Source organism: Rhipicephalus sanguineus, chromosome 2 (genome assembly GCF_013339695.2).
Source record: "Rhipicephalus sanguineus isolate Rsan-2018 chromosome 2, BIME_Rsan_1.4, whole genome shotgun sequence".
Lineage (NCBI taxonomy): Eukaryota > Metazoa > Arthropoda > Arachnida > Ixodida > Ixodidae > Rhipicephalus > Rhipicephalus sanguineus.
In genome coordinates this window covers 100,200,454-100,344,632 of record NC_051177.1, presented here as the reverse complement: position 1 = coordinate 100,344,632, position 144,179 = coordinate 100,200,454, and the positions used below count along the sequence as shown (strand labels likewise).

The 144,179-nt window shown below is 46.7% G+C and overlaps 1 protein-coding gene across 1 annotated transcript; it reads left to right on the top strand.

Annotated features, from left to right (window-relative positions):
- The first annotated feature begins 48,570 nt into the window (after positions 1–48,570).
- On the top strand, positions 48,571–109,246 carry LOC125757360 (uncharacterized). The gene is made up of 2 exons (XM_049412892.1): positions 48,571–49,533; positions 109,175–109,246. The coding sequence occupies exons 1-2, from the start codon at positions 48,571–48,573 to the stop codon at positions 109,244–109,246; spliced, it is 1,035 nt and encodes a 344-aa protein (XP_049268849.1).
- The last annotated feature ends 34,933 nt before the right edge of the window (positions 109,247–144,179 follow it).

Genomic DNA, 144,179 nt, shown 5'->3' with positions numbered 1-144,179 from the left:
GGTACAATCAGGAATGGATGTAAATCAAAGGACGGTGAGCCGCCTCGCGTTGGGCGCTCACGGGAAGACGACAAATGAGGCTGTAAAGGGTGATATGGGATGGACAGGCTTTGAAGTGCGGGAAGCTCAGAGCAAAATGAGATTCGAAGAGAGGCTGAGGAAAATGAAGAAGAGTAGATGGGCAGAGAAGGTTTTCAGGTATTTGTATAGAAAAAGCGTTGACACGCAGTGGAGAAAAAGAACTAGGAGGCTCACCAGTAAATATACGGCTAACATTGCGGGCGATATGGCAACAAGGAGCATTAAGCGGAAGGTCAGAGAGGCGGAGAGGACTTATTGGATGGCAGCGATGGAAAAGAATCCGGCTCTGAGTAACTACCGAAAGGGAAAAAACGAAATAAGGAGGGAAAGATTTTATGATAATTCAAGGGGAAGCGCTTTACTGTTTGAAGCAAGGTCGGGCTGCCTTAGAACGCGTAATTATAAAGCGAGATTCAGTAACGAAGAAGAACAATGTACATGCTGCGGGGGAACTAAGGAAACGATGGAACATGTACTGATTGAATGTGGCGATATTCACCCAGGTGTACGTGTGGGCACGAGTCTACATGAAGCCTTGGGTTTTAGGGACAACAATGGAAAGCTGAACACGTCCGCGATAGAAATAAGTAAGAGACGGTTAGAGTATTGGTGGCAGAAAAGTAGAGATAAAGTACAAAAATAAATAATGGGGAAAAAATAAGGTCATTCTGCCTTAAGAGGCAGAGAGACAGACCGTGAATTTATATATTTTTTTGGTATAATAACATAGATTTAATCAATGTAGATAAGGTATCTGGCCACCATGAAACAAGGAAGTTTTTTTCCTTTTTCTTAGAGCATGGTGGCAGACATGTCACCGCCCCGTTATAAAGGGAACGCTCATAGCATCCATCCATCCATCCATCCATATCTAAGGGCCCGTTAGAGCGTTCCACACTCAAAGTTTCCCTTCGACCAACGCACGTATTCTCCTCCCAAGCCTCTCCCTTCAACCCACTTTCTCGTGCCCGTGCGCGAGAGGCATGCCTTGCGCAGTAACACGAAGCGCGAGCAGGTACGGGGCATTGCAGACGCCTCCTTGGTGCTCTCATAGCCCGCCCTTGTATAAAGAGAATGCACATACCATACGACCTCAGTTAAGGAGAGCAAGAGCGGAAGGATCAAGCAGTTTTCTCCGGTAATGATCGCCTTCGGGCGGCGTTATTACGCCTCGTTTAGGATTGCGAGGCCAAATAGGAGACATTTTCTGTCACCAAATCGGCACGGCTACGGAGCAAAATATTCGGTCTCGCAGAAAAAAAGGACCTGTTTACTACCTACACGACTGCAGTGCGCACAGGGTTATTACCTTAAGCCCGTTGGTGGACCGACAGCTGCTGGTGTTTTGATCTAGTCATTGCCGGTGGCCCACTGGTGAAAGTTGGGGACTGGCGGGACATTACGGAGAATGGACTGACGGGAGCAAACAGGTGCTTCAACTAATGGTCACTTGAAGGAACCGAAGGCGTGGGAGCCAGCAGTGGGACACTGTCGAAGTGCCGCTGGTGCGGAGCCCTTTCTCTCGGGTTTATGGCACCAGTAGAGCTACAGCGACTTAGCACGCACCGATGGTCGTGATGATGCCTGCACGAAGCACAGATATGTACTGCTGGTAGAGGATGTCTTAAGGCACACTGTACTTCCACCCTGGCAGCCGACAACAAAAATTTATATGCACTACGCCCACACATTAGAGAACTCTAGCAGGCGCTGCAACCGACGCCTTCGAAAAGTGCATGCACGGATATGCAGTGTTGATTTTAATGTCACATTGCAGAAACTGACGTATATCGCGTTTAACAGGAGCACCCCTAACGCTTTTCTCCATCATCATCTGATATAGTCCGCTATACGGAAAGCTTTGCACTCGAATAAGGGAATACACAAATTCTGTCCTTCCGCGCCTTCAATGTTTATTAGTTTATTACTCAGGTGCTGCTTACGTTGAAGCGACAGTATGGCTTTCCATTATCTTAAATTTACATACAAAATGCTCGCAATCAGGTTACGAGCTCTTTTCCACCGTCACATGAAGTGCTGCGCTGCAATTTCAGTCTCGACAACTGTACCCTGGGAGGCAGCATCACCACCCGGCCTTCTTACTCTTACAAAAGTGGCACTCTATGCACTACTGCATTATTAGCGGTGTTTTCCTAGACACTAATGTGTCGGGGTATACTCGTCGCCCTTTTATCATAGGATCGTTTTGCAGATGTACGAATTTTCGCTCGGGTCCAATGCCAGTGAAGAATCCATATATTATATCTGTGGTTGTGTCTAACATCACACAGCCAGTATTTGAATGCCGGTCCCACCGAGAAGTCTTCGTTGCATTTTTTAAACAAAACCCCTCTCTTATGAAGCTCATTTTATGAAAGTACAGTATAAAGATGTTCAAAGGCCGTCATCCGTATTTGACCTTACCTGAAATAGCCTGGGAACTTCTTCCTTGATTCGATTTATCGCTGCTGCTAAATCTTGTAAACGAAAATATTGCAATATAACAGAACAGCAGATACGTTTATGTTGAAATATAACAGTAGCAAATATTCACATTGATGTTAACACAAAGGAGCGGATACTCACCTTGATGTTGAAATATAAGAATGCAGCAGATATTCACTTTGAAGCTGAAACAAAGGAGCGGATACTCATGTTGATGTTGAAATATAACAAAGCAGCAGATATCCCCGTTGATGTTGAAATATAATATCAGCAGATATTCACGGTGATGTTGAAATATAACAAAACAGCAGATCTTCACGTTGATGTTGAAACAAATAAGCAGATACTCACCTTGATGTTGAACTATAACAAAGCAGCAGATACTCTCGCTTTCGGACCTCAGGGATGCGGGTTCAAACACCATCACCGAAAAAACTTACTTTCTTTTATTTATTGTTTCTTTGGTGCGCGCGCGCCAGCTGTTGGTGAGGAAGGTTTTTTGGACATCACAAGCTACAAAGGTCAGTCAATACACGCTTCGCTTGAAAATCACTCTCATAAACTTTCAGCAACACCTCGCATTGTATTTATAGGACAATTTATGGTACTGTGCGTCCTGTGTTTAGAACGAAAGGTGAACGATATAGAGTACCATTGTACCCTGCTATGGAAGAGCAGTATGCCGAACTGGTACCTTCGGTTTCCAGCAGTGACAAAGAAAATTTTATTGTACCAATGCACGCAAGCGCTAAAGGTTCTTATACACTAAATACTTATAAATTGCATCAGTATAACTTATACATACAAATTTTACACGCAATCTTACGCAGAGTGCAGTAATACGTTATAGGCTACAAAGCAACTATAGAGGAAGCATGTTAACAAACGCATACCTCTCAAGGGGGTGGGGAAGTGGGAAGCGTACCATGGGGAGTTGGGCAACTTGTTCATTTTTCGCAGGTCAGTATGGCACTGACGGAAATTCCATTTCCCCCCAACGTAAAAAAAAAAATCACAGCATATCCACGGAGTGAATGATGATGAGTGGGCGAAGCTGCGGAGGTTCATCGGTAAACCGTGAACCTTCCGTGAATTCTGCCCAGTACATCATCACCGACGTGAGATCGTGCGCGTTTATACTAAAGGTTCGATGAGTTATGACGACTTGTAGCTCACTTTAATTTTACATTTACGCTGTGAATTTTCATTGTTTAGAAAACCATTGCTTTAGAAAACATCTGGCGTCTTTCGTTAAGCAGCTGGCGTCTTTTCGTTTTGCTTCAGAAACATCTGGCGTTTTTTCGTTTTGCTTTTAGAAAACATCTGCCGTCTTTCGTTGGTTTATTTCATCAATCAACGGCGTTTTGAACAAAATTTTTATTGCTTATTCACGCACAGGAGAAAGCTCACCAGGCACTACCTTGGAGGTAAACAATGGCTGCTAATGGGAATGAGAGACAGCAGAAGTCGGCTTTTAGCTAACACTTACACTTCTACTTCTACTAACGTTTCCTACTGGAACATGCCAATGGCTGCAATGGGGAACGAGAGACAGAAGAATTCGGCTTTTAGTTAACGCGCACGCTGCGAATTTTTTATTGTTCAACAACGCACAGGAAAAATCTCCCACCGGCAACACCTTGGAGGTCAAGATCTGGTACTAGCGTTACGACTGGTTACGCACTACTACCACTACGAGGGACGAACGGGTGCCGCCTTAAGGAGCTTCGCCCCTAAAAAAAATCACAGCATATCCACGGAGTGAATGATGATGAGTGGGCGAAGCTGCGGAGGTTCATCAGTAAACCGTGAATCTTCCGGGAATTCTGCCCAGTACATCATCACCGACGTGAGATCGGGCGCGTTTATACTAAAGGTTCGATGAGTTATGGAGGTAAACAATGGCTGCTAATGGGAATGAGAGACAGAAGAAGTCGGCTTTTAGCTAACACTTACACTTCTACTTCTACTAACGTTTCCTACTGGAACATGCCAATGGCTGCTAATGGGGAACGAGAGACAGAAGAATTCGGCTTTTAGTTAACCCGCACGCTGCGAATTTTTTATTGTTCAACAACGCACAGGAAAAATCTCCCACCGGCACCACCTTGGAGGTCAAGATCTGGTACTAGCGTTACGACTGGTTACGCACTACTACGACTTCGAGGGACGAACGGGTGCCGCCTTAAGGAGCTTCGCCCCTTAAAAAGTCACAGCATATCCACGGAGTGAATGATGATGAGTGGGCGAAGCTGCGGAGGTTCATCAGTAAACCGTGAATCTTCCGGGAATTCTGCCCAGTACATCATCACCGACGTGAGATCGGGCGCGTTTATACTAAAGATTCGATGAGTTATGACGACTTGTAGCTCACTTTAATTTTACATGTACGCTGTGAATTTTCATTGTTTATAAAACCATAGCTCTAGAAAACATCTGGCGTCTTTCGTTAAGCAGCTGGCGCCTTTTCGTTTTGCTTTGGAAACATCTGGCGTTCTTTCGTTTTGCTTTTAGAAAACATCTGGCGTCTTTCGTTGGTTTATTTCATCAATCAACGGCGTTTTGAACAAAATTTTTATTGTTTAATCACGCACAGGAGAAATCTCACCAGGCAGTACCTTGGAGGTAAACAATGGCTGCTAATGGGAATGAGAGACAGAAGAAGTCGGCTTTTAGCTAACACTTACACTTCTACTTCTACTAACGTTTCCTACTAGAACATGCCAATGGCTGCTAATGGAGAATGAGAGACAGAAGAATTCAGCTTTTAGTTAACGCGCACGCTGTGAATTTTTTATTGTTCAACAACGCGCAGGAAAAATCTCGCACCGGCACCACCTTGGAGGTCAAGATCTGGTACTAGCGTTACGACTGGTTACGCACTACTACGAGGGATGAGTGGGTGCCGCTTTAAGGAGCTTCGCCCCCAAAATCAGAGTGTGGCAACGCCTTGAAAAGGAATCTACACCACTCACTCGTCAGCTATAGGTGTCCGAAAACATTTTGATAAATTCTATATTAACGATACTATCGATAAATTCGATGATTCGATATTATCGATATAATTCGATACCAGCTTGCGGTCCACTATATCTCTTTGTCGTAAACGCAGTCTTTAGAACACTTGTCCAGTACATTAGAAGACATTTTCCTGGGCATTCCGGATCCGCGAATAACCTAGCAATTGTTTTTGCTGCCAACTGCTCTTGTGAAGACCTTAATATCCGGAAGACCAAGACCACCGAGCTCTGAGGGCAGTTTGAGGCAACTAGTCTTCACCTGCTTATGCCTCCATACAAATGCTCCAATGACTGTCCAGAGGCGCTGTACGAAACTGAGTGGCAACAACGCAACGTGTGCCATGTAGTAAGCATACGCGCTCGCCTGCACATTTACCACACCTGCCCTCGCAGCGAGTGACTACTTGCATTCCGAAGCCCTATTTATAACGTCCCTTCTTTTGGCTATCACGTTTTCCCATGTTCGATTTGCAATGCTCCCTTCTTCACAGATCGTTCTGAGAACTCTCACAGCGTCCACGAATTGAACTTCAGCTGGGAGATCGTCGGCGAAGCTGAGCCCAGCGCCTTGCTTTGTCAGTATTCAAGTACGCGCCTGAGGGAGCGCAGTACTGCTGAAGGAGCTCGAAAAATATGCGAAAAACGATGTTGTTTCATAAAGATATCGAAATATCATCGGCGTAGGCTGCAAACTCCTCAGTTCTTGGCATAGGAAATCCTCTAATAACGGTCCAAAAGGGGAAGTTTTACTGTAGATGTAACTTGTACATAAACAAACAAAACAAAGAAGACAAGTAAAAAATTACACCATCTCCCGCTAAAGGGGATAATGAGGCGATGCGAAGCCGGAGCACTTGCACGATCGCGTTCCGCTGGCGTTCGCTGGGCATGTTACCGACCTCGCGTCGTGGAACGCGAAGACGAACACTACGCGCGTCGTGTCTTCCCTCTTGCCTGGCCGTTAATTCTCACATTACGTGCGGGGAACGTCGACAGACGCGCAAGAGAGAGGCAGCGTAGGAGAAGAGAGAGAGGGGGAGGGGAAGTGCATGCGCTGGACCTCATTGCGGCGCTGAGCAGGAGAGAATTTTGACATGTCGAGCCCGCATTTCAGAGGAGCCAACCGAGGCAAGCGCTGGACTGAACGTGCGCAGCGCTCTACTATTTGAAGGAGAGGAGACTAGAGAAGGAGAGTAGCGTATGCGCGGTGAGAGCAGAAGCGAGAACGCAGGAGAAGCGCAAGCAGGTGCTGATAGAGAAGTGGAGAGAGTAACGCGCAGCTGTTGAAGAAAGGGAAAGAGGAGAGTCGCGTATGCGTAGTGTCAGTGCGGACAACGCTGCGTGCGGATTACCACGCCGCCTACATACCCCCGAGCAAGAGATACTTCGCATCTAAAACAGTATATATATTTCACAGATGAATACTAAAACATTGACTTCTTTCTGGATATCCGACAGCACACAAATTAAATAAACAATAAACTGGATCAAATTGTTCACGTATTGAACACTGTCATGTATACATGCATACTAGAGTGGGAGCTCTGTTAGTACGGGACTACTGGGGCAAAAGGGGAAGTTTTATTAAAGGCGATAGTCTTTCTTGGGATACTTGAACGCTGAAATTCTGGTCTGTCTGTCTGTCTGTCTGTCACACCATTCAACCACCCGGCCAAAGTTTAAGCAATTGCTGAACGCCCAGTCATCTTGGACTGGTAGCTGCGTTCATACTTGTGAACGTTGTCGATGAAAAAGAAAATATTACGCATATCTGAGGCGCAACATCAATACGTAAGTATTAAGTGGTGTGTTCCTTTACTAGAAAACACATAGATACGCCATTCTAAAGACCCTAGTTTTTCTTAGGTTGCGCTGAAAATGCGACGCTATGCACGAAAAAGCCCTCTGCCCAGAGTATCGGAACGGAACGAAAACCGAAAACGAAAAACGAAAAAAAAAACGATATTTTTGACCGGAACGAAAACGTAACCGAAACGTTATTTATTATTTCGTTCCGGAGTGAAACCGAAATTTTTTCAATCGTTTTTCGGTTCACGAGAAAATTTCACAATCCGGAACAACTGAGCTCATGCAACGTCAACATATCTCAGGGTATAGTATTAGCGCGTACCTCAGACAGGAAGTCCAAAGCAATGTTGAAATTGTGCGAAAAACGAGAACAGTGGCAACCAGAGATGTTCATATTAACGCAAGTGGACTTTTGCGCGCCTGTCAAGCAGGCCAAAGTGGAGAGGTAATTGTCGGCGCTGAAGTTTGTTACAGCAAAAGCTGTTATGAGATCACAACAGCCGATTTTGGCTCCAAAGTTGTCCGTGACCGCTATCGCGTGGTTTAAGAAAAAATTAAATGAGAAACAAATTTCTAGGATCCGCGCCCTCTGCGTGGCAGTCGGATCTTCGACCACATGTAGTGTCACGCCGGTGCTTATAACTCCATCGCAAAAATACTCTACACAGGCGTCATGTCGGGCAAGGAATCTCGTTAACATATGTAATATAGCGAGGAAGAAGAGTAAAATAACAACCAGTCATCACACAATGCTAATATCGCAAAGAGTGTGTTTTAATGCTTCCCACCAATGTTGCGGAGTTACCACTCCGGAATTGGAATGACTCCGGAATCTTCAACATTTTCGCGACCCCGCAATGGAATGGGGACAACGCTCGGAAGAATGGAATGGGAATGGAATTACGTCTTTTTCCGAAAATAGAGGACGTTTTCGTTTACGTGCTGTTTTTCAAGCTCAAAGCCTCGCAAGTCAGAGCCTCGCAAGTTAACACTAAAGCAGTATTTTTAAAATGACTTAGCTGATTACAAGCACGGTACATTTATAAGCAACGCGCCTACTACAAACGGAGGCATAAGTTAGTGTACAAACAAATGCATTATCCCAGCAGATACCGAAGGGAGAAACAAATTACACCTGCGCGTTGGTTCCCATTGATACCCCCCCCCCTCCCGAAAGTGGCGAATACTCTATGCACAGCCTGATCTTTATCTCACGAGCAGTTTAGTACCTGACACACGTAAATAACCTTTGCGACAAGGAAGACATTTCATACCTGCGCACAGGCGAACACAGAAAGTTCTCCTCACCCCATCCATGCTTGCGAGGTGCGCTTGACAAGCGTGAATGCTGGCGGACAGTGCGGCCCAGTGTTTCGTATTCGATGCAAAGGCGCTTTTGTCAGCATAAAAATACGCTATGTCGTCATTTTAGCATTAACAGATTTAGGCTTAAACAATATTGAAACACCAACATTCGTTCAAACATGTTGACCGCGCAAATACTATCGGTAGCGGGAGAACTGCCCCTATGGGAATTAATAGGGTGGTTGTACTGCACGATATATGTCACCAAGCTACTATTCCTCGACCTTGGCAACGTGTTTTGCGTACTTTTGCAGTTCTTAATGCATTTGATGACATCAGCTTTATGGGGCGTTCATTCTTAACTCGATAAAACTATCAAGATGCCTTTCCTACGTTGAGGAATTACAGGAATGGAATCGGACTGCCAGGCCATTCCCTGAGTGCCAATGGGCTAAGTTTTTTTCATTCCGAGGAATTGAAAGGAATGGAATTGCGGCAAGTTCTAATTCCCCGGAATGGAATTGGAATCGAATGGAGGCGCCCATTCCGCAACACTCCTTCCCACCCACTGCAAAGTGCTCAGCCATAATTCTTCATTATCAGCCACAGCACAAATGCAGATAATGCCTTACAGATGTGTAACGGGTACCGCGATTCTCCGAAGAATGAAGAAAAATGGCATAGTGGGAACTTCGCTACTTCAGAAAAATTGCGACGATTTATGACGTAATGGGTACGTTGCATGTTTACTTGTATTAGTTGCCCCAAGAGATAACAACGGGCTCTACAAAGTCCGCTCTTCTAGCTTTTGCTGTGACTTGCTGCGTGTTTCACGCAGGCCTGGCGATCTTATCAGAACAGTGGTCTCGCACATCAGAGAGTACACTCAATGACGTGCTGCTTCTGAGATCATGCTCACTCCCTTGACACAAAGAATTAAGCCAGCTAAAAAAATTCGTATTTTTCTTGTGAGAAAATAAGTGGTATGACTTTGAAATGAATACTGGTTTGTGCTAGTTGGTAGGAATACGTGGTACAGTTACTTCCGCTCCTCTGAAGAACGTGTTTTACCCTTGTCCCACCCAATGTTTTTTTAATGATTGCTTTACCTTTTTCATACTTTCTTTTTTATACAAAGGGAAAAAAACCGTTACGAACCGTTACGGAACGTTTTTTTTTTTCGTTCTGGAACAGAAACGAAACGGAACTTTTTGCGGTGAAACGAAACTAAAACCGAAACGAAAAACATTTCGTTCCGACACCCTGCCTCTGCCAGTGTTTCTTAGGCTGCGCTCAAAATGCGACGTTATGAACGAAAAAGCCGTCTGCCGACAATACGTACTGCCACCTGGTAGTGGCCCTGGGTCCTGCACAAGCTGCTGTTTCCTGACGTCACTACCAGATGGCATCTACATCTCACGCAGCGCCTTCTCTATTTTATCAATGCCAGCCAAATGAGGCCGATTCAACATAGAGTAGGCGCTGTCTGAGGCAAGGGAAAACGTATATGGCAGAAGACTATCGTCATTCGGCGACATTTGCAACAAGCACGCAGATACGCGGCCGATGTTTGGTTTAGAAAAATCACAGCATATCCACGGAGCGAATGATGATGAGTGGGCGAAGCTGCGGAGGTTCATCGGTAAACCGTGAATCTTCCGTGAATTCTGCCCAGTATATCATCACGGACGTGAGATCGGGCGCGTTTATACTAAAGGTTCGATTAGTTATGACGACTTGCAGCTCACTTTAATTTTACATGTACGCTGTGAATTTTCATTGTTTAGAAAACCTTTGCTTTAGAAAACATGTGGCGTCTTTTGTTAAGCAGCTGGTGTCTTTTCGTTTTGCTTTAGAAACATCTGGCGTTCTTTCGTTTTGCTTTTAGAAAACATCTGGCGTCTTTCGTTGGTTTATTTCACCAATCAACGGCGTTTTGAACAAAATTTTTTATTGTTTAATCACGCACAGGAGAAATCTCACCAGGCACTACCTTGGAGGTAAACAATGGCTGCTAATGGGAATGAGAGACAGAAGAAGTCGGCTTTTAGCTAACACTTACACTTCTACTTCTACTAACGTTTCCTACTGGAACATGCCAATGGCTGCTAATGGGGAATGAGAGACAGAAGAATTCGGCTTTTAGTTAACGCGCACGCTGCGAATTTTTTATTGTTCAACAACGCACAGGAAAAAAAATCACAGCATATCCACGGAGTGTATGATGATGAGTGGGCGAAGCTGCGGAGGTTCATCAGTAAACCGTGAATCTTCCGTGAATTCTGCGCAGTACATCATCACCGACGTGAGATCGGGCGCGTTTATACTAAAGGTTCGATGAGTCATGACGACTTGCAGCGCACTTTAATTTTACATGTACGCTGTGAATTTTCATTGTTTAGAAAACCATTGCTTTAGAAACATCTGGCGTTCTTTCGTTTTGCTTTTAGAAAACATTTGGCGACTTTCGTTGTTTTATTTCATCAATCAACGGCGTTTTGAACAAAATTTTTATTGTTTATTCACGCACAGGAGAAATCTCACCAGGCACTACCTTGGAGGTAAACAATGGCTGCTAATGGGAATGAGAGACAGAAGAAGTCGGCTTTTAGCTAACACTTACACTTCTACTTCTACTAATGTTTCCTACTGGAACATGCCAATGGCTGCTAATGGGGAACGAGAGACAGAAGAATTCGGCTTTTAGTTAACGCGCACGCTGGGAATTTTTTATTGTTGAACAACGCACAGGAAAAATCTCCCACCGGCACCACCTTGGAGGTCAAGATCTGGTACTAGCGTTACGACTGGTTACGCACTACTACGACTACGAGGGACGAACGGGTGCCGCCTTAAGGAGCTTCGCCCCTTAAAAAATTCATTCTGTCAAAAGACGCTAGGAACACTTGAAAATAGTATCTATACAGCCGAAAGGATCTTTTATTACGTCAAATGAATCCAAAGCCTACATCACCGCCTTTCGCACATGCCACTATTCATTCCCTTCACAAGTGCTACAGGAGCATTGGTTGCATTTGTAAACGCTTTGAGCTTAAATGGCATTCCACTTATGATAATCAATAAGTATTAAAACCATTTTGTTCCCTGCGCATTCGTTTTATCTCGGAATTTAATAATGCAACAGGCATACTGAAAAACATATCTAATTAGCTACGGAATACGACAACTTATACGCCCACAGGGCTGCAGAGTAAGCCGAACCGCGCTGGAAGAAATAAGGGCTCTTTGGAACTTTCCGATTGTGACGGCGAATGCATACCAAGGAGGTTAAAAAATCTTCTTGATGCCTGCTCTAGCGAAGCTTGTACTGACTGACCTGTCAAGTTGGTGATAGCGTTCCAAAATACCCACGGAACGGAAAAAACACCTGACGCGCTCACCCAAAGAACCCTCCTCATCCGCAGCTGGCCACACCAAAGAAATTATAAACGAAATAAATGTATTTCGCAGGGCTGGGGTATGAACCCGGGTCCTTCTGCCCGAACTTTCGTTTTAAGTTCAATGTTATAAGAGAGAATAGTGAAGCGGTCTGCGCTGAGCGCATGAAAGAAGAGGGAGACATGAAATGCGGAAAGAAGGGAAAAAGAAGTAAGTTAGAATGGAATGGCTGACGATGCCCGTCTGATTGGAGTTATGTATTTGATGTGTTCCTAGCAGGAACGCTGCATTTTGGCGCAGCCGACAGGATTTGAAGACCAGGCATGTGGGTTACCTTGCTCATCGACAAGCCAATTGTATTCGCGTGGTACCAAGTGCACGGTACCGCGTGAAAGAATTTCCAAGCTGGCAAAACCTTATGATGTGCACGCTCTGCCTGTTTTTCTTGGCCTAGCAGGACACTTCAGGACATTTATTGAAGACTATGCGATGAAAACAAGATGGCTTACATGCATTTCCCCTCCACCCCCCCAAAAAAAACAAAAAACAAAAAGACGAATTTTCCCATGGAACCAGGAGTGCGAAGCTGCCTACTGTGAACTAGCAAAACTAACATCGTCAGGTCGCATCTTGCAAATACCGGACTTTTCGCTCCCTTCTGTACTGAACACAAACACATCACACTATGCAACCGGTGCAATTCTATACCAGAAGCCCACCAAGCAGGCTGATCAGGCGAAGCATTGCATCGTGGGGTACTACGGCTATACGCTGAAACCAGCTGAAATGAATTACTCTACAACAGAAAAGGAAGCGTGAAAAACGACATCAGCAATTACATCCGCACATGCCACCTTTGCCATATGAACAAAATAAAGTACGTGCAATCGACGGACGTTATGACAAACCCCGAATATTCAAAAGTGCCGTTCGAAGCTACGCATTTAGATTTTGCAGAGCTCAAAACGAAGGGGGAAGGAGTCGGACGAACGCAAGCATTTTTGCTTTCTATTGACGAATATACATGGATCATTACGGTTAAAGCAGCAAAAGAAGATGCAAATAGCGTCATAAATCTCAAAAGTGAGTGTTTCAAGCACACCAAGACGCTAGTCTCTGACAATGGTCCTGCTTTCCGAAGCACCAAGCTCGCAAGATGAGATAATGACCGCGGAATAGTTATCAAATATTCTTCTCCATATCACCCTGCAGCCATTGGATTAGAAGAACGGTCCATACGGGTTATCAAGTAGTTTATAAAGACGTATCCGCACTCTGTAGGTGGTTGGAAGTATTGTCTTGAGGCGGCCGTGGAACACCATACACTTTATGAAAACAAGGTGTCATTTGACCCTCTTTTTATACATGTAAGAGCCACACGTGTAGCTCTCCCTTTTTAGAGGCAAGTCGACGCTTTTTAGGAGAGTCGTGCATTGACTCTCTTTTGGAAAGTCGCGCGTTCCACGACTCTCCTAATGAGAGTCAACGTGCCTCTGTAAAAGTAGTGCTACAAATATGACTCTCACATGTATCAAAAGAGAGTCACAGTTCTTAGAGTGTAACCAATCACGCACCACGACTTTAGCTTGAGGTTCTCATTTCGTTACCTCCGGGACAGCGCCCACACTTCCTGTAGATTTCGGACTAGGCCTCCTAGAAAATCTCAAGCTTACTGAAGTCAAGAAAAGTGTAGAACAAAAAAGTCTGCAGGAGCTGGATGAAGCAAAACTTTGATAAACGGTACAATAGCGAGATTCCACACATAAAGCCCGGAGGATACGTCATTTATAAGACAAGGAGTAGCCCCTTCAAATACTAAATATTCTGGGCCATTTGCACTTTTTATGATGGCATCTCAGCACGGGTGACTGAAGAACGTGTGGTACACTAGAGCCTCTGGTGAAAGCGGGTGTGCCTCCATTGCGAAAGTGTTCAAGTATTACACCAGGAGGTGTAATCAAAGGAGTTCGCAAGAGTGCAGCGGTCTGCTCTGAGCGCATGAAAGAAGAGGTAGACATGAAACAGGGGGAAAAGAGAAAAAGATGGTTAGAACAAAATGGCGGGTGACACCCACCTGATTGAAGTTTTGTCTTTTATGTATTAGTTGCTTGTAGGAACGCCACATTAGATTAGTAAGTCGCGCGTACGCGCGCGCCATTTTAAGCGCGCGTTGACTCACATGACAGCTGATAATTTCGGATAATCAAGTGTGTTTGTCGTCCTTGCTCGTCGCCGTCTTCTACCGAGCTGTACTCCTTCCAGTAACTGCTCTCATTAAAACACCCATTTGAACTGGCTGTCGCAGGCAGCTGAGGCTTTCTTCTCTACACGTACTCGTGACTTACTATTCTGTTTTATAACATTTGACTTAAAACGGTATGGCGTCAAGTGTAGGCCGACTTACACAATTTCCGACGTGGTAACTTGAAGCTTTCTATTTCGTATACACCGAAAGTTTAGTGACTCATGAAAGTATTTCTACAGAATCATGGCTGTTCTATCGTGCGTAGTACGCCATCAGCTAAGAAATACATGTCACCTTTTTTTTGCAACAAGCACTATGGTTGAGCACTTGTATCAGTTTCCAGACGACATCCTTTGCAGACCTCTCTTAGAACACCACAAAACAGCGCGCGATGCCTAATGAAAACTAAACTAAGTGTTCCAGGATGTTCACCGTCAGGCTTAAAGAAAACGAAGATGCCCATCACAAAAAGAGCCGTTATGCTGAGCTGACTTCTGCAGCTCTAATGGAAACGCACCACCAGGGGCTAATTGGTACCCGGAAGCAGGCGGGTGTTAACGACTGTGTCAAGGCATGGGAGAATCTTGGAACTATTTTTTTTTTCTTAACGTGATAGCGGAGGTAATCAGCACCTAGCACACAATAAAAACGAATCATCGACTGAGAAATATCGCATCGCCTCGTGTGCTTCGAATTACGAAGACAAATGATTCTTTTTTTGTCACTCCAAACTGCTACCTCTCTCGAAGTTTAAAGGGAAAAAAAGTATCGGAAGAGAAACAACAAATAGTAAAATTCTCGCCTGTAACGACACAGGCACATCAGGGAGGCACTTTCAAGGGGTTTCCAAACTCTTGATAGTTAGCGCTGATCGATGAAGGGGCGACAGCGCCTGTTCCCGCGGATATGAAAGACACAGAAGCCGACGGTTGAGAGACACCCAAGAAATTCAGGAATGTAAAAGTTAAACAAAGTTGTGAATCTACGTGTGGCCACAAATCAAAAAGATGATAAAGCGTACACTAGCGCATAAATTGATACGGGGGAAAAGAACAAAAAATAATATGTATGAGCAAATAGCTACTCGCCTTTTTGACTTGGCCAACATGGAATTGTTCCTCCGAAGGTGTTGGTGCCGAAGCACTACCGGCGACAGCAGAAGCAAACATTCCACTCTGGCGGTTACTTAGCGGATCAAATTAGCGCCCCGCTCCATGGCCTAATGACGTTTTTCTTTTTCATTTTTTGCTCGTTTCCGTGCCGTGCGTCTTCTTGCTGCTAGTTAGGCACCATGGACATTACGAGAAAAATGAAGGTACCTATGGTGTCAGTGCAAAAAAACATAAAACAAGAAAATGCCCTTTTCTGCGCGTCCTTTGTCGGTGTGAGGCTCGTTAGCAATTAGACAAGAACATAACCAAACGGTCCTGCTGAGTTTTTCCCGCGTTTATGACCGGCACGGTATAGGGGTCATGATTGTTACCAGATGCATCTGTCGCTTCTGTTAATGCTTGCGTATTTTTTTTATCTATATAATGCGTGTATATGTATACGTGACTCGATGTATATCCAGATGGTTGCAAATGAACATAACTGAAAAAGTGTTGTTTTATTTGTTTTGTTCCTTTTCGAAAAGCAGCCGGTATGGAAGATATTAACTTATAGTAATGTTACTTGGAAATGCAATTAATAATAAGAGCAGTACATGCATACTGCAAAAAAAAGCAACAACGAGCAAATACACCTTTGAAACCAGCCATGAGTTCATTCACAGACGAAAAATTCACCGACGGTTACGATACTGCCTAATGCGAATTCTGAGTGCAGCTTCGTGTTGGGGCAAGGCCAACTGTGTCTGAAGTTTGGCTTTCCGCAAGTTGTCGACTACGCCATAAATCATAATTTTTGTGAAGTAGGACAGCACACACTACGCCATTATTCGTCTTTCTGCGGATAAGCGAGGTACCCGCTACACATCTGTAAGGTATAAGTGCACGTTGTTGATTCGGCGGCAGATGAAGAATTATAGCTGAGCACGTTGGAGTTTGTGGCAAGCATTGAAACACACTGGTTGCGCACTCAGCGTTGTGTGATGACTGGTTGTTATTTTACTCTTCTGTTGCTCTATATTACATAGGTTAACGCGATTCCTTGCCCGACATGACGCCTTTATAGGGTCGTTTTGCAAATGAGTTTCAAGCACTAGCGTGGCGCTGTGGTAGAATACTAGACCGCCACGCAGAGGGCCCGGATTCAAATCCCATTCGATCCTGGGTATTCTTAGGGGCGAAGCTCCTTAAAGCGGCACCCGTTCGTCCCTCGTAGTTGTCGTAGTCGTAGTGCGTAACCAGTCGTAACGCTAGTACCAGATCTTGACCTCCAAAGTGGTGCCGGTGGGAGATTTTTCCTGTGCGTTGTTGAACAATAAAAAATTCGCAGCGTGCGCGTTAACTAAAAGCCGAATTCTTCTGTCTCTCATTCCCCATTAGCAGCCATTGGAATGTTCCAGTAGGAAACGTTAGTAGAAGAAGAAGAAGTGTAAGTGTTAGCTAAAAGCCGACTTCTTCTGTCTCTCATTCCCATTAGCAGCCATTGTTTACCTCCAAGGTCTGATTTGGCCCTTGCGCCACAAAACACCAATACATCATCATCCAAGGTAGTGCCTGGTGAGATTTCTCCTGTGCGTGATTAAACAATAAAAATTTTGTTCAAAACGCCGTTGATTGATGAAATAAACCAACGAAAGACGCCAGATGTTTTCTAAAAGCAAAAACGAAAGAACGCCAGATGTTCTAAAGCAAACGAAAAGACGCCAGCTGCTTAACGAAAGACTCCAGATGTTTTCTAAAGCAATGGTTTTCTAAACAATGAAAATTCACAGCGTACATGTAAAATTAAAGTGAGCTGCAAGTCGTCATAACTCATCGAACCTTTAGTATAAACGCGCCCGGTCTCACGTCGGTGATGATGTACTGGGCAGAATTCACGGAAGATTCACGGTTTACCGATGAACCTCCGCAGCTTCGCCCACTCATCATCATTCACTCCGTGTATATGCTGCGATTTTTCTTTTCTCGTTTAATTTTTTCATGTCTGTCCGTTACGCCACCGACGGCAACGGCGACGCCGCTCAACGCAGGCGCGGGCGCCTAAGAGCTGCGTTCTAGAAAGATTCCGGAGACGAAGCCTACACGGAATGGCATGAGAGCACGCGCACGCTGGCGGAGCCCATACTTCTTATCAGCATGGAGGAACAGGAAGGCAACATACGACATGTTTTCAGGTGACTAGAAAACGGAAGCAGTGCAGCCCACCAGATCGTGCAGTAGACGGCGACTTTAACGTTTGGAGGATTCCTAAGCTTCAGAACGAGCTTTGAAATGCGCAACACTCTGGTATACTTACTTAGATAGCGCGTTGGCAATTAGTACGGGCGCATTTTAGAAACACTGTACTCGTGCATGGCGTTCCAGGTTGCAATGTAGCGGGCTGTACTCTTTTTAAAGGACGCCATTGTTATATATTTATAATCTACTGCACTTATATGACCCGGCATTGTAAGGTGTAAGTTTACGGACAAGCGAATACAGCGCATTAACAGCGTTGTAATGACATTATTGACGGGATGAGCGAACTTGAAGCGACTAGAAATATATTAGCGGTAGGCCGTCTTCCCGCGTCTCCGTTTTTCTGTAATTTTTGTTTGTCTCTGGAATTAGACATGACACGAAATGCTGATGAAGAGCAAACACGTACGCCGAGGCAAACCTTTTCCTCGCGACGTAATTTGCAAGGCTATGGGCAACGCGAGCATTTATAGCTTCTTTTACGCTCCCATCGTTCGCGGTCGATACTGAATATGGATCACTCAAGCGCGCACATTCTGCGCTCACATTTCCTTCCTCTCAACCGCTATTTAACCTCTCTTTTCGTTTTGCAGGTGCGTTTATTTTCTCAGTATCCGACCCACGTTGAGAGAAATCAGGTTGCAGCTTCATGGAGAACGAGTGCACCAGTATGGCTGGCGAGTGCAGTTGGCACGGAGGTGAGTCCACCGGTATGTAGCCTGCCGATGTGGCTGGAAGCAACCGTGCAAAGGCTAGGCACGCAGTCGAACATCACAGAAAGAGGAAATCTGTTGCGATCGGAATGTTCTTTTAACATCGGTGCTGTTTAAGCTTGAGCTCGGTCCGTAGCCGTTCGCACAAAACTCGACGGGTACGCGCTACGGAAAGCTAGGATGTGCCAAGCAGCTCCTAGCATATCGTATCCATGCATAGTATAGTACAGCAAGGGTGTGGGAAAGAAAAGCCTGGGTGAAGCGGAAAGATGTGACGGTGAGGAGGAAGGAGTGGAGGAGAGAGTGCAATATACAAAGAGATAAACAAAGAAACATGAATTAAAGAAGAAAGAAGAAGATGTAGATAAGATAAAGAAAGAAACATAAAATGAAGAAGATGATGAAGAAAGAACTCAATCTGCGTTTGCCAGGTGGCGGCGCTTGTTTGCCAGCTGCGCTGACTACACAGACTGTACATACGTGGAACTTGCTTTAATCTTTTTTTTTTTTTCCAGAACGCTCCATCGCAAATCGAATTAGCGATCACCAAATGTACGACGCTGTCGTCTTCTGCGAAGGTACTGGCTGCTAGATGTCATAAATACTTCACGTGACTAAGGAATACCGCCCCCGTTAAACCTCATGATGCGCCTCGTCGAACAAGTGCGTCCCGCGAAACCTCGACAGGCAGGCATGCTTGAGTGTGCACCTTGCACAAAAGCGTTCACCTGCATTCAAAATCTGGTGGGTCTAGGTCGCAATATGCGCCTTTACTGGCGCGAGAGTTCCTAATTAAAAGATGTGACAATTAACTGTTGTTGCAAGGACAAATGATGTCTGTACTTTCTTTAACGCAAATATAAGTATAAAATGAGTGGACTTGAGAGAATTAACTAATTTTAACGAAGAAGGGATGAGGAAGCTGTGAGGGAACAGCAGCCGGGCTAACGAGGCTGGGACAGCATGTGTACTCCGTACTGGATGATGTTCCAAGGAGACCAAAGAATGAGAAGGGAAGCTTACCTTCTACACTCACACACACGGAAATAAGTGTCCATTTCATCTCGAGTGGTCGTATGGGCTGATTCAACTCTAGAACCACGGCAACGCTTATGTGGCACTGCGCATCGAGGCGACAGTCTCATAATCTCTTTTGTAAAGGGCGTGTCGTCTCAGTGCAGTAAAGATGTCCAAAGGGCAAACATTCATCTTCATATGATGAGAAGGTATACCATCAAAAATTCTTTCAAGTCGCAAGTGTTACGATTAACGGCCATCCCTATCAGAAGCAAAAAATATTACAGCATATCCACGGGTGAATGATGAAGAGCTTGGGCGAAGCTCCTGAAGCAATCATGGTTACACCGTGAATGTTCAGTGTTTTCGCCGAGCAGTAATCAAAGCGATACGCCGCTTTGATTACTGCATGTCATCTAGCGTGCATGGTGCCGCTGCTTTTTTTCTTTTGTTTTCTCTTTTTTTTGCACACATATTGTACACATTTCTATGGGACAGCGCCATCTAGTATATCGTCACCCAACTGCAGTTTCCATGCACCTCTATGGGACAGCGCCATCTATTGAATGATACGGGAGATGCGACGGCGGGGACACGCCGCATGGAGCGACGACCGACATGGTGATGCTATAAGGAGCTTCGCCCCTAAAATCCACGGATATCCACGAAGTGAATGATGATGAGTGGGCAAAGCTCTTGGGATCGTTCGGTAAACGTAAATCTCTCGTGACATTGTCCACTCGCGCATGTAAATGAGTGACAACGCGTGCGTACAGTTATATACAATGTTGTTTTATTGATTTCATAAGGCGTATATGGTGTAGAGGTGCGGACTTTGTTTCCCCTTCATTAGGGCCGCCTTGTGATCGGTGAAATGAAGAGCCAGGGGTTCTTGAATGGGATGCAATCTGAAAGCGATGACGAGGTCTATACACGTCCACCTGGTTGTGGTTGGATGTTTATGCTCATATGAAATGTATCTGAGAGGATAACGCACCCCTAGCTGTCTCTATTCAAACCATTCAAACCAGAATTCGCGGTGGGTGCGAGCGCTGCTACCCCAGCGCCCCTAGCGGTCTCCATTCAAACCAGAGCACGCGCTGGGAGAGCGCTGCTACCGCAACGCCCCTAGCGGAGTCCGTGTAAACCAGAGCTGCGCTTAGACGCGGGGGTACAAGACTCGGCCCTAAAGGTGCTTAGGCCACAAAAACTGACACCGTCTCTTACAGATTTGCTTAAGACGACTCTAAGGCGAATGCCATCTTCTTTTGCTTCTCAGTCGATTCTATTGACAAGCCCTGCCCACACCCCTGAAAGCTTCTGCACCCAACGTGGTTTTACAGCGAAAGCTGTTATGAGATCACAACAAGGGCCATTTTTGGCGCCGTAGTTGTCCGCCGCCGCCGCCTCCGCCGGTGTTCGTAACCACTATCGCGCGAAATAAAACAAAAACATGACTGATCCCTCTGTGATAGGAATCGGTATAACACGAAAGTAAAACGTGTCTTCACAGACGTAGTTGGGCGTTTGTTGTGCATTGTTTCGCCCCGAGGGCGAAAGAATGAACGCTATAGCAACAAGTTGCAATGTCAGGCGAAGAACGGCAAGTAGCTCGAAACATGCAACGCGCTGCTCAATCAGAATGGACGCACGGAACGAACATACACGGGATAAGCGCGAACAACTGTCACAGCTCGACAGTTAAAGCGCGCTGGTCAAATACAAAGGAGGATGCACGAAACAAAGGCACAAGTATACACAGGATGAGCACGAACTGTCACAGTTGTAACTTATTTATTTGTGAGCAGCGCGCTCCTTTCGCAAAAGCGGCCCCTGCAGTGAGAGAAATGACCTTCGTGCTCTCTGTAACTTCAACGTAAACCTGTGTAAACATTCAACGTAAAACTTTTTCTTCTAGTTCTTTCTTTGCCATATGTTAGACTTTATATTTTACAACGTACTATCCGTGACGGAAATGCGTCAGTGGAGCCGTGGTGGACCCCGGCATAAAACACTTTCTTGTTAAAAACGAAATAAGAAAAAAATTTCCAGGATGGAACGAGGTTCGAACCTGGCCCTCTGCGTGGAGTCCAGTGTTCTACCTCAAAGCCACGCCGGTGCTTGAAAGTGCTTTGCAAAAAGACCCTATAAAGGCTTCATGTCGGGAAGGAACCACATTAACATATGTAATATAGCGTGGTCGAAGATTAAAATAACAACCAGGCATCACGCAACGCGAATTCTGTAACCAGGCATCACACAATGCGAACTGCACAGAGAGTGGGTTGTTGAATGCTTCCAACCCATTACAAAGGGCTCTGTCATAATTCTTCATCGTCATCAGCCACAGCATCAAAAAAATGCGCATAATGCCTTACATGTGTTTAGCGGGTACCACGGTTCTCCGCAGAATGACAAAAAATTGAATATTGGCTGCTTCCCTATCTCACGAAAATTATGATGATTTATAGCGTAGTGGTATCCTCGCAAGTGCACATCTATTGGTTACCAAGGAGGCCCATAAGGATCCCATGATCCATTTCCTCAGAGTCTCAATAAAGTTATTTCGCCCTCCTCTCTCTTCTTTTCTCACGTTAACGTATGTTATAAAAGGTGGTGGGAGAGTTAAACAAAGACCGGGCGTCACACAATGCGAATTACGTAACTAGTGGGTCGTTTAAATATTCCAACCCATTACAAAGGCCTGAGCCATAATTCTTCATTGTGATCAGCCGTCAAATAAAAAAGTGCACATAATGCCTCACAGATGGTACCTCGCTTCTCCGCAGAATGACGAATAATGCCGGAGTGGGTGCTTCCCAACTTCACAAAAATTATGATTCGTGCCGTGGTGGATACGTTGCTAGTGTACTTTTATTATTGGTCACAAGAGAGCTTATAAGGGGCTCTAGAAATGCCGCTCTTCCAGCTTTCTCTGTGACTGTGCTGCGCTTTCCCCGCAGTCCTGGCGTTTTTTCACTGCCTCCGTTACCTGCCTACCTTTGACCAAGCGACTATGGCATGAGACCATATCATCGTGTGACGTCATGATGATGTCACACAAACTGGGGACATGCGACGTCATAATGACGTCATATGGTGACGTCATCACGTGATGATTTTTGCATCACTCGTGCTGACGCCGACGCCGCTGACGGTCACTTTTCGTGTTTGATGAGGCTTCAAAGGCTTTTGCCTTAATAAACGTTCGTAGAAGCTGAAAAAAAACAGCACTGTTCGCAGCCAGAGGCAGCTGTAGCAACGCCGGGGAAACGTTAAAATAGCAAAGCAGTACATATCAGGCTGAACGTATGGAGGCAAGCAGTAACTCTTAAAATAAACAATCAACACTGACCTAGGCGAGCAGTCGTTTCGGGACCAAGTTCCTGTAGGTGTTTTGTGCTTATACTAGTTATTGCAGGAAGATAGTGAAAGACACTTCATGCGGTGGCCTCTGCCTAATCAGCTCGCACATCGCCTCCATAAAAAGCTGCTCTGTTGGCTTTGCTGGGCCAGGGGGTAATGAAGGCACCCAACAGCCGGACGTCAGACAAACATGGCACGGGCGCTGAGGCGTGATAACGCGTGGGCCAAACATCCAGAGGTACAGCGAGGGTAAAGTCGATAGAGAAAGGAAAACAGAGACACGAGGAAAGAAGCGTGGACATAAACAAGTATACCCGCAATGGCCAGCACTGTTCACAGGATTACGAGAAAGGTGGCAGGGAGGCAGTACCCCCTCCCTCCCTTATTCACTTGTGTAATACAAACTAATGTAGACGGGACTGAAGAAATAAGACTGAAAGCGGACAGAATGAGGAATAACGAAGGTGTTGGTTATGCCTTTCCTTCATGTCCAGCGGTGATTATGCTGCTCTTCTGAAATACGAGAAGAAGACTGCGTCTCCCGTAGGTAAGGTGCCACACATCACGCGTTCCCCTGTTATTTTTTTTACGACCACAGGTACAGGCTGATGGTGAGTTTAAAAGCATAGAGCTAACTGTCCTCCGTACATGGCAACCGGCAAAGTGACAGAACAGCTGAAACACAAATGCATACCCAGAAGGCAACAGATGATTGGATAGTTTCGATTTAGTTCGAAAGTGCCCTGCAACACCAAGTACAACATCTTCGCGCAAGGTCTCTACAACTTTCACGATCAACATGCACCTAAATTTTTACGTTTGAGAGCTAACTGCCCCAACGAAAATATTCTCTGCTCTTCGAATGCTACTCAGCAAAATGCATAATGCAAACGCAGAACCAAAGAACAGCGCGACTCAGAAATATATTGACGCTTTGTTAATACTATAAGCAAAATGTACGCTGGTATCTGAAGCTCCTGTTATGGCTTCTTGTGTCGTCGTCTTCCTTGCGCTTCGAGTACCACGATGGAACCTTTCAAACTCGCCCATGTTGCCGTTCTTTTGAACACTTTGTATTCAAGTCTTCATTTTTGTTCCGTTACGCATATCTGTGATCACCCTTTTCATCTTCTTTTTTTGTGTCAATCACAGCGATCGCGATTGGAATGCTTGTCTGCAATAAAGTTCTCGCCTACCAGTTTTTTGCTTTGTAGAGTGGAGAGACGAAGGCTAATCAAACTGACTAGCTCAGTTTGCTGTTGCCTGGCGGCATCACTCTGGTCGGACCTGAGCAACAGGAATTCATTTAAGGAAGCCCTTCAACAAACACTACTGCAATGGGATTCCATTACATAGTTTCCTATTTTTACTTTCCTGTTGTCTTTTTTCGGTATAGTACGCCATTTGTCGGTATTGTAGTGCAAGGCCGGGACATCTCGCCACCCGTTATTTACATCATTCAAGTTGTTTTTTTTTTCTGTGACGTATTTCACATGTGTTCTCAGTATCGACGCTGCTTTGTGCTCCCACCTATTGCTTCGATTTGTTGTACATCGGTTGTTGTGGTGATCGGAATTTCAATCTCAGCGCAGTTGAAAAGGCAGCTTGCCAAAAATACCTTTCCAAAGAAAAGAAAAATATGTTGGATACAAATACCCAATAGTTTTAGAGAGCAAGGGTTCAGAACGGAGCCTCACGAAGATTAGAACTTAGCCGCCAGAATCACGAAGAAGGCTTTCTTCGTGTCCTTCATGTCGTGTCTGTCCAGCCTCTATCTAGTCGATATCGTTGAAGGCTTTGAATTTGCAATAAAAAAAATACGAAAGGCACATGCATGAATTTAGGCTACAAAATACGAATGTATTTGCTTTGACGATAACGTAGAAATACCTCTCCTCTTCGAGTCGCATTTAGACGCGGCGTTTACGCCATTTGTCGGTGAAATAACTCGATGTGTTGTCGAGTGATCTAGTGTGAAGGTTGTGCCACAAGAAGGTCTGTACGAAAGACCTCCCCGCGTATAAAAAGAAATCCAGTTTTCCGCTGCTCACATATAATTCTTTAACATGATGTTCAACTTCATTCAGAAAAATGAACAAAATTTTCATGGCAGCATATTAAGTTAGGAGGTGAAGTAATTATATGTTGCGAACTTTTTGTTGCACCTTCATATTTTGTTCCGTAAATTTCCTTTTGTCACTGTTGGTAGAAACTAGATTGCTGTTTCTTGAGTGGTGTATCTTAATAATGAAAACAAATATTATTTGAACGGCGTAAAAGTTTTCGAAACACTTGGCAGCTATCTAATCCTCGTCGTCAAAGTCGTAGAAGTGTAGAGCGCCAACAGAAATGAAAATGAAAGGAGTTTTAAATTAGCAGATATATATTATTATAACGACAGTTCACGTAGTTTTACGCGTTAGGTTCACTCGTTTGGATGTCATGCACGTCATAATCATGACGGGGGTGGGACTAAAAGGGGTTGATATTGATTTTCACCGCTTAAGCAATTATACTGCGCAAGAAATACTTGGCACTTAAGCGTTTTAACATTGCCAGCCCTTCGGCATGTAGTTGCCGTGTCATAGAAAGAGAAGTACGCGAATTAAGGAAAGCTAAGTGGACGCCCATTTATATTCGAAGAGCAATAACTCTCCCGTTGCAGACCAATCTTTTTTTTTTCTTGGCACAACTGCGGCCATGCTGTGACATGGCGCCATATCTAGTGCCCAGACATATTCGGCTGAAGTACGAATTGTGTGCTTGCTACAGCCATGTTATGCCAGCAAACTGCTTGTAGCACATATTAAGACAGGCTAAAAACAATTCGGCAGCGTTAAAATAAGCATGGGGAAGCTTTTCTTTTTGTATTGGCATGAATAATGGCGATAAGAAAGGGCTGACAACTTTTCCCTATTAACACGGAATGAACCTCGAAAGAACTATGTCAATACGAAAAAGCGGCATTTGTGCTAAATTTACATATATATATATATATATATATATATATATATAATATATATATATATATATATATATATATATATATATATATTATAGTATTATATATATTATATATATATATATATATATATATATATAATATATATATCTATATATATATATATATATAGTTCAAGAAAATCAAGCACGTAGGAAAAATTGTTCAGTAAAGGACTGACGTTTCGGCCGCGGGACAGGCCCTCCGACGAAGGCCGGTCCCGCGGCCGAAACGTCAGTCCTTTACTGAACATATTGCTTTTTTAGCGCAAAAAACGACACCACAAGAAAGAAGACGGAACACAGCGCTACTCTCAACTGACATGGTTTATTGCGTCACTCCACTCTTTATAGCAGCCAGATACCGGCAGGACATGCGCCGTGCACCCTAAGCGCACAACCACTACACCTTGGACACCTGAGCGCAATCATGAAAGCGCACCCAAAAAGCAAAATTCAGCAGAAAACAAGGTAATGGAAGGCACACTAATGCACTGCGACCCCAATGATTGAATGAAAAAAGCTTCCGATAATTCTCTGGCTGTGGTGTCACCACTCTTCTTTAAGATAGTGCTGGCAGCTGCTGGCTGAAACAATGCGTGGCGTTCTGGAGCCTCGGTCGTTTGCATCTCGGAGCTTGCTGGAAACCGCGTAATTGCGTCGTTTCTTATTCACATTGGCTCAAATTTTCTTTCCAGAAGCGCCAAAGATTCTGGAACTTATTTTTTCTTCTGCTCTTGTTGATGCCAAAGGCACAGCAGTGAATGTCATCGTCATGCAAGTTTTGTGATGTATGGTGGTGTACGAAGTTGTATATTTCGAGCAGAATTATAACATCCGATTCGCTATAGTACAACAGGGAGAGAGGGTAAGGGAAATAAAGATGGAAAGAAGAACAGACAGAAGAGCAGGCTCAAGAAAACAAACCAACAAAAAGAAATGAAAGTGCGAAGCGAGAGCACTATAGCCACAAATTCTGGCGATCTATCACGTCATCACGTGACAATGATTCTTCGCATCACTTGCGCTGACACCGATGCCGCCGCCGGACGCCGACGGTCAAGTTTCGCGTTTCATATATATATATATATATATATATATATATATATATATATATATATATATATATATATATATATATATATATATATATATGTATGTATGTATAGTTTATTCGCTGCTGTGGTAATTGAAAGAACAGTATTCCAATGCACCAGCTATTGTATATGTCAGTGAACGAAATCTTTATTGGCTAAGCGGACATTCAAATACTGTTATCGCACAGCAGAAAAAACTCTAATATAATTAGCGCGTTTTAATGGGAAAGGCCAACTTGCGCTGCCACTACCTTCTACGGTAAAAGCATTGGCTTCTGCAAGGCTTGAAAGTTCGCAAGTGACTGCGCCAGAGATGCGTTGGGTAATAGTCTTTCCTGTGCTGCCCATCGATCTTTCTTTGTTTTCCATTTTGGTTTCGGCTGGTTGCTCCTCATGCAAACAGCCGTGCTCTATCTCATAGTATATCTTCTACCCCTCGTCTGTAATTTCCCTTGCGGCCACTGCAAAGCCGTGTAAGTTTAGGCAGTCTAAAAAAAACAGAAAGAGATATGAAAAAAAAAACGTATATGCGCTCAGCGGGGCTACGGATTCCATTTCTGTGAGACTTCCTTATCATAGTCGCATCTGAGGAATCTATATCCATGGTTTGATTACCGCTTGCCTGACGTTGGTTACCTTATACTTCCTAACTTCCTGTCACTATCGGGAAGAGTCTGAGCTTCATTTCGAGAGATTGCGTACATCGCTTTCGTTTCGACTGAGTCTGTAAGGGATACCTATCCCAATTTTGAATTCACTTGCAATAACCCACCTTCGATACCCACACAAAGCCTAACCCATTTTAGTACTTTTCGCTTACAGCAAAAGTTGCGTCGCATCGGCATTCCCATTTAACTGCGAGAAAATTCCCCTATCTCTTAAACGACTACTGACAACGGAGCGCCTGCAATTACCCTTACTATCGTTTGCAACGTCCACCACCATGTATGTAAATGACCTTTAGTTTCTCGAAATTCCTTCAACCCAAGCCATATGAGGAACAGCTTGCGATCCTCGTCCCTCCTTCATCTTTTTACCGGCGGCCTCTCACTGGTCCATATAAAGCTGATTTATTATCGAAGATCAAGGTTTGAGGACGACGAAAGAATAACCCCCTAAGGCATCGTTTACGAAGATCGGTACGTTTCTTTTAATCCTTCACGCTTCTAAACAGACTGCGCATTTGTCAGGCAACTTCAGGAGTTGTTCGCTGTCAGGCTGACTGCCATGCCACGGAACTTACTCCCGCAACAGGTCCCCTATTTCACTATCTCCAGCCAGTAAGCGGGAAAGCTCACAGAGTTCCATCCTGAAAGATCAACAACGTATCTATTCAACGGTTCGAAACAACTAAGCCATACCCTCTGTATACGCCCCTGACGTCACCTCTTGAGACTGGTTCCTAAGATACCGTTGTTACCGAATTCTGGAAGCAGCGACCTGTTTTCCTACATCAGAGATGAGGCAGCAATATACTGTTTTCATTGAAACGTTGACTACGTTTCTGACCACGAGTGTGTAAGTGCAACGTCACCACCACTGAGCTATTCTGACGGTAAACGACTAATATGCGTAGTTTCTAGGACGTAGAAAAAGAAGGATAAGTGGTTTCTGCAGCTAGCTCGCAGAAGTGTTAATGCTGCAGACGCTCGCAGTTCTGCGGTAACTCATTTCTCGCTTCTGCTGAGCATGCAATGTCTATGCATGTAAGCAGGTTATCCAGCCTCGCGCGCAGTGCAGTGCTAGACTGGATCACGCTCATCTTGGAAGTGAACGGCATGGTTCGTGCCTGCATGCCGTTAGTCTATTTTATTCAGCCGTTCTCGTCAGCGGAATTTCTCAGGAATCGTCGGTCTGCGGTGTGTGCAGAAAAGATAGGCGCCGCATTGGTCACTTCTTGCCCTTCTAGACGTGGGTTACAAAGTCACTAACTCGGCCTTCTTAAGCAGTGCTTGCCGAGGCCTTCAAGAGCCCGATCGTGCCTACATATCTCAGGATTCTGAATGAGTCTTTCATGAATTACGAAGCAAAAAGCATTTATTTTTAAGGAGTGTTGATTAGCGCGTCGTATGCAACCGAGTAGTCATCGGTCGAAGAAACGGAAGGTTGCAGTGCTGTACTAGATGTGGAATTTCCTTGCAACTGCCTCTTTTTTTGCAGCACAGTCGAAATCTAAGATGTCTTTATCAACGAAAATAAATCATTGGCAAGAGGAGCAAGTGGAGGTTGTGACCTGGGGCCCCAGTGGCTCTTCGTCAACAATATCGGCACTTTGTTCAAACGAACCCGCCAATCAATTCGCGTTTATTGAGCACATTCGTCAAACATGGCCACGTTATTGCTTACAAAAAGAAAGACGCTTAGATAGACCTAATCACAAACGATTACTGGAGTTTTCTCACGAACTGCGATGTCACTGTTATTCCTATTCTGGTCTCCCACGAGTCTGGTCCTGGGTGTTCCAGTCCCCATCGGTGTTCACCATCTGCAGCTGGTTCATATCATGTCGCGTGAAGCATTACGAGTAATTCACTACAAAATAAACGGTCTTTCTTATCACGTATTGAGTCTCGCACAAGTCACAGAATCAACAAAACCCTACTCATAATAGAGCTGATGTAACTAAGTTTCTTAATTGCAGTAATACCAAGCCATTGTCAAGGTTTTTATTTGCGACATTTGAAGACTATTACCATCTGCGAAATGATCGTGGAATAACGAAGATGGCTTGTTCACAAAAAGACTTGTGTGCTGAAACCAACTCTGAAGTTGTCTGTTGAGGCTGTATTCAATTAGAACAACAGCTGTGCACTAATGGAAAAAGAAGGAAAGCAAGGTTTTTATAGTTTCATTGCAACTTCAGTGCGTGCTAGTTCACTTTAAATTCACATACCAGTCAGCCTAACAGCAAGCTCGCCTTTTTTGGATACGCTTGCGCAACGTGTTGTTTCTTCAGAACTGTCAAGCGCCTGCGAAAACCAAAAACTCTGTAAACCCAACCTGTAGTGAGCTTCTTCACCAAATAAACATTTTGAAACAGCGTAGTTAGCCACTGCAGAGAGGTTGTAAAGAGACAACATGAATAACGCAATAGCAAAATGGTCCCCGAGGAATGATGATAAGGATGAGCGGTAAATGTTTGCTCTTCCTCTTGGCTCTTCCAAGTATATCGGCAAAACCTTGAAAACACATACGGCTCCACACTCTAGCGTTCGAGAAGCGCCACAAACTCTGTGACCGCAGCGAAAACATAACCTAGCTAGAGAAATAAGCACTGGCAAGCACTTATTTATTTACTACCTCATCCAGCGACCACGGCTGGATCTTACAAAAGCGCCGCCAAAAACAAGCCTCGGAAGGAACAAAGCAACGAACATTTCTCTGCCATACTTCGTGAAACACAGAAACGAGAAAAACAAAATGCAGTGAGCTATGAAAGGAACAATCCCGGCTGACCGCATGGTGTGTCTTTTCACAGGCATTGAAGTAACCGACGCACTAAAACATTCAGCGGTAAACTCGTCCCCGGGAAAGCAAATGCAGAACCGAAACGCTCACCATCTGGCAACGTCAGTTCTTTTGAGTGCGGTCGTGCGGAGGAGCCCTAGAAACTGTCGAGGTGCCCGCGGCAGGCGAGGTTCGAGCTCGAGCTTAAACAACAAGCTGCGCACAAAGGGAAACCGCGGTGGAGACTGCGAGGGTGGTTGCTCGGTCTTCCAACAGCCACAACTCGCGTAACGAGCAACCAAACTGAGTCGAGTTCGTCCTTTCGACGGGGCACGTAGGAACGGAAACGTAGCCGAAGCTTCGTAATGGTGAGAACTCCGTGTTTCGGCGTTGAATAGCCCCGATATAAGAAAAAAAGGGAATGCCGTCTTGCGTCAAACAGAACGAAATACGTAACACCGTCCACACGTCCAGGGAACGCCGAGTCGAAACTTTTCTCAAAAAACCCAAATAGGGGTGAAGGAAGTGTTCAACCACGCAATCCCCCCCCCCCCTACCCCCCGTAGTTTTTACATTTTCTATGTGCATATATGCGAGTAATCCAGACAAGGCGGAAATTCCGGAGAATATGGAAGTTTGAGGACATGAACATTCTTTAACGGGAGGTGTCGCTAAAGCCGACGTTTCGACAATACCTATTGTCGAAACTTTGGCTTCAGTGACATCCCCTGTTCACATATATATATACAAGTAGTATTACACGTACAAACACGGGCACGAACACACATAAAGGGGGATAGGATTCCCTCTCCCCCCGTTTCCTCCCGAGCCATAATGTTCTATCTAGGCTCCTGAAACCTCCGTCGGTTATTTGCAGAAGAAATATTGTACTCCAAGTTGAAGGTGACATTAAAAAACTGTTGTCCGGTCGAGTTGGTATATGCTGGAGTACATACTTTGGTAGTTCGTATTTGATGTTTTTTTATGAAATAACAAATAAATGAAGGAGTTGCCAGCATTGCTTGGTGACGGCTACCCATTTCCACTTGGTTTTAAGATGATATAAAAACTAAGAAACAATAGCATATATATATATGCTATTGTTTCTCCTAGGTTTAAATCAACATATATACCCCAGAAAGTGGACGGGAGGATGACCGCCGCCGTAGCTCAGTGGTAGAGCATCGGACACGTTATTCGAAGGTCGCAGGTTCGGTTCCTGCCGGCGGCAAGTCATCTTTTCGTCCACTTTACTTTCTTCACATTTATATTCTATATACTACAGATAACACCCCCTGTACTTTCCTTGGCGTTATTGTCTGTTAGTTCTCATTAATATATATATATATATATATATATATATATATATATATATACAATTGTTTCTTAATTATTATATCATCCTAACAACCAAGTGCAAAGGGGTAGCCGTCACCAAGCTATGGTGACAACTCCTTCATTTATTTGTTATTTCAATAAAAAAAATCAAATACGAACTACCAAAGTATGTACCGCAGCATATACCAACTCGACCGCACAACAGCTTTTTTTACTCTCACTGCGCTAAAATATATTTTGTTTGTTCGTTCGCCTGGAAACCAGAGAGTCATGTTTCCGGGCTCCGGCTAGACTGCCCAAGATAAGAAAGTCAGATGATCAACCTCAAAGGAGGCAGCTGCATATAGCAGCAGACTGCCATGGGTGGCGAACGAGCCTATATGGTGTGCGCTTTCGTGCGCTTTCTTTCTTATTATTGTTCTACGCATATGTACGCGTGAGTGCTACGGTTCTACCGGTAGCAGGGACCGGAAGTGACGGCAGCTTTGTGTTGGCAGAAAACTTGCACGCTGACTTTTGTCTGGCCGTTTCTACACTCTGTGTACCTCTAAAAATGAAAAAAAAAGTTTAACACACATTCTATTAGTTTCTCACATTAGTAGCACACTTGTATGTTTGAATTCTAATATCAACCATGTGTTTCAATCGTATTCACAAGCTTGGTTTCGCTGCGCCACATGTTTGTTGGCCTATCGTGTTTCGTATTTTCTCACACACAGGATATACAGGGCCATTGGGTTGGTAGATACTGCGTAAGTTTCTCATCCCGTATTCACGTTAAGCTCGCCGGCTGTTAGATTTCGACAGGTCTCGCAGTATAGATGAAACCGTGCTGATAAAGCAATGAAACCCACGGGGAAGTTCACAGCTGCTATTCATGAATCACGGCAGCAGCGAGAAAGCAACCAAGGATTCCTAGCGTTTTTTCGCCAAGACCTTCCTGAGGCCTCTACACTAAAAAAATAAAAAATAAATAAAAAATAAAATATAAAAACAGAACGGTGTCATTTGACTCTTCTTTTATACATGTGAGATTCACATGTGCAACACTCTCTTTGGTGAGTCACATTGACTCTCTCTTGGAAAGTCGTGCGCTCCACGACTCTCCTAAAGAGCGTCAATGTGACTCTCTAAAGAGAGTTTTACATCCCAAGACCCTCCCAAAGAGAGTCAACGTGCCTCTCTGAAGAGAGTGCTACACGTGTGACTATCACATTTATTAAAGAAGAGTCAAAGGACATTTTTTTTTCTTAGAGTGTAGAACGTGTCTGTCGAAAGGCACCGACATTACGAATTGCGTGAGGCATGCCGTACAGGAAGATTCTGAGACGTAGCGACGACGTGTAATGATGCCGTGTCACGGTGAAAAATGTGTTAAGGCAACATTGGGAACATAGTGAAAGCTTCTGAACCCAGAGTGTCAGCATGTACTGTCCTGCTTTTTAGGACTAAGACGCATCTCGAAGCTGTTTTCCGTAGCACACTTCTGTATGACGTGTCTTCGCTACTTTCTATATTTCCTAATAATTCTTCTGTTAAGAGATTTAAAAGCTATTGATACCCCACGTTTCGGCAGACAGGAAGAGATATATATGTGGAAATGAGGGAGAGGCAGGGACGTTAAACAGATTTGAGGATGAGGAGGATGAAATAGACGGAAGGACAGGGAGGTTAGCCAGTTCTCACACCGGCTGGCTACCCTGCGCTGGGGAAAGGGGTAAGGGGAATAAAAGACGATAGAAAAGAGATGTTACAAAAAAGAAGAGAAAATAAGTACAATAATGCGATAAACGACGCTGCTTAAAGTCTGTCTCTACGACTCGCGTTGTTGCGTTTCTTGAGGACAAACGGATTTGAAACATCTGGTTTGTATCCTACACTGGGGGAAGGGGAAAGAGAAAGGAAAGGCGGAAAGGAGAGCACGGTCAGAAAGCAGGCTTGCGAGAAAAAAATAGCCGTGAGGAACAATATCTTGAACAAGGCAGTGCCACGTAAAAAAAAAAAAAAGGCCAACTTACGGTGCTCTGTTTAGCTCGGCATTCTGTCCTTTCGTTATCTCGTCTCCACTTCATTTTGGCGCTATGGTCTCCGCAACACGATGAACTACCAGCACGAACAAACTTCTTCCCTTATGAAGCGGCATTCAAAGATTGCCTGCTCCGAATGTGGCGTGTCGTCAAGGCGGGTTAACATGTCTTTCAGCGACAGCCTGCGCGTGCTGTAGCGAGGACAGCGGCAAATAACAAGAACGGTTCGCCAAGCATTTCATACGTTTCTGGACGTACCCTGTTTCTATTTTTACAGGAGCCAGAATAAATGACAAAGCAAAACAGCTTTTGCCATGCCTGACGTTGTAGTAGCGACAGACATGAGCTGCACAGTATATGTAAGATGGAGCACGCTTACCGCGCATTGCACTGAGTACGCTAGGGACAACGTAGATGGCAGTAGGCTGCAAGAGCCTTCTTGATCCGATTATAATCTCCAACATCAATCAAATCATGGCGAAACGCAAGGTTATGTTTCACTCGACATCCCTTCCGGGACGGAAGTGCCACATCTTCGGTTTTCGCAATGTACTCTACTAGGTCTACCGTCCATCTATCCATCATTGTCGCGCAGACAGCACATCAATAACACGATAGACTGCTCGAACTCGTTTTCGAAAATGGCGAGGTCAAAAAGTAGGCCTTCCTTATAATATGCCTTATCAAACGATGCCTCATCAAACGCGAAAAGTGACCGTCGGCGGTGGCGGTGTCCACGTCCACACGGGTGATGCAAAAAAATAATCGTCAGGCGATGATGTCACAGGTCACAAAAATTTGTGACGTCAAATAAAGAAGTCGTCACATGACTTCGTCTCTTGGTCAAAGATGGACCGATCCCGGAGGCACTGCGAAACCCCGTTAGGTGCAGGAAGCTTCCGGTGCCTCCAATCCTGGAGGCAGTATTGGGTGCAGAAGTTTTTGGGGCGGGGTTCAATACAATCGACTGAGTAGAAAAAAAAAAAAAAAGAAGGTGATGGCTTCCGCTTTCGAGTCGTCTTAGGCAAACGCACATGACTTCTTGGCTGGACAAATTCGTACATATTTGACATCAACTTTGACATGGTGGGACAGAAGCAGAACGTTGTTGAGGCTCGTGACGTCTACATACAGAATTAATGGATTGTTGATGGCGAGGGTATTGCGTGGCAATTCTATCTTCCTTTAATTTGGCATCGTTTCATTGAATTGTCTTAAAACTTTTTTTTTGTGTGTGAGAAAGGTCATGTTTATGAACCACGCTGTGCATATTCGCCGCGAGATCGACCTATAGGAGGCAGCACCGTCGCCGCGTTAGTGTGGAGAGGCGGTCGGCGGCGCGTATACAAATGCACACAGCGGCGCTTCGTTGTGAGCTGTTTGAGCCGATTGTCGGCGAATAAAATGCGTTGATTGCAGCTTACTGAAAATATATACGCTCTTCATTGTTGAATCGATGCACGAAGATTATCCAACGTTAATATTACTAGTGAGAGAAGCGCAATCTGCCGATGAAAGGTATGCTCGCCCTGGGTGACAGTCTGCGCTTACGCACTATACGACGTTTTTCGTTGTTTTCTGTGTACGTGTTTTACCTTGTGGTCTGTGTATAACGCACTGCTGTAGCACGCCTGAACTAAAGTGTTTACTTCTTCTTCATTTTTATATCAGCCCATATTCCTGTGCAATGAGTTCAATAGCACTGTTCGCGCGAATACGCATACGCATGTAAGAGTGTTTAGCACAGAGTTTTCATCGATTGATTACGTGAACGACAGTGATGCAACAAAGGTCCGGTTATTTTATGGAATAAGGGTTTTTTTTCTCGAACTAATCATGTCCGCTGCCTTCCATCAATTTATAACAACTCCACACAAACGCTCAAGATAATGTAAAAAAAAAGGATGAGGTTTTGCGTAACATTATACGACAAAAATGTAAGGCACGCCGTCGGGATTAATTTTAAACATCTGGGTTCTTCAAAGCTTACCTAAGTCTAAGCACACGGGTGTTTCTGCATAAATTTCGCCCAATGTTAAAATTGCGCGCGGGAACTGCGTTTTATCACTGCCGTATCATTCCATTGTCTTTTTTTTAGGGGACAGTTTGAGTACCGAAGTGTCAGACTTCACTCGATAGAAATATTTCGCTGTAGTGGGACCACGACCGTACAATAAAAGGGCATCTTAAGCACAACTAAAGCTCATCATGAACTACAGTGCCGCGGTTATACACCTAACAACAACGCGAAAGTGCATGAGCCTCGCTTTTGTTTACCACCGAGTCGCTACAACGCGGCATTCACACACTATTTAATGCTCCTCATGTTTGGGACTATGCCAAGCGCACTTTACGACGTGCTTGAACCAGAAAGCGGCACCAACACTGAAATGATTCTGGCGAACGAAGTGTACGACACCAATACACAGCCCTCTCGAAAGTCGCACTCGCTGATCTTATTACAATGCGCATGCAGCCGAGCAAGCCCATTTGCTTCTGTACAGTATGTTAGGTATACGTATGAGCAGTTAAACTCGCGCTAACATAACAGAACAAGCCGCCCTTGGAGAACGTGCAGGACGTACGCGCACATGCAAACACAACGTGGCTAGCAGACGACGCAGGGAGCAATCCACACTAGACGCGCTTCAGCCAGTAGCCGCCAGGCGGCGACTCTGCTCGATCTCGCGGCCAATACCGCAATCCTCTAACAAGTGGAACTATTTCAGGGATATACTTCGAAATTAAGGTAATAAGAATAGGATCACATAACGCGATAGTGCCCTTTCCAGGGTACTGTAGCTACAGAAAATGGCATACCTAATGAACGGCGGCGGTCTTTTGGAGGAGTGTCTGACAGGCAGATGCTATTTTCTGATTGTAGAAATCTCATATAGTTGTGCAGTGGGTCTATTGGTACCGTTCGGTGGGCTTTGTGGGTAATATCGGAGCTGACGTTTCCTGGTGTCTGCGCTATCTCATGGGACTACGTTCTAAATAGAGACGTTTCGTTCAGTGTAATTCTCCAGGACTGTAATATGTCAAAAATCACTGCAACCTGTAAGAATCAGGGTTCATTTGGAGAGCAATGGCCTGGAAAACCCACAGTACAAGCGCATCACTTTAAAGGGACCCTGCAACACTTTCTTTAACATGGTAAAAAAACGTTGCCGATCGGTAGTCGAGGTTCCTGAGAACATGTCAGCCAAACGTTATAGCGCAGGACGCGGCCTGGAATTTACATTAATTCTCAAAGTCAGCTAGAAATCGTTTCCTTCTGTCTCGACAAATGATGCCATAAACCCAAATGACAGTATAATGGTGTAATAGTTGCAGGGTGATTCCACGAGAGATCGAACATGCCTGTCCGGTCGGTTTTTTATATGTTGTGTGGGCACATTCAAAGTGCACGGAACTGAAAATTTTATTTCCAAGAAACGCTCCCAGCGCGCCAAAAAAATATTTGAAGGTGGCGGCGCATGCCTCCTGTTTTTGCTCACTGCATTGTTTTCGGATTTCACGGCCGAATTTAGCGCGAACTCTAAATGATGTGTCGAAAATTTTTTTTTGCTGGTTTTAATACGCATTCCTGTGAATTACATCCATGCTTTTTTTATGCCGTCCTCAAAAAGAAGAAAATGTGAAAAAATGGCAAACACGGCCGAAATAAAAAAAGGGTCCTAAGTTTGAGGCGCCTTGGCGCCTTTACTATTTCAAACAGAAAATTGAAAAAAGTGTCAACTATAGCAAAGAGCCTTTGCAACATTTGTACGGAAGATTATTTTCCTACGGGCAGCGCAAAAAAAGAAAAAAATAGTTAAAGAAGCGAGTTTTTTCAAAAAAGTACATTTTCAAAAATAAAATAAAAAAAACTCCGGTCTCAATTTTGACGGTAATTTTTTATCGAAGAGCGCTTATGTCAATGAACACACGGTTTTAATATCATATGTCCTCATTTGCTTTGTTTACGAGATATAACTGGCCAAAGTGACTCTTGCAATGAGTGCTCACTTCAGTGCGACTGATGGCTGTTAATAGCTTGCATTGTGCGTAAATCGCAGTTTTATTTATTCTGCTGCAGCAAAACATTGCTCTGGTGGCTTTTCGTCAAGAAAAATGTGTTCTCAGATTTTATTTGTGTCTAGCGCGACCAAAAGTGGGCTGCTGCCGCCCTCTAAATGGCTCACGTGTAAACAGTTTGCAGCCTACAACCTCGCCTACAATCATCAGAGGAAAGATGGGCGCGCCTGTTCAAGATATCAACCGCTTCTTCTTCCTGAAGGAATGCCTGGTCTACCTCATCGCGGTTAGATGTAGACAGGTTTTCCTTGAGGAGTGTAAAGCAATGCAAGCAGACTTCGCAGGTGTCGCGAAGATCCTCAGCCTATGACAGTAGCTTCTGGAGGTAGGCAACAAAAAGAGCAAAGAAAAAAAATCTGCGCATCGAAAACGTTTTCCTCAGCAATCTTCTTTTTGTGAACGCGTAAATAATCGGCACAGAACAATCGGACGTAGCCATGGGCCGCGCGCATCGCGTGTAGCGAACAGCTAGACCTAGAGCAAGCCGAAACGTTTATACAGAACGGCGCCGCACAAATTATCTCACATCTGCGCAGCTGTCATGAATGCCTTTCCAGAACTGCTTACGGTTGAACATTTTATGACTAAGGGTGTCTAAGCGCTTTGGGCTGTAATATTTAATTTGTAGGCCGCACTCATTGTCAAAACTAAGGGTAATGTCCGTCTGATGCCACCAATGACCTTTGCTGTCCTCGACGTGGTAAAGCACTTGAGTAAAGTGGCAACAAAACATCATAAATTGGGCAGCTTCGGCCACTCATGGCTTAATCATGCCGCACCGCACGTTTTCTGGCAGCTGAAACGCTGAGGTAAAGGTCGAGATGATACAGGAAGACGTTATCTGCGACGCCGAAAACATGTGATAGCGGGAAGTGAAATAAACGGCTCGGAAATGATTGAGCTAACTTTTTACAAAGGTTGTTTAGGCACAATGTGCGTCGAATGGGGAAGATGGTTAGAGCGTACAATGCATGTAATGGAAGGGAAGCAAGCAGGCAGTGAGAAAACAACTGCATAACAGCGCGCCTGCTGATTCTGGCATTTAGTTACAGATTTAGTTGGCCTTTGCTGCATACAGATGCTTTATTCTGTGTGCAAGGAGAGTTTTGACAAAGTGACCTAAACCATGTGTTCGCGGTGTCTCGCGTGCTTCTGATTAACGAATACTGGCGGGTAAGTTGAGGTTGTAAGCTGCAAACTGCGTACGCGTTCGGCCTTTAGAGAGCGGCAGAAGCCCATCCCCACACACGCTAGACATAATTAAAGTTTGAGAATGCATTTTTCTTGACGACAAGACACCAGAGCAAGCTTTTACTGCAGGAAAATAATTAAAACCAGATTTAAGTGCAATGCAAGCTGATGACAACTATCGACCGCACTGAAGTGAGCACACACAGCAAGGGTAATTATGGCCCGTTAAATCTCGTGAACAAAGCAAATGAGGACATACATATTAACTCGGTGTTTTCACTGACATAAGCGCTCTTCGACAAAAAAATGTCGTCAAAATTGAGGCCTGAGTTGTTTTATTTTACGAAAATGTACTTTTTTGAAAAAAACTCGCTTCTTTAGCTATTTTCTTCTTATTTCGCGCTGCCTATAGGAAAACGATCTTCCGCATAAATGTTGCAAAGGCTCCTTGAAATACTTGGAAAAAAGCATGGATGTAATTCACAGTAATGCGTATTAAAACCAACAAGAAAATTTTCGAGACATCGTTTATAGTTCGCGTTAAATGCGGCCGTGAAATCCCAAAACATTGCAGTGAACAAAAACAGGAGGTCTGCGCCGCCACCTTCAAATACTTTTTTGGCACGCTGGGAGCATTTCTTGGAAATAAAATTTTGGGTTCCGTGCACTTTGAATGTGCCCACATAACATATAAAAAACTCAGGCAAACCAAAAATATCGACCGGACGGGCATGTTCGATCTCTCGTGAAATCACCCTTTAGAGGGCGGCAGCAGCCCACTTTCGCACACGGTAGAACCAAATAAAATCTGAGAACACATTTTTCTTGACGAAAAGCCACCAGAGCAAGGTTTTGCTGCAGCAGAATAATTAAAACTGCGATTTACGCACAGTGCAAGCTATTAACAACCATCAGTCGCCCTGAAGTGAGCACTCACAGCAAGGGTCACTATGGCCAGTTATATCTCGTAAACAAAGCAAATGAGGACATATGATATTAAAACCATGTGTTTATTGACATAAGCGCTCTTCGATAAAAAATTGCCGTCAAAATTGAGACCGGAGTTTTTTTTATTTTATTTTTTGAAAATGTACTTTTTTGAAAAAACTTGCTTCTTTAACTATTTTTTTCTTTTTTTGCGCTGCCCGTAGGAAACTTATCTTCCGTATAAATGTTGCAAAGGCTCTTTTCTATAGTTGACACTGTTTTCAAGTTTCTGTTTGAAATAGTAAAGGCGCCAAGGCGCCTCAAACTTAGGACCCTTTTTTGATTTCGGCCGTGTTTGCCATTTTTTCACATTTTCTTCTTAATGAGGACGGCATAAAAAAAGCATGGATGTAATTCACAGTAGTGCGTATTAAAACCAGCAAAAGAAATTTTCGACACATCATTTATAGTTCGCGCTAAATTCGGCCGTGAAATTCGAAAACAATGCAGTGAGCAAAAACAGGAGGCATGCGCCGCCACCTTCAATTATTTTTTTGGCGCGCTGGGAGCGTTTCTTGGAAATAAAATTTTCAGTTCCGTGCACTTTGAATGTGCCCACACAACATATAAAAAACCCAGGCAAAACAAAAAATGCGACCGGACAGGCATGTTCGATCTCTCGTGGAATCACCCTGCACAAAAAAGAAGAGGGCAAGAAAGTGACCACCACAAGCGCTTACTCACAACTGAAAGCTTTATTGCTTGAACAGAAAATATACCTAATCTTGACACTCGACTAATTCCCGCGCGTACGCATCGTGGGCAAAGCAAAAGGCCAAAAACCAGAGCAGAAACACACCTCCTTCAACACCCCCCCCCCCTCTCCGCAACAGGCTACCCCCTTTCCTTGAGTAGTATCGCTTTCTTCTCTGATATGGCTAAAAAAGGATGACTAACGCACATAGATGCCCTCGTGTTAAAATCAGTACCAACCCTTTCCGTTTTGCTCCAAATGACAGCGCCATAAACCCAAAGTTCGCGGCCATTGGCTGACTTGAGCATCGTGAGCTTCATAGTTACCTCGGTCGCCGAAGGACGGCGCGACGTGCCTGCGCATTCGCTCGCGATCACACTGAAAGTATAAGGCGGGCGTTCGAAAAAAAAAAGCAAAGTGCTGTAGATCATGACGCGCTCCTGCCGTAATTTCTTCCCGCGGACACACACACACACACACACACACACACACACACACACACACACACACACACACACACGCACGCGCGGACACACGAAGCTGATAAAACAACAATAAAGACAAAAGGCTACACGCCTTGAACTTTTTTCTTCCGTCACGCCAATTTACACAGCCCTAAGCAATATAGATACGCTGCGAGGCGCGTTCTTTGATCGCAGTCACTTCGGATGTGACGCCATGCTCTGCGTGCAGCAACCACTTTGCTCCTTCCTTCCTTGCCGCTACCCAGAAGAACCTACGCGGTGCACTCTCGTGCCGTTTTGCGTAAAAAGCCTTTTCACCTTCCGTGAAGTGCTTTTCTTTTTTTGCTCAAACGGTCTTCTTAAACTTCATGTTCGTCCAAGCTTCCAACTCCTACGTGTCTTTGCCATCCTACCTTGTCCTGATCGGGTTCTTAAGACGGTCCTGGCGTGTTGCGACTCCACGGGCGAACGCAGCCAGAAGACTCATGCCTTGTGCTCCTTCGTTAGGAAGACACCTTGCTGCTTAACACGCCGTGACGGCCAAGTCCTGGAAATGGTCTGGCTTGATAGCGTGCGCGCTACCAAGAACATTAGCGCAAGGTTAAATTCGCGCCGGTCTAGTTTCATTGTCGTCATCAAGTGCGCGTCATAAAGGGCACTTTATGGCTTGGGAAAATAGCACCTTTTTTTCGGGGCGAAGCTCCTTATGCCGTGGTTCTGTCCATCCTCCGTTTGTTTGTAGCGTTGTAGTAGCCATCTCTAGCTCGTGAGAAGCGCGCGTTCTGGTATGCAGTAGAAGAAGAAGACGACGTTGACGAGTGAGACTCTCGTGCGTGTTCGCCTGTGTGGCATTCTTTCTTCTTTACTGCGCGCGTTCTGGTATGCAGTAGAAGAAGAAGAAGACGTTGACGAGTGACACTCTCGTTTTGCGTGTTCGCCTGTGTGGCGTTCTTTCTTCTTTACTACGTCTCTTGTTTTCAACGACACCCGAAGACAACATTTCAGAAGTAACGCGCCATGACGCTCCCTCTTGGCACACTTTCTCTTTAGCTCGGAGTCGCCAGATGGAAGACAAGGCTGCGGAACGGAGGGCACGGAAGGCGGCGGCAGCGCGCGCTCGCAGACAGAATCCTGAGGTGAGAGCCCGCGAGGCCGAAGCTGCACGTCGACGCCGCGAAGCAGATTCCGCCGTTCGAGCCCGCGAGGCCGAAGCTGCTCGACAAGCTGCACGTCGACGCCGCGAAGCAGATCCCGCCGTTCGAGCCCGCGAGGCCGAAGCTGCACGGCTGAGGCGCGAATCGGATCTTCAAAATGTGAAGAACCGTGAAGCGGCGAGAAAGCGCGCGTACCGGCAGGCAGAGCCCGAGGCTGCAAAAGTGAAGTGACCGTGAAGTGGCTGCAAAACGCATCAGGCGGGCTCTGCCCGAAGGCGCCGACGCGCGCTTCCAGCGGGACTTCCTTGATAACAGTTTCGGCCATAGTTGCGGTGTGTGCAACAGATTGTAGTTCTCAAATAATCTAGTCACAATATCTTCCATCAAGAAGGACCACGCTCGCCCCAGTGCCATCGCCGTGCTGCAGCGTGAGTTCGCTTCGCCCCACTCATCATCATTCACCACGTGGATATGCTGTGATTTTTTCTGTCACCTATGTGGCAGGTGCTCAGACGCTGTTGCGCAGATGAGCTTTACAATAAGACGTCAGATATTCTTGTACTAAGCTTTGCTGCTACAGAAAATGTCTGTTTTTGTGGAATAATAATATATGAACTATGAATGACTGCTTTTGAAAGCGCGGAATTATATAACCTGCTTCGGGAGCCCGATGCAATTCTTTTATTACGCCAAAGGCTTAAGATCACTAATTTAAGCTTTCTAAAGTTACTCGCCGGCCCTGCATCGTACATGAAGTAGAAAAAAAGTACAGAAGGCAGGCATTTATCCCGAAAAGCATCTGGCTAGTTACCTTATATGTTTGGTATCTAAAAAAAATGAAAACAGGAAAGAGAGAGAGAGAGACAAGGAGGTGAACAGGTACACGCACGTGAGGGAGACGCTGGCACCACGAGCAGCACCGGCTGCTGCGTCCCCTTTAGTATCAATCAATCAATCAATCAATCAATCAAAAATCGTTATTCATAGCAAATATATTAACACCCGGGGGTAGAATACACAGAAGGTGGTCCCATAGCCGAAGGCTGAAAGGGGGCCTCCTGTTAGAAAATTAAATGCTGATAAATACAAAAAATGGCAACAAAACATCATTAAGTAATTGTTCACAGCTATTCGCGGCGAGATCGACCTATAGGTGGCAGCACCGTCACCCCGCTAGTGTGGATACTGGTTTCGTGTGGTGTGTGTAGACGTGCACGGAGCTTCTGTTTTCACATCATGATTTTGTGCTCCGTACCCGCAGAAAACTTCGTTATCGATGGTGAGGTTTTGTTCGGTGCCACAATGCCGCACATAACCGACTGTGGCTCGTTAGGCTTCATAACGGCAGGACGCCTTCCAAGTACGCCATGGTGTGCAGCAAGCACTTCGACGACGGTGCATTCGCATTCGCAGACGAGAAAGAATGGTGGGTAGTCAGCGATAACTTCGCTAATGCGTGCATTTATATGCTTGTTGCTGCTGTGCACTACGAGCGTGAAGACGGTCGCAGTAAGCGAACGCTCGGGGAAGCTTCCCTGTGCTTTGATTTGCCTACACTTCCACAGGAAAATTAAGCGAGAATCAATCGAGAGAGAAGAAAATTATTTCATGGAATTTATTCTTTCTCAATCATGTACCGTCTGCGCTGTGAATGCAAAGTTTGTTCGCTTGGCTATGAGTCTGTTTAAACGAGAGTCCCCAAGCTTTTTTGTAGTTCGCGCATGTTCCATTGTCTTTACACGGCCGCCTGAACAGTTCTCAGTGCACCGAAATGCGGCAAGTGGGTATGCATGATCTGGTTCATAGTAAAGGGTATCGTTTTATGAGCCCTCATTCGCCACGTAAGCGATGAAAATGCGCGAGCGAGTTTATCGCCACTGCTGATCTTGATGAATATATTTTTCTCGCTCGCTCTCTTTTTTTAAAGGTTTTCGCGGAAGAAATTGAGGCCTGACGCACTTCCGACACTGAACTTGCCACAGCGCAAATTTGACAGGCATAAGCTACCTTGCAAATACACGGGTGTCTTTGTATACATTTCGCCACAAGTTATAATTGCGCAAGGTAACTCAGTTTTGCGATTTCCGTGTCATTCCATTTTCCGTTCTGTTTAGGGGACAATTTTACTACCGAAGTGTCAGACGTGACTTGACAGAAATATTTCTCTGCAGTGGGATCAGGACCGTACACAACTAAAGCTCTTCGCGTAACCTATAAACGACAATCCCGAAGCTATACACCTAACCACAACGCGCAAGTGCATGAGAGCCTTTTTTTTAAGCACCGATCCGGTAAAAGGCTATATTCACATGAGATTTTTAACGCGATAGCGTTAAAGAGCTCGTATCGCAGAAATTCCGTCGTCGGTGTCGGCACCGTTGGTTGTGAGCGAAAAATCATCATCTTGTCCATGACCGAAAAATCGAAAAAGCTGCAAATAAAATAAATAATAAAAATGTTGGGTTCGAGTGAGAATCGAACCCAGGTCGTCTGCGTGGCAAGCAGGTGTTCTACCACACAGCCATGCCTCTGCTTGGAGCTGCACTGAAAGTAACTTTGATGCTTCCCAAAAATACGCGTCCTGTATACAGGTGTCACAGTACGAGATGTAATATCGCAGTAATATTGCGTGGTACAAGCGTACATTGCCATCGGGCGTCACACCACGTCAATATCATAACGACTTGGCGGTTTAAAGACAGCCACCCATTACAAAAGGCACACACATTACTGTGCGTATTCCCTTAAGACCACGTAGTGGGTGCATCGCTGCTTTGAAAAAGGTTCTCGCGCATAATTGCTCCTGGTTTAAGGCATGCTACCCATTACATAAGGCACACACCTTATTGCGCGCATTCTGTTAAACACTCGTAGTGTTCGAAATGCGCACTAGAGGCAGGATATTGCTATCGCGTTGACCTCTTAAAGGCGAAGCTTAAGCATCCCCCAATTTTTTACTTCTCATCTTTAGGACAACGCCAAGTGCAATTTGCAATGCGCTTGAACCACAGAGCGGCACCTACACTGATATGACTCTCGTGAACGGACGGTACGACGACCACACACAGCACTCTCGACAAGTGCACTCACTGATCTTATTACACTACATATACAGCCGATCAAGGCAAAATGCTTCTTTACATGTTGTTAGGCATACGTACGAGCGGTTAAAGTTGCACCAACGCAACGGAACAAACCGCCTTTTGAGGCCCTGCATGACGTACGCCCACATGCAAACACAACGCGGCTAGCAGACGACGCATGGAGCATTCCACACTAGGCGTGCTTCAGCCAGTAGCCGCCAGGCGGCGACTCCGCTCGATCTCGCGGCCAATAGAAACAAAGCAAACGTATATGAGTAATAAATGTAATACCCCGGTCACACTGGCAAATTTAGTGTCACTTTGAGCTAGTGCACTTGCGCTCCCAGAATGTCACTTAGGTGGCGTGCTGCTACACGAGAAAGTGAAGTCTACTTTGGAAATGATGGTAATGGCGATGGGTAACCGAGCAGCACAGCAGATATTTGTTATTTCAGGCAACGTTTTTTATGTACAAATGTGTTATAACTATAAGTAGCGCCTAAAATAAAATTTTGGTGCAAACGTAGCGGATGCCGCCATTGCACGGCGTGTGCTGGGCATGCCACTGGTGTCTGTGGCTGTAAACACCCCGGGAGCGAGAATACCAAAGTAGTTTTCTTTAACTATAGTATGTTTCAATGCATAGCAATATTCCTATTAATGACAACGACAACTTATAAAATACTACGTACTCAGCTTTTGATAATAAATTATTTATTCTCAAGCCCCTGCTACCGAGGCTAGACACTCCGCCGCAGCGAAGTGAGTTTTACTAGGGTAGTTTGGCGAACGCACTCGCCGGCAAGTGCACTACGCAGCGAGTGTCATTAACCGTTCTCGCTTGACAGCCTGCGAATGACACTAGTGGCGAAGTACACTCCCTCAAAGTGCACTTACGGTGGCCTATGTGACCAGGGTATATCAACAGCGCGCTGAGTAACGTAGAGAAATGCAGATATATAAATGCAGATTGCTTACGATGCAAAGTAAAATGAACAAGTTCTTTTTTAAACGCTGCAAGTGGTAATTGTTTAGCGCTGGGCGATATTGTGTTCCAGAATTGTATAGCTGCAAATGTGGCTGTATGTTTGTCGCAGTTAGTACGTACACGGTGTCACGTGGTTGTGACGGTGAAGAAAGCGAAACGCAGGCGGTAAAGATGAAACGCTTTGTTGGGCGAGCTTGTGCCTTGTAAAAGCAGTCGCACTCCGACTGCAACGAAAGCGGCAACCACGGACGTCGGTCGTCGGTTATCTGATCTAGCGGTAAGGCGGGTCGGCAGTTATAAATGTGACATCGCAGTTTTCGGCGTTATCGCTGCTGGCCGCGTTAGTTCCATGGCAAGATAAACTCTATTGTTGGCGTTGTGCGCAAAGTCTTATCGGAAGATTCTAAAATAATCGGGGACGTTCCGAGACATTCCTGCGCAAGGCAGTGGTTACGTGTATAACGGGCTGTAAACATAAAGCAAGAAGAAACACGTGGGAGAATAGCTTGAAAGCAATGCGCGTGCTGTTTTATTTGGCCTGCATGTCTACTAGTAGACTTTGACAGAAATCCCGGTGGTCGTTTCCGTACAATCTAGCACGATTTGAAGGCTATCACGCGAGCGTCGACCAAGGACTACAACAGCGCCACGGCCCAGAATCCTCTTTCAAGGATAGGAACGTATCAAGCAAGCTTCACTCAATCTTTCTGCTGTCCCTTAAACTGCGTTCACTCCCGCATAAAGAAGGCGCATTTTCATTTCTTTTTAATAGCGGAGTTGTTTAAGCCGACCGTTAGTCTCTGCAGAGCGAACGGAAAACGGTCATCATCATGCACCGGCACCCGCGCCCTTCGTTCTCCTCTCCATCTTCTGCTCCGCTCCCAGAACACGTGCTCTGATTCGTCCGGTGTGGGATGCAATAACTTCTAATGGTGTAGGTAAGACAAACAAGAGTTCCAGTGCCAAAAAGGCCTGGTGGTTATAGCGAAGCTATAGTTGGTCGTAGGAAAAACAAAAGAAACTTAATGAAGTTTTTCGCTGGTCGATCCGGAGCGCGTTCGCGCCTTCCACTGGTCGTTTCCGAGCAACTCGCTCCGCGCCGGATCACTCCCATTTGCTCTGTCGCCGAGTCCCGGATTCGGTCGGAAATAGAACGAGCACCATAGGTCACTTCCGTCAGTTTGCGAGCCACTGTAGTCGCGCTTTGCAGCGACCAAGGGGAGAAATAAAAGCGAAGGAAAGGCAGGGAGGTTAACCACGTTGTACCCGGTTTGCTACCCTGCACGGGGGGAGGGGGAAGGGGAGAAGAAAGAATAGAGAGAGCAAGGAGGAAAGAGGGGACAAGTAATACGTGCACACACAAGCAGTGTTCACCGCACACACTTAGACTGTCCCAACCGAGAAATGTTTGATACTGGTTCCTCTGCGAGATGTTAAAAAAGGCTTGCAAGGACTGGCTCCAAGGAATCTAGAACTTGCAGAGTGCATTGAGCTGACGGAGTTGTCATTCCGTTGAGGAGGTGCGCATCGTGGTCATGAGAGACCTCAACACAGCGAGGACTTGTAGGTTCTTGTCGTGGCAACCTGTGGGCGATGAAGCACACTGCGGGGCATTCTGCATCGGCTCTTTATGAGTGCGCAGTGGTGGTAGTGAGGGCCACGCGACATTCGCCGCCGCTTTCAAAGCTTCTGCGTCTTTCCGGCTCTCCAATTGTGATGCATTGGGCGTTGATGGTGGCGGCAGTGGTGGTAGCTGTCGTTTAAGGGAAGTCTGACGGTCTGTCGGAGTAGGGGATCGCGTTGTCCGTCCAGATTGGGTAGCAGTAGTCTTAGACCTTCGTCGCCAACGCGAGCGTCGTTGTCTATTTCTCACCACATCAGCAGCCTTTTTGTGCGTCGAGCCGTCCCGTATCATCTGTTTCATGACGCTCCATTCTTTTTAGGAGCTTGCTCGCCAAGCTTCTTATGCTCGCGCCTTGTCCACATCGCAGTGACCGTCGGCTCCCTACTTCTCATGGGTCCCGCCAGGAGCGCAGCTGCGCTCTTTCCGGTGATTTCAAGAATGCTCGCTAGATTGCGCCACCGCTCAAGGCGGCACACACTACGCTCGGCGCAGCTGCGCTCTCTCCGGTGACTTCAAGAATGCTCACTAGATGGCGCGCCACCGCCAGCCACTGCTCAAGGCGGCGCACACCACGCTCGGCGCAAGTGGCGCAAGCGCTGGTTAGGTGACTCTTCTAGGATACATCTTCGCTTGGATACATCTCCGCATCATGAACACCCCAGCCAAGGCAGCAGCGCGACGGGCTCGACGCCAAGACCCTGCGGTTAGAGCCCGGGAGGCCGAAGCGAAGAGGGCGCGCCGTCAAGCGGACCCGGAGGTGCGGGCCAGCGAAGCGCGCCGTCAAGCGGACCCTGCGGTGAGATGTCGCCGAGTAGAAGCAGCTCGGGCTCGACGCCAAGACCCTGCGGTGAGAGCCCGGGAGGCCGAAGCGCACAGGGCTCGCCGTCAAGCAAACCCGGAGGTGCGGGCCAGAGATGCGCGCCGTCGAGCGGACCCCGCGGTGAGAGGTCGCAAAGCAGAAGCAGATCGGAAGCGGCGGCAAGAGAACCCCCAAGTGCGGGCGCGGGATGCCGCGGCTAAGCGTCAAAAGCGGTTGCTACCTGAGGTTGGCGGCGCCGACGCGCGCTTCAAGCGGGATTTCCTCGACCACACCTTCGGCCACAGCTGCAAGGTATGCGACCGCTTGTGGTTCGACAATAACATGACCATAATCGCGAGCATCCGTAACGAGCAGTCCCGCGCCAACGCCGTCGCAGTCTTTGAAAGAGAGTTCCCTGTCGCTGCCACGCCATCGGCCCCGCCGACAGACTTCAGTACGTACAGAGTTTGCTCTACGTGTAAAAGCGCTCTGGTGGCGGGAAAAGTTCCTACGATGAGTGTTACGCACGGGTACCGATATCCTCCCCGGCCCTCTCACCTGCCTGCTCTCAACCCCGTTGAAGAACGCCTGATAGCTCCACGTCTGCCATTTATGAGCGCCAGGCGTTTGACTCACGGCAGCGGCCAGTACGGCATAAAGGGGCAGGTGGTTAATGTGCCGATCGACGTGGCCAAGACTGTGCAGTGCCTGCCGCGGAACGTGCCCGACGACGCCGCCTTTGACGTACACATCAAGCGCCGGCTCGTTAACAAGCCTTGCTACAGAAAAGGTCTACCACCATCAAGGGCACCTGTATCGATGTTGCCTTCTCAAACTTTCCATTGCGTCCCATCATCGATGATCCCTTGGCAACATACTCCACTGATCACATAGCCCTCATCTTTAAAGGGGAACGAGTCCCCAAGCTCATCGACGGACGCCCTTGTACTCTGTAAAAGAACATCTCTTGTGTATATACAATGTTTATAGTTCATTCAAATAATTATATACTTCATCAAAATGTATGTAGTGCATCGAACCGTAAATTGATAAACATTGTGTATGTAATGCGTATATAACAACGTTGTCACGTCTATATATGATGGTAGAGGAATGTGTTTCAACTTGGTAAACAACATGTCTTGTGTACATATAATGTTTATAGTTCATCCAAATGTATATATACTTCATCCAAATGTATATATACTTCATCCAAATGTATATACTGCATCCAACCGTACATTAATAAACATTGTGTATGTAATGCATATATAACAACGTTGTCACGTCTATATATGATGGTACAGAAATGTGTGCGAGCATTCGCGGGTTACCCGATCACCTCCGAGCAAGCTCCTCTAACATCATTCACCTCGTGGATATGGCGGTGAATTTTTTCACTAATGGACAGTCCCTTAATGAGGCTTCGTGTGATCCATGGCAGTTGGTACATTTGAGGGCCGTTGCTCGGCAGGATTCCGCATTGTGTAGCTCTGCACAGCGGGGGCAAATCGCCACGTTCCGGCAAACTCCGCTCACATGACCCATTATTTTTACATTTACGGCACTGGAGTGGTCTTGGTGTAAACGGACGGACCACGTGACGAAAGTGTCCCACCTTCACGTGGGATGGCAATGTGTCACCTTTGAAGACAATCTTTACGCAACGCGAGTTGCCAAGACGTGAGACTTGGACGATGATGCTATGCTCACTGACTTCCTTGACGAGGATTGCAAGGTCGCCACAAGGAATGGAGATGTCAACATCGTATATTACACCTACCACCATGTCCTTGTTAAGTGGAACGTTAGCTCGAACCTTGATACCGTCGAAGTCTGTGACCCTGGTCAGAGCAAGCAGAGATGCCTGGTGTATAACGTCGATAGCCAAGACATTCTTGCGGGTGTTGACTCGAACATCCTTGATTTCGTTTGGAGCCAGAGACTCGAGGTTCCTCGAGATGGTCTGCCGATTCAGCTGTCTCAGATTGTCCGATGGCGTAACAGGCACAAATAAGACGGTGTAGTTCATTGAAGCCGCCTTCGGCTTCACAGTAGATGCGGTTGAAGCTGGTGAAGCACCCCTAGATCTTCGTTTTGGTTTACGACTGTAAACAGGCGTGAATTCATCGTCGGGATCGTCACTGCTTGCCGAATACAGTTCGGTGGACTTACTGTGGTGTCGCTGAGTTCACTGTTCCGTTTCCTCGAGGGGCCCGCCGACGGCGGAGGCATGCCTGGAGGGTGTGAAGGCCAGTCTACTTCCAGTGTAGCCAAATAAAATACCGATGGCTACGCGAGGAACATGAAAAATGACCAAAAACTGTCACCCGGTAAACAAAGCGATGTGCAAGACCAAGGAGGTTTAAAAAGAAATAACCTCCTCGGCAGCCACCAAGGCTACCATGAAAACGTACGGAAGCAGGAACAGTTTCCGGAACCGGTTTATGTAACCTTTGCAAAAAGAACGTCCGGCAAGATATCATGGGGAGCGTTCTCATGTTTGATGGACGAATTCTGTTTGGTGCAATCCGAGTGGTCGCTCTAGGATTTTGGCAGCCGCTCTAGATCTCCCAGTGAAAACCGCCATTACACACACAAACATCAGTTGGCAACTGCTACTCTCTGTGTACTCGAGCATGTGTTCGTCACACGCTCGAGAACACAATGCGCACATACGTGGATTCGAATTATAATTCTTAATAATACGGGCCTGCAAACCGTGCCTTTAAATAGGCAGCATAACCACACTACGGACGAAATTGCAGATGGAGCCGAATGTAAAAGCATACACCTAGTCTAACTCATCCTGAAGGGCCTCCGTGCTAGGTCTGGTTACATTTCAAAGTTCGGCTGCCTATTCAAAATATGTTTACCTCTAGCCTACAGAATGAAACGTACTGCAAAACCTTAATTCGATTTCCATTTTATCCTTTAAGCAAGCGACTACAACGTAAAGAAAATGCTTGGAATGGTGCCTTTTAAATGTCCGCTAAAAATTCTTCCCCAAACAAGGCGCAGGATCCACCAAAAGAAGCACTGTAGCCATAGCACAGCCGCTCGCCATAGCAATGAATGAATGAATGAATGAATGAATGAATGAATGAATGAATGAATGAATGAATGAAAATGCCATGCAGGAACTCCTTTGGGGGTTATTCAAGGATGTTTATTTAACCTGCCTTGTTGTTTTCTCAGTGATGCGTAAGCGTAGAGCTTTGTTGTAAGTTGCAGCTTTCCCAAGGACGTTCTTTTGGGGCTGCATCGGCATGGCGTCATTGACCTTCTCCCTAGCTTTCGCCAGCCTCTGGAACCGCATGACTGCCGCGACTTTGGCATCACATTTTAGCAAAGTCTAAATCTCCCTGATGTGTAAAATCCTCCATGTCGGCGTTACATCTTGTCGTCGAGAGGGCTATCATCACTTGATGACGTCACCATATGACATCATCATGACGTCACAGATCACAAAAATGCGTGACGTCATTACATAGCATCATTGCTAGGTCAAAGGTGGGCCGATCCCGGGGGCAGTGCAAAACAAGGTGAAGTGCAGATAGCTTACAATGCCTCATATCCCGGAGGCATTGCGAATCCTCGGTAATTGCAGAAAGCTTTCGGAGGGGGGCGCGGACGGTTCAATACACCGTGAATACTCCGAGTAATTTCGCCCAGTATATGATCAAGTAAACACGTGAGAAACACCGTGTATATATTAAACATCAAAATTTCATTGTACTGTTGGTTTACGTGGTTACTTCATTACAACGGTCCCCCTAGCGTACGTCGCCGCACTAAATCGAACGATTGCCTTACACCAATGACACGCGTCATGTGTGAATCTTCCGTGAATTCTGCCCAATACATTATCAACGACGTGAGATCGGGCGCGTTTATACTAAAGGGTCGATGAGAGTCATGGCGACTTGCAGCTCACTTTAATTTTACATTTTGATTAACTTTTGATGTTTATGGAGCATAGCTTGTGAAATGATCGCTTTTTGAAACAGCCGAGGTTATTGAAAAAGTTTAACTGTCGGAATCTCGGCTGTCACGGCCGTCGAAAGCTGCAGCGACGATAGGTCACATGGGTGTTGTAGCAGACGACGTGTGAGGCATGATGCAAGATGGAACTGCAGCGCCGCTAGTTCTTGCGTCGGCCGTCGCGTCCACTTCGGAGAGCAAGCGTCTATGGGGAGCTGTGAAACTGAACTGGTTCTAGAAACGTTGGCTACAGCCCGGGCCCCTAAGGTACTCTGCACGTATCATCATCAAGGCGGTCGAAGAACAAGAGGAAGAAGACTTCTCCTTGGTGCGAGTGCACGTTCAGATGGCTATGCTAGGTGGGACGGTCGCCAATGGAACTACGGATACAGCCCAGCTGCAAAAGCTGCTTCGCAACTAAAAGAGGAAGACGATGGCTTTCGCCTTCGAGTCGACTGAGGCGGATGCACAGGGGACGTTGTCAGTTTTTAAGAGCGAAGCTCCTTAGGCCCGCACCCCGCCGTCGCCGTAGAAGCTCCCTTCTCTTAAAGGGCCACTAAACCACCAACAACGCTCGCCTGCTCCTCTCCGTGCCTTTGTTCTGTTGACAACAGCCACCGTGACGTCACCTGTACGATTAGGTGACGTCGCGAGGAAGTGACGCTGTCAGTGGGCGAACAAGTGCCTGTTTTCTGCTAGCAGATGCGCGCGCTTCTTGCGTTTCCACCTCGGACGCTGAGGAAGGGCGCTCGGAGAGGTGAATGGACGAGTCGACGAACGCAGACTAGCGAAGGAAAGAGCGAATTGAGAAAGCGCGTGGAACTCCGCCAGCGTTCGCTGTAGACTCGTGCACAACTGCAACGCCACAACTAAATTTCGACCTCTTCGTGGTTTAGGGGCCCTTTAAGCATCGCTTAAGGTTGCAGTGGCCGGTGATTTAGGGAGAAATGTTTAGGTTTTGAGCGGTTTGGTTCTAGCGCACCAGAAATTCGAGGTTAAAAGATATAAGCTCTGTGCAAAACTGGTTATAATGGTCTTCCACTTTCATCACCTTTATCGTAGATTGTGAAATGACAACCATCATTATTGCGCACTACGGGCGCTTTGTCGAGGGTTGTAGCAGATGTTCTCCCCACCCGGCGCTGCAAAATGAAAATGAAACGCTGCGCGCGCCGAACGCTACCGTGGCGTTCCGTCGCCGCCGTCGAAGCTCCCCGCCACGGAACACTTATACGACCACTTAGAGAAGGGAGAGAGAGAATAAAACGTTTATTTGATGTTCTGTGAGAAGATCGGTGAGTGGGATCCTTAGTCGGGATCCCATTGGCGCGTGTCGCTGTCTTGGCACGTTTCACGAGGGCATCCCGGGTCTTCGGATTCAAGCTGGACAGGGCTGCCTCCCACCCTTTTATGCTTAGTTGTGCGCTAGGTTGCATGAGTGAATTGTGTGGACATTCCCATACCATGTGGTATTGGCCTGGTGTGCGACCGATGGCGGCGCTGCGAACGGCGCATGTATGACGTCAGAGCGGGGATTCGCGCGCTTTCTTCTGCTACGTAGGCCCAGCGCCGTGTTGAAACCACCGTTGTGGTAAATCTCAACAAAAAAAGCAGTTCAATTGGTTATCTTGCGTATGGTGGCTACTGACGCTGTTCGAACAACCGTGGGTCTGCTTGTAACGTTGATTTAGAACTACAACTCTTTGTTTTTTAGAACTGCGGCTGCTTGTCGCCGCGGCGAGTGCTGCGCAATGGTGAAGTACTGCTCTGTGCCTCAGTGTACTTCGTCCGCTCGTGAAAAGGCGTTAGCTTAGACAACTACCCTAAGGACCCAAAGCTGAAGAAGTGCATCGCAAGCTCAGACTGGGAAAGCGCCCCACGCCTTCATCGACCGTGTGCAGCAAGCACTTCGCGGACAGTGACTTCTGCTACCCACCGTACGCGCGACTCTTAGGTAAGCTTGTGACCGTGTTTAAGCGCCTCGCCAATACTTAAGGCGTTTATTGCACGCAGGCTATAAGCATAGGCGACTTACACCAGGTGCGGTGCCGTCCCACAACCTGCCGCGAAGGCCCCTAGACAAGGAGCCGACGACGCGGCCTCCGAATCGCCTCGAAGGAAAGCGCGCCTCGTGAGTTCAGCTGAGCGGCGCAGGATATCTGAGACTATGACTGCATTTGGATGGCGTACATACGTATTTTACTTATGAAGGCGAGCGCGCGCCTAACGGACTGATTATCATAAAGTCATAAGCGAAACCCGTTGCCGCTGTTTAGTGCACATCCTCTAAAAGTTTTCACCTGAGGCAGTGCAGACGCGTTTTTAAAAGCGGAGCTCTTTAAGCTTTTCGTTAGGCTGCGTGGCGTGAAAATGCACCCAGCTTGCCTTTGCCACGTTAATCTCTGTGGCCCTGTGCGTGGTATAATCAGCGATTAACTATTTGTTATATTCTAATAACCATGCGACGGCCCTGTGCGGTATTAATAGGAACTACGACGTAATATCGTTCTCACTGAACCAACATTACGGAACAAACTGCGATCATGGGCATCGGCAGTGGGCTGTGCAACAAGGCGGCACTTGCGCACTTGTTTGCAGGACGAAAGCAGCGGCGGTGATGCGATCTTTGTTGACGGCCTCGACCGCGCATTCAGCAACGTGTCCTGCGTCGTACACCGCCTCGCCCTCAATGAGGCACCGCTACCTTTCACAAGCTTTATCTACATACTTGTAGATGCTGGAGAAAGGCACGCTTACTGAAATATCGAAAGCACCACTCAAACTAATAAGCATCGTACGGCGGAAACAAGATAACGAGCGAGAACACTCAGACATAGTTTCACTTTCTTACCAGCAATGCGGTCGGTGGCGTCGGCGCACTCGTCGACCATCCGGGGGATTTCCTGGCCCTGTCGATTGGGCCGCAACTAAAAAAAGTTCAAGATTACACTCGAAAACATTCGTTGCAGGCGTTAGTTGACCGTCGCGAGGCTGTAGTTCGTGCGACAAAGTTCCCGCCTGAAGCATACGATCCGCATAAAGGAGCAGCGGCTGCTGCAGCGCGGTTGAGAGCGGAGTCCCCGCTCTGACGTTACACGCGAGAGGGCGCCACTCCAAGACCTCGAGGCCAATAGGGTTGCTGTTGGAAACTGTACCTTTGACAGTGCAACGGAAATAAGGGTAGCGGTGGCGTTGTGAACTAAAGTATCCGACCAAGAGATGGTGCTGCGGAGACTATCATCATCATTGCGCTAAGGCAATATTGCTGCCGCATTGCTGGCGGCGGGTGCGGGTGGTCCCGCTGGTTCTGGGCGTTTATTCACTGCTGTCCCAGGGTTGTATTTGCGCGCGCGGCAGCCTAACGTTACTACAAATATTTCCGTTATGTCACCAGGTTACCAAGAGGCCTCACTGGCAAATAACACGCCAAGCAAGTAAGCTTTCATTGTTAAGGCCTAATGTTTTGAAGCGAACACGCAGCGCCACCAGACGCCCGCGGCGGAAAAGTTGGGATTGTCGTTTGTTGCTCCCGGGTGCGCAGTCACGGTAGAAACGCATGGGTCCTCGCCGATAGGACGTAAAAACGTCGCAGAAGTCCGGTACTTTTTCGCACTTGTGCGTGCATGGCTGGCACAAAAGCTTCAGGAACACCGTTCGGAAGCAACTAGCTTTAAAGTTCTGCCGGTTACCACGGAAGTCGGACGAAAATGAAAGACCGCAGCTGTGCGGCGCGTATGCAACGCCTCGAATTCCGTCCATAAGGGTCCTCACTCTCTTGCGTTTCTTTTTTTCACCTGTCATCATTTATTTTTTTTTGTATACACAGACTTATAAGGTCACAAAGAAATAGGAAGGTAGCAGGCTGACAGCGGCCACCTAGAGGCACAATGTGCCTGTCTGCATCCTCTGCTCTCACGCGTGATATCTTGCCAGCCAGAACGGCGAGCAGGGTGCGAAATCAGACATGCATTTGCAGCGTCCTCTTCGTTGGGAACGAAAGGAGTTCCATATGACCCAGCACACGTAGAGCATTGAAAATCAAAAGCTCAACTCCACTCGCCCGCGGTTTTCAATTGCACTGAGCACTTCCCAATAATGTCGGAAAATTCCATCGCGCACATCAATTCTTCTTTCAGACCACACACTGGCCACTCGCGTGCAACTTCGTGCTAAGCGACGAGCAGCTCCGTGTGAAGCACATGTTATTGCAATTTCAGTCCTACGGAAACCGCAGAACAACACACGATCGTCGCTTCTTGTCCTCACGTTCACGCGCGGGCTGGCTTCTTGGATCACCATCCGCTTTCCTAGCAGACGACCAGTGACGAATTGATGGGCGCTTTTAGTCACACTATCTGTACAGTGTGTGTGCGTGCGCGCTCCGGTGCGAATGTGTGTGTGTGTGTGTGTGTGTGTGTGTGTGTGTGTGTGTGTGTGTGTGTGTGTGTGTGTGTGTGTGTGTGTGTAGGGGGGGCGGGGCTACCGTTCCCCGCGTGGTGTCCAAAGGGCGGTACGCAACTTGTTTCCGGCGCAAGCAGCTGTGTTTTCTCTGCTTTTTTTTCTTTTTTTAACGCGAAAGTGTTTTATGCCAGGGTCCACCACGGCTCCACTGACATATTTATGTCACTGATATGACGTTGTAAAATATAAAGACTAAAAGTGGGCAAAGGAAAAAAACCAGGAGAAAAAGTTCCGTCACCCGGAATCGAACTTACGACCCCTCGCTCCGCAGCGCGAAACGATTCGGCCACGAACGGCACGTTCTTCGCAGTGCTAACGGGGAGCTATTTATATACAGCATTTGCCGGTGGCTGTACTCAGAGATCTGTGTTACAGCGTGTTTTCGTTATCACTAGCGAGATGGCGCGAAAGGCTCGAAGAGCGTGAAGAGCGCAGGAAGAGTGCGTTTGAAAGGTCGTCGCCTTTGCTACGAGCGCCCGCGTCTACAGGGCGTGGTCGCTTGTGCGTACGCTTATCTCGTGATCGCGGTGCTTTGTACGTCTCGCGTTGAGAGCACGAAGGTCACTTGGCTCACTGCAGCGGCCGCTTTTGCGAAAGGAGCGCAGTGCTCGCGCATAAGTAAGTTACAAATTTCACAGTTAGTTCGCTCTCATCCTGTGTATGTTCGTTCCGTGCGTCCTTTCTGCTTGAGCAGCGCGTTGCAAGTTTCGAACTGCTTGCCGTTCTTCGCGTGACATTACAATTTGTTGCTGTAGCATTCATTCTTTCGCCCTTCGGGCGAAAGAATGCGCAACAAACGGTCAACTACGTCCGTGAAGACACGTTTCATGTTCGTGTTATACCGATTCCTATGACAGAGGGATCAGCCATGTTTTTTGATAGGGCTCGCAATTCGGCTTTCAGCGAAAAGAAGGACTGAGGAGTGTCTGTCTTTGTGAATGGCTTGAGGCGAAAAGGGGACCAAGTTTTGTTAAATGCTTATGTTAACAAGTGTCGCTGCAGGCTGCTTTTTCGGAACATAAGCTAGCACAGCGTACTTATATACGCAGACAAAAAAAAACTACAGTTGCCGTTCTTGGAGAACAGCGACCGCCGCAACCGTCGCCGCCGCCTTGAAACAAGCAGACGGGCCCGTAGGCGACAATCCTAACAGTGCGCCGCTGGCCCGACAGAGGGCGAGACCAGCAGCGCCACCATACCAGCTCGAACCGTGAATGTAGCTGTATACACGTAAACAAGCAGCACTGTCAGTCACAGAGTTGAACAATACCAAGGAACAGAATTAGCCACCTGCTTAATAAAATTACCAGCTGAAATTGAGCAACTCTATGTCTCTTCACTCGTTCTGCGTTCTTATAGTATGCAGAACGAAGCGTCAGCCAACGGTACTATTTACGATGGGTGACCCTTGCCCAGTACTTGCGTACAGTGCTCCCCGTCGTCTTTCTCACTACACATGCGCGTTTGACGAGTTGAGCGGCAATAAACAAACATCATCAAAATTGGGGGACGCTTAAGCTTCGCCTTTAAGAGCTGAACGCGATAGCGATATTCTGTTCCTAGTGCGCAGTTCGAACACTACGAGGGTTTAACAGAATGCGCCCACTAAGGCGTGTGTCTTATGTAATGGGTAGCATGCTTTAAACAAGGAGCAATTATGCGCGAGAAACTTCTTCGAAGTTGCGATGCACCCACTACGTGGTCTTAAGGGAATACGCGCACTAATGTGTGCGCCTTTTGTAATGGGTGGCTGTCTTTCAACCACGAAGTCGTAATGATATTGACATGGTGTGACGCCCGATGGCAATGTACGCTTGTACCACGCAAGATTACTGCGATATTACATCTAGTACTGTGACACCTGTATACAGGACGCGCATTTTTGGGAAGCATGAAAGTTACTTTCAGTGCAGCTCCAAGCAGAGGAGTGGCTGTGTGGTAGAACACCTGCTTGCCACGCAGACTGCCTGGGTTCGATTCTCACTCGGACCCAACATTTTTATTATTTATTTTATTTGCAGCTTTTTCGATTTTTCGGTCATGGACATGATGATGATTTTTCGCTCACAACCAACGGCCCCGACGCCGACGGCGCAATTTCTGCGATACGAGCTCTTTAACGCTATCGCGTTAATATCGCGTTAAACCTGCTCGCAAAAGATGCAGTGCCTAAGATTAGCCTGAGCCCTAATGCACTATTGAAGACGATAGTCTTTCTTGGGATACTTAAACGGAGAAATTTTGGTCTGTCTGTCTGTCTGTCTGTCTTTCTGTTTGTCGGCACGTCCCTCGATTCAGCCACTCGGCCAAAGTTGAACCACTTGCCCAAGAGCCAGCCTTCTTGAACTGGTACGGCTGTTCATACTTGTGAACGTTGTCGATCAAAAAGTAAATATCATGCATATCTGAGGTGCAACTTCATTAGGTCAGTATCAGATGGCGTGTTCCTTTAATAGAAAATGCATACATACGTAATTTTAAGGACCCAAGTTTCTTAAGCTGCGCTGAAATTTGCCTTCCTCCGTGCCCTCCACACGAGCTCATTGTTGTGTTTCGGTTTCGGTTCTGTATTACACTGTACGAATGCCATGGGTTGGTGTTGAAAAACTTTAGATTTGAGAAGGCCAAGAAGGTGAAAAAAATATTTAAAAAATGAAAAAGCAGCGTTGGGGGCGGCCTTCAGGCTGCCGGTTGTGGGCGCCGCTCTGGCATTCCTGTTTTACCCAGGCGACGTGTAAATAAAAGAGTGTGTGGAGAGTACTCGTTGAGTGCGGACGTTTCTTCTGCTTCAGTGCTTCGCACCAAACCGCGTGTTCGGGCTGGCTGGCGTCCCCACTGGTCGCGTTGGTCACCGCCGGTCTTCGCCTGCTGCTGCGCCGGGACTACCAGCACGCAACACAGCACTCATGTTTCCCGACGTATTGCCAGATGGCGTCCATATCTCACACAGCGCCTCTTCTATCGTCTTTACACGACATTTGCAGCGAAGCACGCAGATACGCGGCCAAATTTTTTGACAGCACATTGGCGAGAGGCACATGGCGTTAAAAAAAAGTGAAACCACGTTGTTATGCTAGATGGTCTGTAAGTACATGACGTGGTCTCGTTATAGTGCTCAATATCCCTGTGTTCGCGTCTACGCGCCGATCTTTTTACGATGAATTCCGACCATTTAGCTCAACTTTCAGTTCAGCTAAGCTCGTGTATTCTGGGAAAACATCATTTACGGTATCACGTTGAAATGGGAACTTGGTTTATGTTTCAGAGGTTGCAGTGACAAACACTTCAATTGAGTAACTGTTGGCGAATAAGGAAAGCCTTAGCCTGAACCCAACATTTCGGCAAGTGAACATTCTTGAAAAGGTTGTCACGGAAGACAGGTTTCAAGAATAGAGCTACCCTTGCTCGCCCACTGTTTATCAGCTGACGCATGTGATAACGGATGCCTGCGCGTGTTCCTGAAAGCACTCATTTGTAAAAAAAAAGAATGATCTACCAGTGGACAGCACCGACAATACACTGCACATGATGTGTGCGCACACAATAGAGACATTTGCAACAGTAGTATACTAGACAGCTAGGGAAGTGCTGGAAGTCATAGTAGCAATGTTGGAATAATAGGCAGTGAGTAATAATATCTGCCAATTCTGCATAACTACCTTCTTGTATAATTGTTAAGCTTCGCACTGAAAAATAAATAAATGAGCCCATTTTTTTTTGGTGCCAGTGGTACATAGTCGTGAAAGACACTGCTCAAACGATGGACGATTGCAGCAGCTGAACTTAAAATTTCATTCTTCGCTACCACCTAACTGTCTGCCTCACTCTTAACATTGGTGTCACACAAAACTAGCCATTTTTGGATGCATAGCTCACAGCAATATCAAGGAAATAGCAGCTATTACACATTCCAATCTTTAACATGCACAAAGACTGGCCAACTCTAATGAACTCTGATAATATCTATTGAGTGCACTCATTTATTTTCTCTTAAAAATAAACATACTTTTAAAAACTCCGCGTCATGTGTTTGGTCTGTTATCTAGAACAAATATTATTCGTTACTTGTCTGTGATTCAACTTCACATACAAAACAAATTGCTTGTACAAATGCAACAGTGCTGTACCCTCTTTATTCTGGATGTGTCTATTTACATATCATTCCATTATTATATTAGCAAAGTTCATTGAATGAAGCTAAACACACATTTTTGAAATGCTTTACAAATTCAACAGCCTGTTTCATAGAAGACTGCCCAAAATGTCCTTAAGCACATACTTTCATTCTCCTACTCCTATCATCAAACGTTCTTTATTCCAGAGTAGTGACCCGGAAACTATTCTACAGGTGATCACTGCACGAAATGTCTCGTTTAATGAAAAGACGCGTGTTTGCACACAGTTTCCTATTTTAAATCCTTCACAATGTCGCTCCCTACAACCAAGCTATACACATAACTTTTTGTTTCAACACTACTGTAGCTTTCCCTGCCATTGCTTTGCAAGTCTTCAAAATTACAGCAATTTTTATTCAGTGTGAAAAAGATTTGCTGCTAAATATGCACTACTACTGGCCCATTTGCTACCAAGTTATATGTGATACTCTGTGGAAAGTTTGACACGTAGATTAACGCGCAGTATGTGTACCCCTTCACATGCACTATCCACGAAATTTGAAACCAGCGCATTTCCTCTAAACTGAGTAAGTCATGAAGCAAGAAACAATAATTTGTGAACCCAATCTTATACTGCTTCAACATACCGTACACTATCACTGCTTTTCAGTATAAGGCTTGCATTTGTCCGCCTGGTAAACTCTGGTGGCGCATAGAGTTGTCACTGTGGCGACTCTTGAGCTTCTTACAACTTGGTGTGGGTAGCTTGTAAACCAATGATCTCTGTTTTGTCCAGTTTTCTGAGAAGAAAAAAAAATTAGTAATGAAAAAATGCAAGAAAGAGATGTTGAAAGAAAAATTGGTTCAATAATTAAAGTGTCCACACCTTACCTTGTGAGGATTTTGGACCATGAGTTTACTTTCAGTAATGGTAAATCCTCTGCTAACTTGAGGTAGATTCAGAGATAAAGCATCCAAGTGTGTGCTGATGTGCGCAGTTTCTTGGAGGCTGTGGTTGGTTTGGAAGAGGAAAAAACAGTCATGATTACACTGGTAGAAGCGTGAGTGGACTTGTAATTCATGTCTAAGAAGAATGTATGTGAGAACATAATATTAATATCTGGGGTTTAACGTCCCGAAACCACGATATGATTATGAGAGACTCCGTAGTCGAGGGCTCCGGAAATTTTGACCACCTGGGGTTCTTTAACGTCTACCTAAATCTAAGTACACGAGCATCAAACAGTAGTCGATGCATATGAGAACACTGTATGAGAAAAATAGCATGCAGTGTCTGACCAAGACTCAATCAGGGGATACTAAGTTAGTTAATTGCCCAACTCTACAAACTATACGGTATGTGCAAATGTAATATTATGATTGTAAACTTACGAAAATGTACAAATGCGTATACATACTGTAGGTTCACTTGGCTCTACCATGCACTGAATTTATGAGCATTTATCGCAGCAGACTCCTCTGTGCAGAAATAGGTAAAACTTATGCTATAATATGTGTTAAAAAAGTTTAGCAGTAAAGATATTTTCCACAAAAGTGAGGACGAAGTAAATAATCTCAAAAATGTCTTTGGAATCCACAAGCTGTGCATCTGATCAGCTGCACAAGTCGTAAAACGTTATGGAATGACAAAAACGGTAGCGCATGCAAAAAAACATGGCTGATCCCTTTGTCATAGGAATCGGTATAACACGAAAGTAAAACGTGTCTTCACATAAGGTAGTTGAGCGTTTGTTGTGCATTGTTTCGCCCCGAGGGCGAAGCAATGAATGCTATAGCAACAAGTTGTAATGCCACGCGAAGAACAGCAAGCAGCTCAAAACTCGCAATGAGCTGCTCAAGCAGAAAGGACGCACGGAACGAGCATACACAGGATGAGCGCGAACTAACAGCTGTCACAGCTCGGCAGTGAAAGCGCGCTGGTCAAATACCAAGGAGGACGCACGAAACGAACGCACAGGTATACACGGGATGAGCCGCGAACTGTCACAGTTGTAACTTACTTGTTTGTGAGCAGCGGGCTCCTTTCGCAAAAGCAGCCGCTGCAGTGAGCGAAGTGACCTTCGTGCTCTCTGTAACTTCAACGCAAACTTGCGGTGAGAGAGCAAGACGTATAAGATAAGCGCGCGCACGAGCCACCACACCGTGTAGAGGCGCACGCTCACCTAAACGTGTGGGACGACGACCTTTAGTGCGCCCTTCGAGCCCATCGCGCCATCTCGCTAGTGATAACGAAAGCGCGCTGATGTGCCCAACTCTGACTACCGCCACCGGCAAATGGTGTATATAAATAGCACGCCGTTAGTATGACGAAGAACGTGCCGTCTGTGGCGGAGTCGTTTCGCGCTGCGTGCTAGGGATCGAGGGGTCGTAAGTTCTACTCCCGGTGACGGAACTTTTTCTTCTTTCTTTGCCATATATTTGTCTTTGTATTTTACAACGTCGTATCCGTGACGGAAATGCGTCAGTGGAGCCGTGGTGGACCCCGGCATAAAACACTTTCGTGCTAAAAAAAAGGAAAGAAAGAAAAGAAAGCTATGCTCAAATGCACAGCAGTGCATTTTCACTCACAGGTGCGCACGCCCACATGGTGCACGGTTATTCCGTTTTCGTAGGTAATCTCCGAGCTCTTTGCGGCATTGAATTTTCACGCGGGAAGCTGTACAGCCCAACGTTTATGAAGTATCTATAAACGTTGGTACAGCCGGTGAAGCGCCGCAGCTGACATGATTCACAGGCTTTAGACATGTTCGCTTTGTGGCAATGGCATGTGAAGTTTAGCGCACAAACTCGCATTACTATATCAAAACTGATTTAGAACGGAGCTGCGCAACGCCGGTAAAAGAAAACGACCGCGGTACAATTTGAATGAAATAAGCGACGGAAACTCAATCGATGCCAATGGGCTGCTGCTTTGTAATCTTAATACTGGGCCTCAAAATATCACGCTCTTGTATTAATTATAGAAGTAACACAGAAACCGATCCCTACTAGCTTTATGAAAAATGACACAGTAACTAAGCATCTAACAATCTTCTGATATATTCTGAAATGAAATTTTTGGCCGCGTTGAGCGCCCCTAACACGGAAAGTGCGCCCCGCCCCGGCGGTCTAGCGGTTATGGCGCTCGACTGCTGACCCGAAGGTCGCGGTATCGAATCCCGGCCGCGGCGGCTGCATTTTCGACGGAGGCGAAAATGTTTGAGGCCTGTGTACTTAGATTTAAGTGCACGTTAAAGAACCCCAGATGGTCGAAGTTTCCGGAGCCCTCCACTACGGGGTTCCCTCCTAATCATGTCGTGCTTTTAGGACGCAGAATCCCAGATATTATTATTAACACGGAAAGTGCGAACTAGCTTATCCGACCGCTAAAAGAGGAGACAGTAGTTCCACTATACGTGAATATCGACGGAACTCGCCGTGGTTGATTCTTTCGCCCTCTGCGGCGATCACTAGAACTTGAGACTTTCCAGGGCCTATCCCCGCCGCATCACCACTCACATGGAGTTTCCTACAACATATACTAGGGAGAACTCTGGCGCTAGTGTCTATGTGAGCTGCAACGCAGGGCGCTTAAAAGTACAAGGATTCGTCTAAACTTCGTTCTTTCGGCTCCGTTTGTCTTCGCGTCGCCTATATGTATACATTCGTTTTATCGCAAAACAAAGTTCAGCAAAAGTCAGCAGTCCCACTTCACCACTTTAACCTTTTTAGACTCATCAATTCAAATCTGGTCACGAAGTTCACAACGCTTTATTCTTTTATCCGAAACGAACGCCAAAACACAGCACTAAACAAAGCCACAGTGCGTTCGAAGCCGCAAGCACGAAGATTAGGCAAATCCGTGTACTACCCATCATTCCCATGGTGGCTGAATGTCACAGACGAGCACGTCAATAAAGCGCGTACGCGGCCGCTTTTAAACGGCAGCGGGATAGCACGGCGCCAGCCACTCGCCCAAGAAGCGCGAACAACGAAAAAACAACTATTAAAGGACGCCGGCGCAGCGTTCCCCCCTCACCCACTTTAAAGCCCCACTCGAGCCAGACGCAGACAACCAGATCAAACGCCCGGGAGTTGCTCGCAGGATTTCAAGAAGAACGGTTGCATCGTTCGCGACGCCCTGGATCTCTCCTCGTGCCTCTCGCTGATCGACGCCCCATGACGGCTGCCTCGACCGCCATGCCATGCGCCTCTCATCGACGGGGCCTTCGCCGCATCGTCACCGACGTGCATCGTGCCCCTGGCTGAATCGTGGTCCCGTCCCTGAACTCTTGTGACCGGCTCCCCTTCTTTCCTGCCTTCTTCTCTCTTCGTCGGTCTTGCCGACCACCTATCACTTCTTTCTCTTTTCTTTCTACTTTTCTTTTTATCCCCATCCCCCTACCCCTATAGGTCGGTTAGCCGTGTCGCCTATAGGCTGTCAGAAATTAGCGCCCTTTTCCTTTTCCTCAAGAACCACTACCATCACCACCACCACCAAACGCCCGGCAAAGCCTGGAATCATCTAGAGGGAAAGCATGATGCGACGCCGAGGACGCCGCCGCGATTAGAACTGTCGAGAAAATTCTCGCTGTCTCCCTAGGAGATAAAAGCGTGAACCGACGATTAGTGAGTCAGTCGGTTCGGAGATGAAGTTAGGCTGAGTGTGGCTCCGTCAGCCAAAGAAGACGTGTTTATGATGTTGTGCGGTCAGTCGATCGTCGATCTGGAAGAATCGGATGACGACGCCATGTGAGCCGTGACAAGTTACGACGACGGAAGGAACAATGACGATGCGCGCTGGAGTAAGCCTGAGTATTTCCTGGAAGAGAAGCATTCAAGTACCGTCCAAGAATTGTGGACTGGATACGCTGTTTGAATATTCAGGTTCTTGAATAGGTTGTAATGCATGAGATTGCATTTGTAGCGCGTGATCTGTTCATTTAGTTCCCGTTGTGTTAACACCATCTCAGTTATATTGTGAAGTTGTAACTGATACCAGCCGAGTGTGCGTGTTTGTGATGTTGTACAGCCTTAACTGAGAATATATTTCGTTTGTGTTATCGTCTCTCGGCTCTGACTCGATCTTTGTACCACAACCGGCGTTCGATGGCGCACTAATAGGTCCAACTCTAAATTGTCCGCGCTTTCGTGGTGCGTTTCGGGGGGGGGGGGGGGGATACGTCTGCCCTTGGAATCCGCCCGGCGATTGCCATCCCCATTAACTGGATTAGTGACACTGAACGATCACAGTGCCAGAGTTCCCGCTAGGTAATCGTAGGAAACTATGACCGCTCGCACCCCTCTCCCACCTGTCTCTCTCTCCCTGCGCTGCGCGCGCCGCACACTCAATCTCTCAGTCGTTCCCGCCACCGAGCGCAGCAGACGCTCTCCCCACCCGCTCCCCACGCGATACCGCCTTCATGAAAGCCAGCAGCGAGACCAGGCACATAGTCGTTTGCGTCCCATTTCTAAGGAGCTTCGATCATCGGTTGTATTCGTACACGGAACGACTGCTACTTTTTCGCTACCACTAAATTCAACGAAGCCTTCACAGAGTGTGTTCTTCCTTTACATTTGTTTTGCGCAGCGTACACAGCCCATTCATATGGTTCAGATATATTCGTGCTTTTCAAGAGCGGGTGTTTTGCCCATTGAACAGCGGAGGCCCATAAGCGGGACCTGGCAGTACGGGAGTCCTTCAACGTCGTATGTCGGCAGGTACCCGAATGGCGGGCTACCATCGTAACATGAATGCCCGAGCGGCGCATGTATGTTTCGGCTAATGTATCATTCACCTCGCCAGTCACCTTCTTCCTAGTGTTCATCAACGTGGTTCTGCAGTAGCCGCATTCCACAACCACCGAAACGCCAGTTTGGCAGTTAGTTTTCGCAGAGCATAACTTTTCCTTGTTTGTACAATATTCCATGTCGCCTTTAGCGTTCATCTTATCCTGGAGAGGGCTTTAAAAAACATGGCTGATCCCTCCGTCTTAGGAATCGGTTTAACACGAAAATGAAACGTGTCTTCACAGAAGTAGTGATTATTGTGTAGCGGACCTGCAGATGGGCCTCGTTCAAATGGCAAATGTGAGATGTTACTGGGAGCGGGCCAGCAGACATTCACCGATAGCAGACACAATGTCTCGGAATCGCTTTCTAAAGCTGATGGCATGCCTGCACAAAGTGGACAACGTGCTAGCCAGTGAAATGGAAAAAACAGGCGAGGTACGGAAACTTAGACCTTCGATTCTGCTGTTGCAACGGAATCTCGCGAAAATAGAACAAGAAGAGTATAACGCTGTGGACGAGATGATGGTTGCTTTTACAGGCAGGAGTACACTGAAACATTACATGCCAAACAAGCCTACGCCGTGGGGTTTTAAGCTTTGGGGGCGCGCTGGAGCAACAGGCATTCTCTACCAGTTCGACGTGTATCCAACGCAGCCGAAAGAAACCTACACATTTGGACTGGGCGGCGATACTGTCCGCAGTATGTGCAGCGGAATTCCCTCTGACGATGGCTTCAAAGTTGCTGACGACAACTTTTTCAGCTCCCTCGACCTCGTTGAAGAACTCACTAGTAGAGGTATACAGTACGTGAGTACGCTCCGCCAAAACAAACTTAAGGATTGCCAGAGCATGGAAGAAAAAGCCCTAAAGAAACTTGGACAAGGTTCCCATGACTACCGTGTCGGCAACAAGAACGGTCTCGCTGTTGTACGGTGGTGTGATCGGAAAGCAGTCATCCTAATTTCAAACTTTGCTTCTGTGGAGCCCATAGAGATGGTCAAACGCTATGACCGCAAAGCCAAGGAGCACAATGACGTACCACGCCCATGTGTTGTGGGCGTGTACAACAGCTTCATGGGTGAGATTGATCAACACAACTACCAAGTTTCCCAGTATAAATACACCATCAGGTCGAGGCGGTGGTACATGTATTTACTGTACCACAGCATTTTCATCTGTGCAGTAAATGCATGGAATCTGCACTATCGCCACTCTGTCCAACTGCGCTCCAAACCAATGGAGCTGCGTGCGTTTATCGCTGAGCCGTCAGAGTGCCTGATGCTGTCTGGAAAGACAAAAAAGGGACACCCATCTGGCATGCCATCACCTGCTCCAAGAAAAAGAGTTCCACTAAGAGAGCCCAATGTTGACGTCAGGAAAGATGGTGTTGGGTATTTCCCACTGGTTACGAACCAGCGGCGACGCTGCAGGAACCGTGCGGCAAGTGAGAATAAGTTCAGTTCCATCATTTGTTCAAAATGTGGCATCACACTTTGCCTCAACAAGGAAAGAAATTGTTTTTGTGATTATCATAGGTGCTGAAGCATGATATTGGCGTGCCATCGATATCTTTTCAGAAAAGCCCACTGTATCAAATATGATACGAATTGTATTTTTGATATGTAGCATATGTAACCACTGCAGCTTGTTCTAAATATGTTCACTTGTATCCGAAGAGCAAATAAACGAAATCTCTGATTTTTAAATGCGAAGCATTTCTTAGCGAACTTCTACGACTTTGAGCGTTTCTATCTATCTATCTATCTATCTATCTATCTATCTATCTATCTATCTATCTATCTATCTATCTATCTATCTATCTATCTATCTATCTATCTATCTATCTATCTAGCCGCCTACGACTTTGGGCTCTCCTGGTCGCTTGGTTAATTGAATGTACACCAAAATTGGTATGGCGTAATATGACTGTATGACAAACATCAATGACAAGTCATAACACGAAAATCATGACACGCATGTCATGTACAGCATGACTTACGTGCCACGCTCATGGGGCGCTGGCGGCCGTTTCGCTAGCTTGATATACACCAAAATTGGTATCTTGCAACGTGACTGTGTGACGAACATAAAAACACTAATTAACATGAAAAACATGACACGAATGTCATGTACAGAATGACTTACGTGCCACGCTCATGGTGCGCTGGCGGCCGTTTCGCTAGCTTGATATACACCAAAATTGGTATCTTGCGACGGGACTGTGTGACGAACATAAATAACACGAATTAACATGAAAGTCATGACACACATGTCATGTACAGCATGACTTACGTGCCACGCTCATGGTGCGCTGGCGGCCGTTTCGCTGGCTTGATCTACCCCCAAGTTGGTATTGCGCGATGTTACTGTGTGACGAACATAAATAATAGCAGTTAACATGAAAACCATGACACGCATTTTCCTGAATGACATACAAGACGATGTATGCAGCTCTTTGCTGGCTGTTTCGCATTACATCGATTCCCACAATGCGTGGGATCTGCCAGCTTTTTTCTATGGCAATTTCTCTAGGCGGGCTTTGTGGGGTTAAAGAAAGCAAATATGACTTATAAAACCATTACGCAGTCGTGTTTTTCATCTTTGGTCCATCTTCCATACAAATGAATGGTGACTGGACTCCATTTGGTCGGAAGGCCAAACTGTATAAAATGCACAAGAGCATAAACTGTTTCAGCCTTTCTGAAATAGCAGTCGCCGCGGTGGTACACTGGTTACGATGCTCGGCTGATGACCCGAGGGTCGCTGGTTCGATCCCTTCCGCGGCGGTCGCATTTTCGATGGAGGCGACAATGCTAGAGGCCTGCGTACTTAAAATTAGGCGCAGGTTAAATAATCCCAGGTCGTCGAAATTTCCACAGACCTCGACTACGGCGTGCCTCAATCGTATACTGGTTTTGGCATGTACAACCCCATAAATTAAAAATTATCTTTGCGTGCGCGGCAGCCAAAGATGTCGATTATTCGATTAAGTGAAGACAAAACATAGTTTATCCCTCCGTCACAGGAATCGGTATAACACGAAAGTGAAACGTGTCTTCACAGAAGTAGTACGTTCTTATTGTGTAGTGATATATTAGAGCTTGTACAATGTCTATTCGGGTTTGGCAGCTATAGCACCGTTTGACGTGGATGCACCCATGTTGATGCCTAGTTCGTAGAGGTTCGTAGCATGAGCCGCAAACGCGTGCGTCCCGCTGGCCTCTGTCTCGTTCAACCAAGGCACGACATTCGACCGTCGAAATCGTGTCCCTTGTGCAACGCGTATTGCAGCAGTTTTGTTTGTCCGTGCTCTCGCAATCGAAGTAGTCGGCGGCGGAGATATCTCGTTAGTGCATGTGGAAGCTGCACTACTCCGATGATCCGGCGCACGCTCACACGAAGCGAAAGGCAAAGAACGCAACTGCGTATAGGATGCCTCGGCGACGCCAGCGCGGCCAGTGTCCCTCGCTGGTATCGAGACGCTTTAACCATGACCTCCATTATCGCGCGCAATCTCGGAGTAAGCGCTAGTAAGTTCGAACGTGACGCATTACTTCTTTTCACCTCTCACAGAAGGCAGCACCGCACCGCACCGCCCCGCCCGCCCCGCCCCGCCCCGCCTACCTACACCGCCAACAGAGAGCACCGTGCGAGAGAGAATGTGTGAAAGATATAAGGCGCGTTCGTAAAGTGTCCATCAACTGCCAAGGTAGCTTAGCTGGTATAGCGTCGGGCGCTTACCGTCACGGCCGCAACGTCGTGGGTCTGATTCCCAGCGGCGGATCTTTTTCTTGGTTTTTTCTTTCTCGCCCGTTGGCGTCCATTTTATCAACGTCATATCCGTAATGGATGTACTTGGTGAACCCCGGCATAAAACACTTTCGTGTTAAATTTGCTCGGCAGGAATTCACCTCATGATGGTTAAGGTGGCGAGCGATTAATCGTTAACTGGTTAAAAGTATTATTCGAGCATCTCTATTGCATCACCCCTCCCCAAACCCCCGAAATAGAGTTGTAACATGTGCATGTGTAGTGCACAAGCACAAGCCGGTCTAAGAACTGGCTAACCTCCCTGTCTTTCCGCATGTTGCTTCCTTCCTTCCTTCCCGCGCATGCTGCGCTGAGTTGGTTCGAGTGCCGAGAGAATAAGCAGTGTCCCTGCAGTAGTTCTCCTTAGGCTAAAGGGAGAGGCTGGTAAGTTGCTTTCAATTTCTGTCGATTTTCTGTCGGCGCGTTAATTATATAGCACGATAGCTTCCGCCAGCATTTAAATATATTAATCTATTAATCTATTAAGCAGACTACAGCTATTCATCAGCGGTAGTCTACTTTCGACAGTAATCCCCGTAGTTCAATTCGGTGGATGCACGGTAATCCTGTTGTGTCTGAGTCTTGGACGGAGGGCCGGTATACTAATCCCTGTTTTGACCAAAAAACGAGCCGACGAACCCATACGGCTACGGCGAACTGCAAAATAAAAGAATAAGAAAGAACAAAAGAAAACAGTTAGCCATACATTTAAAATACGCACCCTTTCAGTTATTAACGCGACAACGTTAAAGAGCTCGTTTCGCAGAAATTCCGGTGTCGGCGCCGGCGTCGTTGGTTTTGAGCGAAAAATCTGCGTTGTCCGTGAGCGAAAATTCCAGATAGATGCCAATAAAGAAATAATAAAACTCTTCGGTTCGAGTGGGAATGGAACCCGCGACATCTGCGTGGCAAGCAGGTGTTCTACCACAAAGCCACGCCCGGGCTCAAAATCGCTTAAGAAAAAAAAAACAGTGTATGAATGTTATCTGGTGTGAGCAATGTCAGTAACGCATGTAATATTGCGTGTCGGAAGCGTAGCGTCACACCAGGCGTCAAAATATGTGGATTGCGCAAAGGGTGGGTGGTCTAAAGGCCCGCCAATTACAAAGCATACATGCATAATTCATTATCGATATCAACAACAGCGTCATTAACGTGTGCAGCTGCGCAGGTGTCTGTGTTGCCTTACGGAGGCGTAGTGGGTATTTCGCAAATTCGCAATAGGAAGATATATGGCGTAGTGGGCACTTCGCAACCGTACTTCCACTAGGCAGTCTAGGATAGTTTGATACAGCTAATTTTACGCGTGCAGACATTCCTTTCCTTGCGGCGCGGTTTAGGAGTCCACCGAGATTGAGAATGCGATGCGAACGGGGTGCGATTACGCCACCGCTCTGTGCCCTTGAAAGCGAAGCTCAAGCGTCCTCCAAGATTTTAGATGCTTATGGCGGAGTTCAAACCGGTGGTGTGCGGCGTGACCACCCTTACTGCGTATGCGCAAACCCTCTCCACACACTTCCTCTCCACTTCCCCTCTCCCCTCCCCTCTCCACTTCACTTCCCACTCCACTTTTCCCCTCTCCCTTCTCCACTCCCCCTCTGAAACGTGGGCTCGATATGCCGAAACACTGCTTCGCCTCGCCTCATGGTTCCCTTTAGCGGGAGATGGTGTGATTTTTATTTATTTTGTAGCGAATTACGGCGAGATATGTTATTCTGGAAACATGTATAATCAGTCATTAAAGGCAAAGAAAAGCAGTATTGAATAACTTCCCAAATGTAATAAATGAATGGAGAATTTCGGTGAATCTTTATAAATGACCATCGACCACACGCCTAGCAGACTTGGATCAACGATTCCACGATTCTGTACATATGACAAGGCCTAGCTAAGCACTGTAGTCTTTCCCCAGTCTATGCGCTACAACGAAACTTTGTTCATCCGCCAGATTCTGCTACTGTCTCGCTGTTTGTTGTTTTACCTCGGCAGCAGTTAGGGCTTGAAATTGGGTTTTGCTTGTTCGTCCGTCCGTTCCGTTATCCTGACGACGACAATAGACGCTACCAGCGCAACGAAATAGACCGGCTCATCTCACGCACACACATTCCGTTTCGCAAGCTTTGCACTTACATTTGCGTCCACCGAAAACCGTTGGCTTTGGCACTCATTCAAATTCCTGCTCACTGACCCTTGTACTTCAGTGTGAACCCATTCACGAGCACCCACCCACATACACACTCGCGTCGACACATACTCACCTAGACACTCACAGTTGCATAGTCGCTGGCGTATATACTGAAGGTCAGTGCCAATGGCTTTTGTTCGCAATCAGGTTAACCTGCCCTCGGGACTCTCATTACTCACGTAAACTCAGTGGAACTAACTGACGTTCATACTCAAGTTCATTCACACCCTCAGTCATTCACTAACATTGTGCAACGCGCCTGTGAAATAAGCATGGGGCAAGTATGATACAGTACTCGTGAGTGAGTGTGCCGACTTATGTGTGTCGACAAATGTATTAGTCTACCGACTTCGTCGGCAGACTACAGCGTAGCTTCAGTGGTGCACCTGCGGATGAGATGACACCTTCAGTGTCTCCTCCCTTTTTTTGCTTTCTTTTTTTTCTCAATGCACTTGCCAGTATGTGTGGGGTAGCAAACCACACGTGCGTCCTGTTAAATTCTCTGCCTTTAGTTCTCCGCTTTACTCTTTCTCTCGGTCTCTTTCCGAATACGATATGTGTTCCTCGTGATCTTGGAAACGATCCATGTGAATACATTTTTCTAACGGTAGGTTTGCCCAGCAACTTCATAGCCGAGTTCCTTAAAAAAAGAAAGAAAAAAAAAACTGAGGGTAAGTGCTAGAGGCCCGGGTACTGTGCGATGTCAGTGCGCCTTAAAGAACACCAGACGGTCAAAATTTCCGGGGCCCTCCACTACGACGTGCGTCTCCCCCCACATATCGCAATTTTGGCGCGTAAAACCCCAGAACTTATTATTGTTATTACTCTCCAATAAGCAATGCAGGTTAACTAGTTCCCTCATCAAACTGTTTGACTGATTGTTACGCTCTCTGAATACTATCCTTCTATACCTACTTTGCATTTTGAAGTTCACCGGTAAAACCTTAAGGTGTTAACGTCTTACGTCACTTGATTAGCCGCTGGTTTAACTACCTCACACTTCGGATTCTGTCCTGCGCAGCAGCCATCGTATACCTTGCTCTAACTTATAGCACACTAACTAACCAAGTTAACCATTGCCGTGACTTTTATTACCACGATGACAGCATGATTGCTGGCGAGTAGCCGTCGGGAGATCCGGTCGTTTTTTCCCCCTCCCAATTACGACTTCATTTTGTTGGCGGTGTAAAGCTTCGGTATGTTTTACTGCGGCTGCGGGTAGAGTTAACCATCAGTCCTTTCGCACTCATTCATTGCACTCACTTCATGAGCGTGGTCCTTTGTCTTGGTAGAGAATACAGTACCCGCATATTTCTTTGTACTTTGACACAGCAACTGAGTGCGCGGCTGTGTGCCGCTCGTTAGGGGCGAGCGTCGGTTTTACGATCGCTGCTTCTTTAGCGCTGACGTGAAAGTGCGCGCTGTAAACAGTAATGAACTGCGACGCGGACGTCTATTCAGTGTGCACGAAGCGTTAAAGAACCGCAATAAATACAGTTCCTTCAACGCATCCACTGGGAGACGTGCAGGATGGTGCCAAAGCCGGCACCATGAAAACTGGCACTATATGAGAGAAATGTGAATTTTCGGTTCTGTATGGAAAGGGTCGGATGAAATGCGGTGGCATTCTGTTTTGTTTTGTTTATTCGAACATATCAATGACATATATCGGTAGCAGGGGGTCACGTAATTTTCTGCGTATTGTAGAGCGTGGAGGTTCGCGTAATAGTATTAAAGGACGCCTGAACACACTGAGAATGCAAAGAACGAGCGCGTTATTATCTCCGGTGTTTGTGGTGTCCTGACTTCTTTCTTGTGTCCGTGTCTGCACGCCCCTTTTTTAGAATGAATTCTTACCAAGTAGCTCAGCTCTCCTATATACTATCTCCTGGCGTTTCCCGTCTTTTCAAGCCAGCAGCCTGTTCACGTGACTTAATGATAAAATAAGCTCTCGATTATTCAATGTACGAGGGATATCAGTTGCGCATTGTCTCATACCCTGCTTTGCCATGCAATCGCACGCCCATTATGCCTTGTGTCTCATGGGTGTCGTGAGACAACAACTCATTTCACTTATTTTTGTGCGTTTTCGGCTGCGCCAGCGAAGAGATAAAAGCGCAAAATCCTAATAGGCTCGACGCCTAATGCTGACATTGTCCACCTGTTTTATGAAGAAACAAGTGACGAGGAGATGACAGCGCCTGTAGGAAGGGTATTGAAGGCGAAAAAAAAAAAAAACACTCTCTCGTCTTTGAACTCAGAATGGTTTAAAAGCCCTCTAAACACTACAGATTTAGACAGCATTACGGCAACGTGTTTGCACGTACTTGAACTGGATATTTTCAAAATATTGTGAGAACGTTTTGCACTGACCTTTCGTTTGTGAATATGATAATACGATGGCATCATTTTCGATACTCGATGGAGTGGTGTACTCTATTGCCCTTGCGAGATTTGCTTTCCTATGGGCGGTGAAATTTATAAATTCTGATGCAGACAGCCATAAGGGGGGGGCTGTGTATATCTTTATATTGGCTTCATTCTCTACCGTACTGAAGCATTTCGGACGAATTTCTACTTTCCTTTCATACAAGTCGACCTCTACTATGGTCTAATGTAAGGTAGCAGGAGCAAACATGTGTTATCAAGGAGAAAACAAAAAAAAGAAGCCTGCGAAGAACGTAAACTAGTAGATGCAAAAGTATGCTTGGAACACTGACAGTTACTATATGAGACTGGAGACGGCGAGTAGGTGATGCTATGTGTCGAAAGATATCATTCGGCATTCCCCGCTGCCAACTCAAAGCTACTCGTTTCGTGAGCCTTATTCGCGTTTGCGTAGATAAGCCATGCACTATTCGGGCCGTCTCCCGTCGCACAACCACCTGAAACTGTTCTCTCAGAAGGAATCAGAAGCCGAGCTATATCACGGTACCTATTTCCGAAGGAGCTGCTGACTTGCCTTATCCTTCTCAGAGTGAAGCCTGAACTGGTGCTGATAAGAGTGGCGTGAGTGGCGTGATAGGACTGTCAGAGATGCGGGTGCCAGAGATGCAGTGCGTGCATTCATCACGGTGCTTCTGAGGCGATACGTATACGTACTGGACCATTTTCATGCAGAACATTCTCGCGTTTTTCTTGGTCTTCGTTTACGTGCTATTCCTATTTCATTCCTGCCATTGCCCGCCGCGATGACACAAATGCGCTATTTTCTGGAGCACACGCCAAAAGAATGCTTACGCGCTAAAACTCACAGGGTCTCTTCTGCATTCACCTAAGGCGACTCGAAGGCCAAAGCCAACTTCTTCTCAGTCGATGTATTGATCCACCCCGCTTCCCTCCGAGATACTTCCGCCCCTAACGTGGTTTTTCAGTGCCTCTAGGATTGGAGGCATTGCAAGCTCTCTGCACCACACGCGGTTTTGCATTGCCTCCGTGATCAGCCCACCGTTGACCAAGCGACGATGTCATGATGACGGCACAATTTTGTGATCTGTGACGTCATCATGACGTCATATGGTGACGTCATCACATGATGATGATTTTTACTGCGAAAGCTGTTATGATACCACAACAGAAGTCCTTTTTCGTGCAGCAGTTGTCCGCTGCCGCCGTCCGTAAGCCCTATCGCGTAAAATTAAAAAAAAAAAAGACCAAATGAGAAAAAAGTAACTACGGTCGGATGGGCTTCGAACCCGGGCCCTCTGCGTGGCAGTCAAGTGTTCTACCATAGAGCCACGCCAGTGCTTGACACTCATTCGCAAAATGACCTATACAAGCGCCATGTCGGGCAAGGAATTCCGTTAACATATGTAATATAGCGTGGTAGGACACCAAAATGACAACCAGGCGTCACACAATGCGAAATGCGCAATGAGTGTGTGGTTTAAAGCTTCCCGCCCACTACAGAGTGCTCAACCATAATTCTTCATCTTCATCAGCCACAGCATCAACATAGTGCACATGACACCTTACAGATGTGTTGAGGGGTCCTCGCTTCTCCGCGGAATGACGAATAATGGCATAGTAGCTGCTTTCCTACTTCACAAAAATTGATTTGTGGCGCAGTGGATTCCTTGCAAGTGTACTTTTATTTCTATATCGCATTTTGCTGGGCGTGTCCGTCGTACATCATTACTAGGTGTTCATCTGGTACATCACAGCTTAAAAAATCAGGCTACTAGGTTGATGAAGGCTGGTGTTTCTACATCAGTCGTGGTTGCTGTGACGGAGAAGCTCCTGCAGAGGTTGAACGCTAGTGCAACTCGGGAATGTCAAGGTCTTAAAAAATACGAGCGGTGGTTATCCCCTATATCCACAGGGTGTCTCACAAGCTGAGAAATGTTGCCAATCGTCATGGCGTGCCGGTAGTATTTTCTGCCCTACGCAAGCTGGCTTCTTTTTGCCCCCGCATCGCCTCTGCAAGTACAAGGGGTGTACAAGATTGTACTAAGCGCCACACCACTCAGTTCGTCGAGTGTTCGACGGGGGTGGTATACGGAATCCCTCTGACATGCGGGAAAGTTTACATTGGCCAAACGGACTGGTGTATAAATGAACGACTTAGGGAACACCGGCTTTCGATAAAGACCGGACATGGGTCTAATATGCCCCTTCATTGCAACGCATGCCCGTTGGCTGCCTGTGGTAAACCGTGCCAGCCTCTACTGGCGAGAACAAAAATTTTGAGTCGCAGGCGTGACCAGTTGGCACGTGACCTTGCCGAGGCTTTTTTTATCATGGAAAAAAGAGATGTTTGTGTCGATGATACGTCCGTAAGATTGTATCACAACGAAAGCGGGGTACTCGCATGCGCGTAGATAAATTTGCAGCGTGTATAGTAAAAATATGTGTTTTTTCCTGAAAAAAAGAAAACGAAAAAAAGTACTGCGCCCGTCCTCGTTCTCTTCTCCTCCGTGTTTCTTTTGCGCAGCACTTTGTTTAATGATGCGCTTGCAATAGTTGCTCCAGAGAGTATACAAAGGGCCCTAGAAAGGCCGCTCTTCAAGCTTTCGCTGTGACTGTGCTGCGAGTTGCGCGCAGGCTTGGCATTTTTCGCATAACTCGCGTTGACGCCGACGCTGACGGTCAGTTTTCGCGTTTGATGAGTCCTCCAAGGCTTTCACCTTAATATATGTATAGGCGCTTCTTCTTCCTTAGCTCAGACAAAATTTCATGCAAACGCTGTCGGGACCATCTTCACTTTACTGCTGTACGAAGCCGCCTGAGCAACCTTTCAAGCGAAGCTTCTATGAGTTACAGATTTCGGTAGCGGCGGCGGCATAATTTGCGAAAAACCCGGCGGCAGCGAGTGTACAGAAGTGCGGGTGTGCTGTGCATATAAAGAGACCCTAGAAGGTGCGCCGGTCGCATGAGTATTTGTACGCGCCGTTTGCCAAGAACCGATGCTCTCCCGATCGTGGACTTGCCGGCGATCAGCCGTTTCTGATATGCAAATCTGATAATTTATCGAGGTCACTTGTCATTTCACGTTGCCACATTTCAATCTTGCCTTTCGTTGTTGCGTTTCATTGTTTCACGCACGACCGCCGTTGTTGCCTGTAGCAACGGAATTGTTGCGCTGCTGAGAACGTGGGTGAAGGACCATTCCCGGCATGGAGGAAGAAACAAGTTAGGAGCGAGAATTACGCAATGTGAAAGAACGAAAGAAAGAAATAGTGGGTCAGGCACGCACGCGCCAAGCTTCCCTTGCGCGCATTTTCCCGATAGCAGAAGGGCTTGTAATTTCTTGTCTGCCTGTTTACATGAAAATTTACCCATTCTTCACTTTCTTTACGGGTATTAACAATGGTGTGCGACCCACTCTTTCCATCTACCTAAACACATGAACAGCCGCTGGGTCGTGTATAGAATTACCGCGAATTACCAAACCAACGGGTACTCATTAGCGATGTCCATTGGTCCGAATGGTGCGGCGTACTCCTCCCTTTCACGCCACGTTGCATGACCCTGTTTCGTCATTTTCTCTCGGAAATCGTGTCACGCAACGTCTGATGGCCTGTCGAAAATTTTCCGTGCACACGAGGCTGAACTCGCCCGTTCTACAAGCGATTCCGCAACATTCTATTGCGCAAATGTAAGTCACGGCACTTTCGACTGATCACGTGATTCACACGTTTCTCGATAGGTAGAGAGGCTTCTGGGTAGCGTGACAACGAGGCGATTCGCTCGCGGCAATACGAGTACCAAGCCGTTTCAGAAGGCCAGCGAAGAGTGCTCATAGAGATGTCGCGTTTACCGCCGGCATTTCTTCGAAAGGCTGAATTGAACGACTCGCGGAGATGCACAGAAATAGGAGCTCTTCAATAGCGATTCTCGGGCCGTTCTCCCGATTTGCCTGCGCCTGTGGCAACACCACACTCGCCGTCAATAGAGAAAAGAGAGAAAGGAAGAAAGAGAGAGTCTGAGAGCACATATCAGAAAGGCTGTCGGTCTTCCTCTGCCGCTTCGTGATTAAAAGCACTATATATTCCTGTGGCGTTATAGATGTCGCACCTTGACTGGGAACGAGATTACACCGACGAGAAACCGTCGGCCTTAATCAGTGCCTCGTGAATACTTATCACGTTAGCTTCTTGTTTACAGTACTGTTAGTTCCATTCAAACCAGTGCGTACACACTGTCGCTATTTGAGCAGGAACGGTAGTGGGTTTATGCTACTCACAAGCTTATACTTGTTTATGTCTTTCAGTGACCGGGTTTCTCCGGCGGTGTTATCGCTCGGCGGAAGGTCACGCCTGTTTTTATCCAAACTGTCGGCCCCTTCTCGGAGGTTTCAGATTGTTATGATCAGATTGTTTGAACGACACAACTAGCGCAGTGCGATCTCTAACATACGCGACCGCCAGTGGTCTTCTTATTATCCTAGAATCTACGCGAGTCTTGTATAAAAAAAAAACTCACAAAGTTCCTTATGCATTCGCCTAAAACGACTCGAAGGCGAAAGCCATCTTTTTTCTTTTTCTTCTCAGTCGATGTATTGATCCTCCTCCGCCCCACTCCGAAAGCTTTCTGCTAGGAGTTTCGAATTCGAATCGAATAGTTCCTAATCGAATAACTCTAATCGACTTTCGAATAGCTAGTATTCGAAGTTTCGAATAATTCGAGAGGGCGAATATCTAAAACGCTACAAGGCCAATGGTGCAACTTGGTTAGGGTAGGGTGGCTAAAGCTAACGGTAACGTCGCCGTTCGTTAGACTTTCACTGATATCCTGGTTCAAAAGCGAGCGCATCTTGATCTTAAAGTAGATTACGTCATTTCCACACGTATAAAAACACGTCAGTAAACTGTCAAGCGAAGGCACTGACTTCATGCGTAGTTCGGTCGCCTGTGCCGCAAGCGCCATAAAACGACGTGGCTTTGGCCTGCGAAACCCTCGGTGATTGGCTTTGCATGTTAAAATTTGTTCACGCTGGCCAGTCGCCGCTGCCGCTCCGCACCACTACTACAGAAACTCCCATCGTTGCGGCGCGCAGTTAAAACGCTGCTGTGAACGGGCGCCTGAAAACTTTTGGCTCCGGAGCACCCATGGCGATGAAACACAACATTACCGTTGTCAGATGAGCCTTATGCTCGACCACATGGAAAGAAAAGTAGCTTCCGTACCCCCCCCCCCCCTATATTAGCCGTTAGGAGGCTAAGAGTGGCGCTGTTGACTGGAATGGCGGCTCTTCTATCAACATGCTTGCGCGCCCATAAAAGCTGAAACAAAAGCCACTTCCGAACAAGTGCGTAATGAAGCTGTCAGCACGCCGTAGCGTCCCTGATTTTTCCTTCGTCTTGCCGTAACGGGCGGTACACGTTTCGTGTAAATACACTGTTCAATATTCGATTCGATATTCGATATCTTTGGCCAATATTCGGCACTATTCGATTCGAATTCGATTCGAGATGAAATTTCACTATTCGCACACCCCTAATTTCTGCACCTCACCTTGTTTTGCACTGCTCCCGAGATCAGCCCACCTTTGACAAAGCCATGATGTCATGTGATGACTTCACCATGTGATGTTAGTGAAGTCGTGATGACGTCATATGGTGACGTCATCACATGATGACAATGATTTTTTGCATCACTGGTTTTGACGCCGCTGACGTGGGATGCCGGCGTGTGACGCCGGTCAATTTTCGCGTTTGATGAGGCATCTAAGTCTTTCGCCTTAATAATAGCCCTCTCGAGGACAACATGCAACGCCGACAGGGAAGATTTTACACATCCCGAAGATTTAGACATTGCGAAAATTTCATGCCAAAGTCGCGGCGTTCGCGGTGTGCGGTTGCCTAGGGCCGTTCAAGACGCTGGCGAACGCTAGGAGGAAGGACGCCATGCCGATGCCGCCAGTGAAGAATGTCCTAGGGAAAGCTGCAACCTTCAATAAAGCTCTACGCTAACGCATCACTTAGACATCTCCAAGGAGGTTAAATAAACTTCCTTGGGCAACTGAAAATTCTGCGTGGATTTTTCATTCAATAATTCATTCATTCATTGCTATGGCTATCAGTGCTTCTTTTGGTAGATCCTGGCTCTTGTAGTGGATCGATCTCTTTGCGGACATTTAAAAGGCGCCATTCTAAGCATTTTCTTTACGCTGTAGTCGCTTGCTTAAAGGATGAAATGGAAATCAAACTTCTTTTTTAAATTCATTTTATTGGAAAGGTTAAACTTAAACATATTTTCAATAGGCAGCCGAACTCTGAAATATAACCAGACGTAGCACGGAGGTTTTTCAGGATGACTCTTAGGCTAGGTGTATCCGACGCTAGGCTTTATTGACAGTCGACAGCTAGGCAGCATGACAGTTCCTATGCTCCCTGTTTTAAGGGACCATTTGCTGAGTCGTATTATGAAATGGCTCGAATCGATTAGAAGCCGCGTAGTGCTCACTGTGTTCTCGATCATGTGTTCGCCACATGCTCCAGTACACAGATAGTAGCAGTTGCCAGGTGATCTATGTTTGTAATGGCGTTACTCTCTTTACTAGGCATAAGTTCGACCGCTAGAAAGTTCAATCTTTACTTGATGGACATCTTGGTTGCTGAGGTTTTCACCGTCATAAAAACATTACAGCATGCCTCCGCACGACACTAGCACGATGAGGGTAAGGCAGAACACTGGCCTGGCTAGCTAAACCATCCGAGTTGATTGAGCGGAGCGTTGATAATGCATTTACTTCGCTTCATCCTTTTCTGAGTCAAGTACAGTCAATAGTCTCGAGAGAGCCTCTAACTCTCAGTGTGCTAGTGGTGCATGCGCCGCCAGAAACGGGTCACCACCAATTCTCTTCCAGCCTTCGTATAATTGCTCGCGCTATAAAAAATCGCGATGAAGGTAATAAAGATAACAAATAGACATATAATGGTAAGGCAGGAAGGTTAGCCGAAACAGTAACTTCATGTTTTTTGCCTTAAGCTAGTAAAAAGGGAAAGGGGGCGGGGACGGCGGAAATAAGAGATGAAAGAAGAAGCAGGGGGCGATAAAGAAATTAAGTGAGGAACAGCAGAATTAAAGTCTATCTAATAGTCCGACTGGTACTTAAAAACTTCAATACTGCATTGACCGATATCTGGTGCGAGAACTTTTAGGGTTGGCTTTTAAGAGCTAAGAGTTCCAAAAGTGGCCTGCCGTTAAAATGGGCCAACACGGCTGCTAGCAAGAGCCTGTTCGCGTTGAAGCGCGGACAGCGGCTCGTCACATAGGTGTCGCAAAAGCTAAGTGGTTTTCGTGTCGTTTCTCTGTGAGGTATCTACACGCAAAAGGGGCCCTCATTTTCATTCCAATGTACGTCTATGGTGAGTGCGGCGCAGCAATCCGGTAAACCACCCGGCCTTTAATTTCTTTCTCTCTCTGTGTGTCTTTTATTCGATGTCACGTAATCGTTTTATATATGTGAAATGGGAGCGACATTTATAAAAGGAATTGAATGAAGACCCAAGCATTTCCTTTTGAATTCTAGCATTGTGACTTACTTTCAGACTCAACGCTGCTTCGTTATAAACATTTTTATCTTATTCAATTATTCACTCTCGCTTTTCAACATTCCTTTGACTACAAGGATGTTTACGGTTCGCATTCGAGTGCTAAGGATTCCCGGAGAATCATTGTATAAAAGCACAGGGGTGTGCAAAAGTGGCGGCTGGTGGGCAGGAAGGTGACCCTTCCCCGCACATACACATCATTGTTTTAGCAAGCACTGCATTCTCATCAGGTGCCTCAGTCGGAGGGGTTGTGGAGAGCGGGAGCGCTGCGGCAAAGCTTCGGCCCCCTCTCCCCTGTGGAGAACACTGCGCTCGTCTGTGCATAAAACAGTTTATCGCGAGCACAATTACAGAGGGAGATATTAAAAGGGTAACCTAACGTGTTGGTCAGTCGGCTGTGTAATCGAGCGACACGACATCCGAGTTCAGCAGTTCATGGAATACGACAATCTCCTTCAGCAACCTCTTCTCAGCCCACGCTCTTGTCTCCTTCTTTACAGGAGAATGCGCGAGCGTAGGCGTTGCGTAGCCACTGTCTGCACTTGAGTCTGGAGGATTCGGCCTCGAGCCGACGAAGGATAGTTCATTTCAGAGACTTGCTCGCTGGACATAAATGGAAGTTTGCGAAAGTGGGTGCTCAGGAGTTGGCGAGAAACTTATGACGCGTGGCGGGACAAAGATCTGCATGTAATGAACGGTTATAAAAAGTTCCGTTCTCCCTATCGCTTTGCAACAGAAGCCTGAATTCGCTACGAAGAACTGCTTTACAATGAGTCAACGCTGTATGCTTCCTTTTTGCGAGGATGCTGGCGCCATTAGTCCGCTGAATATATTTATAGAATTAAAGCCGGGCTTCGCCAACATTAGAGGCATTAGTCAGGATGTCACAACCATCTCAATGAGTATACAAATGCGTACTTACACGTTAGCGGTGCCAAGTTCACGCCGCTTGTTTTGTTCCTACTTTTTATGACGCTCTCGTACGAGCTTCACTCTAATTGCATCTGTATATGGATTCTGATTACGCGCGGCCTGAAAATTTAGCCACGTACGGCGAGAACGATCTCAGAAATGTTTTCGTCGGGTTTCGTTGCGGTAAGACGCTTTTGTGGCAATTCTCAAGCCTCGGCTCAGTTTAGGACTATGAGGTTGCGTAACACGGCTGAAAAAAAAAAAAAAAAACGTTGCGAGACCAAGAAGTTTCGTACTCTGGCAGAAGAGCGGTTTAACACCGACATGTTCTTATCATGTGGCGTGCAAATAGGGCTGGGCGATGCTCATAAAATGCATGAGGTTTCATCCAATGCTTACCCGCAGCGCGGTGTCACTTTAGTTACTTCTTCCGATGTCGCTAGTTGCGAGAATTCTTTCAGGTTTCTTTTTCTTGCGCGTGGGGTTGCCGTCGAAAGTGCTTACACTTTTCTTATACGTATCTTCAATGAGCGAGTGCTATCTCGCTGTGCTGGCTCAAAGAGGGCTCGTAATCATATCTGTAACAAATGATCGGGAATATCGGCTCCATTATTTCGGTTCTCCAGAGGATTGCACTCTCCGATTCTCTTTTTCTTCCCTTTTTTTTAATGTCTCGATACGACCTTATTGCGGTAGAAGCCTTGAAGAATTGCTATGTAAGAAGCAACAATAAAGTAATAAGTATACAGAGCTCGAAGCGATTGATTCTGCAACAAATTTTGTGGGCCGCAGAAAGGTTATCCATTGACAAGCTTGGTAGAACATTAAAAGATACGTTCTCTTCGATCGTCGCACCGGAAGTTCGCTCACGCCGGAAGCGCGTACTATCGGCGTCTTATAAACGAGCTAGCTCACACTCTTTCGCGCATGACCGAATCTATGGTTGTGGTAATGACCGCGAGGAGTTTTTTTTTGTTTTGCCATTGGAAGTTCACGCCCACCGGCATGTTCTCGTACAACGTGAACTGAACGGTGGAAGTCGAGTCAGGGTTCGCTGGTTACTGTTTTTCTTTTACTAATTTGAACTTAATATGATTGTTTCATAACATTCGGCTGTTTCGTTAAGCGCGCGCGCGAGAGAGAGAGAGAGAAAAAGAGAGAGAAGGAGAGAACAACTTTACTGAGAGCAAAAGCTTAGTGCTGGTGATTTACCGCACGTCTCGAACTGAAAAAAAAGAAAAAAAAACCTCACAGGGTGCCCTATGCCCTCACCCAACTCGACTGGAAGGCGAAAGCCATATTTTTCTTCACAGTCAATGTATTGATCCTGCCCCGTCACCCTCCGAAAGAATTCTGCACCTAACGTGGCTTTCCACTGCCTCCAGGATCGGAGGCACCTCACCTGATTTTGCACTGCCTCCGCGATCGGGCCACCTTTGACCAAGCTACGATGTCATGCGATGATGTGCGACGTTACGTCACCATCACGTCATAATGAACTCACAAATTTTGTGATCTGTGACGTCATTATGACGTTATATGGTGAAGTTATCACGTGATGATGAGTTCTTGCATCACGCGTGTTGACGCCGCCGACGGGAGACTTCGACGCGGGACGCCGCTCAATTTTCACGTTTGACGAGGCACCTAAAGCTTTCGCCTAACAAAAATTTTCTTTCCTCAAGGCATGCTTTCTCGAAAGTGGTTAAGCCATCAGCACACGCCCACTCGTCTACCTGCTATAGTGTGGCCACCCGCCTCCGAACAACGACAGCTTCTTCTCTAGGGGAACTATTTTGTCCGCGTTCTGTGGCAGAATGGAACGAAACGTAACGAGAGGTCGCGAGGGAGCAAACAGCCAATAGGCGAGCTGAGGGAATTCAGAAATGTTTGCAACGCATGAAAAAATCTAGAATTATTATAGCTGAGCATCAATATCGGGAGGCATTGTTTTTCAAAGCTTGAAATTGAAGAACCCGATGACTTTAACAATTTATTTGCGTTAATGTCTTGAGTGGACGGTAGGTGGTGTCGCAATCTCACGTGTCGTTCGTAACCCGCCGTCCAGCCTGGCTTCCCTATTCCGACTCCCATTTATTATCAATAAAGTTTATTGCTCCTCCTGGTGGGGGGTTGGTCGCGATTCTCGCAAACTACCGACGCTTAATTGAAGTAAGCCAAACACAAAGCAGGCTAATTCGATTTTCCTGCACCAGTGCTTGCGTTTTGATCCAGTCCAAGTTGTCGGGAGATCGTTCTGTATCCATTCTATCGGACAGAACGGTGACTCCGCCCGTTCTGTGCCACTTCTTTGCCAAAATGATTGACAGCACTGACTTGTCCGGTTGCTATTCTCACGTCTGACCGTAAGATGAGCCTCGACCAATTCCGTGTGGCTTCCCGGTCGTCCTCTCGTGACGTTTCGTTCCATTCTATAACAGAACGCGCACAAAATAGCTCCCTAGGTTAAAGTTTTTTTATTGCGATATCAGTTAAATGGACACTCGAGGCGCCTTTTTGCCGTCGTCGTCACCATCATGTTCCGTATAAAGTCCAAATCGATAACATCGCTCCGCGCGTCGTACGTTCTCTGTGCGGGCGAGAGCTTGCCAAAGTTGCAGGCGGGCGCGGCTCAAACAGAGATGAAACATGCCGGCCGGCTCCGTCGGATGAAGGAGCATGAAGGGGTGGTGGTGTTGGGGGGGCTGCGTCTTTTGGGCAGCAACTGCGAAATCTGATCAAACGGGTGTGTTTGCTATCTCGACTGAGATTAGCGGACGTCTGCTATCCTTGTACGCGCTGTGCTCTCACAGCGGCGTTGAAGCGACTGACAGCACGAAAACCGATTCGCTCCCTGAGGAGCGGCCCCATTCGCTTACGCCAGCGTTTTGTACACTTGCGCCACATCGTATCCTAATGGAGTTAGCTGTGGAAGTTACTTCGTATAAAATTCCAATGCGTTGTTATCGCATTAATTGCTTCATTCTTGCTGCGAATTTGTGAATATGTTTTTTCACTCACTCTTTGCACCTTGTTTCAAATTTGCCGGTACTGTTGCTGCTGCTGCTTTCTCGCCGAATACCTCATATTGGCTCGTACACGGCACAACCCTCCCATCTTTGGTAACTCCGCAATGTGTGCTGGTGTTGTTTTTATGGACTTACGCAGTAATACGACAAAGGATGCTTTAAAAAATCCTCAATGAAACAAACACCCGCGAACAAGAGTAATCAAGAACACAAATATCTCATGTCTATGCCACCGAGCACCCACGCGCCGTGAAATACAGTTTATTATTAGTGGGATATGTTACGGCTGGATGTTCGCTGATAGGAATTATACTGTCCGCTAGGCGCAGCGAAAAACAGAGTATAGAGTAAATTAATAGATAAAGTGGCCATGTATTAACGTGTTTTTTGCAAGCTTGACTTGGCTTTGAGATAACACATTTTGTAGCGTTTGAAGGTGCTGCTTACTCATGTCGATCTGTCACATGTGTGCATAACAAGGAGTTACACGACAGACAAAAAAAAAACACGAAGAAAGGTCACTCAGTTCCTGTCCAATACGTCTTTTCCCCTTGTTTCTTAAGCTTATAATATTTTTTTCTGATGGGGAGTCTTTTTTCACGTTAACTAAGACGGCCTGCTTTAGGCAGCCAATTAAGTGTGCGCACTCGTAAATTAATCAGCTTATAATTAGCAATGTCCGAAGGAATATTTACTGAATAAATAAATTCTTGATGATGAACAAACCATGCAGATTCGCATTTCTCACGCATTAGTGTGCGAGTGACGTGTTCACAGCAATCGATAAATTCACTCAGTTTTACCGCTGTGCAGAAAATAATATTCTTGCCTTTTTTTAATGAAGCTACCGGTCGACCCTGTGTATCGTTCGTTAATGGGATATTATTAAAACGGACAGTGGAAGGAACCTAATTGAAGGAACTGCGCCGGGCATAAATTGCGGCAGGCTGAGACCATGTGTAACAGAGACCATTTCATGCGTCCACGCTGCGTTCACTTTGCTGTCAAAAAAGGAAGATCATTTCTTAGTCAGGCACTTTTCGTGTTTGCTTAAGGCTAGATGAAAAAGAGGTGTCCTTTTTCATGTCTACGAGAGACCATTTTCATAATTTGTGAAGCGAGCTTTCCTGCGATGTGCTTGCTCAACTAAAAGCGACGTATTCATTTGTGCAAACACAGTGTGCAAGCGCAGTGTGCTTACGCTATGACGTCAAATATGTTGACCCCGCTAGCATAATATAAACATGCATAGAAGACAAGACCTAGCGTCTACAGCAAGAATTTTGTCTTTGTTTGAACGGTGACAGGTGTCGCCAATAGTTGCGCGAACGCGCAGCCCAGACAAGTGCACTTGTGAAATAATAAAAGGGCCTATTGCGGCTTGTGTACGTTCTGCAGCACTTAAAGTCAAGCAAATATATCGTCGGCATTTCGTCTTGCCTCGCTGTCGTCCCATTTCTGCGCCTGAAGACAGCACTATGCTTGAGTAGCTAGCGCAGCTGTACAATCTTCGCAATTTAGTTAATATGAAAGACAAGAAAAATATAGTGGGTGAATTAACTAGTAGGTTTATCAGATGAATTTGAGGGCTACAAACCAGGCATTATACGTAAGAACAACTTATGAAAGGCCCCACACATTGCGGGGAAACGGTTTCATGCGAAACAGTCAGCGAGTAGCTGCCTATGTCTCATTTTTGACGCGATAGCTCTACTATAGTTGTATATCGGCGAACAGGCTAGAAGAAGTGGGTAACAGACGGGAAGACTGAGATGGTGGCTTGAGCAATGAACGTTTTTCTGCTCTGTTGCGTAAAATTCTGCTCCATTGTCGTGTTTTCAAACTGGAGACAAAATGAAATAAATTACCACCCTATTCATGCAAAATATGACATACCCGCTGAAGCACGAGGTATAATGCTTTTCGCAAGTCATTATACCAATTTCAAGACGCGACACCTGGTGTTGACTTAAACGTAGGTCAAGATTACTTTGAACAGCTCACACGAACTTCATGGGCCTGCCCTTTTTTCTATAATATTCGGTGGTTGTAAAGACTACGTAATTTTACGTCTCACAGAGTAGCGAAGGCATACAGAATACTAAACAATATCGTCTGAAACGCGATTATGGACTGAGTGAGTGAGTGAGTATGAACTTTACTCAGGTCCTGAGGAGAAAGAAAGCGGTGCCGAAGGGCCCCGCCAATCGATTCGGCGGCTCCACCCAGGTCGGGGCCGGTAGACAGAGTCCTTCGGCGACGGCCCGGGCCCTCTGGATAGCCTTGAGCTGAGCGATGAGCTCTGTGCTTCGAAGCGCGGAGTCCCATCAGGACAGGTCAGAAAAGTCTGTACCCGCGTTGGCAGGGCACAGCCAGAGCATGTGCTCAAAATTTTTATATTCATGGCCACAGTGCAAGCATACAGTAGGAAAGTCAAGATTGCTCCTGCTTAGTGTCGTCGGTGTTATGCATGTTCGAGTCTGCAACTATCTGTAAGTGATTGTTTGTGCTCTGTTGAGCTTTGTGTGAGGAGGAGGAAAAGTTCTACTTTCTAACCTATCATGAGAGGTGAGTTCGTGGTATGTCACGAGCGGGTCTTTGTTATCGATGTTCCTGCAGGCTGCATTGAAGCGAGGGGGTGGACCGCAGACTGAACATCGTCAAAAAACTCCTTGAGCCATGTGTAACGCTGTTTAATGGATACATTACGGGTTTCAAGTCCAGAACAGGCGGCCTTCCGATACTATAGGTGCCCGATTTTATTATGTTTACGGTTAGTTTTCATTAGATATAGTGTGTATCCCGAATGCCTACATTTGGGCAGTCACGTACAATATCTCTATTCTACCTGCCTTAACGTGATCCCAAATCTCGGTACATGCACACAGGAATATACGGTCGTCATTGCCAATGACTTAAACCCGCGACCAAGTGTGAGTTACAAAAGCCTGACGCCGTAGCAACTGCTCTACCACGTGCAGGTAGACAGCCAAAATTGTTGCGTGTTCTGACAGATTGCGCTACATTTCTATATGATGCTGCGTCGGAACGCTGCGAAAAGAAAACGACCTGGAGGATTCATTTCCTCCCGTAACTAGGCGTTAATATTAAGCTCGCAAAGTAAGAACGTTTCTTTCTCGCACGGCGACGAACTCCAAGTCTGATCTCTACGTCGCTTCTATTCGCGCGGAGCTAAGCTTATCGCGGAAGTGTGTGCGCTGGTATGAGACATTTTTTTTTGTCATACCGAAGAGTGGGAAAATAGGAATTTTGCAATATTCGCCAGACAATGGGCTTTGTGAGTGGCGGCTCAAGTGCCCGCCGCGAGTTGGCGCGTGGTCAAAGGCCGCAGCCGAGACAAGCAGCGAGACGAAGAAAGAAAAAAGGCTGCGAGTTTTTTTCCTTTTTTTTAATTCTCTGAGCCTTCCATACAGTGAGCGATTGATATAAGTGCGCTCGTGATTCTGTCTTCTTCGATGTGCCACGTCATAACATATGTATCAAGACACATTCCGTCTTTAGTATATTGTCACCTCGCGGAATCGAGGCGCCTGCCCGTATGGCCTATGTAAAGTTTACCGCAAGATAACCGTACACGATAAACAACGTTCACTGTGCACTGGACAAACTTATTCTTGTGCTTTGTAGCGCATGCAACATCTTTTTTTGCGATTCGGGTCAGTGATCCTGCAAATCTCGGCAAACTTATCAGGTGCGAGAAATGAAACGGGAACATTAGCTCGCTGAGCAATCTTTTTCAGATTGTGGGAAAGAACATGCAAATATGGAAGAACTGCTGTTTCTCGCCTTTCTGCAGGCACCCTGCGAGGTGATTGCTCAGACCTGCGTTCATTTATGAGTAAGCCCTCAAGTACTGAGGTTAACGAAAACTTGGGATACCCTGCGTCTGTTAAACGATGTGCTCGTATTGTTAAGGCTTACAGTCATGGCATGAGAACATGATTTTTTAAGCGCATTATTGAAACATAGCTTAGGTATGCTTCGCTTGAAGAGTTCAGAATGTGCGGAGTCATACTGAGGCAAACGTTAGCTAACGCGCGGTTCATATATTCAACAAGTGTGTTCGTCAGTAAATCTTAGGTTAATGTTTAGAAATATGATAGAGTTGTCTGCTACCATTTCATGCGTGATTACCAATGGATGGAGAACTTCCTGGAAGATTGTTAACGCACCTGTTACGTCGGCATTCCGCGAGGCGCTGACGTCAAATAATACCAAGTAGTTGTCTACAAAAAAAAAAAAAAACTTTAAGACGTTAGTGCCCTTAATGCGCATGGAAATTCGTTTGTCCAGCGAAACTAAAACCAAATCGCTAAGCATGGGTGCAATGCAGAAACCAATGCACACGCCTTGATTCTTATTATAAAGGCCGTCCTCCAAACTAAGATATGTCACGTGCAAGTAAAAAAAAAAACGAGTAACTCTAAAAAGAACATCGCTGATCTCTCTGTCATAGGAATAGGTATAACACGAAAGTGAAACGTGTCTTCACAGACGTAGTTGAGCGTTTGTTGCGCATTCCTTCGCCCCAAGGGCAAAGGAATGAATGCTACAGCAACAAATTGTAATGTCAAGCGAAGAACGGCAAGCGGCTCGAAACTTGCAACGCGCTGCTCAAGCAGAAAGGACGCACGGAACGAACATACACAGGATGAGAGCGAACTAACTGTCACATTTGTAACCTAATTCTGCGTGAGCACCGCGCTCCTTTCGCAAAAGCGGCCGCTGCAGTGAGCCTAGTGACCTTCGTGCTCTCAACGCGAGACGTACAAAGCACCGCGATCACGAGATAAGCGCACGCACAAGCGACCACACGCTGTATACGCGGGCGCTCGTCGCAACGGCGACGACCTTTCAAGCGCGCTCTTCTTATACGCTCTGCTAGAGTTACTGTATATGCTACCTTTAGGTAGCAGAGTTGCGCATAGGTCTGGCTAGCAACCACAGCTATGCGGTGAAGTCGCACGCCGTTTTTGCAGGCGACATACCTACCGTGTCGCCGATTAACATGTCTGGTGTGTCGAATACCGGCTATAAGATATGGCTATCAATGAATAGTGTTAATTCAGTTCGCTGCAGCGGCGGCGTCGAAAAATAGAAAAATTGGCCCGAGCATCAGCTTTTCCGCAATGCATGGTTGCTAGCGGCCGTTTGGAAGACAGATGCGCAACTCTGCTACCTAAAGGTAGCATGTACAGTAACTCTACGCTCTTCAAGCCCTTCGCGCCATCTCGCTAGTGATAACGAAAACACGCTGTAACACAGATCTCGGTGTACAGCCACCGGCAAATGGTGTATAGCATTCCTCGCCGTTAGCATTGCGAGGAACGGGCCGTCCGTGGCCGAATCGTTTCTCGCTGCGCGCTGCGGAGCGAGGGGTCGTAAGTTCGATTCCCGGTGACAGAACTAGAGTGACCTAGAATAGGGGGAGTGTCCAAAGCGCCGGCTCCCGCATGAGCCTTTTTCGTTGAACTCCCGCGCCGCGCCGCTGCTGCACCGGACCCGTGGACTTTCCGCGCTCGGGAAGCGCGCGGAAAGCGAGGGGCGTCTGCTGCGCGTTGTAGTTTTGTGCGCTGAGTTTCTACACAGGGCACTTGAAGTCTACTTAATTTTCATAATGCGGTGCGGAATGGAGCTTATCCATCTTTAAGCGTAGTGTTAGTGCTGGGGCAACAACAGAATGCAAAAAATCATGTCAAGCGGCATCAACGTGGTCTAGTCCCGGTGATGGAGTTCAAGAACGTTGGTGTGTGCATAAAAACGCCCGAAACGAACACACAGAAGAAAATAACGAAACAAACTCTTTCTCATCGGTAATCGGGAATAGCATCACGCATGCAACAAATAAAAGTATTAAAAAAGTAAATTACACGTGCAGTGACCTGAAATACTTATATATTACGCGCCGTGACCGCTTCACACTGCGAGCTTTTTACTCATGGTCGTTAGTGGTTTGCTAGCCATATGCACACTGCTTTATTCGACAATTTGTTAGCCTCCCCTAGCACCTTATTATGGACATAGCACACCGGGAAGACGTAAGAGAAACAAAAGAAGCAGTAAAGACTGCCATACGACCTCAATGCTGTCGGCTTATTTTGCTTCTAAATAGCGTATATCAAGGCTCACCGTGCGCGAACATTTGAAAGAAAAGCAATGCCCGGTAGACTAACCTTATCCCACAAGTTTTTGCATAAAAGGAGTGATATAGGAAATGCTTTACAAATGTCCAGACATCATGAATTAAAGTTACAAATGACCCCATTCTTGCTGTACAAGTTAATTAGCTGCCTGAACTAAAATACGGTAAGAAATTTACAAATATGAAAGTCTAATCTCTCAATCACTTCAAAGAAGTGTTCAAATACAGAGATGTCTTATGTACTAGCCTGCCTGAAGAAATGCAACATGCGATATATATATATATATATATATATATATATATATATATATATATATATATATATATATATATATATATATATATATATATATATATGTATATATATATATATATATATATATATATATATATATATATATATATATATATATATATATATATATATATATATATATATATATATATATATACCAACCGACTCATGCGTCGGTCTTGATTCTATCTACAGGGAGGATCGCTGAACGTCAGCATGAAATGTTCGCGCGAGGCGGCTGCATTGCTTCAAGCCTTCACCATACGAAATGAAAACAGTTTCAAACAACTCATTCTTAACTTCAGATGTTTTCATGGTTCTCGGAGGTTAGCGTTCGCGTGTTTCAGAGACTTTGCAAAAACAATGCGGACGAGAAGTTGCATAAAATAGTTTTCGCGGCAATTGAGTGTGCGTCAACAGGGAACCCGACCGCAATTTCCCGCTTTTTCCTGATGAGCTCAATATAGCGTCCACCACGCATTCGTGCTGAAACTCCGGAGTATACTTAAACAGCGTGTCTGGTCGTCTCTTTAATAAATATCAAGAGATGATATATTGATATTTATTAAAGAGACGACCAGACGGGGAGAAGAAGCCTCTTTTGTCCCGCACAGGAGTGCAATCAGCTGCTCTGAGCTGAGAATCACATTTGTTTTCGGGCGATCGCTCGTAACATGAAGTGAGGCATACACGACGTTGCACTGTTATTATTTCATTTACTTTGGTTTGTCTTGTTTTTTTAAAAGGCAGAAGCCTTAGATGGCTCATCAAACACGAAAATTGACCGTCGGCGTCACGCGTCGCCAACACGAGTGACGCATAAAATCATCACGTGGTGACGTCACCATGACGTCAGATCTACAAAATTTGTGACGCCACAGATACAAAATTTGTGACGCCATAACATCATATGGTCGCTTTGCATTGCCTCCGTGATCTGGGGCCGATCACGGAGGCCAGATAAAAGCAGGTGAGGTGCAGAAAGCTTGCAATGCCTTCGATCCTGTTGGCAGTCCGAAACTACTTCATGTGCAGAAGGGTTTCGGAGAGGGGGGAGGGGGGGAGGATCATTGCATCGACTGACGAAAAGAAGATGGCTTTCGTTCTCCAGTCGTCTCAGGCGAATTGCATAAGGGACCGCGTTTCTTTTATTGTTTTTTTTTTCGCATACATTTTACCTGTGCGGTCAGTTCTTCAAAATGTATGGGTAAGTCTTGCATGTTGACATCGATATTGGTGACCACCACGTATTTATTACGTGACGGAGAGAAATCGTCAGACGGCATGTCGTCAGAATTATTTCTGGCCGAAGAAAGTGGGTTTGCGTGTCACACGTGCCATATCATTATTGTCTGTCGTTACGCAAATGGCAAGCACGTCAAGTTAGTGATGCCATGGCCTATCGGTCATGTTAGGCCTACATTCGTACCTCTCCATGCCAATTTTCGTGTATACCACGGTGAACGAGACGCGAGCTACGCGAATAATTTTTTACTTTCGGTACCACGGCCACGCGACGGACACATTCGGCTTCGCATGACAAGGCTTGAAACAGCAGGACACGGGAGGCAGCCTTATAAAAGAAATTGAACGCACGAAATAAAAGAACGGATATGAAGGATGCAAGCGCGTTAGCTTGAGCTGGCCATTTACTACGTGCATATCTGCTACGTTCTCCTTGTTATCTCCAGTTTATTCTCTCCTGCAGCAAGTTTAATTTCGTCATTCCACACGAAAGTAAGTTAAGCGCCTTCTCTCACGACGAAGTGCGCGCAAAATGCGTTCTCCTAACAGCCGCGTATGTGCAGACTATTGCGGTGACAAACCAGCTGAAAGGAAACATAGAAAAACCCCGTTTCACAACGCACAAACGCGTTCTCTGTGCGATTAGTCGCTGCAGTATTATGTTGCATTGACACAGTATTAAATAGTGCCCGAATTCTCGCAATTTTGGTTAATTGCTGCCAAAGTATCAGGCGCGCAGCAGACGCTCGCCGCTTTGGCGCGGCTTCCGCCCCGGAGAAAGTCCATAGTTCTGGCACGGCAGCGCCGCGGAGCGAGAGTTCACCGCAAAAGGCCCTCGCTCCTCCCATGTATTCGCACGGCGCTTTGGACACACCCCCTATTCTAGGTCACTCTAACGGAACTTTTGTAGCGTTAGCTACACTTGCCTAGCCGGAGCCGATTTCGCATGGATCCTCATGAGCCGTGCTGCGCATGCGCAAGGATCAGTGATGTCACACAGCTGGCTCACCGCTCTCCGCGCTCTCCGCCACCGCGATCTCACGCGCTCTCCGCCACCGCCGTGCGCGACTCGCCGCTGCTGGTCTGCGCGTTCGGGAGGAGTGGCGTCGTAGCCATGGTAGACACACGGGCGCCTGCGCGCGCGCAGCTATTCGCCTTCGCTGTGCAGTCGCCGTCTGACACTGCGCTGGAGCCGCCTGATAGCGCCTCTGACTGGCGTTTGCAGGTGGGTAACGCCATGGAGAAGGATAGCGCAAATGCTTCTCAACGGCGCAGAAGAGCCGACAAGCTTATCTCATCGCATCCCGAAGTAGTTGCCTGGCAATTAGCGGTTCAGCGTACGAAGAATGAACAGAAAAAAACACCTAGACAATGTGGAAAGCTAAGAATAATCAGCTGAACCTTTGCTAACGCTACGTATATCCTGGCATAGCCGAGCTAAGCCACTGCAATTTTTTTCTTCTGTTTTTTTTTTCTTTGCCCACTGTTAGTCTTTACATTTTACAACGTCATATCCGCGACAGAAATACGTCAGTGGAGCCGTGGTGGACCCCGGCACAAAAAACTTTCGTGTTAAAAATTACTCACTCACAGATAGCCCAGTAGTGTTCTGAAAATTCATGGCACCAAACTGGTCAATGCTATCTTCAGCACACTTCAAAATTAGATATTGTGTCCATAAATAGCATAAATCTTTCACGTCTACTGAAATAGCAGTGAAATGCGATTTATCGTGTCTGCTGAGGCACCCAACAATCGGTTCTGAATTTTTAACCATAAAGGGATCGTCAATAAACACACATTTCAGCTTATCTTGTAAGAACCGGGCAGTACGTTCTTGCTAAGTTTGTTTCTCTGAAACAATGACCCTTAAGGGGCAGTCAGAGTTGTGCGTTTTCGCACTGAAATAAACCTGTAAGGCATGTTCATCGGTTAGCTTGTTCGACTTCCCCCGCGTTGCCTGCTAATAATAATAATAATAATAATAATAATAATAATAATAATAATAATAATAATAATAATAATAATAATAATAATAATAAATGAAAACTAAGTGCGAAATGAGTTCATTTTTAAGCCACTCCTCGCTATTATAATTCTCGGACCGCGCATTTCGCACGCCATCGCGAACTTGCAGCTGTTTTATTAGCAGCTATAGAAAGAAAGCAAATAGCAAGAAGTAGATAATGACAAGCGGGAGCTTCAGCCTGGCGCATACGCTTGCATTCAATTTCGTAAATGCGTGCCGGAAGCCTGACGGAACGAAAATCCGCTAAGTACGTTGCGGGCGGTGTTGCCATAAAACGGAACGCTGTGGCGCAAACGAGCGAATGCGGTAAAGAAGGGCGAAAAGAAGGACGCAATCGCTTTACGCCGAAAAACCAATAACCATGGCACGGCCCAGCGGAGGCATTTCCAAAGATTTTTCCCGATATGTTCTTGTTATATATATATATATATATATATATATATATATATATATATATATATATATATATATATATATATATATATATATATATCGATTCGTGGACAGGGGAAACAAACACGTGTTCCCGTAAATGTTTCGTGCTGTTTACACCAAGAATAGAAGCTACTGCGCGCTTTAAACAAAATAAAAAAAAAATCAGAGACTAACATTTGTTCTCTATGTCCATACACGAAAGACTAGATTGCCCGTGAAATGCTTCCCGCTGCCTTGCATTCGGGTAACACAAACTGCACTTTCTGATAATACGCAATATGAGCGTGGCTAAGCTCTTATCGACGCATGCTTTTTTTCCTCTGTTTTAATTCAACGTACTTTGTAGCGGCAGTTTGCCAAGGGACATTAGTAAATGTAAGTCAGATCTAACGATTCAGTGATTTTTCTCTGTTTCTGGTTTTCCAGTTAATTTCTTCATTTCTTCTTTGTGCCAATACGCGTGCGTGTATGCATGTTTGTGGGTCTGCGTGTGGGCGGGTGGAGTCGGTGTGTCCGTAAAGTATGTTTGCGGTTGGAAAATGAAACGTTGTATAAGACATAGGGAGGACAGTGAGCGAAATCTCTCTGCTCCTTCCGCACGGAGGAATTAGCACCTTAATGCCCCACGTACTGTCAATTACTGCAATGTTGACATTTCTCGCCATAAAGGAGACGCTGTCCCAGCCCTCTGGGCCAACCAGAGCGGGAAAGACGGCAGGCTTTGCAATATATGCTGGCGTTTGACACTGTATACATCGCTCTCACTATATATACTAATATATATATATATATAAATGCTGGTTTGCCCCGCTTCAGGCCATAAATTGGAGGATATCGCGAATAAGCATGTTTTCTACGTTCTCGCGTCCAGGCGTCAGCAGAAAGAGATTACGGTATTGGTGGGAGCATCCTTAATGCTCGCTCTATATAGGCTGTACTCTCGCGCTGCACGTAACTCGGTGCATAAAGAACACTGCATTGTTCCTCGTGAGCCCTCCCACTTTCGATCTTCTACGCCCCGCGGGAGTGCGGAGACCCTCACCAATTATGCAGCGGATAGGGAGCCTGCGTCCGAAGAACCCGCGCTGCCCGATCACGTCCATTGTTCGCGAGGCTATCCAGATCTTCCAGACTCCGTTCTTCCTTTTCGTGGCCCACTATCTCACGTGCAAATCGTAGGATTCTCAGCAGAGGCGGAGCTGGGTGTGTCCAGATAAGATCGAACACGAGCTCCCGGTCACCATTCCCGACTTTGATTAAATTTGCTGTAGGTCTAGACATTACACCCAGAACAATGGTTTCGAAGTTAGTTTTGCGAAAAAAAATTTTGTTCGCTGAAGAATCAGCGAAGCCTGGTTCAACGGGCACGAGAGATGGCGAAGGCCCGCGGCTACCTGGAATAAGGAGGCCGTCCACCTTGGGCGCACAGCGCGCTTGCTCAAAATAAACGTTTATTCTCTCTCTCTCTCTCGCTTGAAAAAATACAAATTTTGGCTTCAAAAAACACTTTTCCGCCAATTTCGCCATTTCTGAATTTTGAGCGCGCCTAAGGAAAAAACGGTGCACTTCTCGGTCACAATATTTATTCCCCTCAAAGAACAAGTTAAATAAAATCTTATGAGTCTAATATTTTCCTTGCTTGTCAAAGTATTATTCAAGAAAAAGATCACAAACTCTGCAAATCGCACAAAATACCTGTATTTGAGGAATTCATTGCTGCAAACAAGTTAAAATGAGGATAATAAAAATCAGTACATATTAACATTGGTACTTTCGCTCTCTTTTAAAATAACTTTCGTGGTTTTATCAGGCTCCATTTTACTCGATAATTGGGCTGAAACGTAAGTGATTTACCAAGAACGCCGAAATTTGAAAACAATTTTCTCAAAAAGGCCATTTTTAATTTTTTTTGAATCCCTGGGATTGAAGTCAAGGACGTCATCTATCATTCTGCACGAAAAAAAAAAACGTTGCAATATTTTGGTTGCCAACAAGTTATAATGCGTCAAATGTGACCAAGTCAGCCAAGCGGCCGCGTCGTTCGTTATGTGCTGAAACTCGGATATAAGTTGTTGAAAATACTTATATACGTGACATAATCACAAATCAGTATCTCCACACCAACAAATGCGCAGGCAGGTGTCATGCATGGTTCAGCACGCTTTGTCTTGCGATCAGCCGCTTGACAAACCATCAGTAGCGGCCACTCGATGCTGCGGGCGCTCACATTACATGAGTGCAGCTTCGACTGCGGATGAGCTCCGTTTGCGCGCCAAACTACGCTCAGAGGACGAACGAGAGAAGGAATGCATCACTGTGAAATATAAAGGCTGTTAAGTGCCAACAAATGTCATAATATGCAACCAAAACTCTACTTCTTTAAAAAAGAAAGCATTGTCACACGTGCCAAGGCAACGGGCCAAGGGTACAATTTCATTGTCTGTTCATTGATATTTTATTGATATGGGAAAACGTCCTTTATATATAGCAAGGATTGGCTCCTAAGGATATAAAATATTTTCTCCAGACAATAAGCTCATAAACTTGATAATGGTGGTTAATGTGCATTTTTACAGCGAAAGCTGTTATGAGATCATTTCACCGGCCGTTTTTGGCGCCGTAGTTGTCCGCCGCCGCCGCCGCCGCCGGTGTCCGTAACCAGTATCGCTCGAAATAAGAAAAAAAACCTACATAAGAAAAAAATTCCAGGATGGAACGAGGTTCGAACCTGGGCCCTCTGCGTGGGAGCCCAGTATTCAACCTCTGAGCCATGCCGGTGCTTGAAACTGCTTTGCAAAAAGGTCCTATACAGGCTTCATGTCGGGAAGGAACCACATTAGCATATGCAATATAGCGTGGTAGAAGAGTAAAATAAGCACCAAGCGTCGCACAACGCGAATTCTGTAACCAGGCGTCACACAATGCGAATTGCGCAACGAATAGGTTGTTGAATGCTTCCAACCCATTACAAAGGGCTCCGCCATAATTCTTCGTCGTCATCAGGCACAGCAACAACAAAGTGCGCATAATGCCTTACATGTGTTTAGCAGGTACCACGGCTCTCCGCAGAATGACGAAAAATGGCACAGTGCCTGCTGCCCTACTTCTCAAAAACTACAATGATTTATAGCGTAGTGGGTTCCTCGCAAGTGCACTTGTATTGGTTGTCAAGGAAGCCCATAAGCGCATGATCCATTTCCTCGGGGTCTCAGTAAAATTACAATGATTTAGAGCGTAGTGGGTTCCTCGCATGTCCATTTGTATTGGTTGCCAAGGAAGCCCATAAGCGCATGATCCATTTCCTCGGGGTCTCAGTAAAGTTCTTCGCCACCCCCCGTCTCTCTCCCACGTCAACGTATGTTATACAGCATCACGGGAGTGGGAAATAGCGACCGGGCGTCACCCAATAGAAATTGCATAACTGGTGGGCCGTTTAATGCTTTCAACACATTACAAAGGGATGAGCCATATTTCTTCATCGTCATCAGTCGTCGCGTCAACAAAGTGCACATAATGCCTTACAGACGTGTAGCTGGTGTCTCGCTTCTCCGCAGAATGACGAATAATGGCTTAGTAGGTGCTTCCCAACTTCACAAAAAATTGTGATTTATGGCGTAGTGGGTACCATTCTAGTGTACATCTATTGTAGCCGCAAGTGAGCTTACAACGAGCTCTAGAAACGCCGCTCTTCCAGCTTTCGCTGTGACTGTGCTGCGATTTCAGCGCAGGCCTGGCGTTTTTTTTCGCCCGTAAGTTCACATTATACATTCTCGTGTTATTCTCGGTATAACCTTGGCGTTAATTCTATTATGCTCCGTGAAAGAACGCGAACTACTCTATAGTGCAGTAATAACGGTGTAGCCTTGATTTGTGCTTCGAAAAACAATCGTGTACAATGCCAGCACGCTCACATGGGCATTATGAATATAGCCACAGTGAGGGCGTTGACGTCGAAAGCAATCGTGGCAAGAACGGATCGTGACATTCATTCCTTCTCCTCAAAGCACGAATGAAAGAACGAAGACAAGAAATGCTCGTTGGAAAGCGTTGCTGTACTTTATTTACATGCGACGACGTTCTTTGCCCGCAGCTTGATTCATGCTTCGGGGGTTCTGCGGGTCATTTCGTTTGCAGTCAAGACCATCGACCGTTGCCTTTGTGGGATGATCTTTATAAATCTGAAACCTCCATCGAAACATTTCAAGGAGAGCCTATATCCCTGGCCACAATCCAGGACACATATTGAATGGCCGTTTTTTTCTTCTCGCTATGCGCCTTCTTTTGATTCTTTTCATACACCGTCATCCGCTTCCTCTGTTCTCTAAATCCTCCTAAATTCTCGAAGCGACTCTCCTTCTGTAACCGCTGATATACGTATTGTAGAGAAGCATTGGAACGCTCTAATGGGTCGTCCTCTCAAGCGCCTCCTAGTGGGTCACCCTCTTCGCCTATTCTCGGAGAGCACGCCCCTCGTGCTCGTGCTCGTGAGAGTCTGCGAGTCTGCGCTCTGTCGTTGTGCATCGTCGCCGTCAATCTCGCCGTCAATAAATGTCTTAACAAAGTGGTGGAGAGTGCTGTACCGTCACCACAACTTCGGTCTCCATTCGATGCCCCTGGAGCTTCGATCCCGTACCGTGCCATCTACCATGCCGCAAGACGCCGCTCAGCAAACGCCGCCACCTGCTCCGACCGCTTGTCCCGGTGTCCCCCGCATCCGCGACCCTCCTATCTTCACCGGCGCGGATGGCACCGACGTGGAGGACTGGCTCGCGATTTACGAACGGGTGAGTGTTCCCAATAAATGGGACGAAGCGGGCAAGCTGAGCAACTTGGTTTTCTACCTCGCGGGTGTGGCAGGCATGTGGTACAACAACCATGCATCCGACTTCCCGACGTGGTCCGATTTCAAGACCGCCATCGTCGACGTGTTTGGCCGCCCTGCCGTCCGTAAGCTGCAAGCCGAACAGCGGTTGCGTGAACGGGCACAACAGGCCGGTGAATCGTTCACGAGCTACATTGAAGACATCCTTGACTTGTGCAAAAAAGCCGACGCGAGCATGCCGGAGTCTGACAGAACCAGGAATGTTATCAAAGGCATCGACGACGATGCCTTCACCATGCTGCTGGCCAAAAACCCTCGCACAGTGGCAGAGGTCATCACGCTGTGCCAAAGCTACGAGGAGCTGCGCCGGCAGCGCTTGATGACTCGTCGACCGCCATCACGCGATGCTGATCTCGCGGGCTTGTCGGCCATTTCCGACCACTCCACCTTGCTCGCCGAAATCAAGTCGTTCGTGCGTGAGGAAATTGCCCGCCAGATCTCTCTACTGGCTTTCGCTCCACCGCAGCGTGTTGACCAGCCGCCCACTACCCTCCTGCCTCCTCTCCGCCGAGCGATTCAGCAGGAAATCGCAGAGGTCATTCCTGAATACCACCAACCGCCTCCAGTGCATGCGCCACTAAGCTACGCGCAAGCTGTAGCCAGGCCGCCCCCAGCGATTCCTGTGGCTGCACCGCGAAGTTACGCCGAAGCCGTCGTCGGACCCCAGGCCTTCGACGCGGCTGTGCCGCCTACGTACGTCGACGTCGTCCCCAGGCCCCGACACCTGCCCACAATGCCCTCATATCAGCAGCCGTCTGGTCCGTCCCGTTCTGCGACATGGATGCGACCCGCGAACCGCTGGCGCACTTCCGACAACCGCCCCATCTGCTTCGCGTGCGGTTGCGCCGGTCACGTCGCACGCTACTGCAATCGCATGGAGCCGCCTCGGGTCGCATCAGCCCTGCCCAGCCAATCAAGCCAACCTTATTATGACCAAGCGCCGCCTATGTCACCGACGTCCCGCGCCGCAACATCTACCCGCTGGTCACCGTCTCCACGACGTCGCTCACTGTCGCCTATGCGGCCACGTCCGGTCTCACGTGACCAGAAAACTAGTCGTCGCAGTCCACGAGGCAAGGGCTGCGACGCTATCGAACTGCGAAAGCCCTCAGCGAAGCCCATCGAACGTGATAGACGTGTTTGTGGACGGTGTTCGCGCATCTGCCCTTATCGACACTGGAGCCGCCGTATCCGTCATGGACGCCAAACTTAGCCGATTACTGCGAAAAGTGACGACGCCACTTTCTGGTCTCTCCCTCCGTACAGCCAGCGCCCAAAGTATTCACCCTACAGCGGTGTGCACCGCCCGCGTCATTATTCAGGATGCTCTGTACGCCGTCGAATTGATCATAATTCCTGCCTGCTCTCACGACGTCATCCTAGGATGGGATTTTCTCTCCCTCCACGACGCCGTCATTCATTGCGCACCAGCCGAAATAGAGCTCTCACCGTTCCCTGATTGGACGCCGGCAGACAATCCATCGGCTGCGGGCAAGGTACATGTCAAAGACGACACCAAGGTGCCTGCAAACTCGTCAACGGCGGTGTCAGTCTACTGCGCAAGTCTTTCCGACACCGTTGCACTCCTCTCGCCATCGGACCGTGTTTGCACGAGGAAAGGCTTGCTGGTGCCTTTCGCGACCGTGCAAGTCACTCAGGGCAGCACCTCTATTTTTGTTATCAATCCATTCCCGTACAGTGTCACGTTGGTGCAAGGGGAATGTCTCGGTAGCGTGGAACCCCTCGAAGACGCACAAGTTATGGACGAACCAGATGAAATGCACTGCCACAGTTCCAGTACGCTCGGTGCTGTTTCCACGTCTGGTTCATCACCCGCTGATGTATTTGGTTCTTCCATTGCTGACAACCTTACGCCAGTCCAGCGTTCCCAGCTTCTGGGCCTGTTGGAAGAATTTCGCTCTTCTTTCGATGTCGCTCAAACTTCTCTCGGCCGCACGTCCGCCGTTACGCATCGCATCGACACTGGCACCCAGCCGCCACTGCGGCAACGTCCATATCGCGTATCTCCCACAGAACGCCGTGTAATCCACGAGCAAGTCGACGAGATGCTTCGCCACGATGTTATTCGACCTTCTAACAGCCCCTGGGCGTCTCCTGTCGTTCTTGTGGCGAAGAAGGACGGTTCTGTGCGATTCTGTGTGGATTACCAACGACTTAACAAGATCACTCGCAAGGACGTGTATCCACTACCGCGAATAGACGACGCGATTGACAGCCTGCAAGGCGCCGAATTCTTTTCATCTCTCGATTTGCGCTCAGGGTACTGGCAAGTACCTATGGCTGACAACGCTCGACCGAAGACCGCCTTTGTCACGCCCGACGGCCTGTACGAATTCAACGTCATGCCGTTTGGGCTGTGTAATGCGCCCGCCACCTTTGAGCGCATGATGGATACCGTTCTGCGCAACCTGAAATGGCACACGGGCTTGTGCTACCTCGACGACGTCGTTGTTTTCGCTCCGGACTTCTCCACGCACCTTCAACGCCTGCGGCATGTTTTGACGCGTTTGAGTGAGGCCGGTCTGCAACTGAATCTAAAGAAGTGCCGATTTGCAGCACGGCAGCTGACAATACTCGGTTACGTCGTGTCCAAGGACGGTATTCTCCCCGATCCAGCCAAGCTTCGGGCCGTGACCGAGTTCCCCAAACCTACGTCCGTCAAGGAACTGCGCAGTTTCGTAGGACTGTGTTCCTACTTTCGGCGCTTCATTCGAAACTTCGCGACTATCATATCGCCGCTGACGAAGCTCCTTGGAAGTAATGGGCCGCTCAATTCGTGGTCGTCAGAGTGCGACGAAGCTTTCGCGAAGCTCCGTCGTTTGTTGACGTCGCCTCCCATACTACGCCACTACGACCCTACGGCTCCTACAGAGGTACACACAGACGCCAGCGGTGTTGGCCTTGGCGCTGTCCTTGCGCAGCGCAAGCCAGGGTTCCCTGAATATGTCGTGGCATATGCAAGTCGCACGCTTACCAAAGCCGAGACCAACTACACCGTCACCGAAAAGGAATGCCTGGCGTTTATCTGGGCCCTTACGAAGTTTCGACCTTATTTGTATGGTCGCCCATTTGATGTCATCACCGACCACCATGCACTATGCTGGCTGTCATCATTGAAGGATCCATCAGGCCGCCTCGCCCGCTGGGCACTTCGCCTACAGGACTACGACATCCGCGTGCTGTACCGCAACGGACGCCAGCATGCTGACGCCGACGCACTCTCGCGCTCCCCCTTGCCTGACGACAATACCCACAGCTCAATGTCTCACAATTCCGTTTATTCCATCGACATTCACACCATCGCTACCGAACAGCGCAAGGATCAGTGGATCGCTTCACTGATAGACTTGCTCACTGATCCATCGGCAACACCATCCACTCGCGCGTTCCGTCGTCAAGCCCATTATTTCGCCATTCGCGACGACCTCCTTCACCGACGCAATTACAACGCCGACGGCCGCCAGTGGCTACTAGTAATACCCCGCAGTCTCCGTTCTGACATATGCGAATCGTTCCACGCTGATCCGCAGTGTGCGCACTCTGGGGTATCGAAAACATACCACCGCATTCGCCAACGGTACTTTTGGCGAGGGATGTACCGCTACGTGCAGAAGTTCGTTCGCTCCTGCATCGATTGTCAGCGCCGCAAAGCTTCAACACACCAGTCACCAGCAGGTTTACAGCCTTTACCTTGCCCTGACCGGCCGTTTGGGCGCGTTGGCATCGATTTGTATGGGCCACTTCCTCTGACGTCGGCTGGTAACCGCTGGGCCATCGTCGCTGTAGACCACCTTACGCGATACGCCGAAACTGCCGCCCTCCCAGCGGCTACAGCGCGCGATGTAGCCTCCTTCCTTCTCCACCGGTTCATGCTGCGCCACGGTCCACCCCAGGAGCTGCTCAGCGATCGAGGCCGTGTCTTCCTGTCGGAAGTCGTCGAAGCCATCCTCAAAGAGTGCAACGTTGTTCACCGCAAAACTACTGCTTACCACCCGCAGACGAATGGCCTCACCGAACGCTTCAACCACACGCTCGGCGACATGCTATCGATGTACGTCGCCGCCGATCACACAAATTGGGATTCGATTCTGCCTTTCGTCACCTACGCCTACAATACCGCCCCTCAAAGCACAACTGGTTTCTCACCCTTTTTCTTATTGTACGGCAGGCACCCGTCGCACACAATCGACACAATCCTTCCATACACGCCGGATCGATCGGAGTGTGCGCCTATTTCTGCCACAGCCAGACTTGCTGAGGAGTGTCGCGAGCTTGCCAGGACCTTTACTACGCAGGACCAAGAGCGGCAGAAGAGCATTCGCAGTGCCACAAACACTTCTGCAGCCACGTTCCTCCCTGGAGCGCTCGTATGGCTCTCGGTTCCTACCACTGCAACTGGCCTCTCTTCCAAACTACTACCCAAATACGAAGGCCCCTACCGTGTCGTCGAACGCACATCCCCGGTCAACTACCTGATTGAACCTATTGAACCATCTTCGGAAATGCGCCGTCGAGGGCGCGACATTGTCAACGTGGAGCGCCTCAAGCCCTACCATGACCCGCTCATAGTGACCAGCTGTTAGGTCGCCAGGCGGCTCCCTTTTCGTACCCGGGGTAATTGTAGAGAAGCATTGGAACGCTCTAATGGGTCGTCCTCTCAAGCGCCTCCTAGTGGGTCACCCTCTTCGCTTATTCTCGGAGAGCACGCCCCTCGTGCTCGTGCTCGTGAGAGTCTGCGAGTCTGCGCTCTGTCGTTGTGCATCGTCGCCGTCAATCTCGCCGTCAATAAACGTCTTAACAGTATACTTTTTTTTTCTTGCTGTCTTTATAGGTCTCGCTGCCCACACGCGCACTTCGGCCAGCTTAGCTTGCTAAGCCATATTTCACTTTCAAAAAGGATGGCCTCAAAGACCCGCAGTCGCATAACATGGCCTTCGTATAACAGCAGGACGGCGCCTGTGACTGTTCAGTATGTGTGAAGTAGGCAATAAAGAGAGGGCTGAGTACTTGTTATAAAGCAGGCAGTGCGTAATGTAACCTATAGTATTGAACAAGACGTGACTAAAAATAGAGAAAAAAGCGGTATTGCGCGGGAAATCTAAAGTGAGCTTTATTGCAGCCGATGGATGATATGTCAGGGTTTGCGTAAACAAGCCGATAACCGAGACCCGTGACAAGCACTCTAGTAAAGGAGGAGATAAGAAACGAAGGAAGTTGGTAGGTGGACAAGGTGAGTGCGGGAATCGGCAGGGCGCTGATCACTCAAGAGGTTTCACGGCTTCGCCCCAAGGGCAAAGCAATAAATGCGACGTCAGCACACTGGAATTTTATACGAAGTAAGGCTAGCAGCTAACTCCTTTATGATCCGATTTCGCGTAACTCCACAAAGAGCTGGCATAAGGGAATACTGCCGCTCCAGGGAGTGAAGCGGTTTTCGTGCGGTATGTCGCCTCAACGCGAAGTAAGCGGTGAGAGCGCAGCACATACAAGGGCAAGAACGGTCTACACGCCAAGCTCGTGCACGAAAGCTGCGCAACTACGGCACTGATCCTGACGTGTACTACACGGACGCCTGCCCCTCCGGCCCCACTCCAAGTGGGTCCCGCACGTAAACGGCAGTGGCAAGTAATAGAGGACAACTGGGGGCAGCAGCGACGATACGCACATCGTCCATGGCAACAGCGAAGGCCGCTGCAATGGCCCTGGCCATCAGATACGGACAACCCTATCGAAAATTCTCATATGACACATATGCCTCGTATCCAATAATCTCGTATGAACACATATGAACCATATGTGTTCTCGTATGATCATACGAGATTATTGGATATGTGTCATACGTGTCATATGAGAATTTTCGATAGGGAAGTGAGGTACAAACTCCACCGTCCTCACGGATTCACAAAGAGCATGTCGACTTTACATGCATGGCACACTACTACGAACTGATATCAGAATCATAGGCTCGCACATCGCATCTGACCATGGCATCATTTGGTTCCCGGCACATATGGGTGTTCCCAGGAATGAACAGGCCGACCGACTCGCTCGCCCAAGTATGCCGAGCGGCGGACGCTCCTGTGGACGAAACCATAGTTCCTGACGACGACGAGCGACCAAGTAGTCGAGCCGACATCCTCGAAGCTCAACGGCTCGAGCGACGCACTATGGCACCACCTCACCCGAAACTGAACAGAGAGCAATGGAGAGACTGGCGCCGACTGCAGACGAACACGTACCCCAATTTACACACACTTTCTAAGATACACTCCTCCGAATATCGAGATGAGTGCCCCTGGTGCGGAGGGTTACCAACACTGACACACATTACACACAGCTGTACCTCGCGTCCTGCTGCGGCAAACTCCGCGCTCATAAAAACACACACATTACCACACTGGTCGTGGGAGGCGCGACTCTCGGATCAGGGCTTAGGAAGCCAACTGGCAACCCTGGACCAGGCCCGGCGAGCTGCATTAGCCAGTGGAGCAGTGAACGAAGGATCCCACCTACTTTAGTTGCTAATAGGAACAGTTAATAAACGTTTATTCTGTCTCTGAAGTCAGTGGAGAAAGCGCGCGTGCCAGCGGGCGCGACCGTGCTCATTTGATCAAAGTTTGTAGTTGCTGCCCGAATGACGCAGCCCCCCTCCCTTTCCCCCCTCTTTAGCACCGGTTTATGCTCTTTCACCCGACGGAGCCGGCCGGTACGCCTTCATCTCGCCTGGCGAAGCTGCGTGCGCTACCTCGGGCTCACCATCGACAACCGACTACGGTGGCTGCCTGCTGTCAAGCGCATTCGCCAGGACGCCCGTCGTGTCGAAACCTGTGTTCGCCGACTCCTCACCCGTGGTGACGTCTGCCCCCCTTCATTTGTCTGCACCATCTACGACGCAATGGCACTTTCCGCAGTGCACTGCGCCCTTCCACTGTGCAGTGTTCGTGAGGTGCAGCGGCGCGCGCTGGAACGGGACTACCTCCGAGTGATCCGCATGTGCCACGGATTTCCTCGCAGTTTTCGTGTGGCAGAAGCACTTTCGGAAGCTCGCGTGTGGCCTGTTTCTTTAACATCTGACCTGCGCGCCCTATGCCCCATAGAGCGCCTTCACCAGGCCCCAGACGCCGGCCCGCTCCTCGCCCGACTTCGTGCAGTGCCCAACTCGCGCGTAGGCCGAATAATCGACTTCTACGACAGTGTGGTAGTGGATGAACCGTCGCCCCCTGCACGCTGGCCCACCCCTCACTGCCGTGAGCCCCTCCGGGAGCGAGGGGTGTCCACTCCAAGCGCAACACCCCTCGCTATGCCATCGTGCAGGAAGCCGCAGCGCGGATGCACGAAGACCTCGCCGGCAGGATCCACGTCTTCTCCGACGGCTATGTCCTTCAGGACCGCTTCGCTGCTGCAGCCTGCGTCGCCCCCGAGCTCGGCACTGAATTCCAGCGACGCCTGAGCTACTGTGCTTCTTCTACCACAGCCGAACTGGTGGGTATGCAGCTGGCTGCCGATCTCCTTCGCGACTCGCCGGCTGTCACGAGCGCAGTTATTTTCTGCGACTCTAAACCAGCCCTGCGCCAGCTCGCGAGGGAGGACTCCGGCACACCACTCGCACAGCGCGTCGTCCAGGGTCTCCTGGCACTTCGGGAGAGTGGTTGCGATGTTGTCTTGCAGTGGCTGCCATCCCACGTCGGCATCGCAGGCAACGAGGCAGCGGACGAGATCGCCAAGCGAGCACACTGCGCCGCGACCCCGCTGACGGATTACACCACGTCGTTTGATTCTGCGCCCATAAACTTTCGTCGAGAGATAGCGCGCGAGCTTCCTGACGCGCGGATCGCCGCTGGACGCTCCCCTCCCCCTCTTCCTGCAACTGGTTTCACCCGCCGCGATCGCGCGCTCCTCCTCGCTGTGAGGACCGGTTGTGTGTGGCCCGCGGAACGTAAATATTGTCTCCGCGGCGCGGCTGCACCGGACTGCGTCGATTGCGGTGCGGTGGAAACAGTGAACCATCTGTTCTGTGAGTGTCCTGCACTTGATGACGCACGGAAGCGGCTCGTCACGGAGTACCGCCTCGTCGGATTGGCCTGTGCGACCCTGCAAGACTTCCTGTATCCCACCGGCCACGAGGATCGCCGCCGTGCTGCCCTTACAGCCCTAGTGTCCTTCCTGGAGGACGCGAACCTGATCGTGCGTCTTTTCTAGCCGCTCAACACGGTGAACTAACGCTTCTCCAGCCTCTTCGCGAGCTACAACCTTTCTCTTTCTTTCTTTTACTGGTTCCTTTTTTTTCCTTCTCTCTTTTCTTTCTTTTTCTTCCTTTATTCTACCCTCACGCTCTCTCTTTCATTCGCATCCCCCGCGAGTGTTTCGGTTAAGGTGCCCTAAATGAGAGACAGTTATCGTGCACTCATCCGCTCTTTCCTACCGTCTTCCTCGTTCTTTCCTGTTTAATGAAATAAATAATCACTCACTCTCTGCCTGAGCCACGCCCGTCTGCATGCAGCCTTGGAAGCTTTCGCTCGCACGTAGAACAAACGATGCACCGGGGGATGTTATCGATTTGCACTTTATACGAAACATGACGTGGCGGCAAGTATTCTCCGGTGTTCATATAAATCCCATCGCAATGGAAGTTTCACGGCAACCTAGACTGCAATGTGAATCGCAGCTTAACAAAGAAAAGAAGCAGACACGCCTTGAACGATGGCACAAACAACTGATCGTTTATCAATGAACAGCCATCGGGTGCAGTGTATTTAAGTACGTAGCAATTTAGAGGCCCGGCGTGTCGTCCATAGATCCATGTGGCATGATCACGCTCAGGCCTAAAACAAGGGTAGCTATGCTCAAAAACAGGTGAAAATTAACAAACAAGGTTTAAAAAATAAATAAATAAAAAATATTGCCCCGCCACGGTGGTCTAGTGGTTATGGCGCATGACTGCTGACCCGAAGGTCGCGGGATCGAATCCCGGCCGCGGCTGCTGCTTTTTCGATGGAGGCGAAAATGTTTGAGGCCAGTGTACTTAGATTTAGGTGCACGTTTAAGAACCCCAGGTGGTCGAAATACGGCGTCTCTCATAATCATATCTTGGTTTCGGGACGTTAAACCCCAGATATTATTATATTATTAAGGTCTAAGATAATATAATTATCAGAAATAACTAAGAAGTAATTGCAATAATCAACTTAATATCCCTAAAATTGCTTCGCAAACATGCGGCTGACACCCGCGCCGATCAAGAGAGGGCGCCACCGCCTCGCCAAGCGCGCGATTGCTCCTCCCACCGGCGCTTCGCCGGCGCCTTCGTGGCTACATCTGAAGGGGGAATCAAGCTGACAGAACTTACTGCAGACGACACGTATTTCAACTGCCGTAACAAGCAGGAAGTCGATAAAGTGCAGCAAAAAGTAGCGCGCATGTCGCACACAGAGTTTGCGAATCTCCCTAACAAGATTCTGCTCGTGCCGGTGAAACGCTATATGCTTACCTCAAACATTGACGTCGTCGAAGCTTTGGTAAACGGAGCATGCAGTGGGAACTCTACTAACACATACCGCTAGGATCCCGTGCTCTGCACTTTCTCAGCTTTCACAATGTACTGAAGCTGCCTTTAGCGATGGATTTAGAACCACGCCAATCGCTACACAAGTACGACATTAGCGCTGGATTTGAACCACATTTTTTTTTACTTCTTCCTTGGTTACTCTTGACCCGCGACGGTGGTCTAGTGGTTATTAAGATGCTCGACTGCTGACCCGCAGGTTGCGGGATCGAATTCCGGCCGCGGCGGCCGCATTTTCTATGGAGGCGAAAATGCGCGAGGCCCGTGGGCATATATTTAGGTGCACGTTAAGGAACAACAGATGGTCAATATTTCCGGAGCCCTACACTACGGCGCCTCTCATAATCAAATTGTGGTTTTGGGACGTTAAGCCCCAACAATTATTATCATGTTCCTTACTCAAACAGGTTAGACGCTGTCCCTTTCACTACCGAACTGCGCGAGGATTTGAACGAAAATGTTTGCAACTCGTGGGAGATGACGTATCCTGCATGGCGCAGAAGTTGTTGTTCGGATCGATTGAAGGAGAGCGGATAAACTAATTGTCGACGAGTAGGTTTCCAAGGAAAACAGTCTTTGCTTGATTTATGACTTTGGTTCCCCGCTGTACCTATGAAAGTGTCTTCTTATTCATGAAGTTTTCCAAGTAATACTGATTCTTGAGGTCTATAGCAAACTTAGGTAAGGGTAAGTCAACTTCCCGTTTTTTAATTAGGTATTACTGCGAAGAAAAACCTCCAAACAGCCGCAGTTTTATCGGTGACGATTACTCACACATTCAAGCTAGTTTTTTGTGCTGCAAAGCACAAGGCTTTGTGATAAATATCTGAAGATATTGTCAAGTTACTTTTCAGATCCCTTTGAATATAGTGCTACACGTGAGTGACAGCGGCATCATCTGCAAGATGCTGATAATATTGCGTTTCACATTGCGATTCACAAGCTCTCACATTGCGTTTTCTCCACGTAGTCACAAACATTCAAAGCACAAAATTCGATAAAGAGAAAAACAACAACAACAACAAACAAACAAGTAAACTCCTGCGGGGATAAAAGACGCCACCACTCAAGTGAATGACGTCAGCTTAGGCACCGACATTTGGAACTGAAGATGCCAAACGAACTCTTTAAAGCAACTCAGAATTTGCGTTTCAAAAGGCGGGTTTTGCATGCTAGAACAAGTAAAAAAAATATTCCGAATGGGCAGTCTCAAAAGCTGGAAATGCCTCCCGAAAATGCGTAGTGATAAACACGCGAAAATAAAAAAATAAAGAATGTGGCAGGTTAGGAAGTGGGACCTGAACGGTCAAAGGGGCAAAAATCAAACAGTTAGGCATAACAAAGGAGCGAGGTTTTGATTGACATCAGATGACAGAAAAGAAAGAAAAAAAAGCTCTGTTTCACGAGACAAAGAAGCGCAAGAGGTGATAACAAAGAAATAAAGAACAGAAACGAAACGCAAACACTCTGAGAAGCTAACAATTGACAGAAGCCAGCTGGGCGCTCCTGTTTTTCTACGTCTTCCGAGATCCTGCCTTGACCGCTTCTCTTGAGGGAGTTTATTGGCTGACGTGTTTGCAGGCTGTCGGCGTGATTGTACCGCTCTCGGCTGGGCTTTCCTCTAGCTGTGGTTAGAAGAGAAGAATTCGGCCAAGCGACGTTTTGACGTTATCCTTCTTTTCATCCGAACGTTCGCCTTCCTCGGACGCGAGCTAGTGGCTGGTGTGAAGGTGATGCGTATCCGAAGAGAGTGCTTAAGGCTGGAGAGCTAGGCTACGGGGGGCAAACGGAAATCCAGTCGGAAAGCGAGGTTGGGCATGTCAGTCACTCGACGAAAGAGCAAGCGCTGCACCGGTGGTCCGTATTGCTCCAAGGCAGGCCTATGTTTTGGACGCTGAGCCCCCTGGCGTCTAGGTGGGTGGTCAAAAGAAAAAAAAAACGTATGCACATCGCTCACTCTAATTTCTGCGTAATTTCTTGCGCAGTTTCGACTGTGTTGGTCACCTGGCTGAAAAAACCAAAACTCTTTCATTTATGCCACGGGTCTCGAAGGATCTACAATGAATATCTCACATATGGAGCGCCCGCATTCTTCATAATCAAATGAAGCTTTGAATAGACCTTTAGGACTTTCTGGAGGTGTCGTGTGCCAACATAAATGTATAGCTGAATGAGGACAACGAGCTATACTACTCATTGTTTGCCTGTGCACTTTGTAATTTGAGATTGTGGTTATTATAACTACGTAAACCCAAGGTTAACTGATTGTTCATAGCCCCTTGTTCTCCAATAGATAGCTTACTGTGGAGAGATTGAAGCGTACATTGGCTGCGGCCATATTTAATACCACTGTTAATATTTATTTATTTACTAATATACATATTTACTTACGCATTCTGCATAATGAACCTGCCCCGCCCCTCTTTATTTATGCGTATCTCATTGTCTGTCCCAAATCCTCACAACGCGATGACAACGTACGCAACCAAGCTATGTGCATAATGTCAGTAAAATATCTCCAGAAAGCTCAAGGAAACAGACGAAGGGGAACGACACATGCCCAGGACGCGCTAACAACTGATAGTTTATTCTTCTGATTCTTCTTCTGATAAGTATTGGCTGTACATTATTCTTGTGAAGCCAGTACTTATTCAGACATTACTGTACAGATGCAGTCACCGTCACACCTTTCCTATTCCTTGTTCAACGATTTATAATCGCTCTATAGGAGTCCTTATTCTCTGAAACACCTGTCTTCTTTAGACTTAATTCGAGCACATCCTTAAGGGCCGTTATTAACTCGAAGGCGCGTGTTCGACTGCCGGCCACGGCAGTCGCATTTCGGTGGGGTCGAAACGCAAAGAAAACCCCTGAGCTAGGTGCACGCTGAAAAAATCTGGTGGTCGAAATTTATCCGGGCTCCCCCTCTACGCCGTGCTTCATAGTGATATCGTATTTCTGGTGCGTAAAATCCCCCCCCCCCCCAATTATGTTACTATTATTTACGCGCATTATTGTTCATCGTGTAAAGGTTTTGGACCATTATGACTGGAGTGCTTTGAATAATCTACAGCGCAATGCTTATGTCCTCTAAAACATTTGTTATCCACTCATTACAGCCTCTTCTTTCGAAAGCTCAGCCGCTTTAGATTAGTCAATTATTCCGATGAAGTCCCACGATGAAATTTTGCTTCATACGTTGCGTTTTTTTATTTATTACAATGGGCTTCGTATTTTACTTTATATCATCGCTTTCATATATCCTTGCAATACGCAGTTCATGAAAACGTATGGCCGGGAGTGCGCGTATGACTGTATGTTAGAGATCTTCGTGCACTTCAATAGAGAGCATTAGCTATCCTTGAAACCGGACAAAGTGAACATGCTCCACTAGGGATGATACGAAGCTTTGCAAATTGCGTTTCGTAAGAAGACAGGTGTTCCTCAGCTCAAAGGAAATTGCCGCCACTTCCTTTGCCGTAAAAGCGTGTACAGGTTGGGCGTAAGAAAGAGCGTAGATACCCGGCAAAGCTTGCGTCATCTCAGATACCGGTGCACGCCTTGATATCGTTATTCCATGGCCCTCTCGCCTTACCGCCGCGAAGATAGGACTCATTACGTAAGGTTATGTTCACTCAGCGAGGCTTAGATAAGCTCTTTCGAGCATCCCGCAAACGCCGAGAGATGAACGCTAATGGCAAGGAAAAGATCAAAGAGAAGCATAATGAACCGGGCGATTGGCGATACCATTCCTGCTTAACTAAGAAGGTGCATATTGCTCGCGTTGTAATTTTTTTCGCGTATTCATGTCCATGCTTTGAGTTATTGTCATGTCAAACTTGCTCGTGGTAAGTTGCTGCTGTAACTCATCGAGCGAAACAGATTGGTTCTTACAATCCATTCTGCGTTTTTGAGAAACTTATTTGAGAAGGACACCAAAGTTATGACAGACGATGGGGTTAGAAATATTTCGCGCTGTCAAGAAGCAGTGAAGATGTGTTGGGCGAAATATTCATAAAAGCTTTTATAATACCGCAAACAATAATGTTTTACTTGGAAAAGTAAGCCTCTTCTCTTCATTGCTACGTATAATGCAAGCATCTTTCCGAAGATTAGTACATTTCTCTGAATGATCAAATATTTTCGGCTTAAGGCGGACAGTTTTCAAACAAGCGTGTGTCAAAGTTTACATATATATATTTTTACGCCGTCTACAAGCTTAGTCTTTCTTCGGAGAAAACGGAAGTCAAAAGTATGGATTACGAGATCATTTCTTATAGACACTTTATTTCCGCTAATCTTTCATTCGTCAATTACGGATGAATCAACCAAAAAAGAAATCTTCATGAAGCCCGCTTCAAATTATACGGCTGATGTCAGCTGTAAGAAGTTACCCAACTGTATTCTACGTATCTCCTCAAGCAAGTAGAAACTAACTGAATTGAAAGAAGTATACACAGGGAACAGATATTGCCCTCACTGCAGTTTCCAATTTGCAAAATTCGCCTTCAGACTAAAGGATCACCGCTTTTAAAGAATCACGTAAATTCGCAGCTAACCAAAGTCTTTTCTATGTGGCGCGAATGGTAAAAGGTACAAGACACGTTTTTGAGAGGAGGCTTACCGCAGCGAGCTCTCAGTAAGTGAGAGGTGTGAAGCGATCAGTATGCTGTTGCTGCTCCACAAGGCAACCGCGTCAACTGGACATAGCTGCCCAACCAAGTACAGCAGACGATCTGTTTTACCGAAGCCCGCTCAATGAAGTTCCTTATTTATCACATCTTGCGAAGCTAGTTGGGCTGCTCCTCTGAGACTGTGCGGAAAAGAAATTTTAATTTCCCTAACTTTTACAGACTGCTTGCCCGAACTGCTGACGGATATCTTTTATCTTGAGGGAACTTCGAGACGGGTTTCCTACAATGACTTCGGCGGAAAGTTAGGGTAGTAGTTAACGTGCAACAGCGGCGACTAACCGTCGTCACATAATGTAAAAAGAAAATTCAAAGAGGATCAGCGTGGGCTTGTTGGCGCATAACGTAAATGGAACTTAGAAGAACAGACTGTTGGGCGAGTTGGTAATGCATTCTGTAAAAACTGCGCGAGAAACGTGGACAAAGGGAGAAACGGACGACACAAGCGCATGTGTCGTCCGTAAGTGGAACAACGCACACTTGGACCAGGACGCAGTAAGAAACAGCGCTTGTGTCGTCCTGCTTACTTCGTCCCTGTCTAAGTGTGCGCTATTCCAGTTAGGTCAGAAGGCTGTCTTCTGAACCTTATTTTATACTTGGTGACGAAACAGCGCTAAGAGACGAGGACGGAAGGGCACACACACGAGCGCTTACTCACAACGGGTTTTTTATTAGCATCTGTGCGTCATATATATAGGAGGCACACGAAAAAAGAAGAGAAAAATTTCAACAATCCGGTACATTGCTGCTCCGCTCGTTACAAACATTCAATACCTAGCGACACATATCAAGAAACAATTTTATTTTTCGGTGAGTGGGAGTGACGCCATGCTTACACATGCGCCACCCTTACTATCTAAGTGTGCCGCTTGAATGATCAGTTTTGTCATCATGTCCGAAGAACGGCTGAACACATGCGTATCTTCAAAGCGTGGAACGCATGCACAATCTCGGCAATGTATGCCTAAATGACCGGAAACAGCTGAGTTAACGTTATAATAGTGCTCCTTAAGTCTTTCGTTCAAGCATCTCGCAGTTTGCCCGATATACACTCGCCCGCATGACAAGGGAATGGAATAAACTACACTGCGCGTGCATTCCACAAAACGTCCTCGGTGCAGCGTGTTACAAATGGCAACTGGCCAATTTCCCTCTTTATTTACGCGTCCACATAGACCTTGCAGTCGCTCAGGGGCAGTAAACACCACCTGGACTCCTGCTCTACTACCAATCTTCTTGAGGTTATGGGAAATGCGATGCATGTAAGGTACGACCACTACATCTTTTGGTTTCTCTGGACGCGTGATTTCACTGCTTGCTCTGACCTTGTGACGTCTCTGCAAACGCTCAGCCACCGAGGTTAGCATGGTTACTGGATAACCAGCTTCCCCCAGTCTGTTAGCTTGCGTGAGTAAGCTGTCTTCGACTCTGTGTTCACAGGATTTTTTTAGGGCGTTCACCAAACACGAAGAAATAATTGCACGTTTCACCAGTTTAGAGTGCGCAGATTTAAATGGGGGCACGGGTTTCTTGCCCCTCGACTCATACCCCCAACAGGTACTTCGGTCAGAGAAAAGCAGTCCTAAATTTAAAAATCTAATGAAGCCCTCAACGGGAACTTCATGGGTCAATTCTAAAGGATGAAGGCACTCTGAAAACACCTTCTTTGTGTTTGAAACAATGGGAATAAAATCTGCCGCGTTATTGCTTAAAACAACTAAATAGTCATCAACAAAACTGAACACCACGACTACATCCTTGTTCAGACGTTGGCTGAGAAGCCTGTCACGATTAGCCAAATATAAATCACTTGAACGAGGAGCGATACGAGATCCGATGCACACGCCGTTCTTTTGGGTTACAATGTTGTCATCCTATGTCGCAAAAGTTGAGTTCAAATAAAAGGATAGAAGTTCTAAAAATCTACTACAGGATAGACCTGACTCGTTCTGAAAACGAACCGCTCCAAGTTCATCAATGCTAGCACTGACGCAGCTCATCAGGTCGTTATGGGCAGGACTGGGCAAAGATACTTTGAAATTGTATCGCAATACGATACAAGATACTCACGCAAGAAGTATTGGAGATACAGATACAAGATACTGCCGCAATAATTGTATTCGATACGATACTTGGCAATTGTATCTTAAGATACTTCGATACATTCTCAAATTTGTTATTATAGATCCATATAATGTAGCAGCAAACGCCTATACACGAAAATGTCCGCTTGAAAATTTCTTAATTGTGACCTATTTTGTTTCACTTGAATGAAATGTCTGTTAGTATCTCAAAGGGTTTGCCCTTCTTGCTCAAAGTACAATAGTTTCCTTCCAAAACAACTTATTGGGGCTTGTTTTAGCTTCTTCACAGGACAAATCTTTATACACTTCGCTGACAGCGGTTCTTGCTTGTCATTTTGCAATTGATGGGAGTCGCTGCTCGGCTTGCCGACCAGCTAGCGGGTTGCCATATATTCACAATAACGTCAATAAGAAGCCTTCGCACGATGGCGCAAATACCGGTGTGGGCTTTTACCTTGTCCGTAAAAGACAGTTTGCACAATATCGTATATACGGACAGGTGTACAGCAGCCAGAAGGCTGGTAGGGACTTTGGTGGGGGGGGGGGGGGGGTAACGCATGGTGTATACGGTGTTTGAGACCGTTCGCTAGCGGCCCGGCCGGCCCAAATGACCGTCTCCGTCCCATTTGTTTTCATTTTCTAAATAAGTATGTTCGTGAGCTACAGAGACCTGACTGGCCTCAAGCACTTTCGTGAGGAACATGTAGTCATCATGCGGTGAAGCATAACCGTGGAACCAAAACTCTATATTTCAATCCGCGTCCAGATTTCACTCTTTGTGTAAATCGGTGTCGATGTTTCTCGAATTCTGACTCCAAATCCCCTTCAGAAATGACCTATATATGAGTTATGGGAACGGCTTCCTTTAAATGGCAACGCCATTTTGTTCGAACTCCCTCCGACCCCACCATCTTCACTGTCCCGGCCCTTGGAGCTAAGTTTCGCGACTGCGGCTCGCCGGCTATACAAGCTGAGTTTCAGACCCCTGGTGTATACGTAGATGACGTAAAACTGCAGTGAATTTCCATTTTCTACTTAGCTGCTGGCGTGAGAGATTATTTGTTGATATACTCACTAACGTGCAACCTTTAGCAGTTTTTATTCAACGAGAGAATATGTGCAACACAGAAATGTGTCAGGCGTATTGTATAGTTGCACAAAGCGTCGCAGTACCCCGCCGCTGTACGGGCTACTACCGCATATTTATTTTATTTATTTATTTATTTATTTATTTATTTATTAATACTGTCAACCCTCTGTTGAGGGTCCTTACAGGGAGGGTAGAAATATGCAAAAAAACAGACAAACAGGTATGTCAAGTGGCAGCGCACTCATTTAAATACATGTCTAACAATTTTTCAAATTGGCAAACATCACTTGCATTTAGTACACAGCTTGGCAACACATTCCAAAGTTTAATCACAGCTGGGAAAAAAGAATGACGAAACACATCACTGCGAGCGAAATATGTGGCCATTAGTAATACAAAAATATTTAGGAAGGCCTAAAACAGGAAAACAAATATTAGTAAAATAAAGAGGTGATTGTGTATCAAAGGTTCACATTGAATGAGTGCAGAAACACGATACAGACGGCGCCCTTAATAGCTATGAGCATGAAGTATCGTCAACTTAAATGTTGAGACAATAGAAAATTCAGTGCCTATGGAAAATTGCCTGAAACGGCTCGTTGGGACGCTCATGAGTAAAACGGAACATTCAGTGAAACAACGTTTCTCGAATCCTCTTCCTAACATCTTCAAGATGGCTCCTAATTATTTCCATTATTATAATGCAAACTCAATTTCGCTATTTTCGCAAGCGGTAAGCAGAATATTTTGTACTGTATACTCGAGGCATGCCCACATAATAATATGTTTGTTTTCAAGATTGACTTGGCAACGTGTAAGTGTGTAAACAGTAGTAGGAATAAAGCAGACAGTTAGAAGAATAAAAGCAGAAATGTTATTTTGGGAGCGCGTTACAAAAGACATACTGCAGTGACCAGACCGGAAAAACAGTGCAGAGACTTAGGCAGTGTAGGGATGGAAAATGACAGCTAAGAAAGTGCTTGTGCTAATAATCAAATTATGATTTCACAAATTCTTTGAAGAAATGTAGCAGGAAGTGAAAAATATGATATGCCAAGATATTTTCTGTTATCAAAACGCTCGCTCTATTAGATCTAATAATAATAATAATAATAATAATAATAATAATAATAATAATAATAATAATAATAATATCTGGGGTTTAACGTCCCAAAACCACGATATGATTATGAGAGACGCCATAGTGGAGGGCTCCGGAAATTTCGACCACCTGGGGTTCTTTAACGTGCACCCAAATCTAAGTAGACCTCGCATCAGTACCAGTGGTGCTAATGTTGTTAGAATATTATTTGCATGTAAGTTAATTCATTGCATGCAAGTCAAACTTACATCCACGAAATCCTTCAAATCACTGATATGTAAAATCCACGCGACGCAAAGCAACCCCATGCTTGCACGCATCATATTTCGTTACGGAGCAAGACGCGAGCGAATCTTCAATAACGACACTGTAACACTGTAACTGTAGTACGCGGCGCAGGACAGTGGCAAAGAGCAAGTGTCGCGATATTGGCGCAACTAAAAAGAAAAAGAAATTGAGAAAACAAAAGGCTGGGCGTAGACGTCCGCGTGCTTGTCTTCCTGATCTTGTGCCCTCACTGGATGACTCTGGCGTAAAAATAAACTTACGTCACTGCCCTTAGACTTATCCAGATGGCTTAGTGGCACCAGTACCATCTTGAGAAGCGGAGCTTGGCCAGCGATTATTGTTTCGCATGGTTGTGTTCCGATAGAAGTATCTTGTATCTTAAGATACACGATACATTATCGAATGTATCGGAAATACAGATACTGATACGTGTCTTTCGAGACGTATCGCGATACAGATACAAGATACCCATAGAGTATCTAAGATAGTATCTAAGATACATGTATCTTCGATACTGCCCAGCACTGGTTATGGGTTATTGAATAGTATAAATCTTTTATGTCTATCGAGAAGGCACTAAGCCTGTCCTCATGTCTGTTACTAAAAAATTCGACGACCTGCGCGGAGTTTTCAACGACGAAGGGATCATCACACGGTAAAATCCTTAAAATCCTGCAAAAATTGGGCGACACATTTCTGCCATGTACCGTTCTCCGAGACTACACTGCAAACGCAAACTAGCCGAATTGGGCGTTTTAAGGGCTACAATCCTTCTTAATACTACCTTCATCTGGACAGTACTCCCTTAGGGTGTAATGAGGTGGGTGTAATAAAGTTCTGCGTCCTCAATTTTACTTCGTTAAGAAATTATGTGGAAGAAAGGAGGTAAATTCACTATATTACGCCATTCGTCGAATGGAGTTCCAAGAACAAAAAACTCCCATCTCATTTCCTCTGGCATATTTTCTCTATTTTTTCCGAAGCTTTCCATAATGCCTTCAGTGCTGGCGGGCATGTATGCAGCTGTGCGGGGGAAAGAAGTAAAAGAAAGAGGCGGCATGCTTCAGCGCACTAAAAATCCCTTGCACAGATAGCCCAGAGAAAGAGATATACGCGACCCTCCGAACGGCTGGAGAGGAAGCGGGGAAGCCCTTTGGCCTTGGCGGCTGCAGCCTACTGCGGCCCGCCCCCGCCAGGTCAAAAGCAAGCCAGACGAGTCGCAAAGCTTCGCGCCGCATGCGCGCGCGAAGAAAAAAAACCTAGAAAAAAAGAAAGAAAAGCGAGGAGGGAGTCGTTCCCGCGGCTGCGCGATCGTCGTAGCTAGGCCGGCTACGCCAGCTAGGCCTTGTGAACGCCACTTCTCAAGCGATCAGCTGTGTCGGTCGTGTGTGCGCGTTTTGTGCCTGCAGCCTCACTGTGTTCTCGCCGCTAGATGTGATATGCGCGGTTTGACGACAGTGCGACATGCTGCGCTGCGAGTGCGATAATCGCGACGGCCTGTCGACTCAAGCGAGCGTGCCGCTGTGCATTACCAAGCAGATGATGGGCACCCTGCATGCTCGGCACAGTCAGGAACAAAAATGGTAAGTAATACTGATGTTCTCTCTCTTTGCGAGCCCTTATCGTCGCTTATGCACCTGTAGATGACCTTCTGCACATTGCGTCGCTTGAAAAGTGCAATGAAAAGCAAAAAAAAAAAGAAAGTAAAATCGGCATGTCAAGCTTGCGAAATGCCCGCCAGCGCACCATGAGCGTGGCATGTAACCCATGCCGTACATTACACGCATGTCATTCATTGTTTCCATGTTACCAGCTGTCATTTATGTACGTCATACAGTCACGTCACGCTATACCAATCTTGGTATGATATCAAGTTAGAGAACCGGACGTGAGTGCACCAGGCTCCATGCCGTAAATGACATACATGCCGTTATTTTCATGTTACTATATGTCATTTATGTTCGTCGCACAATCACGTCACGCTATATCAATTTAGGTGTATGTCAAGCTAGCGAACCGGCCGCGAGCGCACCATGAGCGTGGCGTGTGTACATGACATGCATGTCATTATTTTCATGTTGCCAGCTGTCATTTATGTTGGACGTACAGTCACACTGCACAATACCAATTTTGGTGTATATGAAGCAGGCGAAACGGTCACTAGCGCCCCCGAGACCATGTTGTTGTCAAAATAACGCCATACATGACAAGCGTGTCATGATTTGCACGTTAGAAACTGTTGTTCATGTGCGTCATACACTCTTGTGACGCCATACCTATTTTGGTAAATATCAAGTTAACGAAACAGTCGCAAGAGAACCAAGGGAGTGACGTGTAAATCATGTGGTTAATGAAATGCATAGCAAGATTTTCAAGTTGAGACCCATCATTCATGTTCTTCATGCAGTCGTGTCATGCCACACGAATTTTGCATACATCCCATTAACGAAACAACCACACGAGCTATGAGTCGTAGGCGGCTATATATATAGGTAGATAGATCCGTTCAAAGTCGTAGAAGTGTTTAACAAATGCTTCGCATTTAAGTCGTTAAACTCGGATAGCAATGATGTGTGATGCATGTTTTGGAACTTCTGTGAATATCACTCATGCTTCACACGACCAGTCAATCGACCCAGGAGTGCGCCCTGATAAAGTTGTTTGCACGATATAATTTTCTTGCCTGCGATAAAGCATGAATGAGGCATGATGCTTTCAGGGAATATACATTAGAGCAAAAGACCACGGTTATCACATTGTCACATGAAGGAATGTGCATAAAGGACAACTTTGTTTTCGATTTATTCTTTTCTCCAACTTCATTTGCTTGTTTTAATCCTTCATCATCGTGCCAATTTGCGCACATTGACATGTGACAAGACCGTGCGCTCTCATTTTGCAGCATCTACCTCGGATGCAGTCAACTACCCTGGACATCTTTCTCCCGCCATGCAACTGTGAGAACCCACCGAAGCACAGATTGTCAGGAAGTGAAAAGACTTTTTGGCAACAATTTTGCATTGCGCACTCTGCCCGTCTCCTGAAATAGCATATTAAGGTACATAAGCACTGTACCTTCATACATATGCATCAAGGAACAGTGAAATAGCATATCAAGGTACATTAACATCATTAGCTTGGATTCATTTAGCTAGAACGAATAAATCGTGTTAAAGCTATACAATGACGGCCATATCATGTGACAGACATCTGCTAAGTGCAGTGTGTATTGTGAAGCACATGCGTTTTATGGTATTGAATGAATGGATAAATGTTTATTCCAGCAAAATACAGAAAATGGGCCTCAAGTGAAAAGCGACAATGGTAGCTTGAGAAGTGCACAAGGCCCAGTAGAGCAAAAAGAGAGACAGAGCAGCAGAATCATGTGCACGTTCAAAGGCAAAACATATACGCATACAAAAAGAAGCAGGAAAGACAAAGCAGAAGAAACGTGCACATTCAAAGGCAAACACCTATGCCATCTGCAAAGTGACAAAATCAAAAAGGGTAAACATTTACGCTAGTGAAAACAATGAAAATCAGAAAACAGTTAAAACAGAAAAGAACGGCCATTCAACGGCATGGAAGGAATGCAACTTCATTGGTCACGTATCAACAGTGGAATTTGCCAAGGTTACATGTGCATATTCTTAGCCATTAGGAGATGTACAAGGCTAATTTAATCGCATTGACATAAGTCAGCTGTTGAGTCTGTTGAACAAGATTGTTGAATCATCTTGTTTATTCCCTCTCGTTAATTTGCTGTTTTGCATTATGTTGCCATAGTTTTCAAGGTCAATACATAGTATCATGACTGTTGACACAATTTGACAAGGTGAAAGCGCTGTTATTGTGCCCAGGCCTTAGTTTATCCTCATTAGAAGTGCGCTGTTTATTTTTGCCATGGTTCAGTGCCAAGTTGCCCAATATTCACTCCTAAACAGAGTAGGTGCGGTTAATCAAGACCTTGCTAACATTCACAACCCTTTTAAAGTGTACTTATAATGATAACTTTACTGACATCAAAAACTACCCACATAATGGTAAACATGGCAAGAGTACACTTCTGGTGGTGTTTCGCATTTTTTTACATCCGTTTGTTTTTCGCCCTGTGCACACGAAGTGAAACGCTCACAAGGAAATACTTAGCAGCATCTCAATTTTGTATTTATTTCGTGTTTTGGCAAAATGTCTGCAATAAGGATAGTCAAGTGCGAATCTTCGGCAAGACATTCATTTTTATGTATACAGAAATCTTAGTGGACTTCCTTTTTGTGTAAGTTTCAGGAATACACTTCTGGCAAAGCAGCAAGTGTTGCTTGCCCACCAGTCTGTGTTCAAGACAAGTGTATTGTGGGCATGAGTGTCGGCAGGATTTTGTCTTGGGGGTGCAAGGCGGCGTAACGTGTCGGCCTGGTGAGCAGGAGAGCATTGGTGTAGCTTGGGTGGGGTCAAGTGCTGGTGTGTCTTGATGGCGGCAGGTGTCCTTTGTGCAAACCCCTGTCGACACCCATGATCGTGGGAACACCCTGATGTGCGTCACTTTACACTATGTCGAACAGCTCGTACATCTTACCACATTTAGGCCAACACTGGTATTGATGCAGAGTGTTATGCGCAATACTGCGTGCAACCTTTCTGATATCGTGTGCATTTGAAAATTTCGCATTGTTTAAAAAAAACGCTGAGTGGACCCAGTGTTATTCAGCAAACAAGTCTTAACAGGGGCAGCTGGGCGAGTTGGTGTATATTCATAGTTAAAGAGGGTGCAAAAAAAATCACAGCACAGAGAAATGAAGGGGACAGGATGACGCGCTACTAGCAACTGAAGTTTAATCGAAACCACAGAAAGATGTAAACACACAGTACGAAAAAATTACAAGACTAAACAATCACACATCCATAGAGGAATGTCCCATGTGGGACCTTTGAGGTATTATGAATAAATGAATAAAATAAAAAGGGGGCAGACAGGACAATGCGCTACCAGTAACTGAAGTGTAATCAAAACCACAGAAAGATATACGCACATGACTAAAAAAGCCAAGCACATGTTCAACTTCAGTTGTTAGTAGTGCGTCGTTCCGTCCCCTTTGTTGCTATGTGTTCTGATTTTGTTTTCACGTTTTCCTTACCTATGAACTGAACTCCTGACTGTTTCACAGTCTCTATATATGTGTGGTCAACTTTTATTCATCCTCATGGCATATCAAGTCCTAGGATCCAATGTGCAAAGCGACCAGTCACTATTTACAGGAATTTTTTAATTTAGTGCCTGTGATTGCCTAATTGCAAGTTGACGTTGCAGCCATGGTGCTTGGATTATTTTCAATGTGGTAATTATGCGTAAGCCATCAAGTGAGGAATTAAGGATGAACTTTTGAGTTACAGATGGCACTAGCTGGCATAAAAACATTGAAGCATGGCTGTACTTGTTATGCATATGAGAAGTATTGGTACGTTGCAGTCATGTGATTATGCCGACAAGTTCCCAAGCACACTTCCAGAAATTTACGATGGCTTCAAGGTATCTGTGAGTAAATATGTACAGCAACATATGAAGGTAACCTTGTAATTTTGTAGGCATTGCTGAATGCTTTTATGCACCTTGGTAAGTGGACCTACAGTCAACACCACAGGTCTATTTTGGGCTTTTTTTTAGGAAACTCAACTCCAAAATCATGTGCGACATGTTTTGATGCCATAGGGCAAACTAATGCAATAAAAAAGTGTACAACTGCCTGTCTACACGGTTTCATATTTCCCAAAAGTGATGCTAGCCTTATTGTACTAATTAGTTGCCTTCGTGTGTAGGCTGACACCAAGTTCTTTGGGTAGCTTATTTTTTTGGATTGTACTTACATACTGGCACGGTGAAGGGCACACGTCAGTGCGCATCATGATCAGATTTTACACCCTACTTTCGTGTTGCTTTAGTGCTGTGAATTATGTATAGTGCTTAGGCTGTACTGTATATGTTGTTCCACGTGTTCACTTTGGGAGTAGGTTCTGTGCGCGATGATGGAAATATACACCTATATCCTTACATTGACACGAGAACGGCTGCTGTTTTGATTCCAATAAAATGTTGCAACCACTGGTTCTTGTATCAATTGAAGTATGACTACTTGTTGTGCATGCAAATTGAAGAAATGAATTTGTGCTTGCAAAACAAATTGCTGAAACACTGCCTGCTCAATGTAACTGCTTGTGTTTTATTACCAAACACATTGAACAGATGATTCACAGATTATGACACGTTGTAGAAGATAGGCAACAGAAAGTTAGACAGGAAGTCATCACTGTGTTCTAACGTAGATTGGGTGATCTTTTATCAATAGTAGCATAATTGAAGGTTGCTGTTGTATAAATAAAGTTTAACGTAGTGTGCAGGTGGACGAGGGAGTGCACATATGATAGTTTTTCCAGTTTTCTGCATATTTGCTACAGTCCTCGTGTTTCTGTGTTACGATTGTGAAATTCTGAATTGCAAACAAGCCAACCTCTCTGCTGCTGTGGTGAAGTCATTCAACAGAACCAAATTTTCTCAAGAACAGCTGTTCCATTGAGGAAGAGGGTATATGCTTTTTTTTAATGGGTACTGCATCATCTGTCTGAGGGGAGGGCCAAGTACACATGGACGTTCACAAGAGAGAAGTGCAAGTACATTAACTTTTTTGTTTTGTGGGAGACCTGTCACTGGTAAACTGGGGAGGTTGTCCTTGACCTTGGGGCACGCGTTAGGCATTCGCTTTAACGCGATGGCGTGATGCTTAACAATAAAAGCTAATTAGTAAGAAATGTAGGTAGTATCCGAGTATGAAAGCAAATAAATACTGAATATGCATTATAGAGAATCAGTGAATGCCGTGCTAAAGCGTGCATTGCGAATAAGCGCTAATTGCGGAAATAGATAAGCGTTCAGCTGCTCAGAAGGCGCTGCTGCCCCTAGCTGCGTGCAGCTCGCGGCTGTACGCGCGCATTCAACGCACTTTATGTAGGCGCGTTACAATGTCCTTGTAACTCTGGAATTTTCTGCGTGTGTAATTTTCATATGCGAACTCAGGCGGTCCGCGCTAAAGAGTGCATTGCGAATAAGCGCTAATTGCGGAAACAGATTTTTGTTCAGCTGCTCAGAGCGCGCTGCTGCCCTTGCATGCAGCTCGCGGCAGTACGCGCGCATTAAATGCGCTTAAAATGTAGGCGCGTTACAATGTTCTTCTAAGTCGGGCATGTGCGTGTGTAACTTTCATATGAGAACGCAGGCGGTCTTCGAACCGCTCGTAACACGCTGCCGCATCTGGACGCGCGCAGTTCGCGGCTGCAGAAATAACGAAAATTGCTCCACAGCATACGCTCATGGAATGCACATACGTTCGCTCATCTGAAGATACCTTTGTCACGCTGGTATTCACGAATTTAACGCGAGCGAAGAGGGCACACGTTTATAATTTTTATAGCGGCACGACACGGTGAACCGGAGAATTCGGAGCCGAGGGTGTTTACGTCGATCGGCTCGGCCTGCATGACGCCCCACAAATTATGTATTGACCTTCCGCAAGAGCAAACACACGCCGATGGTACAAGAACAGAAGTTCGAAGTTGTACCGACGGGTTAGCAGCCGCTTTGTACATACATTGGTACATATATAAGCCCACGAAAAAAGCCAGCTTGCAAGTGGTGGCGCTGTGGTGTAATCGTTGTAGTGCTTGCTTTAAGTGCGTGTGGTCGCGAGTTCGATTCCTGTGTCGTGCGTACTTGTATGCAAATGTCATGGTTGTGCATAAATACTTTGATGTCCGTTTTCTATTATGTCCTAGTGATGAATAGTAGCGGAAATTGGTCGGTAAACGTAATATAGTGCCTAAAATATACTTCTTTTTTTTCATTTCGCGACCGCTCTAGGGCCTCGTATAAAAGGAGGCTTTAACAGCTTTCAAAAGAAGCAGAAAAACTCTCAATGCGCTCTGTTCAAGCCCCCAAAATGGGTTACATAAACACACCAACATTACCTCCAAAAGGAGGCTTTAAAAGCTCTCAAAAGAACCAGAAAAACTTCCAATGCGCTCCGTTCAAGCCCTCAAAATGAGTTCAATAAAAACACAAATTTACCTCCTTAGTTCCGTCTAATCACTCCCTCCTTTTGAACCTCCTTTTGAACCTCCTTTTGAACCTCCTTTTGAACCTCCTTTCGAAGGGGGTTTTTCGTAGTACCTTTAGGATGCACGCTGCGCAACGAGCCCAAAACTCCCTAAAAGGCTCAAACCCGTTTGCAGTGTATAACACGGAATGGAGATTCAGGTTAGTGAGTCTGCTGAAAAAAAAAAAAACACCTTTAAGCGTCCTCGTCTCTTAGCGCTGTTTCATCACCATGCTTCCAAACCAACTAACCCACCGACAAGCACTTATTTTATAGCCATGTCAGCGCTCTAATACGCGGATCGAATAGAGGGAAGCACATGCCAGAGAGTTAGCCTATAGCGTGAGGTAAGACAAAATGATTCGCTTGTTTCGCTTAGATCGACGTCATGTAATGACGCCTGTTGTGTGTGACTCCCGAAAACGGCTGATCGGACCACTGCTCAGCACCTCATTTTTTGTCCCTTTAGAGCTCTAGCTTTCGCTCTAGCCTTTACGAAGGTGTCGTTTACGAGTCCACTGAATAATATATATATATATATATGTATATATATATGGATATATATATATATATATATATATAGAGAGAGAGAGAGAGAGAGAGAGAGAGAGAGAGAAGATGAATGGGTCAACGTGCAGCGAACCGAGAAGGACAAACGTTTTTATCTGCCGCCTGCAGGAACTTTTGATCTAGGAAAGCGAGAGAGAACGGATGCGTACCGACAGCCACCGCTCCGCAGGGATTGCAAAAGTTCCTGGCATGGGACGCAAAAGGACTCCAGAGACCTACGCAACGCACTTACGCTTGACTCCAAGGCAATGCCTTTATTTGCGCTTAGTCTCCGTTATACCCGATACGCCCTCGTGGCCTCGTTATAAGGCTTTTTTTGTAATAGCCATGTAAAGATAAATCGTGATTACTGTTCGAATGTTTTAAATTTAGCCTCCATTCATTAATCTTTCGGGCGAGCTCCAAATTTTCGGCATTCGCACCACGTCTTTGGCTATGTATGGTTAGCTTGGTTTCATTACAGTTTTGAATATTTTCACGTAAAATCGAAAAAAAGGAATCTGGCCGGGGTCGCACACGTTAATGACGAGTTGATAAACCAGTGTGGATGTACACGTACAGTGTGGGCAAGTACTTAGTCTGCAGAGAACTCAGAAAAGGTGCGGAGTTCACGAACAATTTTCCTCGTAAATGCCATTTACCATTTGCAGGGTGTCTTCGCCAATCACGAGTGACTGGCAGCCGGTCTTAAGAACAGTTTTAGTGTAGAAGCTTTCTTCTTTTGTTATTTCTGGCTCCACTGAAACATTTTAGTAGTAACACAAAAGTCTCCTCTCAACTTACTCGTTTTTTTCATTGAACGCAAAAGAATTCCACTTCGAAACTATCACGTAGCTATCGTTACTGTAAGATGATAATGTAGTAGCTGCTACACGCCGCTGTTTTAATCGTCCAACCACGGCATGTGAAACAATACTGTCTTCAAACACTTCTCCATGTTTAAGGAGTAAATGTTACAGCCACGTTCATTTCTATCCTTTCTTTGATTCAACTAAACGGGAGAACCATCCGCCCGTCCGTCCCTCTGTGACGCAAGACTGTCATGGCTCTGAAGAAAAATTAAGAAATTTACACTAGTCGTGTAAAGCTTAAGAAACAGCGAATCTGGTCGATCTTAGGGGCTTAACGTGGCCTCCTTGGCTGATGCTAGGTCTTATAGGAGCTATTACGCACACGTGCTTATTGAGGGACAGTGCTGACGTCAAGCCTTTTATGACGTGGCCGTACTAGCTACTACATGGTTATAATGACGTCACGGCGGCCATGCGCAGCTTTGCTGACGTCACACTAGACGTGGCAGACCTCGGCAAGGCGGCTGCGCGGACTGTCTCGTGGGCGTAGCTTGGCGGTGGCTGCTCCTCGGCGCATGCTTGGCTGTGCGAGGTTGAACCCAGGGTCTGCGCAGCTGTGGCTTGATTGTTGCTAGGCAACTGCGCGGAGGGATTTTTTGCGGAGCAGGAACGTTTTATTGCGAGCTTGCACAGCTTCGCTGTTAAAATAATTTAATACAACGAAATGAATTCTCCTGGCGGTGCTGGGTTTTGAACCCAGGCCCATACGCTCCGAAAGCGGTTGTCTTAACCACTGGGCTACGCGCGTATACGCTTGGAGAATGTGAATATATCTGAAGGTGACCTCCGAGATTAGCTCTTGCGGCGCGTTGCCAGAGCTAATCTCGGGGGCCACGATGTGAACTACTGAATGCGTCGTACCCGCGGTGCAAAACAAATGTAAAATAACACTTTCTATCAACGCTTCGCTGAAATATTTCATGAAGGTGGAATAAATGCCCTCTCTAGGATGAAAATTACACCATCTCCCGCTAAAGGGGACAATGAGGCGATGCGAAGCAGCGTTTCGGCATGTCGAGCCCGCGTTTCAGAGTGGGAGTGGAGAGGGGGAGCTGGAGTGGAGAGAGGGGGAGTGGAGAGGAGGTGTGTGGAGAAGGTTTGCGCATTCTTAGTAAGGGTGGTCACGCCGCACACCACCACCGGATTGAACTCCGCCATAAGATGCTTCGCATGTAATATGAAAACGTAACATGGATGGTTGTGCACACCGAGGCTCCCGTGAACACGCGAACCAAACATTATAGCGCAGCACGCGGCCTGGGATTTACAATAAATTCACGAAGTCAGCTAAAAATCGCTTCCTCTTCTCTCGACAAATGTCGCTATTTACTCAAAATGACCGCGTCATCGACTCAAGTTCCACGCCATTGGCTGATTTGAACATGGCGCGCTCAGTAGTCAGTGCGGCTGCCGCGAGAGGCCGCAACTGAAAGTACGCCGTGCGTCCGAAGATAAAAAGAAGTGCTCAAGGTCACGAGGCGTGAGTGACGTACCTTCTGCCCCCTTGCCGTTCCTCCTTGCTTAGCTTCCAGCGCTTTCGTGGGGACGGGAGTAGAGAGAAAGCAATTACAGCGTGCGACAAAACTTTGTAACTCCGCTCGTACTGTACGGATTTAAAATATTTTTGCGGTGGTCGACTTGCGAGGCAATATCATTTAGTGAAGCCATTCCACGGCTACTTGGAAAAGTGTTGCAGGGTCCCTTTAAGATAAGGGCCAATTAGATGTCACGATAATTAATGAAGATAATTGAATGAGTTCATTGCAAGAGCAGACGCTTTTCTTATCGGCAGCTAGGATCGTCGCACCGCCTGGCGGAGTAGTTCTCAAACGCGCGCTTCTTTATACATGGCCTCTGAGATCTGGTTCCGCAGCGCGTGAAACACAAGGCTACACCACGACTCACGATCGCAGACGTGCGAGTGCCACTATATACCAGACACCTAATTCGAGGATTAGGGTCGCCTGCAGACTTCTTTAGATGCCAAGCAGCTTTTGCGCTGGGCTCTGTCCGTAGTTCCATTGGCGACCGTCCGCTTTCTAAAACCTACCATAGCTATCTGTAACACACTGAGCGCGCGCTCGCGCCAAGGAGAAGTCTTCTTCGTCTTGTTCTTCGACCGCCTTGATCATGATACGTGCGGAGCACTTTAGGCGCCCGGGCTGCCGTATGCTGTCCTAGCTTGACGTAACGCAGCCGAAACCACGTGTGCTGGCACACGCTAGCGCGTTCGGGCCTGTATAGACCTTATGCAAAATTTGCTGCCATCTAACGGCCGCCGGGCGCATTTCCGCCATGTTGAAGGCTAAGCGCGCTCCGCATGTGCACACACGGAGCGTACGTATCGACGTGTGGTGGTTGATAGGAACGGCAATGCCGACATATTTTCGTGTGCCGTGTTGCTCCGATTGAGGAAATTGGGGTGCTGAAAAAAGGTTTACAGGAAACTAACCTCTATGTTATTATATATCTATAGATTTCCTCGCGGCCGACACGAAGCGGCAGATCGTTCCGTTTCTCCGGCACTGCTCACGACTAAGGCCGTGTCTGCGTTCGCCGTTCTTAATAGATGCTGTATGTGACAGCATCGGCACTCATCAGAGAACACTTTTTCGTGTCACGCCGGTACGAGACAGCTTTCACGCCGTGTGCTTGCAGGTACAGACAAACCGCAGCTTCGTGTACGAGCTTCACAGCTGCATCGCGGCTACTCGCGCATGCTTGCGCTGCTGTTGACATTAGTTTGTTTATTACATTACGATAACAATTACATGCTAGACAAGTCGGTCGAGTGCGTCATCGATTCTCAGCCAACGGACCGATTGTGCTGGGGCGTGTTGTTTGTAGTTGGCTTTCGTTTGTTAAGTTTAACATGGTAGCATTTGGTGGGATGTTTGCGCGCGCATTGTTTAACTATGCGTATTTTCTAAGCATTTCATGAGCTATCACTACCAAATTCAGAGGGGTGGTCCGGATGGCCTGAACACCCCTCTTTTTTTTTTAATTTATACGTAACCCAAGAAAAGAACACATATCAGACTCCCCCAGAAGCTGTCCCCCTTTGGAAAAATCCTGTATCCACCCCTGTGTGCTATCAAATGTTAACAGATGCTTGTGTTTGGCACTTTTCGTGTAAAATTGAAAAAAAAAAACGCTGTTCCGGGCAAATGTGTTACACTCGACTGTGGGCGCATTACCGCTGGTTACGCGCTTAGGTGGGTTTGCAAGCGTTCAGTCGGCGACGCAAAACTGCCTTGCGGAAACGGGCTGTAATTGTAATGCGCCAGAAGGCCCCGAAAGTGACGATGTGAACGCGAATGCTCATGGCGTATCGTGTTATTTGCGAGCACATCTTCGCTTTGAAATGGGTCAACAGCACTTTCTTACCGTCATCGCTGTGCCTAGCCGTGTCGCGCGCCGAAGCCTCCTCCGACCATCCTACACTGCACGCATGGTATTCAGATAGCTAACAAGGCTTTATTCGTTACATGGGAAACAGACCGACAAAATTTATAACCTAGAGCAAAGCTTCATTCTCAACAACGGCTGGCCTACATGTGACTTGGTGACAAACTTGTACCTTGTTCTCGATGTGAGGCAGTTCTTTACACGTAATAACTAAGAAATGCCGGTAACCTGTGCATGCCGTTACACACTCGCCTGGAGTTGTTATGCCCAGTTGCCCACTATTAAAGCAGATACAAGCAAGAAGTTACAGCAGCGACAGCAATGCGATTTGGACACAAGCCTCCAACATGGCGCCAAATCGGTAGCTTCGTGAAACCTCCGACAGATGGCAGCAATTTTGCATAATGCTGATGATATTGTCTTATTTGCGGACAGTCAAGATGATATACAGCGACTGGCAGATATATGCGGAAAGGAATGTGAGGCTCGAGGACTAGGATTTAGTGCAACAAAATGTAGATTGATGGTATTCAATGATCACGAAGAATATGCGGTCTTCATACAGGGCCAAAAAATACCGAGGGTAAGCGAGTACAAGTACCTCGGAGTATGGGTAAATGAGGGGGATAGATATCTGGAGGTACAAGAGAAAGCATCGGTAGCAAAGGGAAAGAGGAATGCTGCAATTATGAAGCACGGAGCTTTATGGGGATACAATAGGTACGAGGTGCTTCGAGGGCTGTGGAAGGGTGTGATGGTCCCGGGGCTTACATTTGGGAACTCAGTGGTGTGCATGAAGTCAGAGGTACAATCAGGAATGGATGTAAATCAAAGGACGGTGGGCCGCCTCGCGTTGGGCGCTCACGGGAAGACGACGAATGAGGCTGTAAAGGGTGATATGGGATGGACAGGCTTTGAAGTGAGGGAAGCTCAGAGCAAAATGAGATTCGAAGAGAGGCTGAGGAAAATGAAGAAGAGTAGATGGGCAGAGAAGGTTTTCAGGTATTTGTATAGAAAAAGCGTTGACACGCAGTGGAGAAAAAGAACTAGGAGGCTCACCAGTAAATATACGGCTAGCAGTGCGGGCATTATGGCAACAAGGAGCATTAAGCGGAAGGTTAGAGAGGCGGAGAGGACTTATTGGATGGCAGCGATGGAAAAGAAGCCGGCTCTGAGTAACTACCGAAAGGGAAAAAAACGAAATAAGGAAGGAAAGGTTTTATGATAATTCAAGGGGAAGCGCTTTACTGTTTGAAGCAAGGTCGGGCTGCCTTAGAACGCGTAGTTATAAAGCGAGATTCAGTAACGAAGAAGAACAATGTACATGCTGCGGGGGGACTAAGGAAACGATGGAACATGTAATGATTGAATGTGGCGATATTCACCCAGGTATACATGTGGGCACGAGTCTACAGGAAGCCTTGGGTTTTAGGGACAACAATGGAAAGCTGAACACGTCCGCGATAGAAATAAGTAAGAGACGGTTAGAGTATTGGTGGCAGAAAAGTAGAGATAAAGTACAAAAATAAATAATGGGGGAAAAAAGATAAGGTCATTCTGCCTTAAGAGGCAGAGAGATAGACCGTGAATTTATAATTTTTTTGGTATAATAACATAGATTTATTCAATGTAGATAAGGTATTAGGCCAGCATGAAACAAGGAAGTTTTTTTTCTGTTTTCTTCGAGCATGGTGGCAGACATGTCACCGCCCCGTTATAAAGGGGACGCTCATAGCATCCATCCATCCATCCATCCATCCGTCTATAAGGCGCTGGGTAACACGCTGCCTCTCCCCCTTACACTCTCTCAGCAATCATGTGATGGCGTCGGCGAACGAGATTCTGCAGACGCGCGATGAACCAACGCGTTGTATCCTAGTCAGTGCGCGCTGGCACGCGCTAGCGCGCTCGTGCATGTGTAAGGCGCTGGGTAAGACGCAGTGGCCTCTCCCCCTTACACTCTCTCAGCAATCACGTGATGGCATCGGGGAACGAGATTCTGCAGACGCGCGATGAACCCGCGTGGCGTGCTCCAACAAGAGTTCGGGACGAGTAACAGCAACAGCAACTACAGTGAATTCATGGTGTGCTCCACATGCAAGGACGCATTAACATCGGGCAAGGTGCCCGTGATGAATGGAACTTTAAATGCACTCCTTCGCATCCCCACATGGTTCCCTTTAGTGGGAGACGGTGACATATTTTTTTTTATTCGGAAGGTTTCCCATAGGCCTAACATAGTTCACTACACTCCTACACTCTAAGAAAAAAAAAGAGTCAAAAGATGGTCATGGAACCGTGACTCTCTTCAGGTGTCCATCTGACCCCATTTGGAGGGTACAGGCAGAGAAAAAGAGTTCGCATTTCGGAAGGAGTCACTGGACGCTCCTGAAGCGCGTTTCGATTGGCTTCCGTGATGAAAGAGCAGCCGTATGTGCCATACATATCGCGCACTTGCCCTTTGGCGCCAATGTGGCGCCTTGCTCGCCGACGGAGATGGGGTCGGCGCCGGGGTGGCGCGCCGCGCCGCTTCTGCCTCCTCTCTCAGTCGTCTCAGTCTCCTCGTCTATTGGAATGCGTTGCGTGGTTGCGTTGGTTGCGCGGCGCGGGTTGCGTGTCTTGAAGTTTCATCAGTTTCATGTTCATGCGCGTCTTCAGTGGTGGTGACGCCGGCTCCGTGCACGAAGTGACGCTTGGAGGGCGGCATATTCATGGAGCTGCGGACACGGACAACGGGCGCCAGTTAACGGTGAGTGTACTGCTTTCGTAGGTACTAATTATACAGCTTTAGCTCGGCGTCTGCAGCAGCTCTGCGGAATTTATCTGCCAGCCATTTCCAACAGCAGCCTGTGTCCGCGGGGCTGTTGCGGATGCCAAATTAAGCTGTCAGTTAACGAGTTGCCACCGTTATGCGCGTTGCTGTACAAGCTCCCATAAAGTGAGCGATGCAAACGATTATCAAGGGTCATTTCTTGCTGATCGAACGTTGTGTCTGCGCTACTGAAGGTACAAGATGTCGTTTTGAGATGCACTTTAGTCTACTTCATAATAACATTTCCATCGACCTTGAGTGTGCAGCGTGCTTCCGCGCGTGGGAACGTGAAAAAAAAAGCCTGTGTACAGAACGCTCAGACGCACTATATATAATGTTTTTTTTTTTGGCTTAAAGACGGTAGTTTGAGGTGCAGATATAGTACGGTGGCTTCCAGAACGTACGCGGTAGCCATTCAAGTTGGACACGCCTCGCCGGTAAGGCGAAAAAGCTAGAGGCTTTCGACGGCGCCCGTTGTTGCGGCCGCCGCCGTGCACTTTTTTCCTTCGTTTCTGTTTGCTGTTTTCATGGTTTGCCAACATCTGCGATGACGCTATAACAGAATGAAGTGAGTGTACGTGATTTTGGGAGTTATGTGTGCTAATTCTAGCATATGACATGTCTGATCTTGACGTAGACGGCGTCCGCACGCGCTGGGTGTCGTTCGGGCCCGCGTACTCGCATGTATTTATCTGAGTATGGGTTACGGTTGTAAAACATGCGGTCAGTAACCTCTTACGGCGTGCCCCTAACTGCCGGAGGATGTGCTTGGGTGTCGGGATATGCCGGCGCAAAACCAAATTTTGAAGCGATTTCTCAGAAAAGAAGTGCTTTCATTCGTGTATTGGCCTCGAGATCTTGGAGTGGCGCCCTCTCGCGTGTGACGTCAGAGCGGGGACTCCGCTCTCAACCGCGCTGCAGCAGCCGCTGCTCCTGTATGCGGATCGTCTGCTTCATGCGGGAACCTTGTCGAACGAACAGCCTCGCGACGGTCAACTAACGCCTGCAACGAATGTTTTCGAGTGTAATCTTGAACTTGTTTTAGTTGCGGCCCAATCGACAGGGCCAAGAAATCCCCCGGATGGCCGACGAGTGCTCCGATGCCACCGACCGTATTGCTGGTAAGAAAGTGAAACTATGTGTGAGTGTTCTCGCTCGTTATCTTGTTTCCGCCGTACGATACTAATTAGCTTGGGTGTTCTTTCAATATTTCAGTAAGCGTGCCGTTCTGCAGCATCTACAAGTATGTAGATAAAGCTTATGAAAGGTCGCGGTGCCTCATCCAGGGCGAGGCGGTGTACGACGCACGCCACGGTGTTGAATGCGCGGTCGAGGCCGTCAACGGAGATCGCGTCACCGTCGCAGCTCTCGTCTTGCAATTAAGTGCGCAAGTGCCGCCTTGTTGCACACCCCCTGCCGATGCCCATGATCGCAGTTTGTCCCGTAATGTTGGTTCAGTGAGAACGATATTACGTCGTTCATATTAACACCGCACAGGGCCTTCGCATGGGTATTAGAATATAACAAATAGTTAATCGCTGATTATACCACGCACAGGACCACAGAGATTAATGTGGCAAAGGCAAGCTGGGTCGAGTTTCACGCCACGCAGCTTAAAGAGCTCCGCTTTTAAAAATCTGCCTGCACTGCCTCAGGTGAAAATTTTTAGAGAATGTGCACTAAACAGCGGCAACAGGTTTCGCTTATGAATTTATGATAAGCAGTCCGCTAGGCGCGCGCTTGCCTTCATAAGTAAAATACGTATGTACTTGTACACCATCCAAATGCAGCCGTAGTCTCAGATATCCTGCGCCGCTCAGCTAAGCTCACGAGGCGCGCTTTCCAACGAGGCGATTCGGAGGCCGCGTCGTCGGCTCCTTATTGTCTATAGGGGCCTTCGCGGCAGGTTGTGGGACGGCACCGCACCTGGTGTAAGTCGCCTATGCTTATAGCCTGCGTGCAATAAACGGCTTAAGTATTGGCCGGCGAGGCGCTTAAACGCGGTCACAAGCTTACCTAAGAGTGGCGCGTACGGTGGGTAGCAGAAGTCACTGTCCACGAAGTGCTTGCTACACACTGTCGATGAAGGCGTGGGGCGCTTTCCCATTCTGAGCTTGACTATCAACTTCTTTAGCTTCGGGTCCTTAGGATAGTTGTGAATGCTAACGCCTTTTTCACGAGCGGACGAAGTACGCTGAGGCACAGAGCAGTACTTCACCATTGCGCAGCACTCGCCGCGGAGACAAGCGGCCGCAGTTCTAAGAAACAAAGAGCTGTAGTTCTAAATGAACGTTAAAAGCAGACCCACGGTTGTTCGAACAGCGTCAGTAGCCACCATACGCAAGATAACCAATTCAACTGCTTTTTTGTTGAGATTTACCAGAACGGTGGTTTCAACACGGCGCTGGGCCTACGTAGCAGACGAAAGCACGTGAATCCCCGCTCTGACGTCATACAGGCACCGTTCGCAGCGCCGCCATCGGTCGCACACCAGGCCAATAGCCAGTGCCTATTGCGAGACGAGGTTCCCGCTGCCTTTTACGTGAAAATTTGTTTTCGTTGCGAAATTTCAACTAAACACTCGTGGCAGATGTGTGTACAATAACGGTGTGTTGAACAAAGGGTGGTTTTAAATACAAATAATCAATGTGTGTGTTTTGGTTATTCCCAGAATCCTGGATTACTTCTCCCGCCTCTTCACTCCAGTTGACAGCCACACTCGGGGAAACGAAGGTGCCGCTCTGGTCTGGCGCCTCACCGCTCGTGATGGGAAAATCAACAGCGGCGTTCGCCCTGTCAACGAGGCAGTCGGTCCTACATTTCTTTTGGTTGGACAAGACGACGTAGGAAGAGAAGTGAGTGGCACCCATGCAAAGGAGCCTAAACCAATTTCGTTTGTTGTTTAAAAGAGGCTCACATCATATGCTGCAAGTTTGTCGCCAAGTGACTTGTTACAACAGCTACTATTTGCAAGTTGTGTTTTATACGATAACGGCAAAAAACTTGGTTCCTTACCATACGTTCTTCTTTATTCTTTATTCAAAGGTTACCCCGCATTGCCCAAAGGCGTTACAGCAGGGGGGTTACATAAACATGTTTGCATTTGTTGTTTTGTTGTGAGCCTTCATTGTGTCCATGTGAACCACTTATTTTGTAGGTTTTGCAAACCTTTAGCGATTTCATTTTCTCATCATAATATCATGTTCTGCTTTTCAGATACCGTTTTTCATGGTGCTCACGCTCAACAGGAGCGACAACCTATCAAGCCACAAGTCTGATGCCTCCAGCCGTCACCACTTTTTGGTTTATTCTTAATCATAAGAAATAAAGATTGAAACATGATGCCCATTTCTGCAGTTTATTTTGCACCATATGACACTATGCACATCAGTCACACATTTTAGTTGGCTATACTCATAGAAGCATGTAAATGAGGAATAACCAAACTTCTTAATTGGAAATCACAGACCATCTTTTCGCGCTTTCTATATAACTTTGCTGGAAAATATGTGTTGTTTTGACTAGCTTTATTAAAATAATTGTAAAACTGAACTATTCTTTTTTTGTAGTCGCTGGGCAGAGCGGAAAGTATTATTGGACTTGCTTAAAATGAATACTCCACTATTTTCAACAGTTGTCACGCAAAAGTAGAGCAAGGGTCAAATGAGTAGCTTAAAATGCTTGTGGAGTCGCTTGACGCTTTGGTGGGGGTCACTTGACCCCCGTAGAAGTGTTACCGGCATCGTCATCTGACTCCCTATAAGTGGTAACATTTAAAGAGAGTCCTATACGTTGCAAGTCAGAACTCTCCGAAAAGAGTCACGTATACGCTTTTTTTTCTTAAAGTGTATGGAAACTTGGCAGTTTTGTACATGTGCACGCGCGGTGTTATTTCCTGTCTTGCCGAGAACACAGAAACAGTCCGCTTGACGAAATGTTGCCAGCGAGCACGAGGAATGGCGGCTGTTGCTGACAAAGACAGCAACTAAATAAAAATAGAGGAAAGAGTTCAACCAAGCGAAAGATCACCAAAGCAGTGACAGAGCAAACGGCGTGAAAAATAGACGGGCTGCTCGACAAGGGTACGGCGGCCATTACTGCTGCTGCAAGCCAATTCTTTTGCAGAGGCCGTCGTTGGCACTCGGTCATGCACGTGTAACGGCAGTGGGCGGGAACATTGTTGCCTTTTCACGCTCGCCAACAGCACAAAGCATGCAGGCATCGTGTTGGCCCGACCGATGACAAAAGGGGGCGACAGGTGCAAGTGAGGGCGGAGCAGGAAGAACGTGCCGCGATCCATCAACGTCGAGAAGTCCCGGTTCGCGGGGCGAGTTCTTACACGGTGGTTCCGTGCTCTTTGCTCTGGGTGCACAAAAATGAAGCAATCTGAAACAAGGAATAAAGCGTGTACAAAAAGGTCCCACTGTTATGATGACGGAAAGGCGCAAAGTTCACCATGAGAGTTGAAGAGTTACTAGTCCTTACAGTATTACATCCATCGCTGATGTACGGCTACAATAGCGCCTGCGCGTTCATTTTCGTGTATGCATGTGTGTGCGTGTGTATGTATGTATGTATGTATGTATGTATGTATGTATGTATGTATGTATGTATGTATGTATGTATGTATGTATGTATGTATATGTGTGTCTGCGGGTGCGTGTGCGCGCATGCGCGCGCTTAATAGCGGGGCGTCCATGCGCGCGCATGTTAAAAAATTGTGCATATGATCGTGTTTACTGCCATTCCATACAATGGACAATCGCTAACAATGTTTCCGTTTATGTGCTACGCAGGTTAAAAGCTAGATGCGTATTTTACAAGAACAGCCATCCAAAACTCTCTCTTTTCTAGAAGGGCGTTATCACACAATTTTTTGGGCGTTATCGCACAAAATTATCAAATTTGTTTTTCTTTTTTATCTTGCACTTGTGCCGCCAAGTTCCTTGGTAGATACAGAAATGACTGTGCCATCTTGTGTCCAAGTTCATTCGGCAATGTTTGCCACGTGCGGCCTTCCCCTTTACGGCCCACCTGGAGCTTTCTGGCGAGGCTCGTTGATATCACTCGGCGATGTTCCTGCAAAGGAGCTACACAGAATTGCACTCTTGGGCCAAAGTGCTCGTAAGGCAGGCGGGCAGTCTCGCAAGTTGGTGTGCCTGTGCCTTCGCTCACATTGTAGACGTTACTCGCTAATAGCTACACGCTTCCCGACCCCCGACTACGTGTAGCGATGCCACATAATATTGGGAAGCAACGTGAGCCACGTGGAGCATGCATGCTAAACGCACTCAACGCTCACTCTGATCGGCGTGCTTCGTGTAATCGACTCACACAGTACAACGCGTGTGACGCTGTTTACTCCCTCAGAAATCGTAATTTCATTATATTCGCTTTCTGCTACCCTGACCACGTTCATGGATCAGGAAGAAACGAGAGCAGCTGCAGTAAGCGCTTCGCGACTGGCGTAAACTCTAAATAGCGCAATAAAGTTACGAACACTGCGCTCAGTTCCTGATTATGCTAAGGCAGCGCTCGACAATGAATCCACAATGAACGAGAAGAAGACAGGAGATGCGTTGTACTCACAAGTGAAGTTTCTTATTTAGAACATTCCTTGTATGCGGCTTGTATCGGTCACGGTTTACAGGCTGTATATAAGGAATGTTTTCAATAATAAACTTCATTTAAGACTACAGCGCATGTGCCGTCTTCTCCTCGTTCCTCGTGTATTCGCTGTACAGCGTCCTACCATAATTATGAACCCAAACCAACTTGCCTACAGGTTCGTTATCAAGAGCTTAGCGTTTCCTTCACACAGAAATCAACATCAACGAAGAGAAAAGGTTTCCAAATGTTCCGAGGCAGTGAAGAGAATTAGTAAGGCCGAAGCGAGATCGGTACAACCGAGAATACATGTGCGAGTAACAAAGGCAAATCGCTCTTTTGACATTCGGGGCAGAAATTTCATTCCCTACGTTCAAAAGCGGCATTTGTTTACAAACTCACTTTCGGAGACAAACTTCGTAAATCTGAAGGAAACGAATTGTTGACCGCTGAACTTCAATAGTCTGAATGGGTCTCAGATCACTTCGCAATTTCTCTCTCCCTTCTTATTTCTCTCTATTTTTACTCTTCCCTGCACAAGACGCTATGCAAATGACGATCGCGCTTCTTGCGCCTTCCGGGCTGCGAAGAACATCTCTTCGATTTTCCAGTTTTCCACAATAACGTGTCTGATAAAACACGAAAGAATCGACGAGTCAAAAACATATTCAAAAGCCATTGACTCGATAAAAAGCGGGGCCAATGTTTATCTTGAATATCTTATATTCCATCTTAGGGCTGAGGAAAACTTCTGGCAAAGCGCGTTATCGGCGGCCCGCGAAGGCCAGACATCGTTCTTTGTTCAACCCCCTTACAAAAGCCTTGCCGGATCGAAGCTGTTCTCGCCAAGAACGAAGAGGTCAGCGGGTGAGAATTCAGGAACCATCTAAAGTGGGCATAGTTACATGCAGCACGTGAAGCCGTTCCTTAGCTCCCTTCCTTTCATTTATGTGGCTATTGAACGCGCCGTAACTAACAACATATGTTGGTGACAACAGGGGTGCTATCATGCGTGACAACGAAACTTGCGTAGGCATTGAGCACCTGATCATTTCTCCTCGGGAAGCAGCTATAGTTTATTACTTTCGATTAATTGCAAGAACGTCTCTGGCCTCGTTATTTTCATTTGTTCTGCATGGCTGTAGAGCTTTGAGACGCTCTGTTGAAGTGGCACTGCTTTCGCGATACCCACATAACATGCGGATTCGAAGTAACTCCCTTCTAAGAATTTTGTATAACTCTTATATTAACCAATTCTAATAAAACGAAATGCATTTTGTTCGTTACAATCGGATAGTTTACATATTACATTTATGTCATTGTAGGTATCAGAGACATGACCCAAATAAAGTTGTGGGTCCATACGTTTTTCGGGACACATTTTCCAGGCGGCTGGTTGAGGCGTCGTGGCTCCCTAAAATGGCCTGCAAGGGGTCCTGACGCCCAGCGACTTGTTCCGCTTGGGGTGGGCTAAAGGGGAAGTTCATCGCACAACACGAAAAGCGTAATAATGAATTCGAGGAACGAAATCAGCAAGTTTTAGGGGCGAAGCTCCTTATAGCGGCACCCGTTCGTCCCTCGTAGCGTACACTCTTAGCAAACGACCGCTTAAAACAACGCATATAAGGCGGAAAGTAGGTCAAATTTTCGACGCTTATAAATGGCTCTCTAAGCGGCCTACTTATACGGCTCTTTCATGCGGCCCTTCTTTATACGGCCTCTGGCTAAGCGGCTCTTTCTTATGCGGCCTAAATTTATGCGGCTCTTCCCTATGCGCGGCCATCTCGTTGCCAGAAGGCCGTTTAAAAGTGACCGCTTAAAGTAACGCATACCGTCGATGTGGTTAAGCGGTATTTCAGGTCAAATCTGTCCGGCTTATATACGGCTCAATATGCG

Excerpts from the sequence above, each read along its gene's own strand:
- LOC125757360 (XM_049412892.1), top strand. The coding sequence starts at position 48,571 with ATGAACACCCCAGCCAAGGCAGCAGCGCGACGGGCTCGACGCCAAGAC. Across the intron at positions 49,534-109,174 it reads TACCACCATCAAGGGCACCT|AGCGCCTTCACCAGGCCCCA; the intron begins GTATCGATGTTG and ends TATGCCCCATAG.